Genomic DNA, 109,694 nt, shown 5'->3' with positions numbered 1-109,694 from the left:
ATATATATGTATATAAATAATATTATATTATAAAATAAATTATATATATATGTATATATATATATATATATATCAATTAAATGTTTATTAATAAATAAATATTTATTGTATTAAATTTATTATTATTAAATTATGGATTATATTTTATAATATATATTATATATTCGATAAATCCATAGATAATTATATATAATTAGACTCTTAGTATATATTGATAGATGTATGTAGATCTCAAGATTTATAGATAATTGTATATAGATTAACATATTTATTATGTATAATATGTATATTAATCTATAATTTATTTTTTTTCTTTATAACAATAATTATATATATATATATCGATTAAATATTTATTAATAAATAAATATTTATTATATTAAATCTATTGTTATTAAATTGTGAATTATATTTTATAATATAGATCATATATTCGATAAATCCATAGATAATTATATATAATTAGACTCTTAGTATATATTGATAGATGTATGTAGATCTCAAGATTTATAGATAATTGTATATAGATTAACATATTTATTATGTATAATATGTATATTAATCTATAATTTATTTTTTTTTCTTTATAACAATAATTATATATATATATATCGATTAAATATTTATTAATAGATAAATATTTATTATATTAAATCTATTGTTATTAAATTGTGGATTATATTTTATAATATAGATCATATATTCGATAAATCCATAGATAATTATATATAATTAGACTCTTAGTATATATTGATAGATGTATATAGTTCTCAAGATTTATAGATAATTGTATATAGATTAACATATTTATTATGTATAATATGTATATTAATCTATAATTTATTTTTTTTTCTTTATAATAATAATTATATATATATATATCAATTAAATATTTATTAATAGATAAATATTTATTATATTAAATCTATTGTTATTAAATTGTGGATTATATTTTATAATATAGATCATATATTCGATAAATCCATAGATAATTATATATAATTAGACTCTTAGTATATATTGATAGATGTATGTAGATCTCAAGATTTATAGATAATTGTATATAGATTAACATATTTATTATGTATAATATGTATATTAATCTATAATTTATTTTTTTTTCTTTATAACAATAATTATATATATATATATCGATTAAATATTTATTAATAGATAAATATTTATTATATTAAATCTATTGTTATTAAATTGTGGATTATATTTTATAATATAGATCATATATTCGATAAATCCATAGATAATTATATATAATTAGACTCTTAGTATATATTGATAGATGTATGTAGATCTCAAGATTTATAGATAATTATATATAGATTAACATATTTATTATGTATAATATGTATATTAATCTATAATTTATTTTTTTTTCTTTATAACAATAATTATATATATATATATCAATTAAATATTTATTAATAGATAAATATTTATTATATTAAATCTATTGTTATTAAATTATGGATTATATTTTATAATATAGATCATATATTCGATAAATCCATAGATAATTATATATAATTAGACTCTTAGTATATATTGATAGATGTATGTAGATCTCAAGATTTATAGATAATTGTATATAGATTAACATATTTATTATGTATAATATGTATATTAATCTATAATTTATTTTTTTTTCTTCATAACAATAATTATATATATATATATCGATTAAATATTTATTAATAGATAAATATTTATTATATTAAATCTATTGTTATTAAATTGTGGATTATATTTTATAATATAGATCATATATTCGATAAATCCATAGATAATTATATATAATTAGACTCTTAGTATATATTGATAGATGTATGTAGATCTCAAGATTTATAGATAATTATATATAGATTAACATATTTATTATGTATAATATGTATATTAATCTATAATTTATTTTTTTTCTTTTATAACAATAATTATATATTTATATATCGATTAAATATTTATTAATAAATAAATATTTATTATATTAAATTTATTATTATTAAATTATAAATTATATTATAAAATATAAATTATATATTTTATGAATTTATAATTTGAATTATTTATATTAAAAAATTTATTAATATAAAAAAAAAAAAAAAAAGTTTAATATAATAAATACATATTTATATATTTAATTATTATTGTTTATATAAAAATTATTATTTAAATAAAATAAATTTTGATTATTTTCTTTAATTAATTTAATTTTTATTATGATATATAAAAATTTAATTATATTATAAAATAAATTTTGATTATTTTCTTTAATTAATTTAATTTTTATTGTAATATATAAAAATTTAATTATATTATAAATAAATTTTGATTATTTTCTTTAATTAATTTAATTTTTATTGTAATATATAAAAATTTAATTATATTATAAATAAGTCTTGATTTATTGAAATTGAGTGAATATTTAATTATCAGAGTTATAGTAAAATTATAGTGAAATTACTAGGATGTATAAAAAAATTTACTTAATAATGAAATTAAAATCATTCAATTTCATCTGATCATTGAAATTGAGTGAATATTTAATTATCAGAGTTATAGTAAAATTATAGTGAAATTACTAGGATGTATAAAAAAATTTACTTAATAATGAAATTAAAATCATTCAATTTCATCTGATCATTGAAATTGAGTGAATATTTAATTATCAGAGTTATAGTAAAATTATAGTGAAATTACTAGGATGTATAAAAAAATTTACTTAATAATGAAATTAAAATCATTCAATTTCATCTGATCATTGAAATTGAGTGAATATTTAATTATCAGAGTTATAGTAAAATTATAGTGAAATTACTAGGATGTATAAAAAAATTTACTTAATAATGAAATTAAAATCATTCAATTTCATCTGATCATTGAAATTGAGTGAATATTTAATTATCAGAGTTATAGTAAAATTATAGTGAAATTACTAGGATGTATAAAAAAATTTACTTAATAATGAAATTAAAATCATTCAATTTCATCTGATCATTGAAATTGAGTGAATATTTAATTATCAGAGTTATAGTAAAATTATAGTGAAATTACTAGGATGTATAAAAAAATTTATTTAATAATGAAATTAAAATCATTCAATTTCATCTGATCATTGAAATTGAGTGAATATTTAATTATCAGAGTTATAGTAAAATTATAGTGAAATTACTAGGATGTATAAAAAAATTTATTTAATAATGAAATTAAAATCATTCAATTTCATCTGATCATTGAAATTGAGTGAATATTTAATTATCAGAGTTATAGTAAAATTATAGTGAAATTACTAGGATGTATAAAAAAATTTACTTAATAATGAAATTAAAATCATTCAATTTCATCTGATCATTGAAATTGAGTGAATATTTAATTATCAGAGTTATAGTAAAATTATAGTGAAATTACTAGGATGTATAAAAAAATTTACTTAATAATGAAATTAAAATCATTCAATTTCATCTGATCATTGAAATTGAGTGAATATTTAATTATCAGAGTTATAGTAAAATTATAGTGAAATTACTAGGATGTATAAAAAAATTTACTTAATAATGAAATTAAAATCATTCAATTTCATCTGATCATTGAAATTGAGTGAATATTTAATTATCAGAGTTATAGTAAAATTATAGTGAAATTACTAGGATGTATAAAAAAATTTACTTAATAATGAAATTAAAATCATTCAATTTCATCTGATCATTGAAATTGAGTGAATATTTAATTATCAGAGTTATAGTAAAATTATAGTGAAATTACTAGGATGTATAAAAAAATTTACTTAATAATGAAATTAAAATCATTCAATTTCATCTGATCATTGAAATTGAGTGAATATTTAATTATCAGAGTTATAGTAAAATTATAGTGAAATTACTAGGATGTATAAAAAAATTTACTTAATAATGAAATTAAAATCATTCAATTTCATCTGATCATTGAAATTGAGTGAATATTTAATTATCAGAGTTATAGTAAAATTATAGTGAAATTACTAGGATGTATAAAAAAATTTACTTAATAATGAAATTAAAATCATTCAATTTCATCTGATCATTGAAATTGAGTGAATATTTAATTATCAGAGTTATAGTAAAATTATAGTGAAATTACTAGGATGTATAAAAAAATTTACTTAATAATGAAATTAAAATCATTCAATTTCATCTGATCATTGAAATTGAGTGAATATTTAATTATCAGAGTTATAGTAAAATTATAGTGAAATTACTAGGATGTATAAAAAAATTTACTTAATAATGAAATTAAAATCATTCAATTTCATCTGATCATTGAAATTGAGTGAATATTTAATTATCAGAGTTATAGTAAAATTATAGTGAAATTACTAGGATGTATAAAAAAATTTACTTAATAATGAAATTAAAATCATTCAATTTCATCTGATCATTGAAATTGAGTGAATATTTAATTATCAGAGTTATAGTAAAATTATAGTGAAATTACTAGGATGTATAAAAAAATTTACTTAATAATGAAATTAAAATCATTCAATTTCATCTGATCATTGAAATTGAGTGAATATTTAATTATCAGAGTTATAGTAAAATTATAGTGAAATTACTAGGATGTATAAAAAAATTTACTTAATAATGAAATTAAAATCATTCAATTTCATCTGATCATTGAAATTGAGTGAATATTTAATTATCAGAGTTATAGTAAAATTATAGTGAAATTACTAGGATGTATAAAAAAATTTACTTAATAATGAAATTAAAATCATTCAATTTCATCTGATCATTGAAATTGAGTGAATATTTAATTATCAGAGTTATAGTAAAATTATAGTGAAATTACTAGGATGTATAAAAAAATTTACTTAATAATGAAATTAAAATCATTCAATTTCATCTGATCATTGAAATTGAGTGAATATTTAATTATCAGAGTTATAGTAAAATTATAGTGAAATTACTAGGATGTATAAAAAAATTTACTTAATAATGAAATTAAAATCATTCAATTTCATCTGATCATTGAAATTGAGTGAATATTTAATTATCAGAGTTATAGTAAAATTATAGTGAAATTACTAGGATGTATAAAAAAATTTACTTAATAATGAAATTAAAATCATTCAATTTCATCTGATCATTGAAATTGAGTGAATATTTAATTATCAGAGTTATAGTAAAATTATAGTGAAATTACTAGGATGTATAAAAAAATTTACTTAATAATGAAATTAAAATCATTCAATTTCATCTGATCATTGAAATTGAGTGAATATTTAATTATCAGAGTTATAGTAAAATTATAGTGAAATTACTAGGATGTATAAAAAAATTTACTTAATAATGAAATTAAAATCATTCAATTTCATCTGATCATTGAAATTGAGTGAATATTTAATTATCAGAGTTATAGTAAAATTATAGTGAAATTACTAGGATGTATAAAAAAATTTACTTAATAATGAAATTAAAATCATTCAATTTCATCTGATCATTGAAATTGAGTGAATATTTAATTATCAGAGTTATAGTAAAATTATAGTGAAATTACTAGGATGTATAAAAAAATTTACTTAATAATGAAATTAAAATCATTCAATTTCATCTGATCATTGAAATTGAGTGAATATTTAATTATCAGAGTTATAGTAAAATTATAGTGAAATTACTAGGATGTATAAAAAAATTTACTTAATAATGAAATTAAAATCATTCAATTTCATCTGATCATTGAAATTGAGTGAATATTTAATTATCAGAGTTATAGTAAAATTATAGTGAAATTACTAGGATGTATAAAAAAATTTACTTAATAATGAAATTAAAATCATTCAATTTCATCTGATCATTGAAATTGAGTGAATATTTAATTATCAGAGTTATAGTAAAATTATAGTGAAATTACTAGGATGTATAAAAAAATTTACTTAATAATGAAATTAAAATCATTCAATTTCATCTGATCATTGAAATTGAGTGAATATTTAATTATCAGAGTTATAGTAAAATTATAGTGAAATTACTAGGATGTATAAAAAAATTTACTTAATAATGAAATTAAAATCATTCAATTTCATCTGATCATTGAAATTGAGTGAATATTTAATTATCAGAGTTATAGTAAAATTATAGTGAAATTACTAGGATGTATAAAAAAATTTACTTAATAATGAAATTAAAATCATTCAATTTCATCTGATCATTGAAATTGAGTGAATATTTAATTATCAGAGTTATAGTAAAATTATAGTGAAATTACTAGGATGTATAAAAAAATTTACTTAATAATGAAATTAAAATCATTCAATTTCATCTGATCATTGAAATTGAGTGAATATTTAATTATCAGAGTTATAGTAAAATTATAGTGAAATTACTAGGATGTATAAAAAAATTTACTTAATAATGAAATTAAAATCATTCAATTTCATCTGATCATTGAAATTGAGTGAATATTTAATTATCAGAGTTATAGTAAAATTATAGTGAAATTACTAGGATGTATAAAAAAATTTACTTAATAATGAAATTAAAATCATTCAATTTCATCTGATCATTGAAATTGAGTGAATATTTAATTATCAGAGTTATAGTAAAATTATAGTGAAATTACTAGGATGTATAAAAAAATTTACTTAATAATGAAATTAAAATCATTCAATTTCATCTGATCATTGAAATTGAGTGAATATTTAATTATCAGAGTTATAGTAAAATTATAGTGAAATTACTAGGATGTATAAAAAAATTTACTTAATAATGAAATTAAAATCATTCAATTTCATCTGATCATTGAAATTGAGTGAATATTTAATTATCAGAGTTATAGTAAAATTATAGTGAAATTACTAGGATGTATAAAAAAATTTACTTAATAATGAAATTAAAATCATTCAATTTCATCTGATCATTGAAATTGAGTGAATATTTAATTATCAGAGTTATAGTAAAATTATAGTGAAATTACTAGGATGTATAAAAAAATTTACTTAATAATGAAATTAAAATCATTCAATTTCATCTGATCATTGAAATTGAGTGAATATTTAATTATCAGAGTTATAGTAAAATTATAGTGAAATTACTAGGATGTATAAAAAAATTTACTTAATAATGAAATTAAAATCATTCAATTTCATCTGATCATTGAAATTGAGTGAATATTTAATTATCAGAGTTATAGTAAAATTATAGTGAAATTACTAGGATGTATAAAAAAATTTACTTAATAATGAAATTAAAATCATTCAATTTCATCTGATCATTGAAATTGAGTGAATATTTAATTATCAGAGTTATAGTAAAATTATAGTGAAATTACTAGGATGTATAAAAAAATTTACTTAATAATGAAATTAAAATCATTCAATTTCATCTGATCATTGAAATTGAGTGAATATTTAATTATCAGAGTTATAGTAAAATTATAGTGAAATTACTAGGATGTATAAAAAAATTTACTTAATAATGAAATTAAAATCATTCAATTTCATCTGATCATTGAAATTGAGTGAATATTTAATTATCAGAGTTATAGTAAAATTATAGTGAAATTACTAGGATGTATAAAAAAATTTACTTAATAATGAAATTAAAATCATTCAATTTCATCTGATCATTGAAATTGAGTGAATATTTAATTATCAGAGTTATAGTAAAATTATAGTGAAATTACTAGGATGTATAAAAAAATTTACTTAATAATGAAATTAAAATCATTCAATTTCATCTGATCATTGAAATTGAGTGAATATTTAATTATCAGAGTTATAGTAAAATTATAGTGAAATTACTAGGATGTATAAAAAAATTTACTTAATAATGAAATTAAAATCATTCAATTTCATCTGATCATTGAAATTGAGTGAATATTTAATTATCAGAGTTATAGTAAAATTATAGTGAAATTACTAGGATGTATAAAAAAATTTACTTAATAATGAAATTAAAATCATTCAATTTCATCTGATCATTGAAATTGAGTGAATATTTAATTATCAGAGTTATAGTAAAATTATAGTGAAATTACTAGGATGTATAAAAAAATTTACTTAATAATGAAATTAAAATCATTCAATTTCATCTGATCATTGAAATTGAGTGAATATTTAATTATCAGAGTTATAGTAAAATTATAGTGAAATTACTAGGATGTATAAAAAAATTTACTTAATAATGAAATTAAAATCATTCAATTTCATCTGATCATTGAAATTGAGTGAATATTTAATTATCAGAGTTATAGTAAAATTATAGTGAAATTACTAGGATGTATAAAAAAATTTACTTAATAATGAAATTAAAATCATTCAATTTCATCTGATCATTGAAATTGAGTGAATATTTAATTATCAGAGTTATAGTAAAATTATAGTGAAATTACTAGGATGTATAAAAAAATTTACTTAATAATGAAATTAAAATCATTCAATTTCATCTGATCATTGAAATTGAGTGAATATTTAATTATCAGAGTTATAGTAAAATTATAGTGAAATTACTAGGATGTATAAAAAAATTTACTTAATAATGAAATTAAAATCATTCAATTTCATCTGATCATTGAAATTGAGTGAATATTTAATTATCAGAGTTATAGTAAAATTATAGTGAAATTACTAGGATGTATAAAAAAATTTACTTAATAATGAAATTAAAATCATTCAATTTCATCTGATCATTGAAATTGAGTGAATATTTAATTATCAGAGTTATAGTAAAATTATAGTGAAATTACTAGGATGTATAAAAAAATTTATTTAATAATGAAATTAAAATCATTCAATTTCATCTGATCATTGAAATTGAGTGAATATTTAATTATCAGAGTTATAGTAAAATTATAGTGAAATTACTAGGATGTATAAAAAAATTTACTTAATAATGAAATTAAAATCATTCAATTGATAAAATTTTAGTTTATTATAAAATTTTTCTATTACGATGAAAAGATTTAATTAAAAATTAAAAGTTTTAATAAAAATTTAATTTTAGTTTTATTATTAATTAATTATTTTAATATTTATATAAATTTTTTTTTTATTATGAATTTTTAAATAAAATTTATAAAAATTATTTAAATTTTATAATTAAAAAATAAATGAAAATTTTATTTAGGGAAAAAAAATTAATAGAAGATAATTTAGTGCCAGCATCTGCGGTTAAACTACATCTATAAATTAATAATAACAATTTTAAATAAATTTAATAAAAAAAAATTAAATAAATAATTAATTATAATTTTAGTGAAATAATAATATAATTTTAAATTTATTTATTAAATTTAGTTATTTTGTAAATTTTATTAAAAACTAGGATTAGATACCCTATTATTAAAAAAGAAATTATGCAATTGATTATTAAATGTTAATCATTAAAATTAAAATATTTGGCGGTTAAATAATATTTTAGAGGAACTTGTGAATTAATTTGATGATCCACGATAAGATTTACTTAATTTAATTTTTATGTATTGTTGTTTTTAAAAATTTTAATAAAAATATTTTTATTAAATTTAATTTAAATTATAATTCAAATCAAAATGTAGAATAATTAAGATTTAATGAGTTACAATAAAATTTATATTTAAGGATAATTTATTTTAATATAAATTTTAAAAAGGATTTAAAAGTAAATAATTTTAAATTAAAATTATTGAAAGTTGTAAATTTAATGTACAAATCGCCCGTCATTTTCATATAAAAATTGGAAAAAGTCGTAACAAAGTAAAAGTATTGGAAAATGTTTTTAGTTTAAGAGTAAATAATTAATTAATAATTTATTTTTAAATAAATTTAAATAATAATTTTTATTCTAAAAATATTTATTTTATATATATAATATATATATAATATATATATATATATATATTATTTTAAAGTTTAATTTAATTTAATAATAATTAAAGTAATTTTAAATATAAATTTGTTTAAGTAAATATTTTAAATAAATTTTTTATATTAATAAGTATTGTAAAAGTTTTAAATAATTTTAAATAAAAAAAAAAATTATTTTTGTACCTTTTGTATCAGGGTTTATTAATTATAATTATATATATATATATTTCTCGAAAATAAAAGAGCTAAATAAATATAATTTTTTATGTAAAATAATTAATTATTAATATTTATTTAGAAATTATACGTTATTCGATTTTATTGATATCTAGTTTTTTTTGAAATGAATTTAATTCATATATTTAATAAAAATTTATTTTATAATAAAATAAAATTTATTAAATATAAAAAAATTATGGGATAAACTTTAATTTTAAAATTATTATTTAAAATATTTATTTAAATATATTTATATTCATAAAATTTGTTAATATTAAAAAAAATTTAATAATTTATAAAATTTAAATATTTAAAGATTTATTAATAAAATATAAATTAATAAAAAAAAATTAATTAAAATTAAATTAAATTAATTTATAATGATAAAATTAGTAAATTTTATTATATTAATATATTTATTTAATTTATAAATATAATATAGGAATTAAGCAAAAATTATATTCACCTGTTTATCAAAAACATGTCTTTTTGTTAATAATTTAAAGTCAATTCTGCTCAATGAATTAAATTTTAAATAGCTGCAGTATTTTGACTGTACAAAGGTAGCATAATAAATAGGTTTTTAATTGGAATCTTGTATGAAAGAGTTAATGAAATATAAACTATCTTTATTATAAAAATTAAATTTTAATTTTAAGTAAAAATGCTTAAATAATATTAAGGGACGATAAGACCCTATAGAATTTTATATAATTTTATTAATATTAATATTTTAAATTGATATTAATAAAATTATATTTTATTGGGAGGATATTTAAATTTATTAAACTTTAAAATAATTAATAATCAATAATTATTGTTTAAATAAATGAATTTTATTAAAAATTAATAGATAAATTACCTTAGGGATAACAGTGTAATATCTTTGGAAAGATCATATTAATAAAGATGATTACAACCTCGATGTTGAATTAAGATAAATTTTAAATGCAGTAGTTTAAAAATTAAGTCTGTTCGACTTTTAAAATCTTACATGATTTGAGTTCAGATCGGCGTAAGCCAGATCGGTTTCTATCTTTAATAAAAATAAATATTTTTGTACGAAAGGACTCTATATTTAAAATAATTTTTTATTAATTAATAAATATTTTTATTAATTATTTTAGCAAATTAGTGCAATTAAATTTAGAATTTAGTATAAATATAATTTATTATATAAATAATAATTTATTCTTTATTAAATTATATATATATAAGTTTAATTTATTTATTTTTATTAATTTTAATAAATTTAATAGCTGTTGCATTTTTAACATTATATGAACGAAAAATTTTAGGTTATATTCAAGATCGAAAAGGTCCAAATAAATCTGGATTTATAGGATTATTTCAACCAATTAATGATGCTATAAAATTATTATTTAAAGAATTTTTTATTTTAAAAAATTCAAATTTTTATCAATATATATTTTGTCCTATATTAATTTTAATTTTATCTTTTATATTATGATTAGTAACACCTTTTTATTTTAATTTATATAATAATAATTTTTCAATTTTATTTATATTAAGAATTTTAAGATTTAGTGTTTTTCCTATAATAATTATAGGATGATCTTCAAATTCTAACTATTCTATGTTAGGATCAATTCGATCTATTGCACAATCTATTTCTTATGAAATTAGATTATTCTTAATATTATTAATTATAATATTATTAACTGAAAATATATCTTTTTACAATTTTATTATTTTTCAAAAATATATTAAATTTTGCATTCTTTTATTTCCTTTATATTTAATATTTATATTAAATATATTAATAGAATTAAATCGTACACCATTTGATTTAATTGAAGGTGAATCAGAATTAATTTCTGGATTTAATACTGAATATTTTAGAAGACAATTTACTATAATTTTTATAGCTGAATATTTAAGAATTAGATTTGCAAGAATAATTTTAAGTATTATATTTTTTGGATTTGATATATATTCAATTAAATTTTTATTAATTTATTATTTTCATTTATTATTAATTATTTGAATACGTGGAGTTTTACCTCGTATTCGATATGATGAATTAATATATTTATGTTGAAAAACTTTTTTACCTATAACTTTAATATATTTATTTTTTATTTTTATATTTAAACAATTTTCTAATATTATATTATAAATTAAAATATTAAATAAATTTTTAATTTGTAATTTAATAATTATATAAATATAATTATTATTATAAAATTTAAGTTTATAGAAGTTTATAATATTCTATCTTATATTTTCAAAATATATGCTTAATTCAAGCTCATAAACTTAAAATTTTATGTTTATTTTATTTAAAATTTTAATATAATAATATTATCTCAAAATTTATTAAATATTGAATTTAATAAAAAATATGAGAAATATAATAATGAAAATAATTGTCTTAAATTAGTGTAAGGATATTCAATTAATTGACTACCTAATCAAGTTAATAAAATAAATACATTAACAAATATTCAAAACATAATTTTATTAATTGGATAAAATTTACTTGATTTAATATTATAATTATTAATAATTGGTAAAAAATATAAAATTAAAATTGATATAAATAACATTAATACTCCTCCTAATTTATTTGGAATAGCTCGTAAAATTGAATATGCAAATAAAAAATATCATTCTGGTTTAATATGTTCTGGTGTAATTATAGAATTTGCTATAATAAAATTATCTGGGTCACTTAAATAATAAGGAATTTGTGTAACAATAATAAAATTAATATATAAAATTAAAATGAATCCTATAATATCTTTAATGAAAAAATAAGGATAAAAAGGAATTTTATAGATATTACTATCTATACCTATTGGGTTATTTGATCCATTTAAATGTAAATAAAATAAATGTAAAATTACTATAAATATAATAATTAAAGGTAAAATAAAATGAAATGAATAAAAACGATTTAATGTTGCATTATTAATTGAAAATCCTCCTCAAATTCATTCAACAATATCTTGCCCAATATATGGTAATGCGGATAATAAATTTGTAATTACAGTTGCACCTCAAAAAGATATTTGTCCTCATGGTAATACATACCCTAAAAAAGCCGTAGCTATAGAAAGTAATAAAATTATAATTCCAATAAATCATACATTAATTGATTTAAATGAATGATAATAGATATTTCGTCCAATATGTATATATATACAAATAAAATATATTGAAGCTCCATTTATATGAATTAAACGAATTAATCAACCTTTATTAACATCTTTTATAATATGAATAACTCTTTCAAAAGCATAATTAATATTTGGACAATAATGTAATGATAATAATAACCCTGAAATAATCTGAATTATTAAATATAATCCTAATAATGATCCAAAATTTCATAAAATATTAATATTTAATGGAGTTGGTAAAATAATTAATGAATTATTAAAAATTTTAAGTAATGAATTAACTTTAAATAATTTAATGAATTTATTTTTCATTAATTAAATATAATATTTTTTATATTATTAATTTTTAATTTTTCGTAATGATTTAAATTTAATTAATGATATTTTTATAATTAAATTTAAACAATAAATTAAATAAGTAATTGAAATAAAAATAAAAATACAATTAGGAAATTTATATAATAATTTAATTGAATAATTAATATTTTTAAATATAATTTTATTTATTATAAAATCAATTGAAATATAATTATAATATGTATAAATTATAATTAAAATTATAATAATATATATTAATAAAATTGAATAATATTCATAAGTAAATATAATTATCTTATAATTATTAATTAATCTAGTAAAATATATAAATATAATTATTAATCCTCCAATTATTGAAATAAAAATTATATAACTATATATATTTATATTTATATCTAAATTAATTAATAATAATATATTTATAATATAAAAAACTAAAATTATTATAAATATTAATGGGTGTAAATTAACTTTTATTATTGAAAATCTAATTAATATAATTAAATTTGAAACAATAATTAATTTAATTAAAATTATTATTTTTGGTATTATTATTATCATTTTAAAATTAAAATTATCATTTATAAATTAACAAAAAATAGTTTATTTAAAATATTAATTTTGGGAATTAAAGATAAAATATTCTTTTTTTTTTTGAAAATTAAGATTGTTTTAAATAAATATTATTTTTTTTAATTTACAAAATTAATGTTTTAAATAAACTATAAAACTTAATTTAATTTTAAATATTCAAAATAAATATATAAAATATGATTTTATTGGTGATATATTATTTAATTATCACTTTTTTTATTTAATAATATTTTTAGGAGTAGTATTAATTTTTAAATTTAAAGATTCATTATTAATAATTTTAATTAGAATTGAATTTATAATTATATTAAATATTGTAATAACTATCTATTTAAAAATTATATATTTTGATGAATGATTATTTTTATTCTATATTGTATTTTCTATTTGTGAAAGAGTATTAGGTTTATCTTTAATTATTAATTTAATATATAAATATGGGAATCAAAATATTAGAATAATAAATTTAATATGGTAATAATAATTAAAATATTAAAATAATTAAATTTAATATGGTAATAATAATTTTATTTAATACATTTGCTTTAATTTATATATATAATTTTTATAAATATAAATTTATAATAAGAAATTTAATTAATATAATATTAATTATATTAATTATAAATTATGATTTATTTATTGAATGAAATAAATATAGATTTAATTTTAGATTAAATAATTATTCTTTTATAATGATTATTTTAAGATTATGAATTTTTAGTATTATTATTATATCATTAAGATTAAAAATAATTAATTTTAATTTATTTATTAATTTTTTATTAATTTTATTAATTAATTTAATTTTATTTTTTATATCTAATAATGTTTTAATATTTTATTTTTTTTTTGAAGTTAGATTAATTTTAATATTTTTAATAATTATTTATTGAGGAATAGGTGAAATACGAATTTTAGCGAGAATATATTTAATATTTTATACTTTATTTTTTTCTTTACCACTTTTATTATTTTTATTTTTAATAATTTTAAATAAAAATTATATTATATTTAATATAATAGAAATAGAATTATTTATTTGTAATAATTATCTATTTATATTTATAATTTTATCTTTTTTAGTTAAAATTCCAATTTTTGGTATACATAATTGATTATTAAAAGCTCATGTAGAAGCTCCTGTATATTGTTCAATAATTTTAGCTTCTATTATATTAAAATTAGGAACATATGGATTATTACGATTTATTTTAATTTTTTACAATAATTTAATATTTATTAAAATTTATATTATAATTATTAGTATAACTGGAGGTATTATTTTAAGAATTTTATGTTTACGTCAAATTGATATAAAAATTTTAGTTGCATACTCTTCAGTAGTTCATATAAGTATTTTAATTAGTAGATTAATAACTTTAAAAAATTTAAGTTTATATAGATGTTATTTAACAATAATTTCTCATGGTTTATGTTCATCAGGATTATTTTATATAGTAAATTTATTTTATAAAGAAACAAATAGTCGATTAATAATTATTAATAAAGGTATTATTAATATTACTTCAAAAATATCATTATTATGATTTTTATTATGTTCTTCTAATATATCTGCTCCTTTATCATTAAATTTAATTAGAGAAATTTTTACTATAATAATTTTATATAATTGATGTAATTCATTAATTTTTATATTAATATTAATTAGATTTTTAAGATTTATTTATTCTTTATATTTATTTAGATATATAAATCATGGAAAAATAAATTTTTATTTAAAAATTAAGAATTTTAAGTTTTTAGAATTTTTAGTAATTATTTTACATTGATTACCTTTAAATTTTATATTTTTAAATTTAGATTTATTTATATAATTTAATTGTAATAAAAATATTTATTTAAATTTAAATTAATATATATATATATATATTAATATATGTATATATATATATATTAATATATAATATATATATAATTAAAAATCAATTTAAATAGTTTAAATAAAAATATTGAATTGTGGATTCAATGATGTATAAAAATACTTTAAATTATATTATTAATAATTATTTATAGTTTATTTATATTAATTTTAAGTTTTATATTAATAATTATAGGAATATATTTTTATATATTTAAATTTAATATATATATTGAATGATTAATATTAAATTTTAATAGAATAAAAATTGAATTTTTAATTTTTTTAGATTATATAAGATTAATTTTTTTAAGAATTGTAATATTAATTTCTTCTATAGTAATATTATATAGAATTGAATATATAAAATCAGAAATTTTTATTAAACGATTTATTTATTTAGTAATATTATTTGTAATTTCAATATGTTTAATAATTTTAAGTCCAAATATTTTTAGAATTATATTAGGTTGGGATGGTTTAGGATTAATTTCTTATTGTTTAATTATTTTTTATCAAAATTATAATTCATATAATTCAGGATTTTTAACAATTTTATGTAATCGAATTGGAGATGTTAGATTATTATTAATAATTTGTATATTTATAAATTTAGGATCTTGAAATGGATTAATTTATAATAATAATTTTTATAACAATATATTAAATTTTATATTAATTTTAACAGCTATAACTAAAAGTGCTCAAATACCTTTTTCTTTATGATTACCTGCTGCTATAACAGCCCCTACTCCAGTTTCTTCATTAGTTCATTCATCAACATTAGTTACTGCAGGTGTATATTTATTAATTCGATATAATAAATTATTTATAATAAATATAAATATTAATATATATATATTATACATTTCTTTAATAACAACTTTTATAGCAAGATTAATAGCTAATTTTGAATATGATTTAAAAAAAATTATTGCTTTATCAACATTAAGACAATTAGGTTTAATAATATTAACTTTAAGTATTAATTATTATGAATTAGCATTTTTTCATATAATTATTCATGCTTTATTTAAATCATTAATATTTTTATGTGCTGGAGATTTTATTCATTTAATAAATAATAATCAAGATATTCGTAAATATGGTAATATATTAATAATTACACCAATAAAAAGATTAATTATAATTTTAAGTTTAATTATATTAATAGGATTTCCATTTTTATCTGGATTTTATTCAAAAGATTTAATTATTGAAATATTTATAAATAAAAAATTAAATTATATTTTTTATTTAATTTTTATTATTTCAATAATATTAACAATTAGGTATAGAATTCGAATAATTTTATGATTAATATTTTTTAATAATAATTTTATTCCTATAATTTATTTTAAAGAAAATAAATTAATAATTTTTTGTATAATAATATTATTAATATTATCTTTTTTTTTTAGATATAATATATTTAAATTAATTTATATTAAATATTTATTTAATATATATATATTAGATAAAATAATAATTTTAAATTTTTATATTTATGGATTTTGAATTAGTTTATTAATGTATAATTTCAATATATATTTATTTAAAAATTTAATAAATTTTATTATAACAATATTTTTTTCTATATATATATTTAAATATAGATATAAAAATTTATTTAATATTATATATAAATATGAAATTTTAATAGAAAAAGGATGATTTGAAAGATCTATAGGTATATATATATTGAAATTAATATATATATTTAATATATTTAATAATAAATATATATTTAATAAGTTAGAATTTATTGTTATTATAAATTTTTATATTATTATATTATTATTATTTATTTGAATTTTATAAATTATTTAAATAGCTTAAATATAAAAGTATAATATTGAAAATATTAAGATAAATAAATTTTTTAAATAGAAATATTAATGAATAATCATTAATTTTTAAGTTAGAAGCTTAAATTATTATATTTCAAATTTATATAATTTAAACAAAATATTATATTTTCAATATAAAAATAATATAAATTAATTTTATTTATAAATAATAAAAATTAATAATTTTTAATTGGAATATTTAATTCAATTAAATTATTAACAATAATTTACCTCTAATTTTTTGGTTTCAATTAAATTTAGATATTAATAATTTATTTATTAAATTTTTAAATGCAATTTAAATGTTATTATATTAACTAATATCCAAATTAAAAATTATATAAAGTAAAAATTTACATTTAATTTCGAATTAAAAATTTGATTATTAAAATTAATCTATATAATAAATTAATTTAATCAATTTAAATAACCTAAATATCATTCTATTAATAATCCAATAATTAATATTAATAAAAAATATATAAATATAATTATTGAAATTAAAGATATAAATTCTTTTATTACAAAAATTAATGGTAAAATTAATATAATTTCAACATCAAAAATTAAAAAAATTAATGAAATTAAAAAAAAATTATTAGAAAATGGTAATCGTCTATTAGATAAAGGATCAAATCCACACTCAATTGGTAAAATTTTTTCTCGATTTTTTTTATACCTTATTTTAAAATATAAATTTATAAATGTTAATAATAAACAAATAAATATAATAATAAATAATATAAATATATAATTAAAAATTATATATATTATTATTAATAAATTTTTTAATTGGAAGTTAATCGTAATAATTTTTATACTATATATATATATATTAATTAATTTAATATATTCATCAATAAATAAATATATAAACAAATAATCAAATAATATCTACAAAATGTCAATATCAAGATGAAGCTTCAAAATGAAAATGATGAATTTTAGAAAAATGATTAATTGATATACGAAATAAACATGTTATTAAAAATAAAATACCAATAATTACATGTGTTCCATGAAATCCTGTTAATAAATAAAAAATAGATCCAAAAATTCTATCATTAATACAAAATTTTGATTCATTATATTCTAAATATTGTAATAATGAAAAATAAATTCCTAATAAAATTGTACATAATAATCAAAATTTACTATATCTTAATTTATTATTTAATAATAAATTATGACTTAAAGTAATTATAAATCCAGATGAAATTAAAATAATTGAATTTAATAATGGAATATCATAAGGATTAAATATTAAAATATTTTTAGGAGGTCATAAATTACCAATTTCAATATTAGGTGAAATACATCTATGGAAATAAGTTCAAAATATTGAAATAAAAAAAAATAATTCTGAAATAATAAATAAAATTATTCTAAATTTTATTATTATTATTACTTTTAATGTATGAAATCCTTGATAAGTTCTTTCCCGAATAATATCTCGTCATCATTGAAATATTATTATTATTAAAATTAATATATTTAATAATATAAAAAATAATTTATTTAATATAAATCAATTTAATATTCTTATTAATAAATTTATTAAAGATAAAGAAGTTATTAAAGGTCATGGTCTTAATGTAACTAAATGAAAAGGATGATTTGAATTTATCATTTTAATATTTAATTTTAATTAGATTCATTAAAATATAATAAACTTAAAATTGAAAATACATATGATTGAATTATAGAAACTGAAATTTCTAAAATAAATAATATATTTTGTACAATAATAATTAAAGGTAAAAATAATAATATTAAATTATTTATTGATGATCCTATTAAAGATAATAATAAATGACCTGCTAATATATTAGCAGTTAATCGAATAGATAATGTTCATGGACGAATAATATTTCTAATTAATTCAATTAATACTATAAAATTTATTAAAAATATAGGTGTATTTAATGGAACTAAATGAATTAATATATAATTTAAATTTACACTTCATCCAAATAATATAAATCTTAATCATAAAGTTAAAGATAAAGATAAATTAATATTTAAATGACTTGTTGGTGTAAAATTATAAGGAAATAATCCTAATAAATTTATAAATAAAATTATTATTATTAAACTAATAAAAATAATAATATTAGATATATATTTAAATATTACTAATAATTTAAATTCATTAAAAATTAAATTAATTAATAATATAAATATTATTTGATAACGTGATAATTTAATTCAATATATTAATGGGATTAATATCAATACTATTATAATTATAATTCAATTTATTGATATATATATATTTGTTGAAGGATCAAAAATAGAAAATAAATTTGTTACCATTTATATATATAAATAAATAAATGTTTCTTATAAAATTTAATTTTTATAATTTTATTATAATTTATAAAATAAATTATAATTAAAATAATAAAAATTATAATTAATCTATAAATATACAAATTTAATCAATTTATTGGTATTATTTGTGGAATGAAAAAATTTTCATTAGAAGTAATTGTTAAATACTATTATTTGGTTTAAGAGACCAATTCTTACATTTCAGACACCTAATGAAAAAAATATTGATTATATATTATTCAATAACTTTAAAATGACATTTTAATATTATTATTTAACTAATTTTTTATAATAATATATAATTAATTATTTATATTAATTCAATTCATAAAATTTGAACAATTAGTTCTTTCTAATACAATTGGTATAAATCTATGATTAGCTCCACAAATTTCTGAACATTGTCCAAAAAATAAACCTGATCGTATTGAAATTAAAGTTATTTGATTAATACGTCCTGGAATTGAATCTATTTTTATTCCTAATGATGGAATTGTTCAAGAATGAATAACATCTAATGATGTAGTTAATAAACGAATAGGAATATTATAAGGGATAATTAATCGATTATCAACATCTAATAAACGAAATAAATCTAATTTATCTAAATCTTTAATTATATAAGAATCAAAATTAAAATTTTTAAATTCAGGATATTCATAACTTCAATATCATTGATGTCCAATAGCTTTAATTGTAAAAAAAATAGGATTCCATATTTCATCAATAAAATATAATGTTTTTAATGAAGGAAAAGCAATAATTATTAAAATTAATATAGGTAAAATTGTTCATACAATTTCAATTAAATGATGCTTTAACAAATATCGATTTATAAATTCATTAGTTATAATATCTAATATAATTAATAATGTAAATGTAATAATTATAATTATTATAATTATAGTAATATTATAAAATAAATTTAAATTATTAGAAAATGGTGAACTTGGATCTTGAAAAGAAAATATTTTTCAATGTGAAATTATTAATAAAAAATTATAATTTTTATTTAAGAATCTTAAGTTCATTGCACTTATCTGCCATATTAATTATTAATAAATATTTTTAATTTTTTTTATAATTATAAAATTATTTATAATATATAAAATTTTATTTATTCTTTTTATTATATATAATTTTAATAATAAAAGGTAATTCATTAAATGAATGATCTAAAGGAGGATAATTTTGTAATCATTCTAAAGAACATTGATAAAATTTAAAAATAATTAATCGTTTAGCAATTAATCTTTCTATAATAATATAAATTAATAAAATTAATCTATTTAATGAAATTAAAGATCCTAAAGAAGATAATAAATTTCAACAATAATATGAATCAGGATAATCAGAATATCGTCGAGGTATTCCTATTAATCCTAAAAAATGTTGAGGAAAAAAAGTTAAATTTACTCCAATAAATATTAATAAAAATTGAATAATTAATCATTTTTTATTTAAAATTAAACCAGTAAAAATTGGATATCAATAAATAAATCTTGCAATAATAGAAAATACTGCTCCTATAGATAATACATAATGAAAATGTGCTACTACATAATATGTATCATGTAAAATAATATCAATAGATGAATTAGATAATATAATTCCAGTTAATCCTCCTATCGTAAATAAAAAAATAAATCCTATTGATCATAAAATAGAAGGATTAATAATTAATTTAGATCCATAATATGTTGCTATTCATCTAAAAACTTTAATTCCAGTAGGAATAGCAATAATTATAGTTGCTGAAGTAAAATAAGCTCGTGTATCAACATCTAATCCAACTGTAAATATATGATGAGCTCATACAATAAATCCTAAAAATCCAATCCCTAATATTGCATAAATTATTCCAATATTACCAAATGTTTCCTTTTTACCACTTTCATTAAAAATAATATGTGAAATTAATCCAAATCCAGGTAAAATTAAAATATAAACTTCAGGATGACCAAAAAATCAAAATAAATGTTGATAAAGTACAGGATCTCCTCCACCTGAAGGGTCAAAAAATGAAGTATTTAAATTACGATCAGTTAATAATATTGTAATTGCACCAGCTAATACAGGTAAAGATAATAATAATAAAATTGTTGTAATAAAAACAGATCATGAAAATAAAGATAATTGATCATAATTTAAATTATAATTTTTTATTATTAAAATTGTTACAATAAAATTTATTGATCCTATAATAGATGAAATACCTGCAATATGTAAAGAAAAAATAGTTAAATCAACAGATAAAGAAGAATGATATATTAATGAAGATAATGGAGGATAAATAGTTCATCCTGTTCCTCTTCCTCTATATAAAATACTACTTATTAATAATAAAATTAATGAAGGGGGTAATAATCAAAATCTTATATTATTTATTCGTGGAAATGCTATATCTGGTGCACCAATTATTAATGGAATTAATCAATTTCCAAATCCCCCAATTAAAAAAGGTATAACTATAAAAAAAATTATAATAAAAGCATGAGAAGTAACAATAGAATTATAAATTTGATCATTATTAATTCATATACCTGGTGAACTTAATTCCATACGAATAATTATTCTTAATGAAGAACCAATTATTCCAGTTCATATAGCAAAAATAAAATATAGTATCCCAATATTCTTATGATTTGTTGAATAAAATCATTTAAAAATATAATAAATATTTATTAAAATTTACAATTATATTATATTTTTAAATTTGAAATTTAATAGTTTATTTTAACTTAAAATTTTATATTTATATTTAATATTAAAATTAAATTATAATAATTCATAAAATTAATAAATTTAAATAATATTGTGTCTGAAAAAGAAGTAAATTGTAAATTTATTTATAAAGATAAAAATTCTTTCTATATTAAAAATTATTATTTATTTTTAATTAAATTTTTATAAGTTAAAATAAACTATTAAATTGCAAATTTAAAAATATTAAAAATTTAATTAAAAATTTATTAAATTTCAATATATAAATATAATATACATATAAATATAATTATAAATAAAATTAATAGTAATCATTTAGGAATAATTGTATTAATTATAATCTTATAAGAATAAGATTTAATTTTTGAGTTTAAATAATGATTAAATAAAAATAAATTTAAATAAGTTCATGTTATTAAAGTTCTAGAAATTAATATAGGAATTAATACAACCATTAAATTTTCATGATTTATAATTAAACTTTCTAATAATATCCATTTTATTAAAAATGTTAATATTGGAGGAAATCTAGAATATATAATTATTAAAAATATTATTAATATTTTTAATGGTTTACTTAAGTTTAAATCATAAACATCAAATTTATTATCAATATTTAATATACCTAATAATCGAAATAATAATAATGTTATTAAAGTGTATAAAATTATATAAATAATAAATAATTTTATAGATATCATTATTAAAAATAACAATAAACATGTATGAATTAATGAAGAATAAATTATAATGTATTTTAAAGAATTAGTATTTAAAACTAAAAGTCTAGAATATAATAAATTAAAAATAATAAATCCAATTATATGATCATCTAATTTTAATATTAAATGTATTAAATAAATAGGTTGAATTTTTAAAATAGTAGAAAAAATAAATAAATTTATTCAATTTATATATTTTGAAGATATTAAAAATCAAAAATTTACAGGATATAAACCTATTTTTATATATAATATAAAATAAGTAACAGCAATATGTAAATTATCTATTTCTTCTAAATTAAGAATATTTTTTATAATAATACTAAAATATAATAATAAAGAAGTAATTATAGAAACTATAAAATAAAAAATTGCAGAATTTATATCCTTTTCAATAATTAAAATATAAACTATAGTAAAACTTACAATTTCTATTAATATTCAAACAATAATACAATTATTAAATAATAAAGATACAATTCTTAAAAAAAAAATTAAAAGAATTAATAATTTTAATTTAACATCATATTTTAAAGTTTTTTTAATATAAAATTAAATAAATTTTTTATTTAATTTAATAATTAATAATTTTAATTTAAATTTTTAATAAAATATAATAATAAAAATTTAATTTATATAAATATTTCATCAAAATATTCCTTTTTCAGGCATATTACTAAAATTTTTAAAAATTATATTTTAGTGTTTAAGCACATAAAATTTTGAATTTTATAGAATTAATTAAATTAATAAATATATTAATTATATAATTATTAATTATATAATATTTATTATTTTTTTATTTATTATATAAAAGATATTCAAAATCTATATTTAGGGTATGAACCTAATAACTTTATTTATTTAGTTTATTTATATAAATAAATATATAAATAAAAATAATTTTAATTTCATTATTAAGTAAATTTTTTTATACATCCTAGTAATTTCACTATAATTTTACTATAACTCTGATAATTAAATATTCACTCAATTTCAATGATCAGATGAAATTGAATGATTTTAATTTCATTATTAAGTAAATTTTTTTATACATCCTAGTAATTTCACTATAATTTTACTATAACTCTGATAATTAAATATTCACTCAATTTCAATGATCAGATGAAATTGAATGATTTTAATTTCATTATTAAGTAAATTTTTTTATACATCCTAGTAATTTCACTATAATTTTACTATAACTCTGATAATTAAATATTCACTCAATTTCAATGATCAGATGAAATTGAATGATTTTAATTTCATTATTAAGTAAATTTTTTTATACATCCTAGTAATTTCACTATAATTTTACTATAACTCTGATAATTAAATATTCACTCAATTTCAATGATCAGATGAAATTGAATGATTTTAATTTCATTATTAAGTAAATTTTTTTATACATCCTAGTAATTTCACTATAATTTTACTATAACTCTGATAATTAAATATTCACTCAATTTCAATGATCAGATGAAATTGAATGATTTTAATTTCATTATTAAGTAAATTTTTTTATACATCCTAGTAATTTCACTATAATTTTACTATAACTCTAATAATTAAATATTCACTCAATTTCAATGATCAGATGAAATTGAATGATTTTAATTTCATTATTAAATAAATTTTTTTATACATCCTAGTAATTTCACTATAATTTTACTATAACTCTGATAATTAAATATTCACTCAATTTCAATGATCAGATGAAATTGAATGATTTTAATTTCATTATTAAGTAAATTTTTTTATACATCCTAGTAATTTCACTATAATTTTACTATAACTCTGATAATTAAATATTCACTCAATTTCAATGATCAGATGAAATTGAATGATTTTAATTTCATTATTAAATAAATTTTTTTATACATCCTAGTAATTTCACTATAATTTTACTATAACTCTGATAATTAAATATTCACTCAATTTCAATGATCAGATGAAATTGAATGATTTTAATTTCATTATTAAGTAAATTTTTTTATACATCCTAGTAATTTCACTATAATTTTACTATAACTCTGATAATTAAATATTCACTCAATTTCAATGATCAGATGAAATTGAATGATTTTAATTTCATTATTAAGTAAATTTTTTTATACATCCTAGTAATTTCACTATAATTTTACTATAACTCTGATAATTAAATATTCACTCAATTTCAATGATCAGATGAAATTGAATGATTTTAATTTCATTATTAAGTAAATTTTTTTATACATCCTAGTAATTTCACTATAATTTTACTATAACTCTAATAATTAAATATTCACTCAATTTCAATGATCAGATGAAATTGAATGATTTTAATTTCATTATTAAGTAAATTTTTTTATACATCCTAGTAATTTCACTATAATTTTACTATAACTCTGATAATTAAATATTCACTCAATTTCAATGATCAGATGAAATTGAATGATTTTAATTTCATTATTAAGTAAATTTTTTTATACATCCTAGTAATTTCACTATAATTTTACTATAACTCTGATAATTAAATATTCACTCAATTTCAATGATCAGATGAAATTGAATGATTTTAATTTCATTATTAAGTAAATTTTTTTATACATCCTAGTAATTTCACTATAATTTTACTATAACTCTGATAATTAAATATTCACTCAATTTCAATGATCAGATGAAATTGAATGATTTTAATTTCATTATTAAGTAAATTTTTTTATACATCCTAGTAATTTCACTATAATTTTACTATAACTCTGATAATTAAATATTCACTCAATTTCAATGATCAGATGAAATTGAATGATTTTAATTTCATTATTAAGTAAATTTTTTTATACATCCTAGTAATTTCACTATAATTTTACTATAACTCTGATAATTAAATATTCACTCAATTTCAATGATCAAATGAAATTGAATGATTTTAATTTCATTATTAAGTAAATTTTTTTATACATCCTAGTAATTTCACTATAATTTTACTATAACTCTGATAATTAAATATTCACTCAATTTCAATGATCAGATGAAATTGAATGATTTTAATTTCATTATTAAATAAATTTTTTTATACATCCTAGTAATTTCACTATAATTTTACTATAACTCTGATAATTAAATATTCACTCAATTTCAATGATCAGATGAAATTGAATGATTTTAATTTCATTATTAAGTAAATTTTTTTACACATCCTAGTAATTTCACTATAATTTTACTATAACTCTGATAATTAAATATTCACTCAATTTCAATGATCAGATGAAATTGAATGATTTTAATTTCATTATTAAATAAATTTTTTTATACATCCTAGTAATTTCACTATAATTTTACTATAACTCTGATAATTAAATATTCACTCAATTTCAATGATCAGATGAAATTGAATGATTTTAATTTCATTATTAAGTAAATTTTTTTATACATCCTAGTAATTTCACTATAATTTTACTATAACTCTGATAATTAAATATTCACTCAATTTCAATGATCAGATGAAATTGAATGATTTTAATTTCATTATTAAGTAAATTTTTTTATACATCCTAGTAATTTCACTATAATTTTACTATAACTCTGATAATTAAATATTCACTCAATTTCAATGATCAGATGAAATTGAATGATTTTAATTTCATTATTAAGTAAATTTTTTTATACATCCTAGTAATTTCACTATAATTTTACTATAACTCTGATAATTAAATATTCACTCAATTTCAATGATCAGATGAAATTGAATGATTTTAATTTCATTATTAAGTAAATTTTTTTATACATCCTAGTAATTTCACTATAATTTTACTATAACTCTGATAATTAAATATTCACTCAATTTCAATGATCAGATGAAATTGAATGATTTTAATTTCATTATTAAGTAAATTTTTTTATACATCCTAGTAATTTCACTATAATTTTACTATAACTCTGATAATTAAATATTCACTCAATTTCAATGATCAGATGAAATTGAATGATTTTAATTTCATTATTAAGTAAATTTTTTTATACATCCTAGTAATTTCACTATAATTTTACTATAACTCTGATAATTAAATATTCACTCAATTTCAATGATCAGATGAAATTGAATGATTTTAATTTCATTATTAAGTAAATTTTTTTATACATCCTAGTAATTTCACTATAATTTTACTATAACTCTGATAATTAAATATTCACTCAATTTCAATGATCAGATGAAATTGAATGATTTTAATTTCATTATTAAGTAAATTTTTTTATACATCCTAGTAATTTCACTATAATTTTACTATAACTCTGATAATTAAATATTCACTCAATTTCAATGATCAGATGAAATTGAATGATTTTAATTTCATTATTAAGTAAATTTTTTTATACATCCTAGTAATTTCACTATAATTTTACTATAACTCTGATAATTAAATATTCACTCAATTTCAATGATCAGATGAAATTGAATGATTTTAATTTCATTATTAAGTAAATTTTTTTATACATCCTAGTAATTTCACTATAATTTTACTATAACTCTGATAATTAAATATTCACTCAATTTCAATGATCAGATGAAATTGAATGATTTTAATTTCATTATTAAGTAAATTTTTTTATACATCCTAGTAATTTCACTATAATTTTACTATAACTCTGATAATTAAATATTCACTCAATTTCAATGATCAGATGAAATTGAATGATTTTAATTTCATTATTAAGTAAATTTTTTTATACATCCTAGTAATTTCACTATAATTTTACTATAACTCTGATAATTAAATATTCACTCAATTTCAATGATCAGATGAAATTGAATGATTTTAATTTCATTATTAAGTAAATTTTTTTATACATCCTAGTAATTTCACTATAATTTTACTATAACTCTGATAATTAAATATTCACTCAATTTCAATGATCAGATGAAATTGAATGATTTTAATTTCATTATTAAGTAAATTTTTTTATACATCCTAGTAATTTCACTATAATTTTACTATAACTCTGATAATTAAATATTCACTCAATTTCAATGATCAGATGAAATTGAATGATTTTAATTTCATTATTAAGTAAATTTTTTTATACATCCTAGTAATTTCACTATAATTTTACTATAACTCTGATAATTAAATATTCACTCAATTTCAATGATCAGATGAAATTGAATGATTTTAATTTCATTATTAAGTAAATTTTTTTATACATCCTAGTAATTTCACTATAATTTTACTATAACTCTGATAATTAAATATTCACTCAATTTCAATGATCAGATGAAATTGAATGATTTTAATTTCATTATTAAGTAAATTTTTTTATACATCCTAGTAATTTCACTATAATTTTACTATAACTCTGATAATTAAATATTCACTCAATTTCAATGATCAGATGAAATTGAATGATTTTAATTTCATTATTAAGTAAATTTTTTTATACATCCTAGTAATTTCACTATAATTTTACTATAACTCTGATAATTAAATATTCACTCAATTTCAATGATCAGATGAAATTGAATGATTTTAATTTCATTATTAAATAAATTTTTTTATACATCCTAGTAATTTCACTATAATTTTACTATAACTCTGATAATTAAATATTCACTCAATTTCAATGATCAGATGAAATTGAATGATTTTAATTTCATTATTAAGTAAATTTTTTTATACATCCTAGTAATTTCACTATAATTTTACTATAACTCTGATAATTAAATATTCACTCAATTTCAATGATCAGATGAAATTGAATGATTTTAATTTCATTATTAAGTAAATTTTTTTATACATCCTAGTAATTTCACTATAATTTTACTATAACTCTGATAATTAAATATTCACTCAATTTCAATGATCAGATGAAATTGAATGATTTTAATTTCATTATTAAGTAAATTTTTTTATACATCCTAGTAATTTCACTATAATTTTACTATAACTCTGATAATTAAATATTCACTCAATTTCAATGATCAGATGAAATTGAATGATTTTAATTTCATTATTAAGTAAATTTTTTTATACATCCTAGTAATTTCACTATAATTTTACTATAACTCTGATAATTAAATATTCACTCAATTTCAATGATCAGATGAAATTGAATGATTTTAATTTCATTATTAAGTAAATTTTTTTATACATCCTAGTAATTTCACTATAATTTTACTATAACTCTGATAATTAAATATTCACTCAATTTCAATGATCAGATGAAATTGAATGATTTTAATTTCATTATTAAGTAAATTTTTTTATACATCCTAGTAATTTCACTATAATTTTACTATAACTCTGATAATTAAATATTCACTCAATTTCAATGATCAGATGAAATGAATGATTTTAATTTCATTATTAAGTAAATTTTTTTTATACATCCTAGTAATTTCACTATAATTTTACTATAACTCTGATAATTAAATATTCACACAATTTCAATGATCAGATGAAATTGAATGATTTTAATTTCATTATTAAGTAAATTTTTTTATACATCCTAGTAATTTCACTATAATTTTACTATAACTCTGATAATTAAATATTCACTCAATTTCAATGATCAGATGAAATTGAATGATTTTATATTTCATTATTAAATAAATTTTTTTATACATCCTAGTAATTTCACTATAATTTTACTATAACTCTGATAATTAAATATTCACTCAATTTCAATGATCAGATGAAATTGAATGATTTTAATTTCAATTTATTAAGTAAATTTTTTTATACATCCTAGTAATTTCACTATAATTTTACTATAACTCTGATAATTAAATATTCACTCAATTTCAATGATCAGATGAAATTGAATGATTTTAATTTCATTATTAAGTAAATTTTTTTATACATCCTAGTAATTCACTATAATTTTACTATAACTCTGATAATTAAATATTCACTCAATTTCAATGATCAGATGAAATTGAATGATTTTAATTTCATTATTAAGTAAATTTTTTTATACATCCTAGTAATTTCACTATAATTTTACTATAACTCTGATAATTAAATATTCACTCAATTTCAATGATCAGATGAAATTGAATGATTTTAATTTCATTATTAAGTAAATTTTTTTATACATCCTAGTAATTTCACTATAATTTTACTATAACTCTGATAATTAAATATTCACTCAATTTCCAATGATCAGATGAAATTGAATGATTTTAATTTCATTATTAAGTAAATTTTTTTATACATCCTAGTAATTTCACTATAATTTTACTATAACTCTGATAATTAAATATTCACTCAATTTCAATGATCAGATGAAATTGAATGATTTTATTTCATTATTAAGTAAATTTTTTATACATCCTAGTAATTTCACTATAATTTTACTATAACTCTGATAATTAAATATTCACTCAATTTCAATGATCAGATGAAATTGAATGATTTTAATTTCATTATTAAGTAAATTTTTTTATACATCCTAGTAATTTCACTATAATTTTACTATAACTCTGATAATTAAATATTCACTCATTTCAATGATCAGATGAAATTGAATGATTTTAATTTCATTATTAAGTAAATTTTTTTATACATCCTAGTAATTTCACTATAATTTTACTATAACTCTGATAATAATATTCACTCAATTTCAATAAATCAAGACTTATTTATAATATAATTTAAATTTTTATATATTACAATAAAAATTAAATTAATTAAAGAAAATAATCAAAATTTATTTATAAATATAATTAAATTTTTATATATTACAATAAAAATTAAATTAATTAAAGAAAATAATCAAAATTTATTTTATAATATAATTAAATTTTTATATATCATAATAAAAATTAAATTAATTAAAGAAAATAATCAAAATTTATTTTATTTAAATAATAATTTTTATATAAACAATAATAATTAAATATATAAATATGTATTTATTATATTAAACTTTTTTTTTTTTTTTTTATATTAATAAATTTTTTAATATAAATAATTCAAATTATAAATTCATAAAATATATAATTTATATTTTATAATATAATTTATAATTTAATAATAATAAATTTAATATAATAAATATTTATTTATTAATAAATATTTAATCGATATATAAATATATAATTATTGTTATAAAAGAAAAAAAATAAATTATAGATTAATATACATATTATACATAATAAATATGTTAATCTATATATAATTATCTATAAATCTTGAGATCTACATACATCTATCAATATATACTAAGAGTCTAATTATATATAATTATCTATGGATTTATCGAATATATGATCTATATTATAAAATATAATCCACAATTTAATAACAATAGATTTAATATAATAAATATTTATCTATTAATAAATATTTAATCGATATATATATATATAATTATTGTTATGAAGAAAAAAAAATAAATTATAGATTAATATACATATTATACATAATAAATATGTTAATCTATATACAATTATCTATAAATCTTGAGATCTACATACATCTATCAATATATACTAAGAGTCTAATTATATATAATTATCTATGGATTTATCGAATATATGATCTATATTATAAAATATAATCCATAATTTAATAACAATAGATTTAATATAATAAATATTTATCTATTAATAAATATTTAATTGATATATATATATATAATTATTGTTATAAAGAAAAAAAAATAAATTATAGATTAATATACATATTATACATAATAAATATGTTAATCTATATATAATTATCTATAAATCTTGAGATCTACATACATCTATCAATATATACTAAGAGTCTAATTATATATAATTATCTATGGATTTATCGAATATATGATCTATATTATAAAATATAATCCACAATTTAATAACAATAGATTTAATATAATAAATATTTATCTATTAATAAATATTTAATCGATATATATATATATAATTATTGTTATAAAGAAAAAAAAATAAATTATAGATTAATATACATATTATACATAATAAATATGTTAATCTATATACAATTATCTATAAATCTTGAGATCTACATACATCTATCAATATATACTAAGAGTCTAATTATATATAATTATCTATGGATTTATCGAATATATGATCTATATTATAAAATATAATCCACAATTTAATAACAATAGATTTAATATAATAAATATTTATCTATTAATAAATATTTAATTGATATATATATATATAATTATTATTATAAAGAAAAAAAAATAAATTATAGATTAATATACATATTATACATAATAAATATGTTAATCTATATACAATTATCTATAAATCTTGAGAACTATATACATCTATCAATATATACTAAGAGTCTAATTATATATAATTATCTATGGATTTATCGAATATATGATCTATATTATAAAATATAATCCACAATTTAATAACAATAGATTTAATATAATAAATATTTATCTATTAATAAATATTTAATCGATATATATATATATAATTATTGTTATAAAGAAAAAAAAATAAATTATAGATTAATATACATATTATACATAATAAATATGTTAATCTATATACAATTATCTATAAATCTTGAGATCTACATACATCTATCAATATATACTAAGAGTCTAATTATATATAATTATCTATGGATTTATCGAATATATGATCTATATTATAAAATATAATTCACAATTTAATAACAATAGATTTAATATAATAAATATTTATTTATTAATAAATATTTAATCGATATATATATATATAATTATTGTTATAAAGAAAAAAAATAAATTATAGATTAATATACATATTATACATAATAAATATGTTAATCTATATACAATTATCTATAAATCTTGAGATCTACATACATCTATCAATATATACTAAGAGTCTAATTATATATAATTATCTATGGATTTATCGAATATATAATATATATTATAAAATATAATCCATAATTTAATAATAATAAATTTAATACAATAAATATTTATTTATTAATAAACATTTAATTGATATATATATATATATATATACATATATATATAATTTATTTTATAATATAATATTATTTATATACATATATATATATATATATATAATTTATTTATTTATTATATAATATTAATTATATATATATATATATATATGTATGTATATATATATATATATCAATTAAATATTTATTAATAAATAAATATTTATTGTATTAAATTTATTATTATTAAATTATGGATTATATTTTATAATATAGATCATATATTCGATAAATCCATAGATAATTATATATAATTAGACTCTTAGTATATATTGATAGATGTATGTAGATCTCAAGATTTATAGATAATTGTATATAGATTAACATATTTATTATGTATAATATGTATATTAATCTATAATTTATTTTTTTTTCTTTATAACAATAATTATATATATATATATCAATTAAATATTTATTAATAGATAAATATTTATTATATTAAATCTATTGTTATTAAATTATGGATTATATTTTATAATATAGATCATATATTCGATAAATCCATAGATAATTATATATAATTAGACTCTTAGTATATATTGATAGATGTATGTAGATCTCAAGATTTATAGATAATTGTATATAAATTAACATATTTATTATGTATAATATGTATATTAATCTATAATTTATTTTTTTTTCTTTATAACAATAATTATATATATATATATCGATTAAATATTTATTAATAAATAAATATTTATTATATTAAATCTATTGTTATTAAATTGTGGATTATATTTTATAATATAGATCATATATTCGATAAATCCATAGATAATTATATATAATTAGACTCTTAGTATATATTGATAGATGTATGTAGATCTCAAGATTTATAGATAATTGTATATAGATTAACATATTTATTATGTATAATATGTATATTAATCTATAATTTATTTTTTTTTCTTTATAACAATAATTATATATATATATATCGATTAAATATTTATTAATAGATAAATATTTATTATATTAAATCTATTGTTATTAAATTATGGATTATATTTTATAATATAGATCATATATTCGATAAATCCATAGATAATTATATATAATTAGACTCTTAGTATATATTGATAGATGTATGTAGATCTCAAGATTTATAGATAATTGTATATAGATTAACATATTTATTATGTATAATATGTATATTAATCTATAATTTATTTTTTTTTCTTTATAACAATAATTATATATATATATATCGATTAAATATTTATTAATAGATAAATATTTATTATATTAAATCTATTGTTATTAAATTGTGGATTATATTTTATAATATAAATCATATATTCGATAAATCCATAGATAATTATATATAATTAGACTCTTAGTATATATTGATAGATGTATGTAGATCTCAAGATTTATAGATAATTGTATATAAATTAATATATTTATTATGTATAATATGTATATTAATCTATAATTTATTTTTTTTTCTTTATAACAATAATTATATATATATATATCGATTAAATATTTATTAATAGATAAATATTTATTATATTAAATCTATTGTTATTAAATTGTGGATTATATTTTATAATATAGATCATATATTCGATAAATCCATAGATAATTATATATAATTAGACTCTTAGTATATATTGATAGATGTATGTAGATCTCAAGATTTATAGATAATTGTATATAGATTAACATATTTATTATGTATAATATGTATATTAATCTATAATTTATTTTTTTTTCTTTTATAATAATAATTATATATTTATATATCGATTAAATATTTATTAATAAATAAATATTTATTATATTAAATTTATTATTATTAAATTATAAATTATATTATAAAATATAAATTATATATTTTATGAATTTATAATTTGAATTATTTATATTAAAAAATTTATTAATATAAAAAAAAAAAAAAAAAGTTTAATATAATAAATACATATTTATATATTTAATTATTATTGTTTATATAAAAATTATTATTTAAATAAAATAAATTTTGATTATTTTCTTTAATTAATTTAATTTTTATTATGATATATAAAAATTTAATTATATTATAAAATAAATTTTGATTATTTTCTTTAATTAATTTAATTTTTATTGTAATATATAAAAATTTAATTATATTATAAATAAATTTTGATTATTTTCTTTAATTAATTTAATTTTTATTGTAATATATAAAAATTTAATTATATTATAAATAAGTCTTGATTTATTGAAATTGAGTGAATATTTAATTATCAGAGTTATAGTAAAATTATAGTGAAATTACTAGGATGTATAAAAAAATTTACTTAATAATGAAATTAAAATCATTCAATTTCATCTGATCATTGAAATTGAGTGAATATTTAATTATCAGAGTTATAGTAAAATTATAGTGAAATTATTAGGATGTATAAAAAAAATTTACTTAATAATGAAATTAAAATCATTCAATTTCATCTGATCATTGAAATTGAGTGAATATTTAATTATCAGAGTTATAGTAAAATTATAGTGAAATTACTAGGATGTATAAAAAAATTTACTTAATAATGAAATTAAAATCATTCAATTTCATCTGATCATTGAAATTGAGTGAATATTTAATTATCAGAGTTATAGTAAAATTATAGTGAAATTACTAGGATGTATAAAAAAATTTACTTAATAATGAAATTAAAATCATTCAATTTCATCTGATCATTGAAATTGAGTGAATATTTAATTATCAGAGTTATAGTAAAATTATAGTGAAATTACTAGGATGTATAAAAAAATTTACTTAATAATGAAATTAAAATCATTCAATTTCATCTGATCATTGAAATTGAGTGAATATTTAATTATCAGAGTTATAGTAAAATTATAGTGAAATTACTAGGATGTATAAAAAAATTTACTTAATAATGAAATTAAAATCATTCAATTTCATCTGATCATTGAAATTGAGTGAATATTTAATTATCAGAGTTATAGTAAAATTATAGTGAAATTACTAGGATGTATAAAAAAATTTACTTAATAATGAAATTAAAATCATTCAATTTCATCTGATCATTGAAATTGAGTGAATATTTAATTATCAGAGTTATAGTAAAATTATAGTGAAATTACTAGGATGTATAAAAAAATTTATTTAATAATGAAATTAAAATCATTCAATTTCATCTGATCATTGAAATTGAGTGAATATTTAATTATCAGAGTTATAGTAAAATTATAGTGAAATTACTAGGATGTATAAAAAAATTTATTTAATAATGAAATTAAAATCATTCAATTTCATCTGATCATTGAAATTGAGTGAATATTTAATTATCAGAGTTATAGTAAAATTATAGTGAAATTACTAGGATGTATAAAAAAATTTACTTAATAATGAAATTAAAATCATTCAATTTCATCTGATCATTGAAATTGAGTGAATATTTAATTATCAGAGTTATAGTAAAATTATAGTGAAATTACTAGGATGTATAAAAAAATTTATTTAATAATGAAATTAAAATCATTCAATTTCATCTGATCATTGAAATTGAGTGAATATTTAATTATCAGAGTTATAGTAAAATTATAGTGAAATTACTAGGATGTATAAAAAAATTTACTTAATAATGAAATTAAAATCATTCAATTTCATCTGATCATTGAAATTGAGTGAATATTTAATTATCAGAGTTATAGTAAAATTATAGTGAAATTACTAGGATGTATAAAAAAATTTACTTAATAATGAAATTAAAATCATTCAATTTCATCTGATCATTGAAATTGAGTGAATATTTAATTATCAGAGTTATAGTAAAATTATAGTGAAATTACTAGGATGTATAAAAAAATTTACTTAATAATGAAATTAAAATCATTCAATTTCATCTGATCATTGAAATTGAGTGAATATTTAATTATCAGAGTTATAGTAAAATTATAGTGAAATTACTAGGATGTATAAAAAAATTTACTTAATAATGAAATTAAAATCATTCAATTTCATCTGATCATTGAAATTGAGTGAATATTTAATTATCAGAGTTATAGTAAAATTATAGTGAAATTACTAGGATGTATAAAAAAATTTACTTAATAATGAAATTAAAATCATTCAATTTCATCTGATCATTGAAATTGAGTGAATATTTAATTATCAGAGTTATAGTAAAATTATAGTGAAATTACTAGGATGTATAAAAAAATTTACTTAATAATGAAATTAAAATCATTCAATTTCATCTGATCATTGAAATTGAGTGAATATTTAATTATCAGAGTTATAGTAAAATTATAGTGAAATTACTAGGATGTATAAAAAAATTTACTTAATAATGAAATTAAAATCATTCAATTTCATCTGATCATTGAAATTGAGTGAATATTTAATTATCAGAGTTATAGTAAAATTATAGTGAAATTACTAGGATGTATAAAAAAATTTACTTAATAATGAAATTAAAATCATTCAATTTCATCTGATCATTGAAATTGAGTGAATATTTAATTATCAGAGTTATAGTAAAATTATAGTGAAATTACTAGGATGTATAAAAAAATTTACTTAATAATGAAATTAAAATCATTCAATTTCATCTGATCATTGAAATTGAGTGAATATTTAATTATCAGAGTTATAGTAAAATTATAGTGAAATTACTAGGATGTATAAAAAAATTTACTTAATAATGAAATTAAAATCATTCAATTTCATCTGATCATTGAAATTGAGTGAATATTTAATTATCAGAGTTATAGTAAAATTATAGTGAAATTACTAGGATGTATAAAAAAATTTACTTAATAATGAAATTAAAATCATTCAATTTCATCTGATCATTGAAATTGAGTGAATATTTAATTATCAGAGTTATAGTAAAATTATAGTGAAATTACTAGGATGTATAAAAAAATTTACTTAATAATGAAATTAAAATCATTCAATTTCATCTGATCATTGAAATTGAGTGAATATTTAATTATCAGAGTTATAGTAAAATTATAGTGAAATTACTAGGATGTATAAAAAAATTTACTTAATAATGAAATTAAAATCATTCAATTTCATCTGATCATTGAAATTGAGTGAATATTTAATTATCAGAGTTATAGTAAAATTATAGTGAAATTACTAGGATGTATAAAAAAATTTACTTAATAATGAAATTAAAATCATTCAATTTCATCTGATCATTGAAATTGAGTGAATATTTAATTATCAGAGTTATAGTAAAATTATAGTGAAATTACTAGGATGTATAAAAAAATTTACTTAATAATGAAATTAAAATCATTCAATTTCATCTGATCATTGAAATTGAGTGAATATTTAATTATCAGAGTTATAGTAAAATTATAGTGAAATTACTAGGATGTATAAAAAAATTTACTTAATAATGAAATTAAAATCATTCAATTTCATCTGATCATTGAAATTGAGTGAATATTTAATTATCAGAGTTATAGTAAAATTATAGTGAAATTACTAGGATGTATAAAAAAATTTACTTAATAATGAAATTAAAATCATTCAATTTCATCTGATCATTGAAATTGAGTGAATATTTAATTATCAGAGTTATAGTAAAATTATAGTGAAATTACTAGGATGTATAAAAAAATTTACTTAATAATGAAATTAAAATCATTCAATTTCATCTGATCATTGAAATTGAGTGAATATTTAATTATCAGAGTTATAGTAAAATTATAGTGAAATTACTAGGATGTATAAAAAAATTTACTTAATAATGAAATTAAAATCATTCAATTTCATCTGATCATTGAAATTGAGTGAATATTTAATTATCAGAGTTATAGTAAAATTATAGTGAAATTACTAGGATGTATAAAAAAATTTACTTAATAATGAAATTAAAATCATTCAATTTCATCTGATCATTGAAATTGAGTGAATATTTAATTATCAGAGTTATAGTAAAATTATAGTGAAATTACTAGGATGTATAAAAAAATTTATTTAATAATGAAATTAAAATCATTCAATTTCATCTGATCATTGAAATTGAGTGAATATTTAATTATCAGAGTTATAGTAAAATTATAGTGAAATTACTAGGATGTGTAAAAAAATTTACTTAATAATGAAATTAAAATCATTCAATTTCATCTGATCATTGAAATTGAGTGAATATTTAATTATCAGAGTTATAGTAAAATTATAGTGAAATTACTAGGATGTATAAAAAAATTTATTTAATAATGAAATTAAAATCATTCAATTTCATCTGATCATTGAAATTGAGTGAATATTTAATTATCAGAGTTATAGTAAAATTATAGTGAAATTACTAGGATGTATAAAAAAATTTACTTAATAATGAAATTAAAATCATTCAATTTCATCTGATCATTGAAATTGAGTGAATATTTAATTATCAGAGTTATAGTAAAATTATAGTGAAATTACTAGGATGTATAAAAAAATTTACTTAATAATGAAATTAAAATCATTCAATTTCATCTGATCATTGAAATTGAGTGAATATTTAATTATCAGAGTTATAGTAAAATTATAGTGAAATTACTAGGATGTATAAAAAAATTTACTTAATAATGAAATTAAAATCATTCAATTTCATCTGATCATTGAAATTGAGTGAATATTTAATTATCAGAGTTATAGTAAAATTATAGTGAAATTACTAGGATGTATAAAAAAATTTACTTAATAATGAAATTAAAATCATTCAATTTCATCTGATCATTGAAATTGAGTGAATATTTAATTATCAGAGTTATAGTAAAATTATAGTGAAATTACTAGGATGTATAAAAAAATTTACTTAATAATGAAATTAAAATCATTCAATTTCATCTGATCATTGAAATTGAGTGAATATTTAATTATCAGAGTTATAGTAAAATTATAGTGAAATTACTAGGATGTATAAAAAAATTTACTTAATAATGAAATTAAAATCATTCAATTTCATCTGATCATTGAAATTGAGTGAATATTTAATTATTAGAGTTATAGTAAAATTATAGTGAAATTACTAGGATGTATAAAAAAATTTACTTAATAATGAAATTAAAATCATTCAATTTCATCTGATCATTGAAATTGAGTGAATATTTAATTATCAGAGTTATAGTAAAATTATAGTGAAATTACTAGGATGTATAAAAAAATTTACTTAATAATGAAATTAAAATCATTCAATTTCATCTGATCATTGAAATTGAGTGAATATTTAATTATCAGAGTTATAGTAAAATTATAGTGAAATTACTAGGATGTATAAAAAAATTTACTTAATAATGAAATTAAAATCATTCAATTTCATCTGATCATTGAAATTGAGTGAATATTTAATTATCAGAGTTATAGTAAAATTATAGTGAAATTACTAGGATGTATAAAAAAATTTACTTAATAATGAAATTAAAATCATTCAATTTCATCTGATCATTGAAATTGAGTGAATATTTAATTATCAGAGTTATAGTAAAATTATAGTGAAATTACTAGGATGTATAAAAAAATTTACTTAATAATGAAATTAAAATCATTCAATTTCATCTGATCATTGAAATTGAGTGAATATTTAATTATCAGAGTTATAGTAAAATTATAGTGAAATTACTAGGATGTATAAAAAAATTTATTTAATAATGAAATTAAAATCATTCAATTTCATCTGATCATTGAAATTGAGTGAATATTTAATTATTAGAGTTATAGTAAAATTATAGTGAAATTACTAGGATGTATAAAAAAATTTACTTAATAATGAAATTAAAATCATTCAATTTCATCTGATCATTGAAATTGAGTGAATATTTAATTATCAGAGTTATAGTAAAATTATAGTGAAATTACTAGGATGTATAAAAAAATTTACTTAATAATGAAATTAAAATCATTCAATTTCATCTGATCATTGAAATTGAGTGAATATTTAATTATCAGAGTTATAGTAAAATTATAGTGAAATTACTAGGATGTATAAAAAAATTTACTTAATAATGAAATTAAAATCATTCAATTTCATCTGATCATTGAAATTGAGTGAATATTTAATTATCAGAGTTATAGTAAAATTATAGTGAAATTACTAGGATGTATAAAAAAATTTATTTAATAATGAAATTAAAATCATTCAATTTCATCTGATCATTGAAATTGAGTGAATATTTAATTATCAGAGTTATAGTAAAATTATAGTGAAATTACTAGGATGTATAAAAAATTTACTTAATAATGAAATTAAAATCATTCAATTTCATCTGATCATTGAAATTGAGTGAATATTTAATTATCAGAGTTATAGTAAAATTATAGTGAAATTACTAGGATGTATAAAAAAATTTACTTAATAATGAAATTAAAATTATTTTTATTTATATATTTATTTATATAAATAAACTAAATAAATAAAGTTATTAGGTTCATACCCTAAATATAGATTTTGAATATCTTTTATATAATAAATAAAAAAATAATAAATATTATATAATTAATAATTATATAATTAATATATTTATTAATTTAATTAATTCTATAAAATTCAAAATTTTATGTGCTTAAACACTAAAATATAATTTTTAAAAATTTTAGTAATATGCCTGAAAAAGGAATATTTTGATGAAATATTTATATAAATTAAATTTTTATTATTATATTTTATTAAAAATTTAAATTAAAATTATTAATTATTAAATTAAATAAAAAATTTATTTAATTTTATATTAAAAAAACTTTAAAATATGATGTTAAATTAAAATTATTAATTCTTTTAATTTTTTTTTTAAGAATTGTATCTTTATTATTTAATAATTGTATTATTGTTTGAATATTAATAGAAATTGTAAGTTTTACTATAGTTTATATTTTAATTATTGAAAAGGATATAAATTCTGCAATTTTTTATTTTATAGTTTCTATAATTACTTCTTTATTATTATATTTTAGTATTATTATAAAAAATATTCTTAATTTAGAAGAAATAGATAATTTACATATTGCTGTTACTTATTTTATATTATATATAAAAATAGGTTTATATCCTGTAAATTTTTGATTTTTAATATCTTCAAAATATATAAATTGAATAAATTTATTTATTTTTTCTACTATTTTAAAAATTCAACCTATTTATTTAATACATTTAATATTAAAATTAGATGATCATATAATTGGATTTATTATTTTTAATTTATTATATTCTAGACTTTTAGTTTTAAATACTAATTCTTTAAAATACATTATAATTTATTCTTCATTAATTCATACATGTTTATTGTTATTTTTAATAATGATATCTATAAAATTATTTATTATTTATATAATTTTATACACTTTAATAACATTATTATTATTTCGATTATTAGGTATATTAAATATTGATAATAAATTTGATGTTTATGATTTAAACTTAAGTAAACCATTAAAAATATTAATAATATTTTTAATAATTATATATTCTAGATTTCCTCCAATATTAACATTTTTAATAAAATGGATATTATTAGAAAGTTTAATTATAAATCATGAAAATTTAATGGTTGTATTAATTCCTATATTAATTTCTAGAACTTTAATAACATGAACTTATTTAAATTTATTTTTATTTAATCATTATTTAAACTCAAAAATTAAATCTTATTCTTATAAGATTATAATTAATACAATTATTCCTAAATGATTACTATTAATTTTATTTATAATTATATTTATATGTATATTATATTTATATATTGAAATTTAATAAATTTTTAATTAAATTTTTAATATTTTTAAATTTGCAATTTAATAGTTTATTTTAACTTATAAAAATTTAATTAAAAATAAATAATAATTTTTAATATAGAAAGAATTTTTATCTTTATAAATAAATTTACAATTTACTTCTTTTTCAGACACAATATTATTTAAATTTATTAATTTTATGAATTATTATAATTTAATTTTAATATTAAATATAAATATAAAATTTTAAGTTAAAATAAACTATTAAATTTCAAATTTAAAAATATAATATAATTGTAAATTTTAATAAATATTTATTATATTTTTAAATGATTTTATTCAACAAATCATAAGAATATTGGGATACTATATTTTATTTTTGCTATATGAACTGGAATAATTGGTTCTTCATTAAGAATAATTATTCGTATGGAATTAAGTTCACCAGGTATATGAATTAATAATGATCAAATTTATAATTCTATTGTTACTTCTCATGCTTTTATTATAATTTTTTTTATAGTTATACCTTTTTTAATTGGGGGATTTGGAAATTGATTAATTCCATTAATAATTGGTGCACCAGATATAGCATTTCCACGAATAAATAATATAAGATTTTGATTATTACCCCCTTCATTAATTTTATTATTAATAAGTAGTATTTTATATAGAGGAAGAGGAACAGGATGAACTATTTATCCTCCATTATCTTCATTAATATATCATTCTTCTTTATCTGTTGATTTAACTATTTTTTCTTTACATATTGCAGGTATTTCATCTATTATAGGATCAATAAATTTTATTGTAACAATTTTAATAATAAAAAATTATAATTTAAATTATGATCAATTATCTTTATTTTCATGATCTGTTTTTATTACAACAATTTTATTATTATTATCTTTACCTGTATTAGCTGGTGCAATTACAATATTATTAACTGATCGTAATTTAAATACTTCATTTTTTGACCCTTCAGGTGGAGGAGATCCTGTACTTTATCAACATTTATTTTGATTTTTTGGTCATCCTGAAGTTTATATTTTAATTTTACCTGGATTTGGATTAATTTCACATATTATTTTTAATGAAAGTGGTAAAAAGGAAACATTTGGTAATATTGGAATAATTTATGCAATATTAGGGATTGGATTTTTAGGATTTATTGTATGAGCTCATCATATATTTACAGTTGGATTAGATGTTGATACACGAGCTTATTTTACTTCAGCAACTATAATTATTGCTATTCCTACTGGAATTAAAGTTTTTAGATGAATAGCAACATATTATGGATCTAAATTAATTATTAATCCTTCTATTTTATGATCAATAGGATTTATTTTTTTATTTACGATAGGAGGATTAACTGGAATTATATTATCTAATTCATCTATTGATATTATTTTACATGATACATATTATGTAGTAGCACATTTTCATTATGTATTATCTATAGGAGCAGTATTTTCTATTATTGCAAGATTTATTTATTGATATCCAATTTTTACTGGTTTAATTTTAAATAAAAAATGATTAATTATTCAATTTTTATTAATATTTATTGGAGTAAATTTAACTTTTTTTCCTCAACATTTTTTAGGATTAATAGGAATACCTCGACGATATTCTGATTATCCTGATTCATATTATTGTTGAAATTTATTATCTTCTTTAGGATCTTTAATTTCATTAAATAGATTAATTTTATTAATTTATATTATTATAGAAAGATTAATTGCTAAACGATTAATTATTTTTAAATTTTATCAATGTTCTTTAGAATGATTACAAAATTATCCTCCTTTAGATCATTCATTTAATGAATTACCTTTTATTATTAAAATTATATATAATAAAAAGAATAAATAAAATTTTATATATTATAAATAATTTTATAATTATAAAAAAAATTAAAAATATTTATTAATAATTAATATGGCAGATAAGTGCAATGAACTTAAGATTCTTAAATAAAAATTATAATTTTTTATTAATAATTTCACATTGAAAAATATTTTCTTTTCAAGATCCAAGTTCACCATTTTCTAATAATTTAAATTTATTTTATAATATTACTATAATTATAATAATTATAATTATTACATTTACATTATTAATTATATTAGATATTATAACTAATGAATTTATAAATCGATATTTGTTAAAGCATCATTTAATTGAAATTGTATGAACAATTTTACCTATATTAATTTTAATAATTATTGCTTTTCCTTCATTAAAAACATTATATTTTATTGATGAAATATGGAATCCTATTTTTTTTACAATTAAAGCTATTGGACATCAATGATATTGAAGTTATGAATATCCTGAATTTAAAAATTTTAATTTTGATTCTTATATAATTAAAGATTTAGATAAATTAGATTTATTTCGTTTATTAGATGTTGATAATCGATTAATTATCCCTTATAATATTCCTATTCGTTTATTAACTACATCATTAGATGTTATTCATTCTTGAACAATTCCATCATTAGGAATAAAAATAGATTCAATTCCAGGACGTATTAATCAAATAACTTTAATTTCAATACGATCAGGTTTATTTTTTGGACAATGTTCAGAAATTTGTGGAGCTAATCATAGATTTATACCAATTGTATTAGAAAGAACTAATTGTTCAAATTTTATGAATTGAATTAATATAAATAATTAATTATATATTATTATAAAAAATTAGTTAAATAATAATATTAAAATGTCATTTTAAAGTTATTGAATAATATATAATCAATATTTTTTTCATTAGGTGTCTGAAATGTAAGAATTGGTCTCTTAAACCAAATAATAGTATTTAACAATTACTTCTAATGAAAATTTTTTCATTCCACAAATAATACCAATAAATTGATTAAATTTGTATATTTATAGATTAATTATAATTTTTATTATTTTAATTATAATTTATTTTATAAATTATAATAAAATTATAAAAATTAAATTTTATAAGAAACATTTATTTATTTATATATATAAATGGTAACAAATTTATTTTCTATTTTTGATCCTTCAACAAATATATATATATCAATAAATTGAATTATAATTATAATAGTATTGATATTAATCCCATTAATATATTGAATTAAATTATCACGTTATCAAATAATATTTATATTATTAATTAATTTAATTTTTAATGAATTTAAATTATTAGTAATATTTAAATATATATCTAATATTATTATTTTTATTAGTTTAATAATAATAATTTTATTTATAAATTTATTAGGATTATTTCCTTATAATTTTACACCAACAAGTCATTTAAATATTAATTTATCTTTATCTTTAACTTTATGATTAAGATTTATATTATTTGGATGAAGTGTAAATTTAAATTATATATTAATTCATTTAGTTCCATTAAATACACCTATATTTTTAATAAATTTTATAGTATTAATTGAATTAATTAGAAATATTATTCGTCCATGAACATTATCTATTCGATTAACTGCTAATATATTAGCAGGTCATTTATTATTATCTTTAATAGGATCATCAATAAATAATTTAATATTATTATTTTTACCTTTAATTATTATTGTACAAAATATATTATTTATTTTAGAAATTTCAGTTTCTATAATTCAATCATATGTATTTTCAATTTTAAGTTTATTATATTTTAATGAATCTAATTAAAATTAAATATTAAAATGATAAATTCAAATCATCCTTTTCATTTAGTTACATTAAGACCATGACCTTTAATAACTTCTTTATCTTTAATAAATTTATTAATAAGAATATTAAATTGATTTATATTAAATAAATTATTTTTTATATTATTAAATATATTAATTTTAATAATAATAATATTTCAATGATGACGAGATATTATTCGGGAAAGAACTTATCAAGGATTTCATACATTAAAAGTAATAATAATAATAAAATTTAGAATAATTTTATTTATTATTTCAGAATTATTTTTTTTTATTTCAATATTTTGAACTTATTTCCATAGATGTATTTCACCTAATATTGAAATTGGTAATTTATGACCTCCTAAAAATATTTTAATATTTAATCCTTATGATATTCCATTATTAAATTCAATTATTTTAATTTCATCTGGATTTATAATTACTTTAAGTCATAATTTATTATTAAATAATAAATTAAGATATAGTAAATTTTGATTATTATGTACAATTTTATTAGGAATTTATTTTTCATTATTACAATATTTAGAATATAATGAATCAAAATTTTGTATTAATGATAGAATTTTTGGATCTATTTTTTATTTATTAACAGGATTTCATGGAACACATGTAATTATTGGTATTTTATTTTTAATAACATGTTTATTTCGTATATCAATTAATCATTTTTCTAAAATTCATCATTTTCATTTTGAAGCTTCATCTTGATATTGACATTTTGTAGATATTATTTGATTATTTGTTTATATATTTATTTATTGATGAATATATTAAATTAATTAATATATATATATATAGTATAAAAATTATTACGATTAACTTCCAATTAAAAAATTTATTAATAATAATATATATAATTTTTAATTATATATTTATATTATTTATTATTATATTTATTTGTTTATTATTAACATTTATAAATTTATATTTTAAAATAAGGTATAAAAAAAATCGAGAAAAAATTTTACCAATTGAGTGTGGATTTGATCCTTTATCTAATAGACGATTACCATTTTCTAATAATTTTTTTTTAATTTCATTAATTTTTTTAATTTTTGATGTTGAAATTATATTAATTTTACCATTAATTTTTGTAATAAAAGAATTTATATCTTTAATTTCAATAATTATATTTATATATTTTTTATTAATATTAATTATTGGATTATTAATAGAATGATATTTAGGTTATTTAAATTGATTAAATTAATTTATTATATAGATTAATTTTAATAATCAAATTTTTAATTCGAAATTAAATGTAAATTTTTACTTTATATAATTTTTAATTTGGATATTAGTTAATATAATAACATTTAAATTGCATTTAAAAATTTAATAAATAAATTATTAATATCTAAATTTAATTGAAACCAAAAAATTAGAGGTAAATTATTGTTAATAATTTAATTGAATTAAATATTCCAATTAAAAATTATTAATTTTTATTATTTATAAATAAAATTAATTTATATTATTTTTATATTGAAAATATAATATTTTGTTTAAATTATATAAATTTGAAATATAATAATTTAAGCTTCTAACTTAAAAATTAATGATTATTCATTAATATTTCTATTTAAAAAATTTATTTATCTTAATATTTTCAATATTATACTTTTATATTTAAGCTATTTAAATAATTTATAAAATTCAAATAAATAATAATAATATAATAATATAAAAATTTATAATAACAATAAATTCTAACTTATTAAATATATATTTATTATTAAATATATTAAATATATATATTAATTTCAATATATATATACCTATAGATCTTTCAAATCATCCTTTTTCTATTAAAATTTCATATTTATATATAATATTAAATAAATTTTTATATCTATATTTAAATATATATATAGAAAAAAATATTGTTATAATAAAATTTATTAAATTTTTAAATAAATATATATTGAAATTATACATTAATAAACTAATTCAAAATCCATAAATATAAAAATTTAAAATTATTATTTTATCTAATATATATATATTAAATAAATATTTAATATAAATTAATTTAAATATATTATATCTAAAAAAAAAAGATAATATTAATAATATTATTATACAAAAAATTATTAATTTATTTTCTTTAAAATAAATTATAGGAATAAAATTATTATTAAAAAATATTAATCATAAAATTATTCGAATTCTATACCTAATTGTTAATATTATTGAAATAATAAAAATTAAATAAAAAATATAATTTAATTTTTTATTTATAAATATTTCAATAATTAAATCTTTTGAATAAAATCCAGATAAAAATGGAAATCCTATTAATATAATTAAACTTAAAATTATAATTAATCTTTTTATTGGTGTAATTATTAATATATTACCATATTTACGAATATCTTGATTATTATTTATTAAATGAATAAAATCTCCAGCACATAAAAATATTAATGATTTAAATAAAGCATGAATAATTATATGAAAAAATGCTAATTCATAATAATTAATACTTAAAGTTAATATTATTAAACCTAATTGTCTTAATGTTGATAAAGCAATAATTTTTTTTAAATCATATTCAAAATTAGCTATTAATCTTGCTATAAAAGTTGTTATTAAAGAAATGTATAATATATATATATTAATATTTATATTTATTATAAATAATTTATTATATCGAATTAATAAATATACACCTGCAGTAACTAATGTTGATGAATGAACTAATGAAGAAACTGGAGTAGGGGCTGTTATAGCAGCAGGTAATCATAAAGAAAAAGGTATTTGAGCACTTTTAGTTATAGCTGTTAAAATTAATATAAAATTTAATATATTGTTATAAAAATTATTATTATAAATTAATCCATTTCAAGATCCTAAATTTATAAATATACAAATTATTAATAATAATCTAACATCTCCAATTCGATTACATAAAATTGTTAAAAATCCTGAATTATATGAATTATAATTTTGATAAAAAATAATTAAACAATAAGAAATTAATCCTAAACCATCCCAACCTAATATAATTCTAAAAATATTTGGACTTAAAATTATTAAACATATTGAAATTACAAATAATATTACTAAATAAATAAATCGTTTAATAAAAATTTCTGATTTTATATATTCAATTCTATATAATATTACTATAGAAGAAATTAATATTACAATTCTTAAAAAAATTAATCTTATATAATCTAAAAAAATTAAAAATTCAATTTTTATTCTATTAAAATTTAATATTAATCATTCAATATATATATTAAATTTAAATATATAAAAATATATTCCTATAATTATTAATATAAAACTTAAAATTAATATAAATAAACTATAAATAATTATTAATAATATAATTTAAAGTATTTTTATACATCATTGAATCCACAATTCAATATTTTTATTTAAACTATTTAAATTGATTTTTAATTATATATATATTATATATTAATATATATATATATACATATATTAATATATATATATATATATATTAATTTAAATTTAAATAAATATTTTTATTACAATTAAATTATATAAATAAATCTAAATTTAAAAATATAAAATTTAAAGGTAATCAATGTAAAATAATTACTAAAAATTCTAAAAACTTAAAATTCTTAATTTTTAAATAAAAATTTATTTTTCCATGATTTATATATCTAAATAAATATAAAGAATAAATAAATCTTAAAAATCTAATTAATATTAATATAAAAATTAATGAATTACATCAATTATATAAAATTATTATAGTAAAAATTTCTCTAATTAAATTTAATGATAAAGGAGCAGATATATTAGAAGAACATAATAAAAATCATAATAATGATATTTTTGAAGTAATATTAATAATACCTTTATTAATAATTATTAATCGACTATTTGTTTCTTTATAAAATAAATTTACTATATAAAATAATCCTGATGAACATAAACCATGAGAAATTATTGTTAAATAACATCTATATAAACTTAAATTTTTTAAAGTTATTAATCTACTAATTAAAATACTTATATGAACTACTGAAGAGTATGCAACTAAAATTTTTATATCAATTTGACGTAAACATAAAATTCTTAAAATAATACCTCCAGTTATACTAATAATTATAATATAAATTTTAATAAATATTAAATTATTGTAAAAAATTAAAATAAATCGTAATAATCCATATGTTCCTAATTTTAATATAATAGAAGCTAAAATTATTGAACAATATACAGGAGCTTCTACATGAGCTTTTAATAATCAATTATGTATACCAAAAATTGGAATTTTAACTAAAAAAGATAAAATTATAAATATAAATAGATAATTATTACAAATAAATAATTCTATTTCTATTATATTAAATATAATATAATTTTTATTTAAAATTATTAAAAATAAAAATAATAAAAGTGGTAAAGAAAAAAATAAAGTATAAAATATTAAATATATTCTCGCTAAAATTCGTATTTCACCTATTCCTCAATAAATAATTATTAAAAATATTAAAATTAATCTAACTTCAAAAAAAAAATAAAATATTAAAACATTATTAGATATAAAAAATAAAATTAAATTAATTAATAAAATTAATAAAAAATTAATAAATAAATTAAAATTAATTATTTTTAATCTTAATGATATAATAATAATACTAAAAATTCATAATCTTAAAATAATCATTATAAAAGAATAATTATTTAATCTAAAATTAAATCTATATTTATTTCATTCAATAAATAAATCATAATTTATAATTAATATAATTAATATTATATTAATTAAATTTCTTATTATAAATTTATATTTATAAAAATTATATATATAAATTAAAGCAAATGTATTAAATAAAATTATTATTACCATATTAAATTTAATTATTTTAATATTTTAATTATTATTACCATATTAAATTTATTATTCTAATATTTTGATTCCCATATTTATATATTAAATTAATAATTAAAGATAAACCTAATACTCTTTCACAAATAGAAAATACAATATAGAATAAAAATAATCATTCATCAAAATATATAATTTTTAAATAGATAGTTATTACAATATTTAATATAATTATAAATTCAATTCTAATTAAAATTATTAATAATGAATCTTTAAATTTAAAAATTAATACTACTCCTAAAAATATTATTAAATAAAAAAAGTGATAATTAAATAATATATCACCAATAAAATCATATTTTATATATTTATTTTGAATATTTAAAATTAAATTAAGTTTTATAGTTTATTTAAAACATTAATTTTGTAAATTAAAAAAAATAATATTTATTTAAAACAATCTTAATTTTCAAAAAAAAAAAGAATATTTTATCTTTAATTCCCAAAATTAATATTTTAAATAAACTATTTTTTGTTAATTTATAAATGATAATTTTAATTTTAAAATGATAATAATAATACCAAAAATAATAATTTTAATTAAATTAATTATTGTTTCAAATTTAATTATATTAATTAGATTTTCAATAATAAAAGTTAATTTACACCCATTAATATTTATAATAATTTTAGTTTTTTATATTATAAATATATTATTATTAATTAATTTAGATATAAATATAAATATATATAGTTATATAATTTTTATTTCAATAATTGGAGGATTAATAATTATATTTATATATTTTACTAGATTAATTAATAATTATAAGATAATTATATTTACTTATGAATATTATTCAATTTTATTAATATATATTATTATAATTTTAATTATAATTTATACATATTATAATTATATTTCAATTGATTTTATAATAAATAAAATTATATTTAAAAATATTAATTATTCAATTAAATTATTATATAAATTTCCTAATTGTATTTTTATTTTTATTTCAATTACTTATTTAATTTATTGTTTAAATTTAATTATAAAAATATCATTAATTAAATTTAAATCATTACGAAAAATTAAAAATTAATAATATAAAAAATATTATATTTAATTAATGAAAAATAAATTCATTAAATTATTTAAAGTTAATTCATTACTTAAAATTTTTAATAATTCATTAATTATTTTACCAACTCCATTAAATATTAATATTTTATGAAATTTTGGATCATTATTAGGATTATATTTAATAATTCAGATTATTTCAGGGTTATTATTATCATTACATTATTGTCCAAATATTAATTATGCTTTTGAAAGAGTTATTCATATTATAAAAGATGTTAATAAAGGTTGATTAATTCGTTTAATTCATATAAATGGAGCTTCAATATATTTTATTTGTATATATATACATATTGGACGAAATATCTATTATCATTCATTTAAATCAATTAATGTATGATTTATTGGAATTATAATTTTATTACTTTCTATAGCTACGGCTTTTTTAGGGTATGTATTACCATGAGGACAAATATCTTTTTGAGGTGCAACTGTAATTACAAATTTATTATCCGCATTACCATATATTGGGCAAGATATTGTTGAATGAATTTGAGGAGGATTTTCAATTAATAATGCAACATTAAATCGTTTTTATTCATTTCATTTTATTTTACCTTTAATTATTATATTTATAGTAATTTTACATTTATTTTATTTACATTTAAATGGATCAAATAACCCAATAGGTATAGATAGTAATATCTATAAAATTCCTTTTTATCCTTATTTTTTCATTAAAGATATTATAGGATTCATTTTAATTTTATATATTAATTTTATTATTGTTACACAAATTCCTTATTATTTAAGTGACCCAGATAATTTTATTATAGCAAATTCTATAATTACACCAGAACATATTAAACCAGAATGATATTTTTTATTTGCATATTCAATTTTACGAGCTATTCCAAATAAATTAGGAGGAGTATTAATGTTATTTATATCAATTTTAATTTTATATTTTTTACCAATTATTAATAATTATAATATTAAATCAAGTAAATTTTATCCAATTAATAAAATTATGTTTTGAATATTTGTTAATGTATTTATTTTATTAACTTGATTAGGTAGTCAATTAATTGAATATCCTTACACTAATTTAAGACAATTATTTTCATTATTATATTTCTCATATTTTTTATTAAATTCAATATTTAATAAATTTTGAGATAATATTATTATATTAAAATTTTAAATAAAATAAACATAAAATTTTAAGTTTATGAGCTTGAATTAAGCATATATTTTGAAAATATAAGATAGAATATTATAAACTTCTATAAACTTAAATTTTATAATAATAATTATATTTATATAATTATTAAATTACAAATTAAAAATTTATTTAATATTTTAATTTATAATATAATATTAGAAAATTGTTTAAATATAAAAATAAAAAATAAATATATTAAAGTTATAGGTAAAAAAGTTTTTCAACATAAATATATTAATTCATCATATCGAATACGAGGTAAAACTCCACGTATTCAAATAATTAATAATAAATGAAAATAATAAATTAATAAAAATTTAATTGAATATATATCAAATCCAAAAAATATAATACTTAAAATTATTCTTGCAAATCTAATTCTTAAATATTCAGCTATAAAAATTATAGTAAATTGTCTTCTAAAATATTCAGTATTAAATCCAGAAATTAATTCTGATTCACCTTCAATTAAATCAAATGGTGTACGATTTAATTCTATTAATATATTTAATATAAATATTAAATATAAAGGAAATAAAAGAATGCAAAATTTAATATATTTTTGAAAAATAATAAAATTGTAAAAAGATATATTTTCAGTTAATAATATTATAATTAATAATATTAAGAATAATCTAATTTCATAAGAAATAGATTGTGCAATAGATCGAATTGATCCTAACATAGAATAGTTAGAATTTGAAGATCATCCTATAATTATTATAGGAAAAACACTAAATCTTAAAATTCTTAATATAAATAAAATTGAAAAATTATTATTATATAAATTAAAATAAAAAGGTGTTACTAATCATAATATAAAAGATAAAATTAAAATTAATATAGGACAAAATATATATTGATAAAAATTTGAATTTTTTAAAATAAAAAATTCTTTAAATAATAATTTTATAGCATCATTAATTGGTTGAAATAATCCTATAAATCCAGATTTATTTGGACCTTTTCGATCTTGAATATAACCTAAAATTTTTCGTTCATATAATGTTAAAAATGCAACAGCTATTAAATTTATTAAAATTAATAAAAATAAATAAATTAAACTTATATATATATAATTTAATAAAGAATAAATTATTATTTATATAATAAATTATATTTATACTAAATTCTAAATTTAATTGCACTAATTTGCTAAAATAATTAATAAAAATATTTATTAATTAATAAAAAATTATTTTAAATATAGAGTCCTTTCGTACAAAAATATTTATTTTTATTAAAGATAGAAACCGATCTGGCTTACGCCGATCTGAACTCAAATCATGTAAGATTTTAAAAGTCGAACAGACTTAATTTTTAAACTACTGCATTTAAAATTTATCTTAATTCAACATCGAGGTTGTAATCATCTTTATTAATATGATCTTTCCAAAGATATTACACTGTTATCCCTAAGGTAATTTATCTATTAATTTTTAATAAAATTCATTTATTTAAACAATAATTATTGATTATTAATTATTTTAAAGTTTAATAAATTTAAATATCCTCCCAATAAAATATAATTTTATTAATATCAATTTAAAATATTAATATTAATAAAATTATATAAAATTCTATAGGGTCTTATCGTCCCTTAATATTATTTAAGCATTTTTACTTAAAATTAAAATTTAATTTTTATAATAAAGATAGTTTATATTTCATTAACTCTTTCATACAAGATTCCAATTAAAAACCTATTTATTATGCTACCTTTGTACAGTCAAAATACTGCAGCTATTTAAAATTTAATTCATTGAGCAGAATTGACTTTAAATTATTAACAAAAAGACATGTTTTTGATAAACAGGTGAATATAATTTTTGCTTAATTCCTATATTATATTTATAAATTAAATAAATATATTAATATAATAAAATTTACTAATTTTATCATTATAAATTAATTTAATTTAATTTTAATTAATTTTTTTTTATTAATTTATATTTTATTAATAAATCTTTAAATATTTAAATTTTATAAATTATTAAATTTTTTTTAATATTAACAAATTTTATGAATATAAATATATTTAAATAAATATTTTAAATAATAATTTTAAAATTAAAGTTTATCCCATAATTTTTTTATATTTAATAAATTTTATTTTATTATAAAATAAATTTTTATTAAATATATGAATTAAATTCATTTCAAAAAAAACTAGATATCAATAAAATCGAATAACGTATAATTTCTAAATAAATATTAATAATTAATTATTTTACATAAAAAATTATATTTATTTAGCTCTTTTATTTTCGAGAAATATATATATATATATAATTATAATTAATAAACCCTGATACAAAAGGTACAAAAATAATTTTTTTTTTTATTTAAAATTATTTAAAACTTTTACAATACTTATTAATATAAAAAATTTATTTAAAATATTTACTTAAACAAATTTATATTTAAAATTACTTTAATTATTATTAAATTAAATTAAACTTTAAAATAATATATATATATATATATATATATTATATATATATTATATATATAAAATAAATATTTTTAGAATAAAAATTATTATTTAAATTTATTTAAAAATAAATTATTAATTAATTATTTACTCTTAAACTAAAAACATTTTCCAATACTTTTACTTTGTTACGACTTTTTCCAATTTTTATATGAAAATGACGGGCGATTTGTACATTAAATTTACAACTTTCAATAATTTTAATTTAAAATTATTTACTTTTAAATCCTTTTTAAAATTTATATTAAAATAAATTATCCTTAAATATAAATTTTATTGTAACTCATTAAATCTTAATTATTCTACATTTTGATTTGAATTATAATTTAAATTAAATTTAATAAAAATATTTTTATTAAAATTTTTAAAAACAACAATACATAAAAATTAAATTAAGTAAATCTTATCGTGGATCATCAAATTAATTCACAAGTTCCTCTAAAATATTATTTAACCGCCAAATATTTTAATTTTAATGATTAACATTTAATAATCAATTGCATAATTTCTTTTTTAATAATAGGGTATCTAATCCTAGTTTTTAATAAAATTTACAAAATAACTAAATTTAATAAATAAATTTAAAATTATATTATTATTTCACTAAAATTATAATTAATTATTTATTTAATTTTTTTTTATTAAATTTATTTAAAATTGTTATTATTAATTTATAGATGTAGTTTAACCGCAGATGCTGGCACTAAATTATCTTCTATTAATTTTTTTTCCCTAAATAAAATTTTCATTTATTTTTTAATTATAAAATTTAAATAATTTTTATAAATTTTATTTAAAAATTCATAATAAAAAAAAAATTTATATAAATATTAAAATAATTAATTAATAATAAAACTAAAATTAAATTTTTATTAAAACTTTTAATTTTTAATTAAATCTTTTCATCGTAATAGAAAAATTTTATAATAAACTAAAATTTTATCAATTGAATGATTTTAATTTCATTATTAAGTAAATTTTTTTATACATCCTAGTAATTTCACTATAATTTTACTATAACTCTGATAATTAAATATTCACTCAATTTCAATGATCAGATGAAATTGAATGATTTTAATTTCATTATTAAGTAAATTTTTTTATACATCCTAGTAATTTCACTATAATTTTACTATAACTCTGATAATTAAATATTCACTCAATTTCAATGATCAGATGAAATTGAATGATTTTAATTTCATTATTAAGTAAATTTTTTTATACATCCTAGTAATTTCACTATAATTTTACTATAACTCTGATAATTAAATATTCACTCAATTTCAATGATCAGATGAAATTGAATGATTTTAATTTCATTATTAAGTAAATTTTTTTATACATCCTAGTAATTTCACTATAATTTTACTATAACTCTGATAATTAAATATTCACTCAATTTCAATGATCAGATGAAATTGAATGATTTTAATTTCATTATTAAGTAAATTTTTTTATACATCCTAGTAATTTCACTATAATTTTACTATAACTCTGATAATTAAATATTCACTCAATTTCAATGATCAGATGAAATTGAATGATTTTAATTTCATTATTAAGTAAATTTTTTTATACATCCTAGTAATTTCACTATAATTTTACTATAACTCTGATAATTAAATATTCACTCAATTTCAATGATCAGATGAAATTGAATGATTTTAATTTCATTATTAAGTAAATTTTTTTATACATCCTAGTAATTTCACTATAATTTTACTATAACTCTGATAATTAAATATTCACTCAATTTCAATGATCAGATGAAATTGAATGATTTTAATTTCATTATTAAGTAAATTTTTTTATACATCCTAGTAATTTCACTATAATTTTACTATAACTCTGATAATTAAATATTCACTCAATTTCAATGATCAGATGAAATTGAATGATTTTAATTTCATTATTAAGTAAAATTTTTTATACATCCTAGTAATTTCACTATAATTTTTACTATAACTCTGATAATTAAATATTCACTCAATTTCAATGATCAGATGAAATTGAATGATTTTAATTTCATTATTAAGTAAATTTTTTTATACATCCTAGTAATTTCACTATAATTTTACTATAACTCTGATAATTAAATATTCACTCAATTTCAATGATCAGATGAAATTGAATGATTTTAATTTCATTATTAAGTAAATTTTTTTATACATCCTAGTAATTTCACTATAATTTTACTATAACTCTGATAATTAAATATTCACTCAATTTCAATGATCAGATGAAATTGAATGATTTTAATTTCATTATTAAGTAAATTTTTTTATACATCCTAGTAATTTCACTATAATTTTACTATAACTCTGATAATTAAATATTCACTCAATTTCAATGATCAGATGAAATTGAATGATTTTAATTTCATTATTAAATAAATTTTTTTATACATCCTAGTAATTTCACTATAATTTTACTATAACTCTGATAATTAAATATTCACTCAATTTCAATGATCAGATGAAATTGAATGATTTTAATTTCATTATTAAGTAAATTTTTTTATACATCCTAGTAATTTCACTATAATTTTACTATAACTCTGATAATTAAATATTCACTCAATTTCAATGATCAGATGAAATTGAATGATTTTAATTTCATTATTAAGTAAATTTTTTTATACATCCTAGTAATTTCACTATAATTTTACTATAACTCTGATAATTAAATATTCACTCAATTTCAATGATCAGATGAAATTGAATGATTTTAATTTCATTATTAAGTAAATTTTTTTATACATCCTAGTAATTTCACTATAATTTTACTATAACTCTGATAATTAAATATTCACTCAATTTCAATGATCAGATGAAATTGAATGATTTTAATTTCATTATTAAGTAAATTTTTTTATACATCCTAGTAATTTCACTATAATTTTACTATAACTCTGATAATTAAATATTCACTCAATTTCAATGATCAGATGAAATTGAATGATTTTAATTTCATTATTAAGTAAATTTTTTTATACATCCTAGTAATTTCACTATAATTTTACTATAACTCTGATAATTAAATATTCACTCAATTTCAATGATCAGATGAAATTGAATGATTTTAATTTCATTATTAAGTAAATTTTTTTATACATCCTAGTAATTTCACTATAATTTTACTATAACTCTGATAATTAAATATTCACTCAATTTCAATGATCAGATGAAATTGAATGATTTTAATTTCATTATTAAGTAAATTTTTTTATACATCCTAGTAATTTCACTATAATTTTACTATAACTCTGATAATTAAATATTCACTCAATTTCAATGATCAGATGAAATTGAATGATTTTAATTTCATTATTAAGTAAATTTTTTTATACATCCTAGTAATTTCACTATAATTTTACTATAACTCTGATAATTAAATATTCACTCAATTTCAATGATCAGATGAAATTGAATGATTTTAATTTCATTATTAAGTAAATTTTTTTATACATCCTAGTAATTTCACTATAATTATAACTCTGATAATTAAATATTCACTCAATTTCAATGATCAGATGAAATTGAATGATTTTAATTTCATTATTAAGTAAATTTTTTTATACATCCTAGTAATTTCACTATAATTTTACTATAACTCTGATAATTAAATATTCACTCAATTTCAATGATCAGATGAAATTGAATGATTTTAATTTCATTATTAAGTAAATTTTTTTATACATCCTAGTAATTTCACTATAATTTTACTATAACTCTGATAATTAAATATTCACTCAATTTCAATGATCAGATGAAATTGAATGATTTTAATTTCATTATTAAGTAAATTTTTTTATACATCCTAGTAATTTCACTATAATTTTACTATAACTCTGATAATTAAATATTCACTCAATTTCAATGATCAGATGAAATTGAATGATTTTAATTTCATTATTAAGTAAATTTTTTTATACATCCTAGTAATTTCACTATAATAATTTTACTATAACTCTGATAATTAAATATTCACTCAATTTCAATGATCAGATGAAATTGAATGATTTTAATTTCATTATTAAGTAAATTTTTTTATACATCCTAGTAATTTCACTATAATTTTACTATAACTCTGATAATTAAATATTCACTCAATTTCAATGATCAGATGAAATTGAATGATTTTAATTTCATTATTAAGTAAATTTTTTTATACATCCTAGTAATTTCACTATAATTTTACTATAACTCTGATAATTAAATATTCACTCAATTTCAATGATCAGATGAAATTGAATGATTTTAATTTCATTATTAAGTAAATTTTTTTATACATCCTAGTAATTTCACTATAATTTTACTATAACTCTGATAATTAAATATTCACTCAATTTCAATGATCAGATGAAATTGAATGATTTTAATTTCATTATTAAGTAAATTTTTTTATACATCCTAGTAATTTCACTATAATTTTACTATAACTCTGATAATTAAATATTCACTCAATTTCAATGATCAGATGAAATTGAATGATTTTAATTTCATTATTAAGTAAATTTTTTTATACATCCTAGTAATTTCACTATAATTTTACTATAACTCTGATAATTAAATATTCACTCAATTTCAATGATCAGATGAAATTGAATGATTTTAATTTCATTATTAAGTAAATTTTTTTATACATCCTAGTAATTTCACTATAATTTTACTATAACTCTGATAATTAAATATTCACTCAATTTCAATGATCAGATGAAATTGAATGATTTTAATTTCATTATTAAGTAAATTTTTTTATACATCCTAGTAATTTCACTATAATTTTACTATAACTCTGATAATTAAATATTCACTCAATTTCAATGATCAGATGAAATTGAATGATTTTAATTTCATTATTAAGTAAATTTTTTTATACATCCTAGTAATTTCACTATAATTTTACTATAACTCTGATAATTAAATATTCACTCAATTTCAATGATCAGATGAAATTGAATGATTTTAATTTCATTATTAAGTAAATTTTTTTATACATCCTAGTAATTTCACTATAATTTTACTATAACTCTGATAATTAAATATTCACTCAATTTCAATGATCAGATGAAATTGAATGATTTTAATTTCATTATTAAGTAAATTTTTTTATACATCCTAGTAATTTCACTATAATTTTACTATAACTCTGATAATTAAATATTCACTCAATTTCAATGATCAGATGAAATTGAATGATTTTAATTTCATTATTAAGTAAATTTTTTTATACATCCTAGTAATTTCACTATAATTTTACTATAACTCTGATAATTAAATATTCACTCAATTTCAATGATCAGATGAAATTGAATGATTTTAATTTCATTATTAAGTAAATTTTTTTATACATCCTAGTAATTTCACTATAATTTTACTATAACTCTGATAATTAAATATTCACTCAATTTCAATGATCAGATGAAATTGAATGATTTTAATTTCATTATTAAGTAAATTTTTTTATACATCCTAGTAATTTCACTATAATTTTACTATAACTCTGATAATTAAATATTCACTCAATTTCAATGATCAGATGAAATTGAATGATTTTAATTTCATTATTAAGTAAATTTTTTTATACATCCTAGTAATTTCACTATAATTTTACTATAACTCTGATAATTAAATATTCACTCAATTTCAATGATCAGATGAAATTGAATGATTTTAATTTCATTATTAAGTAAATTTTTTTATACATCCTAGTAATTTCACTATAATTTTACTATAACTCTGATAATTAAATATTCACTCAATTTCAATGATCAGATGAAATTGAATGATTTTAATTTCATTATTAAGTAAATTTTTTTATACATCCTAGTAATTTCACTATAATTTTACTATAACTCTGATAATTAAATATTCACTCAATTTCAATGATCAGATGAAATTGAATGATTTTAATTTCATTATTAAGTAAATTTTTTTATACATCCTAGTAATTTCACTATAATTTTACTATAACTCTGATAATTAAATATTCACTCAATTTCAATGATCAGATGAAATTGAATGATTTTAATTTCATTATTAAGTAAATTTTTTTATACATCCTAGTAATTTCACTATAATTTTACTATAACTCTGATAATTAAATATTCACTCAATTTCAATGATCAGATGAAATTGAATGATTTTAATTTCATTATTAAGTAAATTTTTTTATACATCCTAGTAATTTCACTATAATTTTACTATAACTCTGATAATTAAATATTCACTCAATTTCAATGATCAGATGAAATTGAATGATTTTAATTTCATTATTAAGTAAATTTTTTTATACATCCTAGTAATTTCACTATAATTTTACTATAACTCTGATAATTAAATATTCACTCAATTTCAATGATCAGATGAAATTGAATGATTTTAATTTCATTATTAAGTAAATTTTTTTATACATCCTAGTAATTTCACTATAATTTTACTATAACTCTGATAATTAAATATTCACTCAATTTCAATGATCAGATGAAATTGAATGATTTTAATTTCATTATTAAGTAAATTTTTTTATACATCCTAGTAATTTCACTATAATTTTACTATAACTCTGATAATTAAATATTCACTCAATTTCAATGATCAGATGAAATTGAATGATTTTAATTTCATTATTAAGTAAATTTTTTTATACATCCTAGTAATTTCACTATAATTTTACTATAACTCTGATAATTAAATATTCACTCAATTTCAATGATCAGATGAAATTGAATGATTTTAATTTCATTATTAAGTAAATTTTTTTATACATCCTAGTAATTTCACTATAATTTTACTATAACTCTGATAATTAAATATTCACTCAATTTCAATGATCAGATGAAATTGAATGATTTTAATTTCATTATTAAGTAAATTTTTTTATACATCCTAGTAATTTCACTATAATTTTACTATAACTCTGATAATTAAATATTCACTCAATTTCAATGATCAGATGAAATTGAATGATTTTAATTTCATTATTAAGTAAATTTTTTTATACATCCTAGTAATTTCACTATAATTTTACTATAACTCTGATAATTAAATATTCACTCAATTTCAATGATCAGATGAAATTGAATGATTTTAATTTCATTATTAAGTAAATTTTTTTATACATCCTAGTAATTTCACTATAATTTTACTATAACTCTGATAATTAAATATTCACTCAATTTCAATGATCAGATGAAATTGAATGATTTTAATTTCATTATTAAGTAAATTTTTTTATACATCCTAGTAATTTCACTATAATTTTACTATAACTCTGATAATTAAATATTCACTCAATTTCAATGATCAGATGAAATTGAATGATTTTAATTTCATTATTAAGTAAATTTTTTTATACATCCTAGTAATTTCACTATAATTTTACTATAACTCTGATAATTAAATATTCACTCAATTTCAATGATCAGATGAAATTGAATGATTTTAATTTCATTATTAAGTAAATTTTTTTATACATCCTAGTAATTTCACTATAATTTTACTATAACTCTGATAATTAAATATTCACTCAATTTCAATGATCAGATGAAATTGAATGATTTTAATTTCATTATTAAGTAAATTTTTTTATACATCCTAGTAATTTCACTATAATTTTACTATAACTCTGATAATTAAATATTCACTCAATTTCAATGATCAGATGAAATTGAATGATTTTAATTTCATTATTAAGTAAATTTTTTTATACATCCTAGTAATTTCACTATAATTTTACTATAACTCTGATAATTAAATATTCACTCAATTTCAATGATCAGATGAAATTGAATGATTTTAATTTCATTATTAAGTAAATTTTTTTATACATCCTAGTAATTTCACTATAATTTTACTATAACTCTGATAATTAAATATTCACTCAATTTCAATGATCAGATGAAATTGAATGATTTTAATTTCATTATTAAATAAATTTTTTTATACATCCTAGTAATTTCACTATAATTTTACTATAACTCTGATAATTAAATATTCACTCAATTTCAATGATCAGATGAAATTGAATGATTTTAATTTCATTATTAAATAAATTTTTTTATACATCCTAGTAATTTCACTATAATTTTACTATAACTCTGATAATTAAATATTCACTCAATTTCAATGATCAGATGAAATTGAATGATTTTAATTTCATTATTAAGTAAATTTTTTTATACATCCTAGTAATTTCACTATAATTTTACTATAACTCTGATAATTAAATATTCACTCAATTTCAATGATCAGATGAAATTGAATGATTTTAATTTCATTATTAAGTAAATTTTTTTATACATCCTAGTAATTTCACTATAATTTTACTATAACTCTGATAATTAAATATTCACTCAATTTCAATGATCAGATGAAATTGAATGATTTTAATTTCATTATTAAGTAAATTTTTTTATACATCCTAGTAATTTCACTATAATTTTACTATAACTCTGATAATTAAATATTCACTCAATTTCAATGATCAGATGAAATTGAATGATTTTAATTTCATTATTAAGTAAATTTTTTTATACATCCTAGTAATTTCACTATAATTTTACTATAACTCTGATAATTAAATATTCACTCAATTTCAATGATCAGATGAAATTGAATGATTTTAATTTCATTATTAAGTAAATTTTTTTATACATCCTAGTAATTTCACTATAATTTTACTATAACTCTGATAATTAAATATTCACTCAATTTCAATGATCAGATGAAATTGAATGATTTTAATTTCATTATTAAGTAAATTTTTTTTATACATCCTAATAATTTCACTATAATTTTACTATAACTCTGATAATTAAATATTCACTCAATTTCAATGATCAGATGAAATTGAATGATTTTAATTTCATTATTAAGTAAATTTTTTTATACATCCTAGTAATTTCACTATAATTTTACTATAACTCTGATAATTAAATATTCACTCAATTTCAATAAATCAAGACTTATTTATAATATAATTAAATTTTTATATATTACAATAAAAATTAAATTAATTAAAGAAAATAATCAAAATTTATTTATAATATAATTAAATTTTTATATATTACAATAAAAATTAAATTAATTAAAGAAAATAATCAAAATTTATTTTATAATATAATTAAATTTTTATATATCATAATAAAAATTAAATTAATTAAAGAAAATAATCAAAATTTATTTTATTTAAATAATAATTTTTATATAAACAATAATAATTAAATATATAAATATGTATTTATTATATTAAACTTTTTTTTTTTTTTTTTATATTAATAAATTTTTTAATATAAATAATTCAAATTATAAATTCATAAAATATATAATTTATATTTTATAATATAATTTATAATTTAATAATAATAAATTTAATATAATAAATATTTATTTATTAATAAATATTTAATCGATATATAAATATATAATTATTATTATAAAAGAAAAAAAAATAAATTATAGATTAATATACATATTATACATAATAAATATGTTAATCTATATACAATTATCTATAAATCTTGAGATCTACATACATCTATCAATATATACTAAGAGTCTAATTATATATAATTATCTATGGATTTATCGAATATATGATCTATATTATAAAATATAATCCACAATTTAATAACAATAGATTTAATATAATAAATATTTATCTATTAATAAATATTTAATCGATATATATATATATAATTATTGTTATAAAGAAAAAAAAATAAATTATAGATTAATATACATATTATACATAATAAATATATTAATTTATATACAATTATCTATAAATCTTGAGATCTACATACATCTATCAATATATACTAAGAGTCTAATTATATATAATTATCTATGGATTTATCGAATATATGATTTATATTATAAAATATAATCCACAATTTAATAACAATAGATTTAATATAATAAATATTTATCTATTAATAAATATTTAATCGATATATATATATATAATTATTGTTATAAAGAAAAAAAAATAAATTATAGATTAATATACATATTATACATAATAAATATGTTAATCTATATACAATTATCTATAAATCTTGAGATCTACATACATCTATCAATATATACTAAGAGTCTAATTATATATAATTATCTATGGATTTATCGAATATATGATCTATATTATAAAATATAATCCATAATTTAATAACAATAGATTTAATATAATAAATATTTATCTATTAATAAATATTTAATCGATATATATATATATAATTATTGTTATAAAGAAAAAAAAATAAATTATAGATTAATATACATATTATACATAATAAATATGTTAATCTATATACAATTATCTATAAATCTTGAGATCTACATACATCTATCAATATATACTAAGAGTCTAATTATATATAATTATCTATGGATTTATCGAATATATGATCTATATTATAAAATATAATCCACAATTTAATAACAATAGATTTAATATAATAAATATTTATTTATTAATAAATATTTAATCGATATATATATATATAATTATTGTTATAAAGAAAAAAAAATAAATTATAGATTAATATACATATTATACATAATAAATATGTTAATTTATATACAATTATCTATAAATCTTGAGATCTACATACATCTATCAATATATACTAAGAGTCTAATTATATATAATTATCTATGGATTTATCGAATATATGATCTATATTATAAAATATAATCCATAATTTAATAACAATAGATTTAATATAATAAATATTTATCTATTAATAAATATTTAATTGATATATATATATATAATTATTGTTATAAAGAAAAAAAAATAAATTATAGATTAATATACATATTATACATAATAAATATGTTAATCTATATACAATTATCTATAAATCTTGAGATCTACATACATCTATCAATATATACTAAGAGTCTAATTATATATAATTATCTATGGATTTATCGAATATATGATCTATATTATAAAATATAATCCATAATTTAATAATAATAAATTTAATACAATAAATATTTATTTATTAATAAATATTTAATTGATATATATATATATATACATACATATATATATATATATATATAATTAATATTATATAATAAATAAATAAATTATATATATATATATATATATGTATATAAATAATATTATATTATAAAATAAATTATATATATATGTATATATATATATATATATATCAATTAAATGTTTATTAATAAATAAATATTTATTGTATTAAATTTATTATTATTAAATTATGGATTATATTTTATAATATATATTATATATTCGATAAATCCATAGATAATTATATATAATTAGACTCTTAGTATATATTGATAGATGTATGTAGATCTCAAGATTTATAGATAATTGTATATAGATTAACATATTTATTATGTATAATATGTATATTAATCTATAATTTATTTTTTTTCTTTATAACAATAATTATATATATATATATCGATTAAATATTTATTAATAAATAAATATTTATTATATTAAATCTATTGTTATTAAATTGTGAATTATATTTTATAATATAGATCATATATTCGATAAATCCATAGATAATTATATATAATTAGACTCTTAGTATATATTGATAGATGTATGTAGATCTCAAGATTTATAGATAATTGTATATAGATTAACATATTTATTATGTATAATATGTATATTAATCTATAATTTATTTTTTTTTCTTTATAACAATAATTATATATATATATATCGATTAAATATTTATTAATAGATAAATATTTATTATATTAAATCTATTGTTATTAAATTGTGGATTATATTTTATAATATAGATCATATATTCGATAAATCCATAGATAATTATATATAATTAGACTCTTAGTATATATTGATAGATGTATATAGTTCTCAAGATTTATAGATAATTGTATATAGATTAACATATTTATTATGTATAATATGTATATTAATCTATAATTTATTTTTTTTTCTTTATAATAATAATTATATATATATATATCAATTAAATATTTATTAATAGATAAATATTTATTATATTAAATCTATTGTTATTAAATTGTGGATTATATTTTATAATATAGATCATATATTCGATAAATCCATAGATAATTATATATAATTAGACTCTTAGTATATATTGATAGATGTATGTAGATCTCAAGATTTATAGATAATTGTATATAGATTAACATATTTATTATGTATAATATGTATATTAATCTATAATTTATTTTTTTTTCTTTATAACAATAATTATATATATATATATCGATTAAATATTTATTAATAGATAAATATTTATTATATTAAATCTATTGTTATTAAATTGTGGATTATATTTTATAATATAGATCATATATTCGATAAATCCATAGATAATTATATATAATTAGACTCTTAGTATATATTGATAGATGTATGTAGATCTCAAGATTTATAGATAATTATATATAGATTAACATATTTATTATGTATAATATGTATATTAATCTATAATTTATTTTTTTTTCTTTATAACAATAATTATATATATATATATCAATTAAATATTTATTAATAGATAAATATTTATTATATTAAATCTATTGTTATTAAATTATGGATTATATTTTATAATATAGATCATATATTCGATAAATCCATAGATAATTATATATAATTAGACTCTTAGTATATATTGATAGATGTATGTAGATCTCAAGATTTATAGATAATTGTATATAGATTAACATATTTATTATGTATAATATGTATATTAATCTATAATTTATTTTTTTTTCTTCATAACAATAATTATATATATATATATCGATTAAATATTTATTAATAGATAAATATTTATTATATTAAATCTATTGTTATTAAATTGTGGATTATATTTTATAATATAGATCATATATTCGATAAATCCATAGATAATTATATATAATTAGACTCTTAGTATATATTGATAGATGTATGTAGATCTCAAGATTTATAGATAATTATATATAGATTAACATATTTATTATGTATAATATGTATATTAATCTATAATTTATTTTTTTTCTTTTATAACAATAATTATATATTTATATATCGATTAAATATTTATTAATAAATAAATATTTATTATATTAAATTTATTATTATTAAATTATAAATTATATTATAAAATATAAATTATATATTTTATGAATTTATAATTTGAATTATTTATATTAAAAAATTTATTAATATAAAAAAAAAAAAAAAAAGTTTAATATAATAAATACATATTTATATATTTAATTATTATTGTTTATATAAAAATTATTATTTAAATAAAATAAATTTTGATTATTTTCTTTAATTAATTTAATTTTTATTATGATATATAAAAATTTAATTATATTATAAAATAAATTTTGATTATTTTCTTTAATTAATTTAATTTTTATTGTAATATATAAAAATTTAATTATATTATAAATAAATTTTGATTATTTTCTTTAATTAATTTAATTTTTATTGTAATATATAAAAATTTAATTATATTATAAATAAGTCTTGATTTATTGAAATTGAGTGAATATTTAATTATCAGAGTTATAGTAAAATTATAGTGAAATTACTAGGATGTATAAAAAAATTTACTTAATAATGAAATTAAAATCATTCAATTTCATCTGATCATTGAAATTGAGTGAATATTTAATTATCAGAGTTATAGTAAAATTATAGTGAAATTACTAGGATGTATAAAAAAATTTACTTAATAATGAAATTAAAATCATTCAATTTCATCTGATCATTGAAATTGAGTGAATATTTAATTATCAGAGTTATAGTAAAATTATAGTGAAATTACTAGGATGTATAAAAAAATTTACTTAATAATGAAATTAAAATCATTCAATTTCATCTGATCATTGAAATTGAGTGAATATTTAATTATCAGAGTTATAGTAAAATTATAGTGAAATTACTAGGATGTATAAAAAAATTTACTTAATAATGAAATTAAAATCATTCAATTTCATCTGATCATTGAAATTGAGTGAATATTTAATTATCAGAGTTATAGTAAAATTATAGTGAAATTACTAGGATGTATAAAAAAATTTACTTAATAATGAAATTAAAATCATTCAATTTCATCTGATCATTGAAATTGAGTGAATATTTAATTATCAGAGTTATAGTAAAATTATAGTGAAATTACTAGGATGTATAAAAAAATTTATTTAATAATGAAATTAAAATCATTCAATTTCATCTGATCATTGAAATTGAGTGAATATTTAATTATCAGAGTTATAGTAAAATTATAGTGAAATTACTAGGATGTATAAAAAAATTTATTTAATAATGAAATTAAAATCATTCAATTTCATCTGATCATTGAAATTGAGTGAATATTTAATTATCAGAGTTATAGTAAAATTATAGTGAAATTACTAGGATGTATAAAAAAATTTACTTAATAATGAAATTAAAATCATTCAATTTCATCTGATCATTGAAATTGAGTGAATATTTAATTATCAGAGTTATAGTAAAATTATAGTGAAATTACTAGGATGTATAAAAAAATTTACTTAATAATGAAATTAAAATCATTCAATTTCATCTGATCATTGAAATTGAGTGAATATTTAATTATCAGAGTTATAGTAAAATTATAGTGAAATTACTAGGATGTATAAAAAAATTTACTTAATAATGAAATTAAAATCATTCAATTTCATCTGATCATTGAAATTGAGTGAATATTTAATTATCAGAGTTATAGTAAAATTATAGTGAAATTACTAGGATGTATAAAAAAATTTACTTAATAATGAAATTAAAATCATTCAATTTCATCTGATCATTGAAATTGAGTGAATATTTAATTATCAGAGTTATAGTAAAATTATAGTGAAATTACTAGGATGTATAAAAAAATTTACTTAATAATGAAATTAAAATCATTCAATTTCATCTGATCATTGAAATTGAGTGAATATTTAATTATCAGAGTTATAGTAAAATTATAGTGAAATTACTAGGATGTATAAAAAAATTTACTTAATAATGAAATTAAAATCATTCAATTTCATCTGATCATTGAAATTGAGTGAATATTTAATTATCAGAGTTATAGTAAAATTATAGTGAAATTACTAGGATGTATAAAAAAATTTACTTAATAATGAAATTAAAATCATTCAATTTCATCTGATCATTGAAATTGAGTGAATATTTAATTATCAGAGTTATAGTAAAATTATAGTGAAATTACTAGGATGTATAAAAAAATTTACTTAATAATGAAATTAAAATCATTCAATTTCATCTGATCATTGAAATTGAGTGAATATTTAATTATCAGAGTTATAGTAAAATTATAGTGAAATTACTAGGATGTATAAAAAAATTTACTTAATAATGAAATTAAAATCATTCAATTTCATCTGATCATTGAAATTGAGTGAATATTTAATTATCAGAGTTATAGTAAAATTATAGTGAAATTACTAGGATGTATAAAAAAATTTACTTAATAATGAAATTAAAATCATTCAATTTCATCTGATCATTGAAATTGAGTGAATATTTAATTATCAGAGTTATAGTAAAATTATAGTGAAATTACTAGGATGTATAAAAAAATTTACTTAATAATGAAATTAAAATCATTCAATTTCATCTGATCATTGAAATTGAGTGAATATTTAATTATCAGAGTTATAGTAAAATTATAGTGAAATTACTAGGATGTATAAAAAAATTTATTTAATAATGAAATTAAAATCATTCAATTTCATCTGATCATTGAAATTGAGTGAATATTTAATTATCAGAGTTATAGTAAAATTATAGTGAAATTACTAGGATGTATAAAAAAATTTACTTAATAATGAAATTAAAATCATTCAATTTCATCTGATCATTGAAATTGAGTGAATATTTAATTATCAGAGTTATAGTAAAATTATAGTGAAATTACTAGGATGTATAAAAAAATTTACTTAATAATGAAATTAAAATCATTCAATTTCATCTGATCATTGAAATTGAGTGAATATTTAATTATCAGAGTTATAGTAAAATTATAGTGAAATTACTAGGATGTATAAAAAAATTTACTTAATAATGAAATTAAAATCATTCAATTTCATCTGATCATTGAAATTGAGTGAATATTTAATTATCAGAGTTATAGTAAAATTATAGTGAAATTACTAGGATGTATAAAAAAATTTACTTAATAATGAAATTAAAATCATTCAATTTCATCTGATCATTGAAATTGAGTGAATATTTAATTATCAGAGTTATAGTAAAATTATAGTGAAATTACTAGGATGTATAAAAAAATTTACTTAATAATGAAATTAAAATCATTCAATTTCATCTGATCATTGAAATTGAGTGAATATTTAATTATCAGAGTTATAGTAAAATTATAGTGAAATTACTAGGATGTATAAAAAAATTTACTTAATAATGAAATTAAAATCATTCAATTTCATCTGATCATTGAAATTGAGTGAATATTTAATTATCAGAGTTATAGTAAAATTATAGTGAAATTACTAGGATGTATAAAAAAATTTACTTAATAATGAAATTAAAATCATTCAATTTCATCTGATCATTGAAATTGAGTGAATATTTAATTATCAGAGTTATAGTAAAATTATAGTGAAATTACTAGGATGTATAAAAAAATTTACTTAATAATGAAATTAAAATCATTCAATTTCATCTGATCATTGAAATTGAGTGAATATTTAATTATCAGAGTTATAGTAAAATTATAGTGAAATTACTAGGATGTATAAAAAAATTTACTTAATAATGAAATTAAAATCATTCAATTTCATCTGATCATTGAAATTGAGTGAATATTTAATTATCAGAGTTATAGTAAAATTATAGTGAAATTACTAGGATGTATAAAAAAATTTACTTAATAATGAAATTAAAATCATTCAATTTCATCTGATCATTGAAATTGAGTGAATATTTAATTATCAGAGTTATAGTAAAATTATAGTGAAATTACTAGGATGTATAAAAAAATTTACTTAATAATGAAATTAAAATCATTCAATTTCATCTGATCATTGAAATTGAGTGAATATTTAATTATCAGAGTTATAGTAAAATTATAGTGAAATTACTAGGATGTATAAAAAAATTTACTTAATAATGAAATTAAAATCATTCAATTTCATCTGATCATTGAAATTGAGTGAATATTTAATTATCAGAGTTATAGTAAAATTATAGTGAAATTACTAGGATGTATAAAAAAATTTACTTAATAATGAAATTAAAATCATTCAATTTCATCTGATCATTGAAATTGAGTGAATATTTAATTATCAGAGTTATAGTAAAATTATAGTGAAATTACTAGGATGTATAAAAAAATTTACTTAATAATGAAATTAAAATCATTCAATTTCATCTGATCATTGAAATTGAGTGAATATTTAATTATCAGAGTTATAGTAAAATTATAGTGAAATTACTAGGATGTATAAAAAAATTTATTTAATAATGAAATTAAAATCATTCAATTTCATCTGATCATTGAAATTGAGTGAATATTTAATTATCAGAGTTATAGTAAAATTATAGTGAAATTATTAGGATGTATAAAAAAATTTATTTAATAATGAAATTAAAATCATTCAATTTCATCTGATCATTGAAATTGAGTGAATATTTAATTATCAGAGTTATAGTAAAATTATAGTGAAATTACTAGGATGTATAAAAAAATTTACTTAATAATGAAATTAAAATCATTCAATTTCATCTGATCATTGAAATTGAGTGAATATTTAATTATCAGAGTTATAGTAAAATTATAGTGAAATTACTAGGATGTATAAAAAAATTTACTTAATAATGAAATTAAAATCATTCAATTTCATCTGATCATTGAAATTGAGTGAATATTTAATTATCAGAGTTATAGTAAAATTATAGTGAAATTACTAGGATGTATAAAAAAATTTACTTAATAATGAAATTAAAATCATTCAATTTCATCTGATCATTGAAATTGAGTGAATATTTAATTATCAGAGTTATAGTAAAATTATAGTGAAATTACTAGGATGTATAAAAAAATTTACTTAATAATGAAATTAAAATCATTCAATTTCATCTGATCATTGAAATTGAGTGAATATTTAATTATCAGAGTTATAGTAAAATTATAGTGAAATTACTAGGATGTATAAAAAAATTTACTTAATAATGAAATTAAAATCATTCAATTTCATCTGATCATTGAAATTGAGTGAATATTTAATTATCAGAGTTATAGTAAAATTATAGTGAAATTACTAGGATGTATAAAAAAATTTACTTAATAATGAAATTAAAATCATTCAATTTCATCTGATCATTGAAATTGAGTGAATATTTAATTATCAGAGTTATAGTAAAATTATAGTGAAATTACTAGGATGTATAAAAAAATTTACTTAATAATGAAATTAAAATCATTCAATTTCATCTGATCATTGAAATTGAGTGAATATTTAATTATCAGAGTTATAGTAAAATTATAGTGAAATTACTAGGATGTATAAAAAAATTTATTTAATAATGAAATTAAAATCATTCAATTTCATCTGATCATTGAAATTGAGTGAATATTTAATTATCAGAGTTATAGTAAAATTATAGTGAAATTACTAGGATGTATAAAAAAATTTACTTAATAATGAAATTAAAATCATTCAATTTCATCTGATCATTGAAATTGAGTGAATATTTAATTATCAGAGTTATAGTAAAATTATAGTGAAATTACTAGGATGTATAAAAAAATTTACTTAATAATGAAATTAAAATCATTCAATTTCATCTGATCATTGAAATTGAGTGAATATTTAATTATCAGAGTTATAGTAAAATTATAGTGAAATTACTAGGATGTATAAAAAAATTTACTTAATAATGAAATTAAAATCATTCAATTTCATCTGATCATTGAAATTGAGTGAATATTTAATTATCAGAGTTATAGTAAAATTATAGTGAAATTACTAGGATGTATAAAAAAATTTACTTAATAATGAAATTAAAATCATTCAATTTCATCTGATCATTGAAATTGAGTGAATATTTAATTATCAGAGTTATAGTAAAATTATAGTGAAATTACTAGGATGTATAAAAAAATTTACTTAATAATGAAATTAAAATCATTCAATTTCATCTGATCATTGAAATTGAGTGAATATTTAATTATCAGAGTTATAGTAAAATTATAGTGAAATTACTAGGATGTATAAAAAAATTTACTTAATAATGAAATTAAAATCATTCAATTTCATCTGATCATTGAAATTGAGTGAATATTTAATTATCAGAGTTATAGTAAAATTATAGTGAAATTACTAGGATGTATAAAAAAATTTACTTAATAATGAAATTAAAATCATTCAATTTCATCTGATCATTGAAATTGAGTGAATATTTAATTATCAGAGTTATAGTAAAATTATAGTGAAATTACTAGGATGTATAAAAAAATTTACTTAATAATGAAATTAAAATCATTCAATTTCATCTGATCATTGAAATTGAGTGAATATTTAATTATCAGAGTTATAGTAAAATTATAGTGAAATTACTAGGATGTATAAAAAAATTTACTTAATAATGAAATTAAAATCATTCAATTTCATCTGATCATTGAAATTGAGTGAATATTTAATTATCAGAGTTATAGTAAAATTATAGTGAAATTACTAGGATGTATAAAAAAATTTACTTAATAATGAAATTAAAATCATTCAATTTCATCTGATCATTGAAATTGAGTGAATATTTAATTATCAGAGTTATAGTAAAATTATAGTGAAATTACTAGGATGTATAAAAAAATTTACTTAATAATGAAATTAAAATCATTCAATTTCATCTGATCATTGAAATTGAGTGAATATTTAATTATCAGAGTTATAGTAAAATTATAGTGAAATTACTAGGATGTATAAAAAAATTTACTTAATAATGAAATTAAAATCATTCAATTGATAAAATTTTAGTTTATTATAAAATTTTTCTATTACGATGAAAAGATTTAATTAAAAATTAAAAGTTTTAATAAAAATTTAATTTTAGTTTTATTATTAATTAATTATTTTAATATTTATATAAATTTTTTTTTTATTATGAATTTTTAAATAAAATTTATAAAAATTATTTAAATTTTATAATTAAAAAATAAATGAAAATTTTATTTAGGGAAAAAAAATTAATAGAAGATAATTTAGTGCCAGCATCTGCGGTTAAACTACATCTATAAATTAATAATAACAATTTTAAATAAATTTAATAAAAAAAAATTAAATAAATAATTAATTATAATTTTAGTGAAATAATAATATAATTTTAAATTTATTTATTAAATTTAGTTATTTTGTAAATTTTATTAAAAACTAGGATTAGATACCCTATTATTAAAAAAGAAATTATGCAATTGATTATTAAATGTTAATCATTAAAATTAAAATATTTGGCGGTTAAATAATATTTTAGAGGAACTTGTGAATTAATTTGATGATCCACGATAAGATTTACTTAATTTAATTTTTATGTATTGTTGTTTTTAAAAATTTTAATAAAAATATTTTTATTAAATTTAATTTAAATTATAATTCAAATCAAAATGTAGAATAATTAAGATTTAATGAGTTACAATAAAATTTATATTTAAGGATAATTTATTTTAATATAAATTTTAAAAAGGATTTAAAAGTAAATAATTTTAAATTAAAATTATTGAAAGTTGTAAATTTAATGTACAAATCGCCCGTCATTTTCATATAAAAATTGGAAAAAGTCGTAACAAAGTAAAAGTATTGGAAAATGTTTTTAGTTTAAGAGTAAATAATTAATTAATAATTTATTTTTAAATAAATTTAAATAATAATTTTTATTCTAAAAATATTTATTTTATATATATAATATATATATAATATATATATATATATATATATATTATTTTAAAGTTTAATTTAATTTAATAATAATTAAAGTAATTTTAAATATAAATTTGTTTAAGTAAATATTTTAAATAAATTTTTTATATTAATAAGTATTGTAAAAGTTTTAAATAATTTTAAATAAAAAAAAAAATTATTTTTGTACCTTTTGTATCAGGGTTTATTAATTATAATTATATATATATATATATTTCTCGAAAATAAAAGAGCTAAATAAATATAATTTTTTATGTAAAATAATTAATTATTAATATTTATTTAGAAATTATACGTTATTCGATTTTATTGATATCTAGTTTTTTTTGAAATGAATTTAATTCATATATTTAATAAAAATTTATTTTATAATAAAATAAAATTTATTAAATATAAAAAAATTATGGGATAAACTTTAATTTTAAAATTATTATTTAAAATATTTATTTAAATATATTTATATTCATAAAATTTGTTAATATTAAAAAAAATTTAATAATTTATAAAATTTAAATATTTAAAGATTTATTAATAAAATATAAATTAATAAAAAAAAATTAATTAAAATTAAATTAAATTAATTTATAATGATAAAATTAGTAAATTTTATTATATTAATATATTTATTTAATTTATAAATATAATATAGGAATTAAGCAAAAATTATATTCACCTGTTTATCAAAAACATGTCTTTTTGTTAATAATTTAAAGTCAATTCTGCTCAATGAATTAAATTTTAAATAGCTGCAGTATTTTGACTGTACAAAGGTAGCATAATAAATAGGTTTTTAATTGGAATCTTGTATGAAAGAGTTAATGAAATATAAACTATCTTTATTATAAAAATTAAATTTTAATTTTAAGTAAAAATGCTTAAATAATATTAAGGGACGATAAGACCCTATAGAATTTTATATAATTTTATTAATATTAATATTTTAAATTGATATTAATAAAATTATATTTTATTGGGAGGATATTTAAATTTATTAAACTTTAAAATAATTAATAATCAATAATTATTGTTTAAATAAATGAATTTTATTAAAAATTAATAGATAAATTACCTTAGGGATAACAGTGTAATATCTTTGGAAAGATCATATTAATAAAGATGATTACAACCTCGATGTTGAATTAAGATAAATTTTAAATGCAGTAGTTTAAAAATTAAGTCTGTTCGACTTTTAAAATCTTACATGATTTGAGTTCAGATCGGCGTAAGCCAGATCGGTTTCTATCTTTAATAAAAATAAATATTTTTGTACGAAAGGACTCTATATTTAAAATAATTTTTTATTAATTAATAAATATTTTTATTAATTATTTTAGCAAATTAGTGCAATTAAATTTAGAATTTAGTATAAATATAATTTATTATATAAATAATAATTTATTCTTTATTAAATTATATATATATAAGTTTAATTTATTTATTTTTATTAATTTTAATAAATTTAATAGCTGTTGCATTTTTAACATTATATGAACGAAAAATTTTAGGTTATATTCAAGATCGAAAAGGTCCAAATAAATCTGGATTTATAGGATTATTTCAACCAATTAATGATGCTATAAAATTATTATTTAAAGAATTTTTTATTTTAAAAAATTCAAATTTTTATCAATATATATTTTGTCCTATATTAATTTTAATTTTATCTTTTATATTATGATTAGTAACACCTTTTTATTTTAATTTATATAATAATAATTTTTCAATTTTATTTATATTAAGAATTTTAAGATTTAGTGTTTTTCCTATAATAATTATAGGATGATCTTCAAATTCTAACTATTCTATGTTAGGATCAATTCGATCTATTGCACAATCTATTTCTTATGAAATTAGATTATTCTTAATATTATTAATTATAATATTATTAACTGAAAATATATCTTTTTACAATTTTATTATTTTTCAAAAATATATTAAATTTTGCATTCTTTTATTTCCTTTATATTTAATATTTATATTAAATATATTAATAGAATTAAATCGTACACCATTTGATTTAATTGAAGGTGAATCAGAATTAATTTCTGGATTTAATACTGAATATTTTAGAAGACAATTTACTATAATTTTTATAGCTGAATATTTAAGAATTAGATTTGCAAGAATAATTTTAAGTATTATATTTTTTGGATTTGATATATATTCAATTAAATTTTTATTAATTTATTATTTTCATTTATTATTAATTATTTGAATACGTGGAGTTTTACCTCGTATTCGATATGATGAATTAATATATTTATGTTGAAAAACTTTTTTACCTATAACTTTAATATATTTATTTTTTATTTTTATATTTAAACAATTTTCTAATATTATATTATAAATTAAAATATTAAATAAATTTTTAATTTGTAATTTAATAATTATATAAATATAATTATTATTATAAAATTTAAGTTTATAGAAGTTTATAATATTCTATCTTATATTTTCAAAATATATGCTTAATTCAAGCTCATAAACTTAAAATTTTATGTTTATTTTATTTAAAATTTTAATATAATAATATTATCTCAAAATTTATTAAATATTGAATTTAATAAAAAATATGAGAAATATAATAATGAAAATAATTGTCTTAAATTAGTGTAAGGATATTCAATTAATTGACTACCTAATCAAGTTAATAAAATAAATACATTAACAAATATTCAAAACATAATTTTATTAATTGGATAAAATTTACTTGATTTAATATTATAATTATTAATAATTGGTAAAAAATATAAAATTAAAATTGATATAAATAACATTAATACTCCTCCTAATTTATTTGGAATAGCTCGTAAAATTGAATATGCAAATAAAAAATATCATTCTGGTTTAATATGTTCTGGTGTAATTATAGAATTTGCTATAATAAAATTATCTGGGTCACTTAAATAATAAGGAATTTGTGTAACAATAATAAAATTAATATATAAAATTAAAATGAATCCTATAATATCTTTAATGAAAAAATAAGGATAAAAAGGAATTTTATAGATATTACTATCTATACCTATTGGGTTATTTGATCCATTTAAATGTAAATAAAATAAATGTAAAATTACTATAAATATAATAATTAAAGGTAAAATAAAATGAAATGAATAAAAACGATTTAATGTTGCATTATTAATTGAAAATCCTCCTCAAATTCATTCAACAATATCTTGCCCAATATATGGTAATGCGGATAATAAATTTGTAATTACAGTTGCACCTCAAAAAGATATTTGTCCTCATGGTAATACATACCCTAAAAAAGCCGTAGCTATAGAAAGTAATAAAATTATAATTCCAATAAATCATACATTAATTGATTTAAATGAATGATAATAGATATTTCGTCCAATATGTATATATATACAAATAAAATATATTGAAGCTCCATTTATATGAATTAAACGAATTAATCAACCTTTATTAACATCTTTTATAATATGAATAACTCTTTCAAAAGCATAATTAATATTTGGACAATAATGTAATGATAATAATAACCCTGAAATAATCTGAATTATTAAATATAATCCTAATAATGATCCAAAATTTCATAAAATATTAATATTTAATGGAGTTGGTAAAATAATTAATGAATTATTAAAAATTTTAAGTAATGAATTAACTTTAAATAATTTAATGAATTTATTTTTCATTAATTAAATATAATATTTTTTATATTATTAATTTTTAATTTTTCGTAATGATTTAAATTTAATTAATGATATTTTTATAATTAAATTTAAACAATAAATTAAATAAGTAATTGAAATAAAAATAAAAATACAATTAGGAAATTTATATAATAATTTAATTGAATAATTAATATTTTTAAATATAATTTTATTTATTATAAAATCAATTGAAATATAATTATAATATGTATAAATTATAATTAAAATTATAATAATATATATTAATAAAATTGAATAATATTCATAAGTAAATATAATTATCTTATAATTATTAATTAATCTAGTAAAATATATAAATATAATTATTAATCCTCCAATTATTGAAATAAAAATTATATAACTATATATATTTATATTTATATCTAAATTAATTAATAATAATATATTTATAATATAAAAAACTAAAATTATTATAAATATTAATGGGTGTAAATTAACTTTTATTATTGAAAATCTAATTAATATAATTAAATTTGAAACAATAATTAATTTAATTAAAATTATTATTTTTGGTATTATTATTATCATTTTAAAATTAAAATTATCATTTATAAATTAACAAAAAATAGTTTATTTAAAATATTAATTTTGGGAATTAAAGATAAAATATTCTTTTTTTTTTTGAAAATTAAGATTGTTTTAAATAAATATTATTTTTTTTAATTTACAAAATTAATGTTTTAAATAAACTATAAAACTTAATTTAATTTTAAATATTCAAAATAAATATATAAAATATGATTTTATTGGTGATATATTATTTAATTATCACTTTTTTTATTTAATAATATTTTTAGGAGTAGTATTAATTTTTAAATTTAAAGATTCATTATTAATAATTTTAATTAGAATTGAATTTATAATTATATTAAATATTGTAATAACTATCTATTTAAAAATTATATATTTTGATGAATGATTATTTTTATTCTATATTGTATTTTCTATTTGTGAAAGAGTATTAGGTTTATCTTTAATTATTAATTTAATATATAAATATGGGAATCAAAATATTAGAATAATAAATTTAATATGGTAATAATAATTAAAATATTAAAATAATTAAATTTAATATGGTAATAATAATTTTATTTAATACATTTGCTTTAATTTATATATATAATTTTTATAAATATAAATTTATAATAAGAAATTTAATTAATATAATATTAATTATATTAATTATAAATTATGATTTATTTATTGAATGAAATAAATATAGATTTAATTTTAGATTAAATAATTATTCTTTTATAATGATTATTTTAAGATTATGAATTTTTAGTATTATTATTATATCATTAAGATTAAAAATAATTAATTTTAATTTATTTATTAATTTTTTATTAATTTTATTAATTAATTTAATTTTATTTTTTATATCTAATAATGTTTTAATATTTTATTTTTTTTTTGAAGTTAGATTAATTTTAATATTTTTAATAATTATTTATTGAGGAATAGGTGAAATACGAATTTTAGCGAGAATATATTTAATATTTTATACTTTATTTTTTTCTTTACCACTTTTATTATTTTTATTTTTAATAATTTTAAATAAAAATTATATTATATTTAATATAATAGAAATAGAATTATTTATTTGTAATAATTATCTATTTATATTTATAATTTTATCTTTTTTAGTTAAAATTCCAATTTTTGGTATACATAATTGATTATTAAAAGCTCATGTAGAAGCTCCTGTATATTGTTCAATAATTTTAGCTTCTATTATATTAAAATTAGGAACATATGGATTATTACGATTTATTTTAATTTTTTACAATAATTTAATATTTATTAAAATTTATATTATAATTATTAGTATAACTGGAGGTATTATTTTAAGAATTTTATGTTTACGTCAAATTGATATAAAAATTTTAGTTGCATACTCTTCAGTAGTTCATATAAGTATTTTAATTAGTAGATTAATAACTTTAAAAAATTTAAGTTTATATAGATGTTATTTAACAATAATTTCTCATGGTTTATGTTCATCAGGATTATTTTATATAGTAAATTTATTTTATAAAGAAACAAATAGTCGATTAATAATTATTAATAAAGGTATTATTAATATTACTTCAAAAATATCATTATTATGATTTTTATTATGTTCTTCTAATATATCTGCTCCTTTATCATTAAATTTAATTAGAGAAATTTTTACTATAATAATTTTATATAATTGATGTAATTCATTAATTTTTATATTAATATTAATTAGATTTTTAAGATTTATTTATTCTTTATATTTATTTAGATATATAAATCATGGAAAAATAAATTTTTATTTAAAAATTAAGAATTTTAAGTTTTTAGAATTTTTAGTAATTATTTTACATTGATTACCTTTAAATTTTATATTTTTAAATTTAGATTTATTTATATAATTTAATTGTAATAAAAATATTTATTTAAATTTAAATTAATATATATATATATATATTAATATATGTATATATATATATATTAATATATAATATATATATAATTAAAAATCAATTTAAATAGTTTAAATAAAAATATTGAATTGTGGATTCAATGATGTATAAAAATACTTTAAATTATATTATTAATAATTATTTATAGTTTATTTATATTAATTTTAAGTTTTATATTAATAATTATAGGAATATATTTTTATATATTTAAATTTAATATATATATTGAATGATTAATATTAAATTTTAATAGAATAAAAATTGAATTTTTAATTTTTTTAGATTATATAAGATTAATTTTTTTAAGAATTGTAATATTAATTTCTTCTATAGTAATATTATATAGAATTGAATATATAAAATCAGAAATTTTTATTAAACGATTTATTTATTTAGTAATATTATTTGTAATTTCAATATGTTTAATAATTTTAAGTCCAAATATTTTTAGAATTATATTAGGTTGGGATGGTTTAGGATTAATTTCTTATTGTTTAATTATTTTTTATCAAAATTATAATTCATATAATTCAGGATTTTTAACAATTTTATGTAATCGAATTGGAGATGTTAGATTATTATTAATAATTTGTATATTTATAAATTTAGGATCTTGAAATGGATTAATTTATAATAATAATTTTTATAACAATATATTAAATTTTATATTAATTTTAACAGCTATAACTAAAAGTGCTCAAATACCTTTTTCTTTATGATTACCTGCTGCTATAACAGCCCCTACTCCAGTTTCTTCATTAGTTCATTCATCAACATTAGTTACTGCAGGTGTATATTTATTAATTCGATATAATAAATTATTTATAATAAATATAAATATTAATATATATATATTATACATTTCTTTAATAACAACTTTTATAGCAAGATTAATAGCTAATTTTGAATATGATTTAAAAAAAATTATTGCTTTATCAACATTAAGACAATTAGGTTTAATAATATTAACTTTAAGTATTAATTATTATGAATTAGCATTTTTTCATATAATTATTCATGCTTTATTTAAATCATTAATATTTTTATGTGCTGGAGATTTTATTCATTTAATAAATAATAATCAAGATATTCGTAAATATGGTAATATATTAATAATTACACCAATAAAAAGATTAATTATAATTTTAAGTTTAATTATATTAATAGGATTTCCATTTTTATCTGGATTTTATTCAAAAGATTTAATTATTGAAATATTTATAAATAAAAAATTAAATTATATTTTTTATTTAATTTTTATTATTTCAATAATATTAACAATTAGGTATAGAATTCGAATAATTTTATGATTAATATTTTTTAATAATAATTTTATTCCTATAATTTATTTTAAAGAAAATAAATTAATAATTTTTTGTATAATAATATTATTAATATTATCTTTTTTTTTTAGATATAATATATTTAAATTAATTTATATTAAATATTTATTTAATATATATATATTAGATAAAATAATAATTTTAAATTTTTATATTTATGGATTTTGAATTAGTTTATTAATGTATAATTTCAATATATATTTATTTAAAAATTTAATAAATTTTATTATAACAATATTTTTTTCTATATATATATTTAAATATAGATATAAAAATTTATTTAATATTATATATAAATATGAAATTTTAATAGAAAAAGGATGATTTGAAAGATCTATAGGTATATATATATTGAAATTAATATATATATTTAATATATTTAATAATAAATATATATTTAATAAGTTAGAATTTATTGTTATTATAAATTTTTATATTATTATATTATTATTATTTATTTGAATTTTATAAATTATTTAAATAGCTTAAATATAAAAGTATAATATTGAAAATATTAAGATAAATAAATTTTTTAAATAGAAATATTAATGAATAATCATTAATTTTTAAGTTAGAAGCTTAAATTATTATATTTCAAATTTATATAATTTAAACAAAATATTATATTTTCAATATAAAAATAATATAAATTAATTTTATTTATAAATAATAAAAATTAATAATTTTTAATTGGAATATTTAATTCAATTAAATTATTAACAATAATTTACCTCTAATTTTTTGGTTTCAATTAAATTTAGATATTAATAATTTATTTATTAAATTTTTAAATGCAATTTAAATGTTATTATATTAACTAATATCCAAATTAAAAATTATATAAAGTAAAAATTTACATTTAATTTCGAATTAAAAATTTGATTATTAAAATTAATCTATATAATAAATTAATTTAATCAATTTAAATAACCTAAATATCATTCTATTAATAATCCAATAATTAATATTAATAAAAAATATATAAATATAATTATTGAAATTAAAGATATAAATTCTTTTATTACAAAAATTAATGGTAAAATTAATATAATTTCAACATCAAAAATTAAAAAAATTAATGAAATTAAAAAAAAATTATTAGAAAATGGTAATCGTCTATTAGATAAAGGATCAAATCCACACTCAATTGGTAAAATTTTTTCTCGATTTTTTTTATACCTTATTTTAAAATATAAATTTATAAATGTTAATAATAAACAAATAAATATAATAATAAATAATATAAATATATAATTAAAAATTATATATATTATTATTAATAAATTTTTTAATTGGAAGTTAATCGTAATAATTTTTATACTATATATATATATATTAATTAATTTAATATATTCATCAATAAATAAATATATAAACAAATAATCAAATAATATCTACAAAATGTCAATATCAAGATGAAGCTTCAAAATGAAAATGATGAATTTTAGAAAAATGATTAATTGATATACGAAATAAACATGTTATTAAAAATAAAATACCAATAATTACATGTGTTCCATGAAATCCTGTTAATAAATAAAAAATAGATCCAAAAATTCTATCATTAATACAAAATTTTGATTCATTATATTCTAAATATTGTAATAATGAAAAATAAATTCCTAATAAAATTGTACATAATAATCAAAATTTACTATATCTTAATTTATTATTTAATAATAAATTATGACTTAAAGTAATTATAAATCCAGATGAAATTAAAATAATTGAATTTAATAATGGAATATCATAAGGATTAAATATTAAAATATTTTTAGGAGGTCATAAATTACCAATTTCAATATTAGGTGAAATACATCTATGGAAATAAGTTCAAAATATTGAAATAAAAAAAAATAATTCTGAAATAATAAATAAAATTATTCTAAATTTTATTATTATTATTACTTTTAATGTATGAAATCCTTGATAAGTTCTTTCCCGAATAATATCTCGTCATCATTGAAATATTATTATTATTAAAATTAATATATTTAATAATATAAAAAATAATTTATTTAATATAAATCAATTTAATATTCTTATTAATAAATTTATTAAAGATAAAGAAGTTATTAAAGGTCATGGTCTTAATGTAACTAAATGAAAAGGATGATTTGAATTTATCATTTTAATATTTAATTTTAATTAGATTCATTAAAATATAATAAACTTAAAATTGAAAATACATATGATTGAATTATAGAAACTGAAATTTCTAAAATAAATAATATATTTTGTACAATAATAATTAAAGGTAAAAATAATAATATTAAATTATTTATTGATGATCCTATTAAAGATAATAATAAATGACCTGCTAATATATTAGCAGTTAATCGAATAGATAATGTTCATGGACGAATAATATTTCTAATTAATTCAATTAATACTATAAAATTTATTAAAAATATAGGTGTATTTAATGGAACTAAATGAATTAATATATAATTTAAATTTACACTTCATCCAAATAATATAAATCTTAATCATAAAGTTAAAGATAAAGATAAATTAATATTTAAATGACTTGTTGGTGTAAAATTATAAGGAAATAATCCTAATAAATTTATAAATAAAATTATTATTATTAAACTAATAAAAATAATAATATTAGATATATATTTAAATATTACTAATAATTTAAATTCATTAAAAATTAAATTAATTAATAATATAAATATTATTTGATAACGTGATAATTTAATTCAATATATTAATGGGATTAATATCAATACTATTATAATTATAATTCAATTTATTGATATATATATATTTGTTGAAGGATCAAAAATAGAAAATAAATTTGTTACCATTTATATATATAAATAAATAAATGTTTCTTATAAAATTTAATTTTTATAATTTTATTATAATTTATAAAATAAATTATAATTAAAATAATAAAAATTATAATTAATCTATAAATATACAAATTTAATCAATTTATTGGTATTATTTGTGGAATGAAAAAATTTTCATTAGAAGTAATTGTTAAATACTATTATTTGGTTTAAGAGACCAATTCTTACATTTCAGACACCTAATGAAAAAAATATTGATTATATATTATTCAATAACTTTAAAATGACATTTTAATATTATTATTTAACTAATTTTTTATAATAATATATAATTAATTATTTATATTAATTCAATTCATAAAATTTGAACAATTAGTTCTTTCTAATACAATTGGTATAAATCTATGATTAGCTCCACAAATTTCTGAACATTGTCCAAAAAATAAACCTGATCGTATTGAAATTAAAGTTATTTGATTAATACGTCCTGGAATTGAATCTATTTTTATTCCTAATGATGGAATTGTTCAAGAATGAATAACATCTAATGATGTAGTTAATAAACGAATAGGAATATTATAAGGGATAATTAATCGATTATCAACATCTAATAAACGAAATAAATCTAATTTATCTAAATCTTTAATTATATAAGAATCAAAATTAAAATTTTTAAATTCAGGATATTCATAACTTCAATATCATTGATGTCCAATAGCTTTAATTGTAAAAAAAATAGGATTCCATATTTCATCAATAAAATATAATGTTTTTAATGAAGGAAAAGCAATAATTATTAAAATTAATATAGGTAAAATTGTTCATACAATTTCAATTAAATGATGCTTTAACAAATATCGATTTATAAATTCATTAGTTATAATATCTAATATAATTAATAATGTAAATGTAATAATTATAATTATTATAATTATAGTAATATTATAAAATAAATTTAAATTATTAGAAAATGGTGAACTTGGATCTTGAAAAGAAAATATTTTTCAATGTGAAATTATTAATAAAAAATTATAATTTTTATTTAAGAATCTTAAGTTCATTGCACTTATCTGCCATATTAATTATTAATAAATATTTTTAATTTTTTTTATAATTATAAAATTATTTATAATATATAAAATTTTATTTATTCTTTTTATTATATATAATTTTAATAATAAAAGGTAATTCATTAAATGAATGATCTAAAGGAGGATAATTTTGTAATCATTCTAAAGAACATTGATAAAATTTAAAAATAATTAATCGTTTAGCAATTAATCTTTCTATAATAATATAAATTAATAAAATTAATCTATTTAATGAAATTAAAGATCCTAAAGAAGATAATAAATTTCAACAATAATATGAATCAGGATAATCAGAATATCGTCGAGGTATTCCTATTAATCCTAAAAAATGTTGAGGAAAAAAAGTTAAATTTACTCCAATAAATATTAATAAAAATTGAATAATTAATCATTTTTTATTTAAAATTAAACCAGTAAAAATTGGATATCAATAAATAAATCTTGCAATAATAGAAAATACTGCTCCTATAGATAATACATAATGAAAATGTGCTACTACATAATATGTATCATGTAAAATAATATCAATAGATGAATTAGATAATATAATTCCAGTTAATCCTCCTATCGTAAATAAAAAAATAAATCCTATTGATCATAAAATAGAAGGATTAATAATTAATTTAGATCCATAATATGTTGCTATTCATCTAAAAACTTTAATTCCAGTAGGAATAGCAATAATTATAGTTGCTGAAGTAAAATAAGCTCGTGTATCAACATCTAATCCAACTGTAAATATATGATGAGCTCATACAATAAATCCTAAAAATCCAATCCCTAATATTGCATAAATTATTCCAATATTACCAAATGTTTCCTTTTTACCACTTTCATTAAAAATAATATGTGAAATTAATCCAAATCCAGGTAAAATTAAAATATAAACTTCAGGATGACCAAAAAATCAAAATAAATGTTGATAAAGTACAGGATCTCCTCCACCTGAAGGGTCAAAAAATGAAGTATTTAAATTACGATCAGTTAATAATATTGTAATTGCACCAGCTAATACAGGTAAAGATAATAATAATAAAATTGTTGTAATAAAAACAGATCATGAAAATAAAGATAATTGATCATAATTTAAATTATAATTTTTTATTATTAAAATTGTTACAATAAAATTTATTGATCCTATAATAGATGAAATACCTGCAATATGTAAAGAAAAAATAGTTAAATCAACAGATAAAGAAGAATGATATATTAATGAAGATAATGGAGGATAAATAGTTCATCCTGTTCCTCTTCCTCTATATAAAATACTACTTATTAATAATAAAATTAATGAAGGGGGTAATAATCAAAATCTTATATTATTTATTCGTGGAAATGCTATATCTGGTGCACCAATTATTAATGGAATTAATCAATTTCCAAATCCCCCAATTAAAAAAGGTATAACTATAAAAAAAATTATAATAAAAGCATGAGAAGTAACAATAGAATTATAAATTTGATCATTATTAATTCATATACCTGGTGAACTTAATTCCATACGAATAATTATTCTTAATGAAGAACCAATTATTCCAGTTCATATAGCAAAAATAAAATATAGTATCCCAATATTCTTATGATTTGTTGAATAAAATCATTTAAAAATATAATAAATATTTATTAAAATTTACAATTATATTATATTTTTAAATTTGAAATTTAATAGTTTATTTTAACTTAAAATTTTATATTTATATTTAATATTAAAATTAAATTATAATAATTCATAAAATTAATAAATTTAAATAATATTGTGTCTGAAAAAGAAGTAAATTGTAAATTTATTTATAAAGATAAAAATTCTTTCTATATTAAAAATTATTATTTATTTTTAATTAAATTTTTATAAGTTAAAATAAACTATTAAATTGCAAATTTAAAAATATTAAAAATTTAATTAAAAATTTATTAAATTTCAATATATAAATATAATATACATATAAATATAATTATAAATAAAATTAATAGTAATCATTTAGGAATAATTGTATTAATTATAATCTTATAAGAATAAGATTTAATTTTTGAGTTTAAATAATGATTAAATAAAAATAAATTTAAATAAGTTCATGTTATTAAAGTTCTAGAAATTAATATAGGAATTAATACAACCATTAAATTTTCATGATTTATAATTAAACTTTCTAATAATATCCATTTTATTAAAAATGTTAATATTGGAGGAAATCTAGAATATATAATTATTAAAAATATTATTAATATTTTTAATGGTTTACTTAAGTTTAAATCATAAACATCAAATTTATTATCAATATTTAATATACCTAATAATCGAAATAATAATAATGTTATTAAAGTGTATAAAATTATATAAATAATAAATAATTTTATAGATATCATTATTAAAAATAACAATAAACATGTATGAATTAATGAAGAATAAATTATAATGTATTTTAAAGAATTAGTATTTAAAACTAAAAGTCTAGAATATAATAAATTAAAAATAATAAATCCAATTATATGATCATCTAATTTTAATATTAAATGTATTAAATAAATAGGTTGAATTTTTAAAATAGTAGAAAAAATAAATAAATTTATTCAATTTATATATTTTGAAGATATTAAAAATCAAAAATTTACAGGATATAAACCTATTTTTATATATAATATAAAATAAGTAACAGCAATATGTAAATTATCTATTTCTTCTAAATTAAGAATATTTTTTATAATAATACTAAAATATAATAATAAAGAAGTAATTATAGAAACTATAAAATAAAAAATTGCAGAATTTATATCCTTTTCAATAATTAAAATATAAACTATAGTAAAACTTACAATTTCTATTAATATTCAAACAATAATACAATTATTAAATAATAAAGATACAATTCTTAAAAAAAAAATTAAAAGAATTAATAATTTTAATTTAACATCATATTTTAAAGTTTTTTTAATATAAAATTAAATAAATTTTTTATTTAATTTAATAATTAATAATTTTAATTTAAATTTTTAATAAAATATAATAATAAAAATTTAATTTATATAAATATTTCATCAAAATATTCCTTTTTCAGGCATATTACTAAAATTTTTAAAAATTATATTTTAGTGTTTAAGCACATAAAATTTTGAATTTTATAGAATTAATTAAATTAATAAATATATTAATTATATAATTATTAATTATATAATATTTATTATTTTTTTATTTATTATATAAAAGATATTCAAAATCTATATTTAGGGTATGAACCTAATAACTTTATTTATTTAGTTTATTTATATAAATAAATATATAAATAAAAATAATTTTAATTTCATTATTAAGTAAATTTTTTTATACATCCTAGTAATTTCACTATAATTTTACTATAACTCTGATAATTAAATATTCACTCAATTTCAATGATCAGATGAAATTGAATGATTTTAATTTCATTATTAAGTAAATTTTTTTATACATCCTAGTAATTTCACTATAATTTTACTATAACTCTGATAATTAAATATTCACTCAATTTCAATGATCAGATGAAATTGAATGATTTTAATTTCATTATTAAGTAAATTTTTTTATACATCCTAGTAATTTCACTATAATTTTACTATAACTCTGATAATTAAATATTCACTCAATTTCAATGATCAGATGAAATTGAATGATTTTAATTTCATTATTAAGTAAATTTTTTTATACATCCTAGTAATTTCACTATAATTTTACTATAACTCTGATAATTAAATATTCACTCAATTTCAATGATCAGATGAAATTGAATGATTTTAATTTCATTATTAAGTAAATTTTTTTATACATCCTAGTAATTTCACTATAATTTTACTATAACTCTGATAATTAAATATTCACTCAATTTCAATGATCAGATGAAATTGAATGATTTTAATTTCATTATTAAGTAAATTTTTTTATACATCCTAGTAATTTCACTATAATTTTACTATAACTCTAATAATTAAATATTCACTCAATTTCAATGATCAGATGAAATTGAATGATTTTAATTTCATTATTAAATAAATTTTTTTATACATCCTAGTAATTTCACTATAATTTTACTATAACTCTGATAATTAAATATTCACTCAATTTCAATGATCAGATGAAATTGAATGATTTTAATTTCATTATTAAGTAAATTTTTTTATACATCCTAGTAATTTCACTATAATTTTACTATAACTCTGATAATTAAATATTCACTCAATTTCAATGATCAGATGAAATTGAATGATTTTAATTTCATTATTAAATAAATTTTTTTATACATCCTAGTAATTTCACTATAATTTTACTATAACTCTGATAATTAAATATTCACTCAATTTCAATGATCAGATGAAATTGAATGATTTTAATTTCATTATTAAGTAAATTTTTTTATACATCCTAGTAATTTCACTATAATTTTACTATAACTCTGATAATTAAATATTCACTCAATTTCAATGATCAGATGAAATTGAATGATTTTAATTTCATTATTAAGTAAATTTTTTTATACATCCTAGTAATTTCACTATAATTTTACTATAACTCTGATAATTAAATATTCACTCAATTTCAATGATCAGATGAAATTGAATGATTTTAATTTCATTATTAAGTAAATTTTTTTATACATCCTAGTAATTTCACTATAATTTTACTATAACTCTAATAATTAAATATTCACTCAATTTCAATGATCAGATGAAATTGAATGATTTTAATTTCATTATTAAGTAAATTTTTTTATACATCCTAGTAATTTCACTATAATTTTACTATAACTCTGATAATTAAATATTCACTCAATTTCAATGATCAGATGAAATTGAATGATTTTAATTTCATTATTAAGTAAATTTTTTTATACATCCTAGTAATTTCACTATAATTTTACTATAACTCTGATAATTAAATATTCACTCAATTTCAATGATCAGATGAAATTGAATGATTTTAATTTCATTATTAAGTAAATTTTTTTATACATCCTAGTAATTTCACTATAATTTTACTATAACTCTGATAATTAAATATTCACTCAATTTCAATGATCAGATGAAATTGAATGATTTTAATTTCATTATTAAGTAAATTTTTTTATACATCCTAGTAATTTCACTATAATTTTACTATAACTCTGATAATTAAATATTCACTCAATTTCAATGATCAGATGAAATTGAATGATTTTAATTTCATTATTAAGTAAATTTTTTTATACATCCTAGTAATTTCACTATAATTTTACTATAACTCTGATAATTAAATATTCACTCAATTTCAATGATCAAATGAAATTGAATGATTTTAATTTCATTATTAAGTAAATTTTTTTATACATCCTAGTAATTTCACTATAATTTTACTATAACTCTGATAATTAAATATTCACTCAATTTCAATGATCAGATGAAATTGAATGATTTTAATTTCATTATTAAATAAATTTTTTTATACATCCTAGTAATTTCACTATAATTTTACTATAACTCTGATAATTAAATATTCACTCAATTTCAATGATCAGATGAAATTGAATGATTTTAATTTCATTATTAAGTAAATTTTTTTACACATCCTAGTAATTTCACTATAATTTTACTATAACTCTGATAATTAAATATTCACTCAATTTCAATGATCAGATGAAATTGAATGATTTTAATTTCATTATTAAATAAATTTTTTTATACATCCTAGTAATTTCACTATAATTTTACTATAACTCTGATAATTAAATATTCACTCAATTTCAATGATCAGATGAAATTGAATGATTTTAATTTCATTATTAAGTAAATTTTTTTATACATCCTAGTAATTTCACTATAATTTTACTATAACTCTGATAATTAAATATTCACTCAATTTCAATGATCAGATGAAATTGAATGATTTTAATTTCATTATTAAGTAAATTTTTTTATACATCCTAGTAATTTCACTATAATTTTACTATAACTCTGATAATTAAATATTCACTCAATTTCAATGATCAGATGAAATTGAATGATTTTAATTTCATTATTAAGTAAATTTTTTTATACATCCTAGTAATTTCACTATAATTTTACTATAACTCTGATAATTAAATATTCACTCAATTTCAATGATCAGATGAAATTGAATGATTTTAATTTCATTATTAAGTAAATTTTTTTATACATCCTAGTAATTTCACTATAATTTTACTATAACTCTGATAATTAAATATTCACTCAATTTCAATGATCAGATGAAATTGAATGATTTTAATTTCATTATTAAGTAAATTTTTTTATACATCCTAGTAATTTCACTATAATTTTACTATAACTCTGATAATTAAATATTCACTCAATTTCAATGATCAGATGAAATTGAATGATTTTAATTTCATTATTAAGTAAATTTTTTTATACATCCTAGTAATTTCACTATAATTTTACTATAACTCTGATAATTAAATATTCACTCAATTTCAATGATCAGATGAAATTGAATGATTTTAATTTCATTATTAAGTAAATTTTTTTATACATCCTAGTAATTTCACTATAATTTTACTATAACTCTGATAATTAAATATTCACTCAATTTCAATGATCAGATGAAATTGAATGATTTTAATTTCATTATTAAGTAAATTTTTTTATACATCCTAGTAATTTCACTATAATTTTACTATAACTCTGATAATTAAATATTCACTCAATTTCAATGATCAGATGAAATTGAATGATTTTAATTTCATTATTAAGTAAATTTTTTTATACATCCTAGTAATTTCACTATAATTTTACTATAACTCTGATAATTAAATATTCACTCAATTTCAATGATCAGATGAAATTGAATGATTTTAATTTCATTATTAAGTAAATTTTTTTATACATCCTAGTAATTTCACTATAATTTTACTATAACTCTGATAATTAAATATTCACTCAATTTCAATGATCAGATGAAATTGAATGATTTTAATTTCATTATTAAGTAAATTTTTTTATACATCCTAGTAATTTCACTATAATTTTACTATAACTCTGATAATTAAATATTCACTCAATTTCAATGATCAGATGAAATTGAATGATTTTAATTTCATTATTAAGTAAATTTTTTTATACATCCTAGTAATTTCACTATAATTTTACTATAACTCTGATAATTAAATATTCACTCAATTTCAATGATCAGATGAAATTGAATGATTTTAATTTCATTATTAAGTAAATTTTTTTATACATCCTAGTAATTTCACTATAATTTTACTATAACTCTGATAATTAAATATTCACTCAATTTCAATGATCAGATGAAATTGAATGATTTTAATTTCATTATTAAGTAAATTTTTTTATACATCCTAGTAATTTCACTATAATTTTACTATAACTCTGATAATTAAATATTCACTCAATTTCAATGATCAGATGAAATTGAATGATTTTAATTTCATTATTAAGTAAATTTTTTTATACATCCTAGTAATTTCACTATAATTTTACTATAACTCTGATAATTAAATATTCACTCAATTTCAATGATCAGATGAAATTGAATGATTTTAATTTCATTATTAAGTAAATTTTTTTATACATCCTAGTAATTTCACTATAATTTTACTATAACTCTGATAATTAAATATTCACTCAATTTCAATGATCAGATGAAATTGAATGATTTTAATTTCATTATTAAGTAAATTTTTTTATACATCCTAGTAATTTCACTATAATTTTACTATAACTCTGATAATTAAATATTCACTCAATTTCAATGATCAGATGAAATTGAATGATTTTAATTTCATTATTAAGTAAATTTTTTTATACATCCTAGTAATTTCACTATAATTTTACTATAACTCTGATAATTAAATATTCACTCAATTTCAATGATCAGATGAAATTGAATGATTTTAATTTCATTATTAAATAAATTTTTTTATACATCCTAGTAATTTCACTATAATTTTACTATAACTCTGATAATTAAATATTCACTCAATTTCAATGATCAGATGAAATTGAATGATTTTAATTTCATTATTAAGTAAATTTTTTTATACATCCTAGTAATTTCACTATAATTTTACTATAACTCTGATAATTAAATATTCACTCAATTTCAATGATCAGATGAAATTGAATGATTTTAATTTCATTATTAAGTAAATTTTTTTATACATCCTAGTAATTTCACTATAATTTTACTATAACTCTGATAATTAAATATTCACTCAATTTCAATGATCAGATGAAATTGAATGATTTTAATTTCATTATTAAGTAAATTTTTTTATACATCCTAGTAATTTCACTATAATTTTACTATAACTCTGATAATTAAATATTCACTCAATTTCAATGATCAGATGAAATTGAATGATTTTAATTTCATTATTAAGTAAATTTTTTTATACATCCTAGTAATTTCACTATAATTTTACTATAACTCTGATAATTAAATATTCACTCAATTTCAATGATCAGATGAAATTGAATGATTTTAATTTCATTATTAAGTAAATTTTTTTATACATCCTAGTAATTTCACTATAATTTTACTATAACTCTGATAATTAAATATTCACTCAATTTCAATGATCAGATGAAATTGAATGATTTTAATTTCATTATTAAGTAAATTTTTTTATACATCCTAGTAATTTCACTATAATTTTACTATAACTCTGATAATTAAATATTCACTCAATTTCAATGATCAGATGAAATTGAATGATTTTAATTTCATTATTAAGTAAATTTTTTTATACATCCTAGTAATTTCACTATAATTTTACTATAACTCTGATAATTAAATATTCACTCAATTTCAATGATCAGATGAAATTGAATGATTTTAATTTCATTATTAAGTAAATTTTTTTATACATCCTAGTAATTTCACTATAATTTTACTATAACTCTGATAATTAAATATTCACTCAATTTCAATGATCAGATGAAATTGAATGATTTTAATTTCATTATTAAATAAATTTTTTTATACATCCTAGTAATTTCACTATAATTTTACTATAACTCTGATAATTAAATATTCACTCAATTTCAATGATCAGATGAAATTGAATGATTTTAATTTCATTATTAAATAAATTTTTTTATACATCCTAGTAATTTCACTATAATTTTACTATAACTCTGATAATTAAATATTCACTCAATTTCAATGATCAGATGAAATTGAATGATTTTAATTTCATTATTAAGTAAATTTTTTTATACATCCTAGTAATTTCACTATAATTTTACTATAACTCTGATAATTAAATATTCACTCAATTTCAATGATCAGATGAAATTGAATGATTTTAATTTCATTATTAAGTAAATTTTTTTATACATCCTAGTAATTTCACTATAATTTTACTATAACTCTGATAATTAAATATTCACTCAATTTCAATGATCAGATGAAATTGAATGATTTTAATTTCATTATTAAGTAAATTTTTTTATACATCCTAGTAATTTCACTATAATTTTACTATAACTCTGATAATTAAATATTCACTCAATTTCAATGATCAGATGAAATTGAATGATTTTAATTTCATTATTAAGTAAATTTTTTTATACATCCTAGTAATTTCACTATAATTTTACTATAACTCTGATAATTAAATATTCACTCAATTTCAATGATCAGATGAAATTGAATGATTTTAATTTCATTATTAAGTAAATTTTTTTATACATCCTAGTAATTTCACTATAATTTTACTATAACTCTGATAATTAAATATTCACTCAATTTCAATGATCAGATGAAATTGAATGATTTTAATTTCATTATTAAGTAAATTTTTTTTATACATCCTAATAATTTCACTATAATTTTACTATAACTCTGATAATTAAATATTCACTCAATTTCAATGATCAGATGAAATTGAATGATTTTAATTTCATTATTAAGTAAATTTTTTTATACATCCTAGTAATTTCACTATAATTTTACTATAACTCTGATAATTAAATATTCACTCAATTTCAATAAATCAAGACTTATTTATAATATAATTAAATTTTTATATATTACAATAAAAATTAAATTAATTAAAGAAAATAATCAAAATTTATTTATAATATAATTAAATTTTTATATATTACAATAAAAATTAAATTAATTAAAGAAAATAATCAAAATTTATTTTATAATATAATTAAATTTTTATATATCATAATAAAAATTAAATTAATTAAAGAAAATAATCAAAATTTATTTTATTTAAATAATAATTTTTATATAAACAATAATAATTAAATATATAAATATGTATTTATTATATTAAACTTTTTTTTTTTTTTTTTATATTAATAAATTTTTTAATATAAATAATTCAAATTATAAATTCATAAAATATATAATTTATATTTTATAATATAATTTATAATTTAATAATAATAAATTTAATATAATAAATATTTATTTATTAATAAATATTTAATCGATATATAAATATATAATTATTATTATAAAAGAAAAAAAAATAAATTATAGATTAATATACATATTATACATAATAAATATGTTAATCTATATACAATTATCTATAAATCTTGAGATCTACATACATCTATCAATATATACTAAGAGTCTAATTATATATAATTATCTATGGATTTATCGAATATATGATCTATATTATAAAATATAATCCACAATTTAATAACAATAGATTTAATATAATAAATATTTATCTATTAATAAATATTTAATCGATATATATATATATAATTATTGTTATAAAGAAAAAAAAATAAATTATAGATTAATATACATATTATACATAATAAATATATTAATTTATATACAATTATCTATAAATCTTGAGATCTACATACATCTATCAATATATACTAAGAGTCTAATTATATATAATTATCTATGGATTTATCGAATATATGATTTATATTATAAAATATAATCCACAATTTAATAACAATAGATTTAATATAATAAATATTTATCTATTAATAAATATTTAATCGATATATATATATATAATTATTGTTATAAAGAAAAAAAAATAAATTATAGATTAATATACATATTATACATAATAAATATGTTAATCTATATACAATTATCTATAAATCTTGAGATCTACATACATCTATCAATATATACTAAGAGTCTAATTATATATAATTATCTATGGATTTATCGAATATATGATCTATATTATAAAATATAATCCATAATTTAATAACAATAGATTTAATATAATAAATATTTATCTATTAATAAATATTTAATCGATATATATATATATAATTATTGTTATAAAGAAAAAAAAATAAATTATAGATTAATATACATATTATACATAATAAATATGTTAATCTATATACAATTATCTATAAATCTTGAGATCTACATACATCTATCAATATATACTAAGAGTCTAATTATATATAATTATCTATGGATTTATCGAATATATGATCTATATTATAAAATATAATCCACAATTTAATAACAATAGATTTAATATAATAAATATTTATTTATTAATAAATATTTAATCGATATATATATATATAATTATTGTTATAAAGAAAAAAAAATAAATTATAGATTAATATACATATTATACATAATAAATATGTTAATTTATATACAATTATCTATAAATCTTGAGATCTACATACATCTATCAATATATACTAAGAGTCTAATTATATATAATTATCTATGGATTTATCGAATATATGATCTATATTATAAAATATAATCCATAATTTAATAACAATAGATTTAATATAATAAATATTTATCTATTAATAAATATTTAATTGATATATATATATATAATTATTGTTATAAAGAAAAAAAAATAAATTATAGATTAATATACATATTATACATAATAAATATGTTAATCTATATACAATTATCTATAAATCTTGAGATCTACATACATCTATCAATATATACTAAGAGTCTAATTATATATAATTATCTATGGATTTATCGAATATATGATCTATATTATAAAATATAATCCATAATTTAATAATAATAAATTTAATACAATAAATATTTATTTATTAATAAATATTTAATTGATATATATATATATATACATACATATATATATATATATATATAATTAATATTATATAATAAATAAATAAATTATATATATATATATATATATGTATATAAATAATATTATATTATAAAATAAATTATATATATATGTATATATATATATATATATATCAATTAAATGTTTATTAATAAATAAATATTTATTGTATTAAATTTATTATTATTAAATTATGGATTATATTTTATAATATATATTATATATTCGATAAATCCATAGATAATTATATATAATTAGACTCTTAGTATATATTGATAGATGTATGTAGATCTCAAGATTTATAGATAATTGTATATAGATTAACATATTTATTATGTATAATATGTATATTAATCTATAATTTATTTTTTTTCTTTATAACAATAATTATATATATATATATCGATTAAATATTTATTAATAAATAAATATTTATTATATTAAATCTATTGTTATTAAATTGTGAATTATATTTTATAATATAGATCATATATTCGATAAATCCATAGATAATTATATATAATTAGACTCTTAGTATATATTGATAGATGTATGTAGATCTCAAGATTTATAGATAATTGTATATAGATTAACATATTTATTATGTATAATATGTATATTAATCTATAATTTATTTTTTTTTCTTTATAACAATAATTATATATATATATATCGATTAAATATTTATTAATAGATAAATATTTATTATATTAAATCTATTGTTATTAAATTGTGGATTATATTTTATAATATAGATCATATATTCGATAAATCCATAGATAATTATATATAATTAGACTCTTAGTATATATTGATAGATGTATATAGTTCTCAAGATTTATAGATAATTGTATATAGATTAACATATTTATTATGTATAATATGTATATTAATCTATAATTTATTTTTTTTTCTTTATAATAATAATTATATATATATATATCAATTAAATATTTATTAATAGATAAATATTTATTATATTAAATCTATTGTTATTAAATTGTGGATTATATTTTATAATATAGATCATATATTCGATAAATCCATAGATAATTATATATAATTAGACTCTTAGTATATATTGATAGATGTATGTAGATCTCAAGATTTATAGATAATTGTATATAGATTAACATATTTATTATGTATAATATGTATATTAATCTATAATTTATTTTTTTTTCTTTATAACAATAATTATATATATATATATCGATTAAATATTTATTAATAGATAAATATTTATTATATTAAATCTATTGTTATTAAATTGTGGATTATATTTTATAATATAGATCATATATTCGATAAATCCATAGATAATTATATATAATTAGACTCTTAGTATATATTGATAGATGTATGTAGATCTCAAGATTTATAGATAATTATATATAGATTAACATATTTATTATGTATAATATGTATATTAATCTATAATTTATTTTTTTTTCTTTATAACAATAATTATATATATATATATCAATTAAATATTTATTAATAGATAAATATTTATTATATTAAATCTATTGTTATTAAATTATGGATTATATTTTATAATATAGATCATATATTCGATAAATCCATAGATAATTATATATAATTAGACTCTTAGTATATATTGATAGATGTATGTAGATCTCAAGATTTATAGATAATTGTATATAGATTAACATATTTATTATGTATAATATGTATATTAATCTATAATTTATTTTTTTTTCTTCATAACAATAATTATATATATATATATCGATTAAATATTTATTAATAGATAAATATTTATTATATTAAATCTATTGTTATTAAATTGTGGATTATATTTTATAATATAGATCATATATTCGATAAATCCATAGATAATTATATATAATTAGACTCTTAGTATATATTGATAGATGTATGTAGATCTCAAGATTTATAGATAATTATATATAGATTAACATATTTATTATGTATAATATGTATATTAATCTATAATTTATTTTTTTTCTTTTATAACAATAATTATATATTTATATATCGATTAAATATTTATTAATAAATAAATATTTATTATATTAAATTTATTATTATTAAATTATAAATTATATTATAAAATATAAATTATATATTTTATGAATTTATAATTTGAATTATTTATATTAAAAAATTTATTAATATAAAAAAAAAAAAAAAAAGTTTAATATAATAAATACATATTTATATATTTAATTATTATTGTTTATATAAAAATTATTATTTAAATAAAATAAATTTTGATTATTTTCTTTAATTAATTTAATTTTTATTATGATATATAAAAATTTAATTATATTATAAAATAAATTTTGATTATTTTCTTTAATTAATTTAATTTTTATTGTAATATATAAAAATTTAATTATATTATAAATAAATTTTGATTATTTTCTTTAATTAATTTAATTTTTATTGTAATATATAAAAATTTAATTATATTATAAATAAGTCTTGATTTATTGAAATTGAGTGAATATTTAATTATCAGAGTTATAGTAAAATTATAGTGAAATTACTAGGATGTATAAAAAAATTTACTTAATAATGAAATTAAAATCATTCAATTTCATCTGATCATTGAAATTGAGTGAATATTTAATTATCAGAGTTATAGTAAAATTATAGTGAAATTACTAGGATGTATAAAAAAATTTACTTAATAATGAAATTAAAATCATTCAATTTCATCTGATCATTGAAATTGAGTGAATATTTAATTATCAGAGTTATAGTAAAATTATAGTGAAATTACTAGGATGTATAAAAAAATTTACTTAATAATGAAATTAAAATCATTCAATTTCATCTGATCATTGAAATTGAGTGAATATTTAATTATCAGAGTTATAGTAAAATTATAGTGAAATTACTAGGATGTATAAAAAAATTTACTTAATAATGAAATTAAAATCATTCAATTTCATCTGATCATTGAAATTGAGTGAATATTTAATTATCAGAGTTATAGTAAAATTATAGTGAAATTACTAGGATGTATAAAAAAATTTACTTAATAATGAAATTAAAATCATTCAATTTCATCTGATCATTGAAATTGAGTGAATATTTAATTATCAGAGTTATAGTAAAATTATAGTGAAATTACTAGGATGTATAAAAAAATTTATTTAATAATGAAATTAAAATCATTCAATTTCATCTGATCATTGAAATTGAGTGAATATTTAATTATCAGAGTTATAGTAAAATTATAGTGAAATTACTAGGATGTATAAAAAAATTTATTTAATAATGAAATTAAAATCATTCAATTTCATCTGATCATTGAAATTGAGTGAATATTTAATTATCAGAGTTATAGTAAAATTATAGTGAAATTACTAGGATGTATAAAAAAATTTACTTAATAATGAAATTAAAATCATTCAATTTCATCTGATCATTGAAATTGAGTGAATATTTAATTATCAGAGTTATAGTAAAATTATAGTGAAATTACTAGGATGTATAAAAAAATTTACTTAATAATGAAATTAAAATCATTCAATTTCATCTGATCATTGAAATTGAGTGAATATTTAATTATCAGAGTTATAGTAAAATTATAGTGAAATTACTAGGATGTATAAAAAAATTTACTTAATAATGAAATTAAAATCATTCAATTTCATCTGATCATTGAAATTGAGTGAATATTTAATTATCAGAGTTATAGTAAAATTATAGTGAAATTACTAGGATGTATAAAAAAATTTACTTAATAATGAAATTAAAATCATTCAATTTCATCTGATCATTGAAATTGAGTGAATATTTAATTATCAGAGTTATAGTAAAATTATAGTGAAATTACTAGGATGTATAAAAAAATTTACTTAATAATGAAATTAAAATCATTCAATTTCATCTGATCATTGAAATTGAGTGAATATTTAATTATCAGAGTTATAGTAAAATTATAGTGAAATTACTAGGATGTATAAAAAAATTTACTTAATAATGAAATTAAAATCATTCAATTTCATCTGATCATTGAAATTGAGTGAATATTTAATTATCAGAGTTATAGTAAAATTATAGTGAAATTACTAGGATGTATAAAAAAATTTACTTAATAATGAAATTAAAATCATTCAATTTCATCTGATCATTGAAATTGAGTGAATATTTAATTATCAGAGTTATAGTAAAATTATAGTGAAATTACTAGGATGTATAAAAAAATTTACTTAATAATGAAATTAAAATCATTCAATTTCATCTGATCATTGAAATTGAGTGAATATTTAATTATCAGAGTTATAGTAAAATTATAGTGAAATTACTAGGATGTATAAAAAAATTTACTTAATAATGAAATTAAAATCATTCAATTTCATCTGATCATTGAAATTGAGTGAATATTTAATTATCAGAGTTATAGTAAAATTATAGTGAAATTACTAGGATGTATAAAAAAATTTACTTAATAATGAAATTAAAATCATTCAATTTCATCTGATCATTGAAATTGAGTGAATATTTAATTATCAGAGTTATAGTAAAATTATAGTGAAATTACTAGGATGTATAAAAAAATTTACTTAATAATGAAATTAAAATCATTCAATTTCATCTGATCATTGAAATTGAGTGAATATTTAATTATCAGAGTTATAGTAAAATTATAGTGAAATTACTAGGATGTATAAAAAAATTTACTTAATAATGAAATTAAAATCATTCAATTTCATCTGATCATTGAAATTGAGTGAATATTTAATTATCAGAGTTATAGTAAAATTATAGTGAAATTACTAGGATGTATAAAAAAATTTACTTAATAATGAAATTAAAATCATTCAATTTCATCTGATCATTGAAATTGAGTGAATATTTAATTATCAGAGTTATAGTAAAATTATAGTGAAATTACTAGGATGTATAAAAAAATTTACTTAATAATGAAATTAAAATCATTCAATTTCATCTGATCATTGAAATTGAGTGAATATTTAATTATCAGAGTTATAGTAAAATTATAGTGAAATTACTAGGATGTATAAAAAAATTTACTTAATAATGAAATTAAAATCATTCAATTTCATCTGATCATTGAAATTGAGTGAATATTTAATTATCAGAGTTATAGTAAAATTATAGTGAAATTACTAGGATGTATAAAAAAATTTACTTAATAATGAAATTAAAATCATTCAATTTCATCTGATCATTGAAATTGAGTGAATATTTAATTATCAGAGTTATAGTAAAATTATAGTGAAATTACTAGGATGTATAAAAAAATTTACTTAATAATGAAATTAAAATCATTCAATTTCATCTGATCATTGAAATTGAGTGAATATTTAATTATCAGAGTTATAGTAAAATTATAGTGAAATTACTAGGATGTATAAAAAAATTTACTTAATAATGAAATTAAAATCATTCAATTTCATCTGATCATTGAAATTGAGTGAATATTTAATTATCAGAGTTATAGTAAAATTATAGTGAAATTACTAGGATGTATAAAAAAATTTACTTAATAATGAAATTAAAATCATTCAATTTCATCTGATCATTGAAATTGAGTGAATATTTAATTATCAGAGTTATAGTAAAATTATAGTGAAATTACTAGGATGTATAAAAAAATTTACTTAATAATGAAATTAAAATCATTCAATTTCATCTGATCATTGAAATTGAGTGAATATTTAATTATCAGAGTTATAGTAAAATTATAGTGAAATTACTAGGATGTATAAAAAAATTTACTTAATAATGAAATTAAAATCATTCAATTTCATCTGATCATTGAAATTGAGTGAATATTTAATTATCAGAGTTATAGTAAAATTATAGTGAAATTACTAGGATGTATAAAAAAATTTACTTAATAATGAAATTAAAATCATTCAATTTCATCTGATCATTGAAATTGAGTGAATATTTAATTATCAGAGTTATAGTAAAATTATAGTGAAATTACTAGGATGTATAAAAAAATTTACTTAATAATGAAATTAAAATCATTCAATTTCATCTGATCATTGAAATTGAGTGAATATTTAATTATCAGAGTTATAGTAAAATTATAGTGAAATTACTAGGATGTATAAAAAAATTTACTTAATAATGAAATTAAAATCATTCAATTTCATCTGATCATTGAAATTGAGTGAATATTTAATTATCAGAGTTATAGTAAAATTATAGTGAAATTACTAGGATGTATAAAAAAATTTACTTAATAATGAAATTAAAATCATTCAATTTCATCTGATCATTGAAATTGAGTGAATATTTAATTATCAGAGTTATAGTAAAATTATAGTGAAATTACTAGGATGTATAAAAAAATTTACTTAATAATGAAATTAAAATCATTCAATTTCATCTGATCATTGAAATTGAGTGAATATTTAATTATCAGAGTTATAGTAAAATTATAGTGAAATTACTAGGATGTATAAAAAAATTTACTTAATAATGAAATTAAAATCATTCAATTTCATCTGATCATTGAAATTGAGTGAATATTTAATTATCAGAGTTATAGTAAAATTATAGTGAAATTACTAGGATGTATAAAAAAATTTACTTAATAATGAAATTAAAATCATTCAATTTCATCTGATCATTGAAATTGAGTGAATATTTAATTATCAGAGTTATAGTAAAATTATAGTGAAATTACTAGGATGTATAAAAAAATTTACTTAATAATGAAATTAAAATCATTCAATTTCATCTGATCATTGAAATTGAGTGAATATTTAATTATCAGAGTTATAGTAAAATTATAGTGAAATTACTAGGATGTATAAAAAAATTTACTTAATAATGAAATTAAAATCATTCAATTTCATCTGATCATTGAAATTGAGTGAATATTTAATTATCAGAGTTATAGTAAAATTATAGTGAAATTACTAGGATGTATAAAAAAATTTACTTAATAATGAAATTAAAATCATTCAATTTCATCTGATCATTGAAATTGAGTGAATATTTAATTATCAGAGTTATAGTAAAATTATAGTGAAATTACTAGGATGTATAAAAAAATTTACTTAATAATGAAATTAAAATCATTCAATTTCATCTGATCATTGAAATTGAGTGAATATTTAATTATCAGAGTTATAGTAAAATTATAGTGAAATTACTAGGATGTATAAAAAAATTTACTTAATAATGAAATTAAAATCATTCAATTTCATCTGATCATTGAAATTGAGTGAATATTTAATTATCAGAGTTATAGTAAAATTATAGTGAAATTACTAGGATGTATAAAAAAATTTACTTAATAATGAAATTAAAATCATTCAATTTCATCTGATCATTGAAATTGAGTGAATATTTAATTATCAGAGTTATAGTAAAATTATAGTGAAATTACTAGGATGTATAAAAAAATTTACTTAATAATGAAATTAAAATCATTCAATTTCATCTGATCATTGAAATTGAGTGAATATTTAATTATCAGAGTTATAGTAAAATTATAGTGAAATTACTAGGATGTATAAAAAAATTTACTTAATAATGAAATTAAAATCATTCAATTTCATCTGATCATTGAAATTGAGTGAATATTTAATTATCAGAGTTATAGTAAAATTATAGTGAAATTACTAGGATGTATAAAAAAATTTACTTAATAATGAAATTAAAATCATTCAATTTCATCTGATCATTGAAATTGAGTGAATATTTAATTATCAGAGTTATAGTAAAATTATAGTGAAATTACTAGGATGTATAAAAAAATTTACTTAATAATGAAATTAAAATCATTCAATTTCATCTGATCATTGAAATTGAGTGAATATTTAATTATCAGAGTTATAGTAAAATTATAGTGAAATTACTAGGATGTATAAAAAAATTTACTTAATAATGAAATTAAAATCATTCAATTTCATCTGATCATTGAAATTGAGTGAATATTTAATTATCAGAGTTATAGTAAAATTATAGTGAAATTACTAGGATGTATAAAAAAATTTACTTAATAATGAAATTAAAATCATTCAATTTCATCTGATCATTGAAATTGAGTGAATATTTAATTATCAGAGTTATAGTAAAATTATAGTGAAATTACTAGGATGTATAAAAAAATTTACTTAATAATGAAATTAAAATCATTCAATTTCATCTGATCATTGAAATTGAGTGAATATTTAATTATCAGAGTTATAGTAAAATTATAGTGAAATTACTAGGATGTATAAAAAAATTTACTTAATAATGAAATTAAAATCATTCAATTTCATCTGATCATTGAAATTGAGTGAATATTTAATTATCAGAGTTATAGTAAAATTATAGTGAAATTACTAGGATGTATAAAAAAATTTACTTAATAATGAAATTAAAATCATTCAATTTCATCTGATCATTGAAATTGAGTGAATATTTAATTATCAGAGTTATAGTAAAATTATAGTGAAATTACTAGGATGTATAAAAAAATTTACTTAATAATGAAATTAAAATCATTCAATTTCATCTGATCATTGAAATTGAGTGAATATTTAATTATCAGAGTTATAGTAAAATTATAGTGAAATTACTAGGATGTATAAAAAAATTTACTTAATAATGAAATTAAAATCATTCAATTTCATCTGATCATTGAAATTGAGTGAAT

The 109,694-nt window shown here is 15.2% G+C and overlaps 4 long non-coding RNA genes across 4 annotated transcripts; 2 read left to right on the top strand and 2 right to left on the bottom strand.

Moving 5' to 3' along the window:
• The first annotated feature begins 8,865 nt into the window (after nucleotides 1–8,865).
• LOC143351050 (uncharacterized) lies at nucleotides 8,866–57,275 on the top strand. Its single transcript, XR_013081442.1, has 2 exons — nucleotides 8,866–14,057; nucleotides 52,500–57,275. It is a non-coding gene; the product is annotated as an uncharacterized LOC143351050 (long non-coding RNA).
• Nucleotides 10,829–50,398, bottom strand: LOC143351049 (uncharacterized). Its single transcript, XR_013081441.1, has 2 exons — nucleotides 47,298–50,398; nucleotides 10,829–18,960 (listed from the first exon to the last, which is right to left on the bottom strand). It is a non-coding gene; the product is annotated as an uncharacterized LOC143351049 (long non-coding RNA).
• On the bottom strand, nucleotides 21,225–42,822 carry LOC143351048 (uncharacterized). The gene is made up of 2 exons (XR_013081440.1): nucleotides 42,683–42,822; nucleotides 21,225–23,902 (listed from the first exon to the last, which is right to left on the bottom strand). It is a non-coding gene; the product is annotated as an uncharacterized LOC143351048 (long non-coding RNA).
• Nucleotides 23,622–45,219, top strand: LOC143351047 (uncharacterized). Its single transcript, XR_013081439.1, has 2 exons — nucleotides 23,622–23,761; nucleotides 42,542–45,219. It is a non-coding gene; the product is annotated as an uncharacterized LOC143351047 (long non-coding RNA).
• Nucleotides 57,276–109,694: the final 52,419 nt, after the last annotated feature.

This window comes from Colletes latitarsis, unplaced genomic scaffold, assembly GCF_051014445.1.
Source record: "Colletes latitarsis isolate SP2378_abdomen unplaced genomic scaffold, iyColLati1 scaffold0062, whole genome shotgun sequence".
NCBI classification, from domain to species: Eukaryota; Metazoa; Arthropoda; class Insecta; order Hymenoptera; family Colletidae; genus Colletes; species Colletes latitarsis.
Note: the sequence above shows the minus strand (reverse complement) of the source record. Positions and strands in the feature narration are given on the sequence as shown.